The sequence below is a fragment of the Tribolium castaneum genome, chromosome 7, assembly GCF_031307605.1.
Source record: "Tribolium castaneum strain GA2 chromosome 7, icTriCast1.1, whole genome shotgun sequence".
In the NCBI taxonomy this organism is placed as follows: Eukaryota; Metazoa; Arthropoda; class Insecta; order Coleoptera; family Tenebrionidae; genus Tribolium; species Tribolium castaneum.
The window spans coordinates 2,790,876-2,901,688 of NC_087400.1; the positions used below are offsets into that span (position 1 = coordinate 2,790,876).

Below are 110,813 nucleotides of genomic sequence, written 5' to 3' on the forward strand. Positions count from 1 at the left end.
ACTTCAGAATCATCACTTATGATAAAAAAACACAATTTTTAGGCGAAGCTGCTTTGAAATTAAACCATTTAATTAAACTATTCCGAAAAAAAAAACGAATTTAATTTTTTTCCTACTGACTGCACCAAATACTCAGTTTTTATTAAAAAAAATGTTTTTGTTGCTAATTTGCTCAATTACTTAACAATCATCGCAGTATACCAAGAAAATAGAAGTGAAAATTTGGTTATAAAAATTTATAAAGAAGAATGGCTACTACTGACTGCGCCAATTACTAAAATTTTGCAAATTTTTGACTAAATTTTACTCTAAAAACATAATTTTTATATAAAAAAACTATTTTCAGGCCTAACTTCCGAAAAAAATTTGGTCCTAAGTTTTTTTAATAAAAAAATTGTTTTTGTTACTAATTCGCTTAATTACTTGACGATCACCGCAATATACTAGAAAAATAGAAGTGAAAATTTGGTTATAAAAATTTATAAAGTGTGGCTACTACTGACTGCTCCATTTACTAAAATTTTACAAATTTTTGACTAAATTTCACACTAGAAACATTATTTATTATTAAAAAAAAAAATTTTAGACTTAATTTCCGAAAAAAATTTGCCAAAATTCTTTTTTTTTTCTACTAACTGCGCTAATTACTCTGCTTTTCATACAAAAAACTTGTTTTTATAGCTAATCTGCTTAATTACTTGACGATCACCGCAATATACTAAGAAAATAGAAGTGAAAATTTGGTTATAAAAATGTATAAAGAAGTGTGACTACTACTGACTGCGCCAATTTCTAAAATTTTGCAAATTTTTTTACTAAATTTCACTCCAGAAACATCATTTTTATAAAAAAAAAAACAATTTTCCGGCCAAACTTCCAAAAAAAATTAAACCAAAATTCATTTTTTTCCTACTATTTGCGCCAATTATCCAGTTTTTAATACAAAAATTTGTTTTGTTGCTAATTTGCTTAATTACTTGTCGATCATCGCAATATACTAAGAAAATAGAAGTAAAAATTTGGTTATAAAAATTTATAAAAAAGTGTTGCTACTACCGACTGCGCCAATTACTAAAATTTTGCAAATTTTTGACTAAATTTCACTTCAGAAACATCATTTTTATTAAAAAAAAAAAACAATTTTCAAGCCTCACTTTCGAAATAAATTAAGCCAAAATTCATTTTTTTTCCTACTAACTGCACCAATTACTCAGTTTTTTTATTAAAAAAATTTTCTTGTTGCTAATTTGCTAAAATTTGATTGTGACAGTTAAGAAACGAAGAAAATTAAACATTCAGCTTCCAGAAACCGAAAATTATTCCTACCGACTGCGCCAATTGCTCATTTTTTCGAATTTTTGTAATGAAATTTTTTGACAAGCACTGAAACTGTCAAAAGTCAGTCACATTTTAGACATTTCGAGTCTTTTTTTCTCTAAAAAAACCCCAAAAAATGGCGAAAAAACGCAACAGAGCGATCAGTTTATCCCTTGATTGGGACAACATGGTGAAAGAAGGCGAATCGGAAAAAGGTGCGATGGCACACTTGGCCGGAAACATCGCCTACGACAAAGACACGGTGGAGTTTTGCACCGGGAGTTCGTACACCGGCAAGTGGAACGCCTTGGGGATGGCCGTCTACGGGACCTATCTGTACCCCCATGGTGAGCGAGGGTCGTTGCACGCACGATCGATCGTCACCGCCCACAAAAACCCATTCATGAAGGCTCTATGAAAGGAAAACTTGTTTACGAGCGTGATTTTATTCAAATTGTTTTTTGAACGACTCGCAAGGGCTTTGATCGGGATTTCCACTATTTATAGACGCGAAATGCTTAACCGGCCGTGAAATGAGATTAATTTCACTGCCAGCAATGCAGTTTTTATGATTATTTAAAAAAATATATACTCCTACCGACTGCGCCAATTACACAATTTTTGGTTGAAAAACATCAGAAAGCAAATTTTCCGGACAAATCATTTGTTGTCTTACAAATTTTAAACAAATCAAGCGTCCAATCTTTAAATTTTGACCATTTTAAGCGTTTTCTTAGCCAAAAATCGTAAATAATCAATTGTAAGAACGTAGTTTCTTTAGAGCCGCAGACAGCCGTCACGACATAATCCCCATCCAAACTCAGGTTTTGCATTACCATTCCGCCGATATTTTAACACAGTTAACTAACTTTAATGGAACCCGAGGATCGGTTTTAGTTACACTAATTAAACTCGGGATGATCGAAATGCCAACTCGTTTTAACACAATATTCTCTCTCACAAGCGACGCGTGAAATTTTTTTTTCAAAAGAGTGCGAAAGGAAACGCAATTTTACCAAAAAACTAAAAAAAATATGTTCCTACCGACTGCGCCAATTACTCCGTTTTTGATTAAAAACCGTGTTTTCTTTAACAAAGTTGCTAGAATTGTTTAGTTTCACTTGAATATCGTACAGAAAATTGAGCAAAAGTTTAATTTCATGGTCAAATTTACCTACTGACTGCGCCAATTACTCCGTTTTTGATTAAAAGTTTTGTTTGTTTAAACAAAGACGTTAAAATAGTCGAGTATCGCTTGAATATCGTAAAGAAAATTAAAAAAAATAATTTAAAAATTAAATTTACCTACTGACTGCGCCAATTAATGGATTTTTGGGTCAAAACATGATTTTCTTGCACACAAATCGTTAAAATTACTTCAAACTCACTAGCATATAACAGAAAAAATAAAATAAAAAATATTATTTTTTAAACAAAAACTCGGAAAATTCCTACTGACTGTGCCAATTAATCGTTTTTAACAGTTTTTACTAAATTAGACTCTTGAAAACACTTGTGTGAAAGTTACCAATAAAGTAAAAGTAAAAAGGTAATTTTCATAAAAAATATATTCCTACCGACTGCGCCAATTACTCCGTTTTTGATTAAAAACCGTGTTTTCTTTAACAAAGTTGCTAAAATTGTTTAGTTTCACTTGAATATTGTAGAGAAAATTGAGCAAAAGTTTAATTTCATGGTCAAATTTACCTACTTACTGCGCCAAATGCTCCGTTTTTGATTAAAAGTTTTGTTAGTTTTAACAAAGTCGCTAAAATAGCCGAGTATCGCTTGAATATCGTGAAAAAAATTTTAAAAAAATAATAATTCAAAGGTCAAATTTACTTACTAACCGCGCCAATTAATTAATTTTTGGGTCAAAACATGATTTTCTTGCACACAAATCGTTAAAATTACTTCAAACTCACTAGCATATAACAGAAAAAATAAAACAAAAATTATTTTTTTTTAAACAAACACTCGGAAAATTCCTACTGACTGCGCCAATTAATCGTTTTTAACAGTTTTTACTAAATTAAACTCTTGAAAGCACTTGTGTGAAAGTTACCAATAAAGTAAAAGTAAAAAGGTAATTTTCATAAAAAATATATTCCTACCGACTGCGCCAATTACTCCGTTTTTGATTAAAAACCGTGTTTTCTTTAACAAAGTTGCTAAAATTGTTTAGTTTCACTTGAATATCGTACAGAAAATTGAGCAAAAGTGTAATTTCATGGTCAAATTTACCTACTGACTGCGCCAATTACTCCGTTTTCGATTAAAAGTTTTGTTTGTTTTAACAAAGTCGTTAAAATAGCCTAGTATCGCTTGAATATCGTAAAGAAAATTAAAAAAACATAATTTAAAAATTAAATTTATCTACTGACTGCACCAATTAATTAATTTTTGGGTTAAAACATGATTTTCTTGCACACAAATCGTTAAAATTACTTCAAACTCACTAGCATATAACAGAAAAAATAAAACAAAAATTATTTTTTTTTAAACAAACACTCGGAAAATTCCTACTGACTGCGCCAATTAATCGTTTTTAACAGTTTTTACTAAATTAAACTCTTGAAAGCACTTGTGTGAAAGTTACCAATAAAGTAAAAGTAAAAAGGTAATTTTCATAAAAAATATATTCCTACCGACTGCGCCAATTACTCCGTTTTTGATTAAAAACCGTGTTTTCTTTAACAAAGTTGCTAAAATTGTTTAGTTTCACTTGAATATCGTACAGAAAATTGAGCAAAAGTGTAATTTCATGGTCAAATTTACCTACTGACTGCGCCAATTACTCCGTTTTCGATTAAAAGTTTTGTTTGTTTTAACAAAGTCGTTAAAATAGCCTAGTATCGCTTGAATATCGTAAAACAAATTAAAAAAAAATAATTTAAAGGTCAAATTTACCTACTGACTGCGCCAATTAATTAATTTTTGGGTCAAAACATGATTTTCTTGCACACAAATCGTTAAAATTACTTAGAACTCACTAGCATATAACAAAAAAAATAAAATAAAAATAATTTTCTTTAAAAAAAATTCGAAAAATTCCTACTGGCTGCGCTAATTAATCATTTTTAACAGTTTTTACTAGATTAGACTCTTGAAAACACTTGTGTGAAAGTTACCAATGAAGTAAAAGTAAAAAGGTAATTTTCATAAAAAAAATATATCCTACCGACTGCGCCAATTAGTCAATTTTTCCCGTTAAAAACCCCATTTCAAGGCTGCGAGTACGAGGGTGGTTTCGAGGACGGCATGTTCCATGGCGAAGGTGTCCTGGTGTACCCCATGGGTCAAAAACTGGAAGGTTACTGGGAGAAGGGCAAAATGATGGATTACAAATTTACCAACGTCGATGGGTTGGACTATACCGAACCTTGGTTGTACTGTACCATGCCAGACCGACGGTAAAAATACATAAACTTGGTCACAATACCACATTTTTTTCCTATCAAGATATAATGTCACAATAAGAGAGGGTTTACAACCAGCAGGCCGTGAATTTTTGACCAATCAGCAACCAGATCGGCCCATTGAACAAGATTGCTATGATACAGGTGATGGTTTTTATAATCCAATCACACGAAGTATTATCATGGCACGTGACCCCGAGGAATATGAGTACAAAATGGCGGTGATTTGATTTTTTCGTTTTTCAAAATTTTGATTTCAGGAATTTGGAAGATCATGACTCGATTGTTGTTGTCAAGAGTACTGATGACGATTTTTGGGTACAAGCTGTGACGTAAGTTCAGAAAAAAAATTACTACCGACTGCGCCAATTATTCTGTTTTTATAATATTTTGATTAATTTTGGCTCTAAAACAACATTTCAAGCTTACGGAATAGGAATATATGAAAAAATACTACCGACTGCGCCAATTACTTTACTTTTCATTATTTAAAGTCATTTAAAAAAATTTTGGAAAATTTTAGTTTTTCGAATTTTTTTTTTGTTTTTTTTTAGTATGGTTAACGAAGCCCGCCATGACTGGATCACCCGCCATTGCCGCAAAGCCTGGGACGAACCGGCCGGTTATAGACCGGATCTTTACGAAGATTGGATCACCGGAAGAAGAAAAGAATTGGAAGAATTGGACAAAAAATATGCTTCAAGTCGCAATTCGCTGGAAAGCAACGGAAACGGAGACGTCAAAAATTCCTTAAATGACGTCAATGGACAACTAGAGATCAAGGAGTCGGTGGATTATGCCGGAACTGGCCGAAAGTTGGCACCGTCAACCTCTAATATGTAAATTTGTAACGAAATAAATCGATCTTGATTCGAAATAAATGGTTTTCTTTGATGTAACCACGGAAATTTATAAATCTGGCAACCTACCGACTGCGCCAATTACTCAATTTTTCATTAAAAATCTGGATTTTCCTAGCTAAACTTTTAAAATCACCAAATATAACTAAAATATAGCAAGAAAAAGGAGAAATAAATCGCAAATTTGAAGAAACTGGTGAAAAACTGCCTACTGACTGCGCCAGTTAAGCAATTATTGAGTAAAATATATTTTTGTTATATAAATGGTAAAATAGTTTGAAAATTATTGGTATAATGACAAAGAAAAAAAATTTTCTAAAAAAAAATTCCTACCGACTGCGCCAATTACTCAATTTTTCGTTAAAAATCTGGGTTTTCCTAGCTAAACTTTTAAAATCACTAAATATAACTAAAATATAGCAAGAAAAAAGAGAAATAAATCGCAAATTTGAAGAAACTGGTGAAAAACTGCCTACTGACTGCGCCAGTTAAGCAATTATTGAGTAAAATTTATTTTTGTTATATAAATGGTAAAATAGTTTAAAAATTATTGGTATAATGACAAAGAAAAAAAATTTTCTAAAAAAAAATTCCTACCGACTGCGCCAATTACTCAATTTTTTGTTAAAAATCTGGGTTTTCCTAGCTAAACTTTTAAAATCACCAAATATAACTAAAATATAGCAAGAAAAAGGAGAAATAAATCGCAAATCTGAAGAAACTGGTGAAAAACTGCCTACTGACTGCGCCAATTAAGCAATTATTGAGTAAAACATGTTTTTTATATAAATGTTAAAATAGTTTGAAAATTATTGGTATAATGACAAAGAAAAAGAATTTTCTAAAAAAAAAGTTCCTACCGACTGCGCCAATTACTCAATTTTTCATTAAAAATCTGGGTTTCCCTAGCTAAACTTTTAAAATCACCAAATATAACTAAAATATAGCAAGAAAAAAGAGAAATAAATCGCAAAGTTGAAGAAACTGGTGAAAAACTGCCTGCTGACTGCGCCAATTAAGCAATTATTGAGTAAAATATGTTTCTTTTTATATAAATGTTAAAATAGTTTAAAAATAATTGGTATAATGTCAAAGAAAAAGAATTTTCTAAAAAAAAATTCCTACCGACTGCGCCGATTACTCAATTTTTCATTAAAAATCTGGGTTTTCCTAGCTAAACTTTTAAAATCACCAAATATAACTAAAATATAGTAAGAAAAAAGAGAAATAAATTGCATAATTGAAGAAACTGGTGAAAAACTTCCTCCTCACTGCGCCAATTAAGCAATTATTGAGTAAAATATGTTGTTTTTTTATATTAATGTTAAAATAGTTTGAAAATTATTGGTATAATGTCAAAGAAAAAGACTTTCCTAAAAAAAAAATTCTCACCGACTGCGCCAATTACTCAATTTTTCATAAAAAATCTGGGTTTTCCTAGCTAAACTTTTAAAATCACCAAATATAACTAAAATATAGCAAGAAAAAGGAGAAACAAATCGCAAAATTGAAGAAACTGGTGAAAAACTGCCTGCTGACTGCGCTAATTAAGCAATTATTGAGTAAAATATGTTTTTTTTTATATAAATGTTAAAATAGTTTGAAAATTAGTGGTATAATGCCAAAGAAAAAGAATTTAAAAAAAAATTCCTACCGACTGCGCCGATTACTCAATTTTTCATTAAAAAACTGGGTTTTCTTATTTAAACTTCTAAAATCACCAAATATAACTAAAATATAGCAAGAAAAAAGAGAAATAAATCGCAAAGTTGAAGAAACTGGTGAAAAACTGCCTGCTGACTGCGCTAATTAAGCAATTATTGAGTAAAAAATGTTTTTTTTATATAAATGTTAAAATAGTTTGAAAATTATTGGTATAATGTCAAAGAAAAAGAATTTTCTAAAAAAAAAAATTCCTACCGACTGCGCCAATTAGTTAATTTTTGCAAATTTTTGACCAAATTTTATTCAAAACTTGGTCTTTGTAGCTAAAGTCTCTAAAATATAGCGAATTAAACGTTTAGTTGTTTAAAAACTTGTACAATATTCCTACCGACTGCGCCAATTGTACAATTTTTTTCGCTTAGTTTGTACCAAATTTGTTCGCGATCTGGCACCAATATTGCATGGTAATTAATAAATTAATTAATATATCGGCGATAAAACCGTTTAGAATTTATGCGAGTTCATTATAATAATGGGCACGCTTCGCCGGATGACTAAGTAAACAAACCGATTAATTTAACGGCTATCATAATTACTTGATTAGCTTTATATTAATACGCAGGCCATCAAGGTAGATGCTGCGTACATCGGTGGTCTGCTGAAGCTGAAATTCAGTTGCGCGCTGAACGTCTCACAATTCGCTCGATTCCTGAAAAATCTCCTGAAAAACACGCGAGTGCCGCAAAATGACGACAAACTCATAGTCTGAGGGTAAGTGCCGCCAATCGGCCGAATTTAACGATGATAAAAACGGACGAGATGTCCCTCAATGACAATAAAATTATTTTCATCGCTTATTTATCGATTTTATGGCCAGTTTTGCTAAAAATAGACACCAAATAAGGCGATTTCTTGTTGCTTTTTTCTGTAAAGTTGAGAGAGGTAATTAGAGAAGTTTACGGAAATGTTTGCCGGAAAAGTAAAATTGAAAAAGCTTTGAAATATGAGCGCAAGAGGCAAGTTTACGAGTTTTGTGAGAGCTGTGTTTGTTTTTTTGCACGAAAACGCAAGTTTGAAAAGGATTTGTACAAATACAACCATGTTCCTGAACATTAAAAAAAATTTTTTTTGGGCAAAATTTTTGATATTTTGGACGTTTTGTACAACCCTGAAAAAATTTTCGAGCCCTGATTTTTCCACACTATGCCGTTCCTTAAACCCCAAATTTTCACCCTCCGACGGTCAATTGTTTAAAAATTTGGCCATTTTTTCGGAGTAGTTGTCTCAATTTGGCCAAATTTTCGCCATTTTAGACAAAGATAGCGATATGGAGTATTATATTTTTACAAAAAAGTAAGAAGGAAGTAATAATTTTTTACAATTTTGGTCACAATTTTACCAATTTTGGTAAAAGATTTTTAATGAAAAATTGAGTAATTGGCGCAGTCGGTAGGAATTTTTTTTTTAGAAATTTTTTTTTTGACATTATACCAATAATTTTCAAACTATTTTAACATTTATATAAAAAAAACATATTTTACTCAATAATTGCTTAATTAGCGCAGTCAGCAGGCAGTTTTTCACCAGTTTCTTCAAATTTGCGATTTATTTCTCCTTTTTCTTGCTATATTTCAGTTATATTTGGTGATTTTAAAAGTTTAGCTAGGAAAACCCAGATTTTTTATGAAAAATTGAGTAATTGGCGCAGTCGGTAGGAATTTTTTATAGAAAATTCTTTTTCTTTGACATTATACCAATAATTTTCAAACTAATTTAACATTTATATAAAAAAAAACATATCTTACTCAATAATTGCTTAATTAGCGCAGTCAGCAGGCAGTTTTTTACCAGTTTCTTCAAATTTGCGATTTATTTCTGCTTTTTCCTGCTATATGTGAGTTATATTTGGTGATTTTAAAAGTTTAGCTAGGAAAACCCAGATTTTTTATGAAAAATTGAGTAATTGGCGCAGTCGGTAGGAATTTTTTTTTAGAAAATTCTTTTTCTTTGACATTATACCAATAATTTTCAAACTATTTTAACATTTATATAAAAAAAAACATATTTTACTCAATAATTGCTTAATTAGCGCAGTCAGCAGGCAGTTTTTCACCAGTTTCTTCAAATTTGCGATTTATTTCTCCTTTTTCTTGCTATATTTCAGTTATATTTGGTGATTTTAAAAGTTTAGCCAGGAAAACCCAGATTTTTTATGAAAAATTGAGTAATTGGCGCAGTCGGTAGGAATTTTTTTTTTAGAAAATTTTTTTTTGACATTATACCAATAATTTTCAAACTATTTTAACATTTATAAAAAAAAAACCATATTTTACTCAATAATTGCTTAATTAGCGCAGTCAACAGGCAGTTTTTCACCAGTTTCTTCAATTTTGCGATTTATTTCTCTTTTTTCTTGCTATATTTTAGTTATATTTGGTGATTTTAAAAGTTTAGCTAGGAAAACCCAGATTTTTAATAAAAAATTGAGTAATAATTTTTTACAATTTTGGTCACAATTTTACCAATTTTTTTTAGAACTTGGCTAACTTTGTTGCTTTGTACAACCCTGAAAAAATTTTCGAGCCCTGATTTTTCCACACTATACCCCCCGATGGTCAATTGTTTAAAAATTTGGCCATTTTTTCGGAATAGTTGTCTCAATTTGGTAAAATTTTCGAAAATTTTTGGAAAAGATAGCGATATGGAATATTATATTTTTACAAAGTATTGGGACGGAAGTAATCATTTTTTACAGTTTTGGTCACAATTTCACAATTTTTTTAAAAACTGGGCTAACTTTGTTGCTTTGTACAACCCTGAAAAAATTTTCGAGCCCTAATTTTTCCACCCTATACCATTTCTCAAACCCCAAATTTTCACCCCCCGATGGTCAATTATTTAAAAATTTGCCCAAATTTTCGCCAATTTTAGACAAGGACAGCAAACGAAAACACGCGTGTAATAGGAAGGAAGAAATAAACCGCCCACGGACGTTAAAAACGAAATATTTTATTATGCACAAACACGTGTTAGCTGTATAGCAACCTAAGCGTCATAAAATAACAAACAAATCTTTTAACGACGTGTCATTCTAATAATTGCAAATTTGATGACGTTTGCATCTTGTCTTTAGTTACGTCAAGTGGGCATTTTTTCCATCGTGGCCATCTTGTTTTCCGCAACAGGTGATCAACAAAATTGATTTTTTTTGGGCTAAATCCGGGATGTGCTTATCGTATAATGGATGGGTAAATGGATGTTTATTTGGATTAGAGTGGCTCTAGACTTTATGACTCATTGTAAACACGCAACGCAAACAGGGGGGCCGGAAAAGCAAGCCAAGCGAAAAATGACAAGTTTTTCAGGGATTTTCCCTTTCGAAAAAAGTCAAATTTATTCAATTTTTTTTGGCTGACACACATATTTTAGTAATAAGTAAGCCATGACTTTGACGCTTTTTTAACGTCACAAGCAATTTTAAATTTTATATTGCTATCCTTGTCTAAATTGGCGCAAAATCAAGCAACTTTGGAGCCAAACTACGGGAAAATGACAACAGTGTCAAACAATTGACAATCGGGGAATGAAAGTTTGGACTTTGAGCTATAGAACAGTGTCAAAAATCAGGGTTTTAAAAACTTTGTCAGGGTTGTACAAGCACTTTTCGCTAGCGTTGCAAAAGTAGTTTTTACTAGATTGAAACAAAAATTGAAAAAATGGCAACAGTGTTAAACCAAATTCAATCGGTGCGTGAAAACATGCAATTTAGGGCCAAAAAATAAAAAATGAATGATGTTTTTTCATGGTTGTACAAATTATTTTTGCTCAGGGTCAAAATAAATATCGCATTTTTTTTAATTTTAAGACTCAAAAACAAGACTTGGACACATTTTTGCATGTTTCTCTGTTCGGTATTAAAAAAAAATTACAAATTTGGCGAAATTTTGTATATCGCTATCCTTGTCTAAAAATTTCGCAAAATTGACAAAGTTTGGCACTAAATAGCAAAACAATGGCAACAGTGTTAAACAATTGACAATCGGGGGATGAAAGTTTGGACTTTGAACTATGGAACAGTGTCAAAAATCAGGGTTTCAAAAACTTTGTCATGGTTGTACAAGCACTTTTCGCTAGCGTTGCAAAAGTAGTTTTTACTAAATTGAAACAAAAATTGGAAAAATGGCAACAGTGTTAAACAAAATACAATCGGTGCGTGAAAACATGCAATTAGGGCCAAAAATCAAGAATGAATGATGTTTTTTCATGGTTGTACAAATTATTTTTGCTCAGGGTCAAAATAAATATCGCATTTTTTTTAATTTTAAGACTCAAAAACAAGACTTGGACACATTTTTGCATGTTTCTCTGTTCGGTATTAAAAAAAAATTATAAATTTGGCTACAGAACAGAGTCAAAAAATCAGGGATTGAAAACCATTTTCATGGTTGTACAAACACAAAAATATAGTTTTTTCAAAGTTGAAAGTTTGGGTCAAGATGGCATTGTGGTTAAACAAATGACAATCGGGTGATGAAAATTTGACGTTTGTGCCACAGAAACCTGTGATGAAATCAATTTTTTGATGGTTTTGGAAGCGTTTTGTTCGCTTGTTGTTTTATGCAAATGTCGGCTCCGTATCAGCGAAAAAGGTGATTTCCATGGCAATCACAGGCGTGCGAAGTTGATTATAGGCCGTTTCCTGTGAAATGGGTCGTTCTAATTTTAGTCGTGCAATTTGCGAATTAATTATGAGGTCAATCGATAAAGAAACAGGGCGATAACACCCCGCGAAACACTGATAACAGCACGGCCCTGTAATTGCAAGATAATAAAACGGGCAATTGGAAGGAGTGCATTTAATTTTAGTAAAAGGATGTTGTACCCTTTGACGGCCACAATCGATACACTTTGTGTGTGGGAAAAACACGACGCACTTACTTGGAATTTGTTTAGTTAAACGGAAAAAATACAAGCTGGCCGTAATTAACAAGTGATAACAGACGGCTGGGTTTTGAGTCGAAAAAGGCGAAATTTATTTACGAGCAGAGTTTCTAGGCTAGATTTGACGGGTGATGAAAGCAGCGAAAAGGTGCAGAACGCCACGTGTGAATAGAATAATAATTAGAAGGATTCAAAGAGACTTTTTACAAATTATGGGAAAACTGACCCAATTTTCGAATTCTAAACAAAATCTTTACTCGAATTTTTCCAATATTGTTTTTTGACAAGTAAATTAGTAATGTGTGCAGTCAGTAGTAAAATTCTTGTGCAAAATTGTGAAAAACTGAATTTCCATTTGCATTTTTTCGACATAATATTGTGATATTTGATGATTTCGGAAACTAAATTAGAAAAAAACATGTTTTTTTTATAAAGAATTGGCGCAGTCGGTAGTTTTTCAGCAATTTTGAAGCTAAACGTTTACTCTACTTGTATTCCGCAGCTTTGAAATGATGCTTTAAAGTCAAAATTGTTTAAGAAATTGTAAAAATTAAATAATTGGCGCAGTCAGTAGTAAAATTTTTGTGCAAAATTGTGAAAAACTGAATTTCCAGTTGCATTTTTTCGACATATCTTTGTGATATTTGATGATTTCAAAAACTTAATTAAAAAAAAAACATGTTTTTTCGTAAAGAATTGGCGCAGTCGGTAGAGTTTTTCAGCACTTTTGAAGCTAAACATTTACTCTACTTGTATCCCGCAGCTTTGAAATGATGCTTTAAAGTCAAAATTATTCAAGAAATTGTAAAAATTAAATAATTGGCGCAGTCAGTAGTAAAATTCTTGTGCAAAATTGTGAAAAACTGAATTTCCAGTTGCATTTTTTCGACATATCTTTGTGATATTTGATGATTTCAAAAATTTAATTAAAAAAAAACATGTTTTTTCGTAAAGAATTGGCGCAGTCGGTAGAGTTTTTCTGCAATTTTGAAGCTAAACATTTACTCTGCTTGTATCCCCCAGCTTTGAAATGATGCTTTAAAGTTAAAATTATTCAAGAAATTGTAAATATTAAATAATTGGGGCAGTCAGTAGTAAAATTCTTGTGCAAAATTGTGAAAAACTGAATTTCTAGTTGCATTTTTTTGACATATCTTTGTCATATTTGATGATTTCAAAAACTAAATTTTAAAAAAACATGTTTTTTCATAAAGAATTGGCGCAGTCGGTAGAGTTTTTCTGCAATTTTGAAGCTAAACGTTTACTGTACTTGTATTCCGCAGCTTTGAAATGATGCTTTAAACTCAAAATTATTTAAGAAATTGTAAAAATTGAATAATTGGCGCAGTCAGTAGTGAAATTTTTGTGCAAAATTGTGAAAAATTTAAATATTTTTCGAAAAACCTTTGTGATATTTAGTGATTTCAATAAGTAAACTTTAAATGTTTCATTTTACCGATTTTGCACAAATGTCAACGTTGTTGAACCACAGCCACCTGAGACAATAATTGAAAAAACTTTTTAAAAGAGTTGGAAACCAGTGGTATTTGTGTGAAAGTTCCGTAAAATCCTCCAAGTATTAAAAATCGATTCCGAGTGGAATACCATTCAGCAAATCCCTCTCGCATTAGCACGTTTCTTCCATAAAACATGATTTCCTGTTTGAAACAACTTAGGTCGTCTAAAATTAATTTCAGATGTGCTTGCTATTGCTTATTTTAATAAAGTGCGAGGATGTTCAAAGCTTTGTGTTATTTCGCAATGCTCTTAATTTAGTTGAACGGCGGCGGCGGTGAAATAATTAATTCGTGTCTCTCTTGTGTAATCGAATTTTTCCAAAAAATGCCAAAACCACAAAGCACGTATATTTTATTACGACGAAAAATGAAACCGGAGCTCGAACAAGAGAAAAAATATTTTAAACACGAGCCAACAAAGGGGAATTAAAGCCGACTTATGAAGTTTTTTGTTGAATGAGAGACTTAGGGCGCTTCTATTAAAAGTTTCGACGCAATTGTGGGAGCTTCGAGTTGGCTTGGAAGGGGTGAGAGGGCTGCGAAACCAAGAAGTGAAAAAAAAAATTACAAAAAATTGCAACATAGCAGTCAATATTATGATTATTGGCACTAAACTGTTTCTAAAACTCCACATTTTTATAACACTGTTTTATTTTTTTCAATTGTGATTCCAATTTAGCAAAAACTATATTTTTAACGGTTACAAAAAATGCTTGTACAACCATGACAGAGTTTTGAAACCCTGATTTTTTCAAAGTCCAAACTTTCATTCCACGTTTGTCAATTGTTTAACATTGTTGCATTTTTGAAAAGAAAATTTGAAAAAAAAAATCCAAGTCTTGTTTTTGACTCTCTTAAAATTAAAAAAAAAATGCGATATTTATTTTGACCCTGAGCAAAAATAATTTGTACAACCATGAAAAAACATCATTCATTCTTGATTTTTGGCCCGAAATTGCATGTTTTCACGCACCGATTGTATTTTGTTTAACACTGTTGCCATTTTTCCAATTTTTGTTTCAATTTAGTAAAAACTACTTTTGCAACGCTAGCGAAAAGTGCTTGTACAACCATGACAAAGTTTTTGAAACCCTGATTTTTGACACTGTTCCATAGCTCAAAGTCCAAACTTTCATTCCTCGATTGTCAATTGTTTAACACTGTTGCCATTTTTTTGCTATTTAGTGCCAAACTGTCAATTCTTGCAAAATTTTTAGACAAGGATAGCGATATAAAAAATTTCGCCAAATTTGTTAATTTTTTTAATACCGAATATAGAAACATAAAAAAATATCTCCAAGTCTTGTTTTTGACTCTTAACATTAAAAAAAATGAGATATTTATTTTGACCCTGAGCAAAAATAATTTGTACAACCATGAAAAAACATCATTCATTTTTTATTTTTGACCCTAATGGCATGTTTTCACGCACCGATTGTATTTTATTTAACACTGTTGCCATTTTTCCAAATTTTGTTTCATTTTAGTAAAAACTACTTTTGCAACGCTAGCGAAAAGGGCTTGTACAACCATGACAAAGTTTTTAAAACCCTGATTTTTGACACTGTTCCATAGCTCAAAGTCCAAACTTTCATTCCTCGATTGTCAATTGTTTAACACTGTTGCCATTTTTTTGCTATTTAGTGCCAAACTGTCAATTCTTGCGAAATATTTAGACAAGGATAGCGACATACAAAATTTCGCCAAGTTTGTTAATTTTTTTAATAACGAATATAGAAACATGAAAAAATGTCTCCAAGTCTTGTTTTTGACTCTTAAAATAAAAAAAAAATGTGATATTTATTTTGACCCTGAGCAAAAATAATTTGTACAACCATGAAAAAACATCATTTATTCTTGATTTTTGGCCCTAATTGCATGATTTCACCCACCGATTGTATTTTCTTTAACACTGTTGCCATTTTTCCAAATTTTTTTCAAAAACAGACTTTTCTAGCAATTGAAAAGTTTAAATTGCGACAAATTGAGCGGAAACGTTGAGAGAGAGGAAATTGCAAGTTTCAGAAATATATTTTGCTGCAACGGATGTAATTCATCAACGATTTTATCATTTGATCCAATTTTGAATAAAAATTTGAAGTTGGCGCCGCTCTAAACGACAAAATGGCGACCGTTCTGTCAAAAACAAGTGGAAATATCTTGAAATTACGACCAGGAATATTGATTTCAAGATTCTCTTTAAACAAGATTAGAATTTTGGCATGACCTTGAAAACTATGAAACTTCTTTTATAAGATATTTGAAGATCTTTTGAAAAAAAAAATTTAAGATATTTAAAGATCTAGTCTCAAAATTTCTTATTTTTTTTTCTATTATGCACAGGGTGTTGTATACAGGGTGGTGAACTAAAGTTATATTTTTTTAAATGGAACACCCTCTATATTTTGGCATAATTGGATTCAACACAAAAAAATAATGCAACTTTATATAACCTATTACGGGTCTATCTTTTTTCGTTTCGGAATTATTCAACTTTTCGTTATAAAAAATACCATTTTTTGAAAAATCACTTTAAAGTCGCCTATGAATATTTTTCGAAAAAATTGCAACAGAAAAACTTGGAATACCCTGAAGTTTTAGCACTTGTCAAAAAACAAGTGGAAATATCTTGAAACAATGATCAGGAATATTGATTTCAAGATTCTCTTTAAACAAGATTAGAATTTTGACATGACCTTGAAAACTGGGAAACTATTCTCAAGAAGAAATTATAATATTTTAAGATATTTGAAGATCTTTTGAAAAAAAAATAGAAAAAAATCTTTTTTCTTATAATTCTTTAAGATATTTAAAGATCTAGTCTCAAAATTTCATGTTTTTTTTCCAGTTTTTGACACCATGGCCGACTATTCCTGGAACACATCCTACGTGTTCGCAAACGACACATCAAGTGGCTGGGGCGAGCGCTACTTCTTCACTTATTTCACGGAATTTGACGGCCGCCCTTTAAACTACGTCGCCATTGAGGCCGCCATTTTTCTCGCCATCTTTATCATCTCCGTTATCGCTAATACGTCCATCATTATCTGCGTTATCAGGTAAAAGCCCCCAAAACCCATCAATCCTGTCCTGTCTTCGCCACACATCGCGTACACTATGAAAAAAACAATCGATACCTACGCCAAGACCTACTTGATGTTGATGTATCGTCTCGAGTTGAACCACCAATTAATTACCGCGACGCTATTTTTAGTCAAGGGGCGTATTTTTAGAGCGCGCAGGACCGGACTAGGCCACCGACCCTTGCGACGGCCCATTTCACAACAAGGACAACTTTTATCACTCATCCCCCATTTAACGCACGACCTAAATACAAATTTTTTCATAACTTGAATTCATTATTTCGTGAATTAATTGTGCTTTTTTTGTATATTGGGGTCAGGTTTTTTGACGTCAAAGAAATTAAATGAATCAAGGTCGTTTATTTCCCGGTTTCGCTGTTTAGACAAGTTTAGCTAAATAGACAGTTACTTTATTTTTCTTGGGATGGTTGTGTTGCAAACACTTGTCAAAACGAAACGAAAAAATCGTATTTAATCACTGATTAATTGCCGACCAATTAAAACAGTAATAATAGTAGTATATAAAATTGTCATTGGCGACAATTTTGACAAAATTCAATCTTTTCTAAGCGTTTTTTTCGAAGCAGAATGTAAAAAATTACATTTGATTATTTATATTTTTTTATACAGGGTGACTCAGGGGTGCGTAATAGGTCTATAACTTTTTTATTAGTTGAAATATTGCCATGCGGTTTTCACTTTCCGATAGATCGACTTAAAGTCCACAAATTAAAAATATTTTTACCGCACACAGGGTGATATATACAGGGTGGTGGACCAAAGTTACATTTTTTTAAATGGAACACCCTATATATTTTTGCATAATTGGATTCAGCACAAAAAAATAATGTAACTTTATATAACCTATTACGGGTCTATCGTTTTTCGTTTCGGAATTATTCAACTTTTCGTTATAAAAAAGTCCAATTTTTGAAAAATCACTGCAAAGTCGCGTATGAATATTTTTCGAAAAGTTTGCAACAGAAAAACTCAGAATACCCTGTAGTTTTAGCAAAAGTCGACTTTTACGTGAAACATGCAGATAATGTACAGGGTGTGCCAAAACGCCAAAAGTTGAATAACTCATTTTTTTCAAATGGAACACCATGTATTTTTTTACACGTATCAATAGTATTTTTCATAAGCTTTCTAATGGTATGCGGTTTGTATAGCAAATTTAAATAAATATAAATTAAATCAATAATAAAATAAATTAAAAATCATTATTTTTGTTCTTATGTTTATTATTGTAATTATTATTATTGTATTATTTATTGCACTAATAAAAAAAGTAATTTATTCAAAAATGTCCATGTAGGTACAGTCGCGATCAAAAAGAATGACACCTCCACCAACCGAGCTGCGGTTTCAGGAGTGTCATTCTTTTTGATCGTGACTATACCTATGATGATACCAATACGTATGTATTATGTATCTGCAAAATTGGGTAAAAATAAATTTTTAAATAAAAAATATTTTAAGATATTTCTTTTTTACTTAAAAAAATGAGCCATTTGTTTTTCTTGTCACGCGACCTACAGTAATTTTTTCGTCGGAACGTTGCCAACATTCAGATTAAAATCTCCCCACAGACTGAAAAACCGTTGCAATGATTTTTTTACGCTCGACCTGTTTCGTACACGTGCACGCAATCGATAATTTTTTTTTCACAGATTCCCTGATATGAGGACGGTGACGAATTGCTTCGTCCTGAATCTGGCGGCGGCGGATTTGCTCTTCGCCGCCACCATTCCCGCAGTCGCATACACTCGAATTGTGTCGTCGTGGAAACTGGGAGATTTCGCCTGCAAATTTATCCCCTACATGGAGGTAATTTGACAAAATTTGAATTTGGCGCCAATATTGAATTTCGAAAAATTGGAAAAATCAATTCAAAAAAATCAAGTCTGTTGACTTTTTTCTACTTTTGACAAGTCGAGAGGGTTGTAAAGTCCATGAAACTTTGCTAGAGTAGGTTTGAAAAATTTCTTTTTTTTTTAATTTTTTTTTAATTGTCCATTGTTCTAAAATACTTTGAACAAGTTATTAGTTTGAAAGTGTTTTTCGACCCGAAACTGATAAAACAAATAAAATGAGAGCAATTTTCGTGGAAAAATCGCTCTTCTCCCTAACTCGTTAAACTCCGATTTGACCGAGTTTGGCACATCTGTCGGCCGTTGACTTCCCAATTTGTCAAAAGGGCCAGTAAACAATAACAGGAAGGAAAGTGATAGCTTTGACCCAAATTCGCGATAAAATCCGCCCAAAGCCCGGAACAAACACCCGAAAATTCCGGTCAAAACTTAATTAATCAAAAATTAAGTTGGCAGCAATTGATTCAATCGAGTAAATTGTGTGTTTATCTGTGCACGGCTGGATGTAATATCTATCTTTTAGATAGATCAATATAAATATTTACGGATTGGAAGCAAGGCTGCCAACTGTGCTTCCATAGAACAATAACTACTCGCAAAATAATCACAGGTTAATTGTACTGTTGACCTTCAATACGTATTTATTCGGACGATTGTGTGTTGTTTTGGCGGCCATCTTGCCAAACCTCCGACTTATTGACACAGGGAAACAATGAAAACATTGGGGGTTACGAAAAAAGTGTAGGGAACAAAGTGATACGGAATTAAATTTGTTACAAAACAAAATATTTTTTAGGCGTTTTAGCATCTTTAGGGCCTAAATCGTTGAAGATATAAAAATGATGTTAAAACACTTTTCTATAGAAAATTTAATTCTCTACAACTTTGTTCCTAAAATTTTTTCCGTATCTTCAACCGTTTTCGCACTACTTTGAAAAATACGAGTCTGTGCCAAATTGGTAATAGTTTGAAATTTTTTTCATTCATTTTTGACAACACTGACAAAACGGTTGATGATACAAAAAAAGTGTAAGGAACAAAATTATAGGCAATTCAATTCTCTACAACTTTCTCCCCAACATTTTTCTAATATCTTTAACCGTTTTCGCAGCATTTTGAAAAATATCAGGCGGTCCCCAACTGATAGTCGTTTGAATTTTTTTCAACACATTTTTGACAACACTGACAAAACGGTTGACGATACAAAAAAGTGTAAGGAACAAAATTATAGACAATTTAATTCTCTACAACTTTCTCCCCAACATTTTTCTAATATCTTTAACCGTTTTCGCAGCATTTTGAAAAATATCAGGCGGTCCCCAACTGATAGTCGTTTGAATTTTTTTCAACACATTTTTGACAACACTGACAAAACGGTTGACGATACAAAAAAGTGTAAGGAACAAAATTATAGACAATTTAATTCTCTACAACTTTCTCCCCAACATTTTTCTAATATCTTTAACCGTTTTCGCAGCATTTTGAAAAATATCAGGCGGTCCCCAACTGATAGTCGTTTGAATTTTTTTCAATACATTTTTGACAACACTGACAAAACGGTTGACGATACAAAAAAAGTGTAAGGAACAAAATTATAGACAATTTAATTCTCTACAACTTTCTCCCCAACATTTTTCTAATATCTTTAACCGTTTTCGCAGCATTTTGAAAAATATCAGGCGGTCCCCTACTGATAGTTTGAATTTTTTTCAATACATTTTTGACAACACTGACAAAACGGTCGATGATACAAAAAGAGTTTAAGGAACAAAATTATAGACAATTTAATTCTCTACAACTTTCTCCCCAACATTTTTCTAATATCTTTAACCGTTTTCGCAGCATTTTGAAAAATATCAGGCGGTCCCCAAATGATAGTCGTTTGAATTTTTTTCAACACATTTTTGACAACACTGACAAAACGGTTGACGATACAAAAAAGTGTAAGGAACAAAATTATAGACAATTTAATTCTCTACAACTTTCTCCCCAACATTTTTCTAATATCTTTAACCGTTTTCGCAGCATTTTGAAAAATATCAGGCGGTCCCCAACTGATAGTCGTTTGAATTTTTTTCAACACATTTTTGACAACACTGACAAAACGGTTGACGATACAAAAAAAGTGTAAGGAACAAAATTATAGACAATTTAATTCTCTACAACTTTCTCCCCAACATTTTTCTAATATCTTTAACCGTTTTCGCAGCATTTTGAAAAATATCAGGCGGTCCCCAACTGATAGTCGTTTGAATTTTTTTCAATACATTTTTGACAACACTGACAAAACGGTTGACGATACAAAAAAAGTGTAAGGAACAAAATTATAGACAATTTAATTCTCTACAACTTTCTCCCCAACATTTTTCTAATATCTTTAACCGTTTTCGCAGCATTTTGAAAAATATCAGGCGGTCCCCAACTGATAGTCGTTTGAATTTTTTTCAATACATTTTTGACAACACTGACAAAACGGTTGACGATACAAAAAAAGTGTAAGGAACAAAATTATAGACAATTTAATTCTCTACAACTTTCTCCCCAACATTTTTCTAATATCTTTAACCGTTTTCGCAGCATTTTGAAAAATATGAGGCGGTCCCCAACTGATAGTCGTTTGAATTTTTTTCAATACATTTTTGACAACACTGACAAAACGGTTGACGATACAAAAAAAGTGTAAGGAACAAAATTATAGACAATTTAATTCTCTACAACTTTCTCCCCAACATTTTTCTAATATCTTTAACCGTTTTCGCAGCATTTTGAAAAATATCAGGCGGTCCCCTACTGATAGTTTGAATTTTTTTCAATACATTTTTGACAACACTGACAAAACGGTCGATGATACAAAAAGAGTTTAAGGAACAAAATTATAGACAATTTAATTCTCTACAACTTTCTCTCCAACATTTTTCTAATATCTTTAACCGTTTTCGCAGCATTTTGAAAAATATCAGGCGGTCCCCAACTGATAGTCGTTTGAATTTTTTTCAACACATTTTTGACAACACTGACAAAACGGTTGACGATACAAAAAAGTGTAAGGAACAAAATTATAGACAATTTAATTCTCTACAACTTTCTCCCCAACATTTTTCTAATATCTTTAACCGTTTTCGCAGCATTTTGAAAAATATCAGGCGGTCCCCAACTGATAGTCGTTTGAATTTTTTTCAATACATTTTTGACAACACTGACAAAACGGTCGATGATACAGAAAAAGTGTAAGAAACAAAATTATAGACAATTTAATTTTGTACAACTTTCTCCCCAACATTTTTCTAATATCTTTAACCGTTTACGCAGGGTTTTGAAAAATATAAGGCGGTCCCCAACTGATAGTAGTTTGAATTTTTTTTAATACATTTTTGACAACACTGACAAAACGGTTGATGATACAAAAAAAGTGTAAGGAACAAAATTATAGACAATTCAATTCTCTACAACTTTCTTCCCAACATTTTTCTAATATCTTTAACCGTTCCCGCAGTATTTTGAAATTTCAGTATAGATTTTGTCAAAATAATTGGCCCCAAAAATTCAAAAAAAAAAGTTTGTTTCCGGTATTGTCCTGCTATGGACCCTCGCCCTCATCAGCATCGACCGCCACCGCTGCATCGTCGTCCCCCCCTACCGCTCGAAAATCACCCCCTCCCAAGCCTCCATCTCCTCCCTGGCCATCTGGATCTCCACCGCCATCATCTTCACCCCCGTCCCCTTATGGTTCCGTGTGATTCCCCTGGAAAACAACCTCAAAATCTGCACTTTGGTCTTCCCCCAATCCTCCAACATCCATTTCTCCGCCTGCTTCATCATGCCCGTCATTTTTTTCGCCTGCCTCCTGCCCATGGTCCTCCTGGTCTACCACTACCAGCGCATCTTCCACAAGATCATCTCCACCAAGAACACATGGGCCAGCTCCTGCGTCATGGTCAGCGCCATGGAGGTCAAGGACTGTCGTCAAGGCCGCCGCCAATCAGAACTGAGCATTTCTGACATTTTCGTGCCATGGCCACGTCGATTCTCCACCCAGATGGTCTCCCCCAACGGCCGCCAAGGCTCACTTAGCCAGCATGAGGAACTCAGATTGAACAAACACATCAAAGTGGTCCGTGTACTTTTTTTGAACGTGGTGGTTGTCTTGGTGATGTGGCTTCCGATCACGTTGGTCATGCTTTTGATTTACATTGATGGGAGTCGGGCAAATGACGATCGCGGCTTTTTTCTGCGTTCGCATCATTTCATAGCCGCCTTGATTGTGGCGTTTTTGAACACTTTGGTCAATCCAGTGGTCTATGGAGTGTTGTCGGATAATTTTCGCGCGTGTTTGGTGCGCATGTGGTGCCGAGTGAGTGATGAGGAGAAAGAACAGACGTCTAGTGGGCGGGTGGTTAATGCCACCAAAACCACAAGGAAGCAGAGTTTTATCAATTCGGTTAGTGAGAATTGAACAGTAGACAGTAGGCTGTGATGGGGATTATATGGCTGTGTTTGGTAGGTTAGGAGGCGTTTTATTCCTATTTAACCGCAAAAAAGACATTATTGTGAATTAGTCAATTAGAAGAGTTCCAGAGGATTATGTCAATATTTATGTAATTCTCAATTTGTATTTATTGAAATGATAATAAATATTATAAAAGAATGGCTAGTTGTTTTCTTATAACTGTCAACAGTAAAACATTCTTTTCTAATCTTAGGGTAGTTTTGGCACTGACGAGAGGTAGTGTTGCCAACTCTTAAAAATTAACTCCCTAAATGTGTTGGCAATATCCCCAGTAAGCAGATTCTTAACTTTTCTGCATTTCGGTTTGGAGTTCGTTCAAGCAATCTTAAGAAACTACATTTAATATTTTAAAATACTTATTTTTGACAATGCCATTGTTAATAAACTTATAAAACCGCAAGGTGGACCGGAATTAAACAAACTCTGTTCAAATTTTCATTTATTTAATTACTTTACAAATAAATACAGACAAACAATTGGTTTTTACAAAAGCAAGTCTTGAAGATAATCTTCCATTTCTTCATCCCGTGTCTTGATTTCTTCCGGCTTGTGTTGATCCCAAGGCGACTCACTTGTCTCAGGTTCCGAATCTGACTTCGGCTGACTTGTGCCCCCTTCTTCCCCTCCCTCTTCGTCACCCTTTTCCCGTTTCTTCACTTTCTTCTTCTTTTTACTCTTCAGTCTTTTAACTTCGCGTTTTTTACTCTTGTGGTTCAACTTAAGCGAACAATCGGGGCACAGCCCTGCAAAAAACCATGAGATGGGCCCCCCTTGCGCCCCCCAAACTTACTAATCTTCACTAGAGCATTCTTCTTCTCGCCTTGTTCTTTATAAGCAAAGTTTACCTCCCACGTTCTTAAATTCTCCCTTTCGGGGCACTTTTTATTACCACAAGTGAACTGACCCTTGCCTTCGATCACCTCGCGTTCGATGCGCCACCGCAGGGCGATCTGGGGGCCCCAAAAATCGAAAAAATGTCAAAAAACACCAAAAATTTCACCTTATTTTCCTTGTAATAAGTGAGGTCTGCGATGCAATACTCTTTGAAAAGCTTGTCGTAATATTTTTTGGCGAATTGGGCTTCCCATGTATCGGGGATTGAGTCGTCCCACAGGAACCTATGGTTGGCTTTAAGGACGTCGATATCGGTGCGGTCTTTTGACGCATCACGTTGTAATAATTTGGTGTCTCCGGGCTGTTTTAGCACGTATTCGTTGATAATGGCCTTGTGGATGTCGTAAGGGTTCATGTAACGCATCCGTGAGCGGAGAGACGTCATTTCGGGGGGCTGTCACAACATAACCCAAAATTGTGACCACAATTGTGACACTGACATGTCGCTATTACAGCGACCTGTAACAGGCCCAGCGAAAATTAATTACACGAATTAGTTACGACACCTTGGTCCTTGTTTTTATAACTAAGAAGTGTAAAATAATTAATTAACACAGGAACAAAAAATTATTTTGGGCTAGAATCATCGCAAATTGTTATTTATATGGCGACCTCTGTTGCACGATCACTGACTTATAGATTTATAAAAAAAAAATAGAACAGTTTGAGTAGCCCCCTTAAACATTTTTGCCAATAATTAATCTCGTTGAATTTTTTTCACTTAGTTGGGAAATTACTCGAGACGAAATGGCGCAAATCGAGTTACAGGTCGCTGTAATTGTCGGATTGCGCCCCAACTGTTCAAAAAGTGGGGTCACCTAATTAAATCAATTAAAATTCTGGTCCCCACCTGATCCAATTTACGATTTATTCACTGAAACACACTCGTGGTTGAAAAAAATATACAGTGTGATTCACGCCCCAAAAATGGGCCCCCTTGACTCACTTCCCCCAATCAAACCACTTTTGATTGTTTTTCGGCACCGAAAAAATTGATTAAAATTGTCCCCACGTCCGTCCGCATTATTTCCGCCACCACAACGCATGACAATGTTTATACGATCCACTTAACTATTTGTCTTGAATATAAAAAACAAGAGTAGGCCAATGTTTACCTTACTTGAAAATATTTTTTTGATTCATTGTTAAAGTAACAACGGGGCTAAGAACATGTTTGTGATTTTTGTGATTTTTTTGGCGGTGGGCCCCACCTGGGGGGCCAAGGATTCGTACTTGGAGGCCTACGAGGCGTCGCATAAAGGGCCCCAAAAAACGGACCGGGAATATAACGAGTTTCCTTATCCGGGGCCCCCTGTGGTCCCCGTGTATGGCCCACCCTCGGCCCCCGCTTATGGGCCCCCCACAGCGCCTGTGTACGGCCCCCCGATGAAACCGTAACTCTTTGAAAAAAAGTGTCAAAGTGGTTTAATTCAGTGTTTTAGTTTTCCGGTGTATGGACCCCCGGCCCCCATATATGGGGCCCCCCACGGCATGTTGGGTCTTCTGGATAAGTTAAAATTCAAATTGGATTTGTTCACACTTGGAAAAATTTTGTTAAAAATTGTTCTTTTCAAAAAGTTTGTGAGTTTTGTTGCTATTTTATGTTTGTTGCTTTTTATTCCCTATTTGAAACATAAAACGGACGAAGGGATGCCCGAAGGTGGCGACGATGATGACGACGCTATGAGGGGCTTTAAACCTCAAGGTTTGTTGTTATTTTTTTCGATTTTTATTTTTTCAAATTTTTTTGCAGACAAATTTTTGGATAATATCAGCCAATTTGTGGTGGGGGCCATTGATAATTTTTCGAAAAAATATGAAGGGGAAAAATGTGACAATGTTTACTGTCGGACGAGAAAAATTGTGCAAGAAATTGATAATAAAATCACCTACAAAAAGTAAAAAAAAAATAATAAAAAAATGGGGGGGTTCTTAATTATTTTTTTTAGGTTGGCTGGCCTTTATTTGAGAGATGCACAATAAATTGCCATTAGCCACGTGTAGAATAATTTATTCATTACCAAATTTATTTATTTAATTTATTACAAGTACAAATAAATAATTAATTAGCATCTGTTGTTTGATTTCAGCCCCCCTTATAATAAAAATTGAGAAAAAATAAATTTTAAAAAATCATAATCAGTCAAATCAATTAATTGAAATAAAAGGTTTATTTAATTTGACCCCCCAGACCCAACAAAAAAATACAAAAAAATTAAATAAATAAAAAAATAAGATATAATAAAATAAGATATAATATACCATTTTAAAACTTAAAAAAAATAATAGTTGTTGTTTATTTTATTCAAGCTAATCCCCTGCCCCCTAACCCCCCGCTTCGCCAATTATTATCTCAATAAAAAATAAATCCCAGATTCTATTTTTGCAGTTTATTACACAAATCTTAAAAAAAACATTTTTTTTATTTTATTGAACCCCCCAGACCTTAAAAATTATTCAAAGAAAAAATAGAAAATAGGTTATTAAATAATTTCTGTAACAATTTTTTGGACTTTATAAAATAAAAATAACAAATATATTGGTTTTATTTATTTAAACTAGTCCCTTGCCCCCTAACCCCCCGTTTCGCCAATTATTATTTCAATGGAAAATAAATCCGAGATTCAATTTTTGAAGTTTATTAAATAAATCTTAAAAAAACATTTTCTTTTATTTAATTGAACCCCCCAGACCTTAAAAATATATCAGAAAAAAATAGAAAAAAGGTTATAAAATAATTTCTCTCACAATTTTTTGGACATTATAAAATAAAAAAAAATTGTTATATTTATTTAAACTAGTCCCTTGCCCCCTTGCCCCCCAATTTCCTCAATTATTATTTTACAAGTATTTAAATTTTTTAAACCAAAACTATATCACATAAAGACAGTTTATAAATAAAATAACAATTTTTAATTAATTGCCCCCCTTAGAAAAAAATATATAAAAACTATTCCTCACCAGGAAAATATCCGTTCTTTGAAAAAACAACCACAAACAATTGATTTATTATCACAAAATTCTTATCATTGTGTTTTCCAGAATCGTTAAACTCTAACCTTGATTCGACACGAATAAATTTTCCCTGAAACGAGGGAATTACCATAATTAATAATTTTTATATATTCCAATCACAAGATAACGTCTCGATGTGCATAAGTAATAAAAACATAAATAATTGATCAAATCGCAAAAAAAAAATTAAAAAAAAAACCCAATCTCCAGGTCAAAGCCATGTTGAGTGCTTCCACCACTTTTTTGTAATTTTTTTTGTCGATAAAGAGATGTCCCACGTCTCGTTTTGTGGTCCCCCCAGCCTCCGCCGCTGCGTTATTTCCACTACTTTAACAATATAAAAGCGAAAACACAAAGAAGTTGTTTACAGTCTTAGTCGAAACGTGAAAGTGTTTGAGATGAAGACGCTTTTTCTCGTTTTGGTCGTTGGGTTGGTGGTCCAAGCGAGGATCATTAAGAGAAACACGAGAAATGAATGTAAGTTACACTTTCTATATGCACTCAAGGACGCTGGCGGAATCCTAAATGAGGGAAAAATGCACTTTTCGCAAAGAAATTGTGCTGCAGTGGTGGTGGTACCACAGTGGTACCCACTGTTAGTGTGTTAATTTGCGTACGTTCGTTGCTATTTATTCATTTTTGAGTTGATTTTTGACAAAAGTGGTGGTACCATAGTGGTACCGATGGTGGGTACCACCACTTATTTACGTGCAATTTCGAAAAATAAGCTTTGAATTAAAAAAAAATAAATTTTTCGAGTGGTACCATTTTGGTATTCGCTACGGTACCACCAAGCTACAATGTCTATTCCACTTTGATTAATAAACTTTTATTTGTATTTTGTCCTCTTTGTTTTTTTTACTAATTTTAGAGAAAAAAAACCAAAAAAACGTCATGTGGTACCGTGGAATACATTAACTAAAAATAAATATATAATTAATTAATTAATTAATTAATTAACTGTTAAATTATTGGCCAAATCAAGTATTTAGTACTGAAGTGGTACCGATGATGGTTCAAACTACTCAGTTTTTTAATTAAAACTCTTAATTTCCTTCCAATTGTTAAGTGGTACCACCAAGATTTCGTTGTTTTAATTTTGTGTAAAAGTATTTTTGAATGATATACTCACAGTTTGGTAAATACTTTTAAAAAATAATTAATTGCAGTGGTACCACTGTAGTACCCAAGACAGTACGACGCTAAAATGTGTAAAATATTTCTAGTTTTTAATTAATAACCATAAAAAAATTAATTAATAATTGTGTGACTCCTTATAGATCCATACAATATGTTGGTTCCAATGTAGTACCTTGGAAAAAAACACGCTCGTTTATGTAAAACACTTCTAAGTTGTATTATTTTCTTTCTTTGTGTTTTTTAATAATAAAAATGCCATAAATAAATTTTGATTTTTTGAAGTAGAGAAATACCATTTTTTGAGTGATTGTTTTTTGTATATTAATCGAGAAATGGAAAAAAGTTGTTAGTATTACCATTGCAGTACCTATTATTTGTAATTAAAACAATCCTAAATAACGTAATATAAACATAAACTACGTGGTACTACTATTTTAAAATTGTGGTATTTCTGTAGTACTTTTCAAAAAATATAAAATTTTGAAAAAAATATGAGAAATGTTTTTTGAAAAACGATTCAGTTGTTACTATTTTTACGTCTGTTGGTACCACTTTATGGTACCATAAATGCCCATAAGAGTAATTTTCTCCGATAAAATACAGCAATTTTGTCAACTTTGCCAAATAAAAATTTGAGTACAAAAACTAGTTTCTGGAACCACGGGATGCTTCAGAGTGGTACCATAAAAATGTAAATAACGTGTCACGCCGATTTGGTAGTGTTTTACTCCCCAGCAAGTTCAAGGTCATCATCAAGTCGCAGAGAAAGTTAATGTTTTGCTTTATTTTCCGCAAAACCAGTCCTGGTACCACCACAAGAATTTTTATCAATTAAGATGCAATTACAACATTGGTACTTTAATGACCTACAAATTCCAACAGTACTTAATTAATCAATCTTGCAACAACTTAGCATTTTTTTGAGTATAGAAAAAGTGGTACCATTGAATTTTTAGACAAAATGTGCGTTCCTGAGCACCTCCTCGATCTCTGCCAACAAATGTCGGCACAAGAAACCAAAAGCTCGGCCAAAATAATATGCATTCCGGCACGTGACAGGTACCACCCTACCTATTTTGGGTTCTGGCAATGACACCTTACTTTCCAGATTTGAGTGCATTGAAAAAATCAAGCAACGAGTGGCTGATTTTGGTACCGTGGACCCTGAAGATATGTACATTGCGGCCAAAACGCCGGAACAGGACTTTGCCGTTTTTGAGGAGATCCGCACAAGGGAGGAACCCGAAGGTACCACCCAACCAATTTCATTTATTTTATTAAATAATCTTTTAATATGAAGAGTAAAGTGATATTTTTTATTTTTTATAAGTTTTCTACTGTCAATTTGATACCCCATTAATATACAGGGGTAGTCTGATAAAGTATATTTTACTCTACCTCTAGTTTTTTTTTAATATTTCGTATTTTTCTCTATGCATAAGTGAATATTTAATATTTATTTTTTACTTTTCGAGATATAGCACAAAAATACTTTTATTAGACTCCCCCTGTAGCTAAAAAAAATTAAATTATATATTTTTTTAGCGGAATTTCGCTACGAAGCCGTGGCTGTGATCCACAAAGACCTGGATATTAAGGGCATTGAAGGGCTAAAAGGGCTCAATTCGTGTCATACAGGTGTGGGCCGAAACGTCGGCTACAAAATCCCTTTAACTAAACTCAAACAAAAAGGGATTATTGGGCCCTTGAACGACCCCGAACTCAGTCCACGTGAAAACGAACTCAAGGCCTTCTCAACCCTATTTAGCAAAGCTTGCATTGTTGGCAAATGGTCACCGGACCCAAAAATCAACCTTGAATGGAGTAATAACTTGCCAAAAAATGGTACCACTTTTTAAACAAAAATTTTCAGAAAAAAAGTATTCGAATTTATGTGCCCTTTGCGAAAAACCGGAAACTTGTGATTATCCCGACAATTTTTCGGGGTACGATGGGGCCTTAAGGTGTCTGGCCCATAATGGGGGGCAAGTGGCCTGGACCAAAGTGATATACGTCCGGAAATTCTTTGGAGTAAGCAAAAAAAAAATGATCATTTTCCGAAAATCATACTAGCCTTGAAATTTGACAAGTGACAATTTTGAATACTCCGGAAGACTCTCCAAACTTTTGACTATTAAAAGCAAAAAAAATTTTTGACTTATCGCAACCGGTTTAAGAGCTGTGATTTTTTAAAAAAACTCTTGCAAATGAAAATTTCGGTACTAAAATTGACATATGTCAAAAATTGTGACAGATAAGTGACAACAACTTGGGTGAGTTTTAATCAGTTAGAGAAGGCGCATTCACGAGTGCAATAAAATCAAGTGGTTACCATTGAAATTTTAAATTTGGCGCCAATTTTTCGTAATTCCGGAAGTTCAGTCATTTTGAAAATAACACAGTTGAATTCAAAATGGCCGGTTTTGTCCGTGTACAAAATTTCAAATTCGTAGCTATATTGGAAGTTAAAAAGTTTCAAATTTCCAACAAAAAAGAATAACCCTGTATACACAATTTTTGTCAAAAAAAAAACGACAAAAAATACAAAAACAAATTTTACAAGTACAAGAAACATACACATTCAATAAAAAAAATAAAATTTTCTAAAAAACGTTATATACAGGGTGGGTGTTCTAAAATCGGCAAGCGCTCTAGAATTTTTATTTATGGTCCGATTTCAAAAATTCAAAAAGAGAATTAAATGGCTTTTAACGTAGTATAAGCTAGTACCTATAATTTTTTTCCAAATGTCATGGTATATTTTGGGCGTTATTCAACCTTCTTATTTTAAAATATAACCCATATTTTTCTTTTCATAATTTGGAAGATATTACTTTTCTGATACAAACATGTGTAATATGTTCTACTAGATACTGTCATTATTATGTCAAAAAATAAAAAAAAATATATTGCGAATATTTTGTCAAGTTAATTTTAGCTTCCGGACGGTATTAAAGAAAACCCGGAAAAATTCGCCTACTTGTGCCCCGATGGTACCAAGGTACCCATCACTGGCACCCCCTGCCGCTGGGCGGCCCGCCCCTGGCAAGGTTACATGGCCAACGCAGACGTGGTCAAAACCGTGGACGAACTCCGGCGAAAAATCGAAAACTTGGACAGTGTTGGTACCAAAAACCACGCCCCCTGGTTGGAAAAGGTACTCGAATTGAATGACAAGACGGTACCAAAAGAAAACAAGATCATATCGCCTGGGGATTACCTGGACAAGGCCAACTATACCGACGTTATCGAACGCGATTACGGCCCGCCGTTTAAAACGGTCAGGTTTTGCGTGACGTCACACGATGAGTACCTCAAATGCCAGGCTTTATCCCAGGCGGCGTTTTCGCGCGATATTCGGCCCAGGTTTGGCTGCGTCGAGGAGAAAACAGTTGAGAGTTGCATGAAGTCGATTCGGGACAACCTGGCTGATATTATAAGCCTGGATTACGGCCAGGTTGACAAGGCGCGACGGGAGTACAACCTAGTACCGATCGTTGCCGAGCAATATGGAAGCCTAGGCGGGGCCTACTATGCCGTTGCCGTGGTGAAAAAGGGCTCAAAGTTCGCCTCGTTTGCTGATTTGAAGGGCGCAAAGTCGTGTCATACTGGTCTAGGGCGTACCGCTGGGTACCACGCCCCTTTATACACCCTAATCCGCCTAAACCTAGTCCCGAAAAACGCCTGTCCTTATCCTAAAGCCTTGTCGGAGTTTTTCAAGGCCAGCTGTCTGCCAGGCGCTCGTGAGATCAAAGAAGGCTATGCCGAGCATCTCTGCGAGCTTTGTGGTGGGGATATTGACAAGCGTGACGTCACGACAAAGTGCAATCATGATTCGTCGGAATCATACAGTGGATACACGGGGGCGTTCCGTTGTTTGGTGGAAGGTGGAGGGGATGTGGCGTTTGTTAAACACGTGACAGTGCCTGGGAACACAGGTGATTGGGCGTGACACGCCCACAGTCAATCGCTAATCGCTGATTGGTTGTAGATGGTCACAATCGGGACAAGTGGGCGGAGCATTTGAAATCGGGCGATTACGAGCTGTTGTGTCCCGATGGTGGGAGGAAACCGGTCGACCAATACGAACAGTGTCACTTGGCGCATGCCCCGCCCCATATGGTACCACGAGTGACTTAATCACGCCCCCTTGTACTACTACTACAAATTGTTGTAGGTTGTGACAAGTCACTCGAAACGTAATTCCGAAATTGACGAAATTCGCAATTTGTTGATTTCGACTAGTAAACAATATACCGAGCGTCCAGATTTGTTTAAATTGTTTGGAAGTTTTAACGGGAAGAAGGATTTGTTGTTTAAGGACTCGGCAACTGGGCTTAAATCGGTCAGTCAGGAGTCGGAAATTGAGAAAGAATATTCGAAAGTACTAGCTCTTGTCAATGGATGTGCTTAAGTGATTGCTTTTTAGGTAGTTTAGTTGTGCTTGCCATATCTTTTTTTTAATAAATAGTTCTAAATAGTTGGTTTTGACTTATTTGGCGCCAAAATTCAAATTCCATGTCATAATATACAGCACAGCCTCCTTGATTTGATTAATTTTCATTAATCAAGGAAGCTGTGATATACAGTATATAGGCTGTTTCGTTGCGAAATGGCACGAACGAAGCGAGTGTGTCAAACGGTTGCAAAAAAAAACACATGTTTCTTTGTCATTTTATTTGTAATTTGTGTCCAAAGCACAATAAATAAACACAATAACTTACTATAATAAAAAACAGGTTAGCCAACACTACGGATATAAAATCTCAATAACAACGTAAAAAATGAGCAATAATTTCTAGAAAACTGTGCGCTTGCTTTTATTGTGTTTTTTCGCCGTTTTTGGCGGAAATCTTGTCGTCGCTGTCCTCATCAGAGAAATCCTCGTCATGATTGTGAGTGACACTCAAAGGTGTCTCAGGTCGCACGTGCGGGATTTGGCTGTGAGTGCGTTCGAGCACTTTGGGGGGCTTCCGTTCCTCGTTTTCGCGGTCTCGGGCCTCCAAAACGAAACGTTGCTCGTGCGCCACTGTCGACTCGTGCGGCAGGAGCATGGCGGGGGCCCGGAACATGTACGAGAAGGGGTAGTAGAGGAGGTTGAGGTGCGTGGCGGCGTACAAATCGGCGTATCTCACCACCTGGCGGGGAAAAATTTAAATTTAGCGCCAGATTTTTGACAAGCTGTCAGTTTGACATACGGCGCCAAATTTGAATTTTCGAGGTTAGAAACTTCGTTTCCGAGATTCCAACAACACGAAGAGGCAAATTTTGAGTTATAAACCTCATTTTATCATTTCCCACATACAGGGTGTCCACATTTTTGGCACCCGATTTCTTGAAAACTTCATTTTACCCAATTTTTTGGAGATATTGGCGCCAAGTTTGAATTTTTGGTAGGAATTAATTTTGGCGCCAAATTTGAACTGAAAACCTACCTGTGACGAGAAGAACGTTTGCCTTGACCCTGACCTGAAAAGACTCCCCATCATACCGTACGACATGTCCATTTTATGCGTGACGTCACGTATGGCGGCCCTTAGTTTGGAAATATCCGGTTTTTCCTTCGTGCTACTGTCTAGATTCCTGTAATCGGTGTTTAGTCTCCAGTCCGCCTCAAAACTCCACGCCTACTTACTTATACATTTCGCCTAACTTCACGTCTAACATTTGCAACTCATCGAAAAACTGACATTTGTCAGTCCAAACGTGCAACTCCCTCACTAGTTCAGGCACAATGAGGAAGGTTCGCCAACCTCGAATTTTCTTACTTTTCAAAATATCCCCAAAAATGTGGTCACCCACATAGAGCACGTCCTTGCCCTTGGCCCCAATGAGCTTGGTGAAGACGTCACAGGAGCCCCCCGAGTACACGTGCTCCTTCTGGAAGGGCCCCGTGTGGATGCCCACCCGGAGGGCCCCCGTGGCCGTGTCCACCTGCCTCAAAATAGTCCCCTCGCCGAAGAAAAGGGGCTTCCGGGCGTCCACAACAATCGTGTCGAAGTAAGTCTTCCAGTTACGGTGGGGGTCCCCGGGCTTCGCCCCATGCGGAAAATCGAACAAGTAGGTCATGATATTGTCGGTAAAGTTGTAATCGCTATTTGTGAGAAGGAACGTTTTAGCACCGCTCTCTCTCAAACGCGTTAGAAACATAGGAAGACGTTCGTCTTTTTTCACGTATTTTTCGAGATTCTCGATTGTTTTTTGCTTCAAGTCGCCCTGGAGGTGCACCCAATCGACGGCGTTACGCACATCCTAAAAAATAGACCGGGAAATTCAAATTTGGTAACTTTCCCGCCAAAAATGTGGCGCCAAATTTGAATTTTTCTGGTAGGAATGGGCGCGAAACCTTAAAACGAGACGGGGATCGAAATTTGAGTCGTATGCATTATTTTTTATCACCCCCCTGTCACATACAGGGTGTTTGAAAATTTTCTCCAATAAGCTTTTGGCGCTTAATTTGAATTTTTTGTGTTGGAAATCCAGTTTCTGGGTCAAATTTTGAATAATAGACTTTATTTTTATCACTCTCCAAATACAGGGTGTTTAGAAATTAATTTGTCAAAGTGACATTTGGCGCCAAATTTGAATTTCTCACCTGGAAAATGGACTTGAACGACATGTACAAGTCGCCAAACTTGACACCGGTCTGCGTCTTGGTGTATTGTGGCGAATTCGTGAAAAAATCTACAAGACAGGCTAAAAGATAAGTTTCTGGGAGGTTAAAAAGTGTGTTTAAAACGTATACTCTTGATTCATCCAATGGAAGAAACTTGTTTGGATACAATTCGTATACTTGTGAGCTGTAAATAATTTTAGTCAAAGTAGTGGTGTTACATACAATTATTTTTCTACTAACTGTTTAATAAATTCAAAGCCGTGCACGCACACTAGAATATTTCCATAAGCGTCAACTTTTAACAAGTTGCCATATTGAGCATCAAACCATAAACCTCGAACTGCGAAAGTTGGGTCATATTCGAATTCGAGGATTTCCTGTGGGTAACCAATGGATACCATACGTTCTTTAACAAGGTCAAAGCCCAGTTTTTCATATTCGGGCGATTTGTACTCAGCGAGGGTGTAGTCCATGTCAAAACCGTAAAATTTGATGTTTTCCAAGTGCAAACTACGGTTGACAAAAATCCTGCAAGAAAAAACAATACTTACTGAAACACCCTGTATATGCAATATGATGGCAGACACCCTATATGTGTAATACAGTGGCCAATTGTAGGTAAAAACGGCCAAAAATCGCAACTCGTAGAGTAGATAAATGCCCTTTGATAAAAAATAAAAAACCAGTGGCGTAGCTATAATTTTTTCGATCATAGTTTAGGGCATACTTTAGTCAGATATCAAATTTTGATGTAAAAAATGGTACTATTTTTACTATTTATCACTACCTATTTTTTATTTTGGGTTAATTTTAAAGCATGACCTCAATCCGTGAAGAAAAACCAGTGGCGTACATAAAAACTTGCCAAATTTTAAATAATTCATCTGTTTTGGAAATATTTATTTTTCGGTATACGACGTCTATTACAGTGGCGCACGTCCACTTTTTTTGTACTAAAAGCAAAAACCAGTGGCGTACCCAAATTCCGCAAAACTTTGTCAAAGTCTCAATTTTTGTGAAATTTAGTAAAAAAAACACAATTATTTTTTAATCATTGGCGTACATGAATTCAGAAATATTGTCGTTGTTTTATTTTTCAATAATGCTTTAAAAAATATATTTACAGACAGTGGCGTACGTACGAGTCCCTAAATCACGAATTTTAGGGTTCAATTGAAATTTGCCACGAAACGAATTTGACAGTGGCGTCCGCCGCAATATTGTAGTAAAAGGAAATATGAAAATCATGTGCCAAGGTCAAATTTTCCTATAAATAGCTGTAATGAACGGTTTTGTTTCATGATTCGAGTTGAACGCTCTAGTTTATTAAATTAGCACCGAATTTCCTCAAACACTTATTAGAGGAAAAAATGCGAGGAATTCTCTTCTATTAATATTAAACGCACACTCTGGCGCATTATACTTTTTAATTAATCGACTTTTCTAATTATAAACCGATTCTAATGAAAATTCCTTATCATTGCCAAACAAGCGATATATTTAACGAGGAAACGGCCCTCTTGACTTCTTGTCCAGTAAATAAATACGCCCCGATAAGGCGATTGTCATGCGAAAAGTGCATCTCAAGGCCGCCCACGACTCGAAAGAATTTTTCTCAAGTCATTTACGAAACGTAATTGGTTTTAAATGACTGTTTATTCCAAAGTTTGAGTCGTGTTGATCACATTTTATATGAATTTATTTTGGTCGAAAGTTGTTTTTTGTGCCAAAAGCAGAAAATTTATTGATTTATCAAGTCGTGCAGATGTGCACCTAAACGTCAATATTTTTTTCACACTTGTCACATAATAATCGGGCACAAAATTGCTCTATTCCGTCGGAAATCGCTAATCAACTAATCAACGAAAAAACTCACTCGTTTGGCGCTTCATTTCGGTTGTTTTTTTCGAACTTTGTGTCTCCGTTGAACCGCATTTTCGCTCACTTTTCACACCTCATAACTAACGAAAATCGAACGGAATTTACGCGTCCAAACTCCACAACATTCGAACTATGAATGAGAGGAGTAATAAGTGCATCGTTTAGGACTAACTCTAATCTGCTCGACTTGATTCAATGATCAGATTTTGTTTCGGTGAATCACAGAGGGAAAAGTGGGCTAGACAAAGATGGGGTTAATTGAAACCCCGTTGGTTGGACAAAGAGGGAAATAATCGGTTCACTTTTCCTCAAGATTATCTCGAGTTTTGTTTTCGATTTTTCTGTTCTAAATATAAGAGAATATGAGTCCGTAGTTTATTAGATAATTGGAGGAGTTATAAAGTTACAAGAAACGAGATAAATAGAGGTTAATTCGGACAATCAATCTTCTATAATTAGTTAAGTAGTTCTAAGATAATTGATAATTGGATTAATTTCAAAAAAATAATTAATTCAAATTAAATATGTGCCAATGTTACGAAACATACGTTGTCACTTACCTACTTTTCTGTAAAATCAGAGGCGTATCAATGTTTCAAATAATTCAGTGGCGTACGTCTTTAGATGTAGTTTTTTTTACATTTTGGACACATTTTGCCTAAGCTTTTTTAAGACTTTTATTGTTAAATAAAAAGAAAAAACCAGTGGCGTAGTCATAAACTTATGAAAACACCATCTTGGCCATTTTAAAACTTCTATAATGTTTAAACTTATTTTGTAAACTTTGATTTTTTTTATTAATAAAACGAAAAAACCGAATTTCGAATTTTGTAGATAAAAATGTTATGTATTTTAATTTTTCTAAAACCAGTGGCGTAGGTTAAATCTATTAAATAAATAAATCGAAAAATATCGAAAATCATTAAACCTAAACACTCAGCTGTTTTTGGGAAAATATTATTTAAAATTTCAAGACATCTACAGTGGCGTACGTCTTCAAACTATCCATTTTTATTTTTTTTAATAAACTTCATACACATTTAAACTTTTAATTAAATTTAATTTTAATTTTTTCCCGATTCCTTCAATTAAAAATCTATCTAGCAGTGGCGTTCGTCTACTTACCAATCAAATTTTTATAATAAAAATGGTAAAACTGTTATAGTTTCGACAACACTGTCAAACCAAGTGTCAGTGTAGTGATTAGAAATGTTTTAAACTTTTTCAAAACCAGTGGCGTAGATTAAGATGATTAAATAGGTTGGAGAAATTTACGGAAATTAATACGCAACTATAAAACATGAGTATTTTGTAAAATTTTTATTTATTTAAAAAAAAATTTGGGTTTTATTTTACAGTTTTCAGAGGCGTACGTCTTCAGAAAACATAGATGTTCATTTCAATTAAGGTCTTGTAATATTTTGTTTTTTTGTTTTTTTATTGAGTCGGTGGTCATTTGTGCCTATTGATATTTTTCTAATAAAATATCAACATAATCCAGTGGCGTAGATAAGCAGTTTTGGGGGAATTTAATTAAATTAAAAAAAGAGACGTAATGCGCGCGAAATACCACGACTGCATAATTCGCATAAACCAGGACTAAAATAGTCCAGTGGGTCATGGTATCAATCCGCTCGAATCCGCTATAAATAACTGTCAAAATCATCAAATTTTTTCGCTACTATTGCACACATCCAAGGTCCATCATATTAACATAACAATTAGTGCGATTCTGCTGTAAAAACAGACTGAGCGTAAACAATTATGCAAATGTTTAAATAAGAGATAAAATTAATTAAAAAAAACTATATTACAAAATCGGTGACAACTCTATCAGATCAAGCCCGGCCTTGACTGCGTCTTATCAACAGTTTCTCAAAAAATGTTGACGTCAAGACGACCACCTGTCGTGGATTTTTCACCCATGACGACGTCACAATTAATTACGAAACGTCGATAATGTTATCACAATGGAAATTTTTCGAAATCTAGCTACCTGTGATCCAACTCTCTCTTGTCAATCCAACTATAGTCCAGCGTGGGCATGCCGCCGGTAAAACTTTCTAAATCGTTTTCGGACCTGTCGCAACGTCGCAAATCCAGGTGCGGAAGCAACTTGGCACCACTGGAATATGCCCGCGATCGCATCATTTCCGGCGTTAATTGAGGCATTTTATCGAACGAAAGACAACCAACAACTGAACTGAACTGGCGCTCGCTGGGGTCATGATAAAGACGCGTGTTGTTTACGATCGGAATTAATCGAGAGATAAGCTCCGCTTTCGACATGAATGAAACACCCTGTATACGCACCTACGCCCCTGGTGTATAATTGGTTGCCTATGCGGGGGCTACAATACTCGAAATTGGGGGGTTTTTGGCACTAACCTTTGGCGGGCATGTCTGTAGTACTTCTTTGAGGACACCTCCAAGGCATTTTCGCTGCTTGACGACATCACGCGACTGTCAAAATTTAGGTTAGGGCTCCACTTGTCACTTGACTTGGAAATGGACTTGACGGCACCGTTTGTTGACTTTTACTGAGCTTTGAAATTAGAAGAGGCGTAATTCAATCACGCCGTGAGATATTTTGAGTCAAACTGATCAGAAATAGAATAGGTGTTGCTTGACAGATTGCACCAATTAGCACAACTTGCACCTAACTTTATATTTACATTGTTTTACGTTTTAAACTACAATTAAGCGAATTAATGAGATTAGAGTTTTATGTGTAAACACAAATAAACATGTTACTAATTTAAGGAAATGTTTGGTGACCTTAATACGGTCGATTTGCCAGGTTGGTGCTTCTGAATTTTGGTAATAAAGCAGGCACCGACGTTACCAACATTTGGTTAAAAACCACAAAATAACAGAAAATACGTAATTTTTGACGAACTTTTGCATGCCGGGTTTGAATGCTTTAGTTATGGCATTAATTACACCTAAAATGGGGCGTTAGAATCCGCCAAGTCAGTCGATTGGTTTGGGTTAACCTTGCAACTGTCAGTTTTGACACTTGACAGTTGTAATTGTTTAACAACACGAAAAACGTGTTTTTTGAGTGAATTTCGTGTTGTCTGTGTGTTTTTTGATGCTTTGGTGCCCCCATGGCATCGGAGGACCAGAAACCGGTCATCGACGCCCCCATCAAGTCTTCAATGGAAATTCTCTCCGAGCTGTTCGAAAGTTTTGACGCTGAGCCCCCTTTAATAATCAAAAAGGAGAAATCTGACTCCCCCTCCAGTAAAAAAAGCAAGAAAAGTAAAAAGAAGCACAAACACAAAGACAAAAAACACAAAAAGAAAGACAAGAAAAAGAAACGCGATAGTTCCTCCAGTGACAGGTCCGAGCTTGATTTGGCCCAAATTTTGATCAAACAAGAGAAGGAATCATCCGAGCAAAAAATCCGAATCGAAGGAACGGACCTGAGCCTAAATCTCCCTGCCATAAAAACCGAAGTAAAAAAAGAGAAAAAACTCGAAGACGGCGAAGTCCAGAGTGACTCAAACGAGGACAGAAAAGCAAAAAAACGCAAACATCGCACCGACCATGACGACAAAGACCGAAAAAAGCGCTCGAAATTGAGCGAAGAGCGCGAACTGCAGCACAAAATCGACGACTTGCGGAGCAAAATCAAAGGCGGCCATGAGAGTAGGCGGGAGCGGAGGCGGAGTCACAGCTACGACAGGCGGAGTCACAGCCGAGATAGGCGGAGTCGGGAGCGGCGCAACGGACGCGAACCGTCTCACAAGGACGATTTCTGGGGGCGTGACCGTTATCGCCGCCACCGCTCCCCCTCCCGTGACTCCGCCCACATTGACAAGAAGAAACTGCTCGAAATCGCGCGCAAAAACGCCATCCAAATGATGAAGTCGGGTAGTTTACCGGGAGCCCTGACCTTGGGCCCCCAGGCGCAGGAAAAAGTGATCGCGGCGATCAAAGCCGGCGGGAAGACAATCGAAGAATTGACTGAGTTTTGTAAAACTTTGTCGAAACAGGAGGCTTTGGGCGAACTGTCGAGCAATTCGGAGGGTGGGGGGAGTGAGAGTGATAACGATAAGCCGTTTCATCACCCGTTTCAGATTAAGGATCGGCCCACTTCGATTACGATGAATATTAAAGTGGGTGTGGTCAAGGGGCGGGGCTTAATAAATACGTTCGTGTGATTGCAGAATTCCGTTCCGTTGCCTATCAAGTCGACGCAGGAGCGTACAAGTGAGTTGAGATTACAGTTTCCTGTAAGTAGTGGACAATTGCATCGGAAAACGGAAGGTGAGTGGGTTCCCGTGTCGCCGAAGAAACCCGAAGTGGTGCCGAAACCGGTCGAAGCACCGGTTCAGGAGGGGCCAGGGCCGCAACCGGACCCTGTGAGTCATTTGTCAAAAAAAAATATTTTTTTTAATTAAATTATAGACGGCCGTGGATATTGGTTCAATTGTTTCGCAACGTCTCACCGCCATTCGTAAATTACAAGAGAATCCGAACGACGTCCAAGCCTTGACTCAAATGTACAAATCGAATAAAGAGGTAGTGGTAGAAAAAATTAGTATGTAACTCGGCACAATTTTTTTGTAGATGCAATCATGGGCCCAGAGTAAGCAACAACCGGGTCAATTCACGGGTACTACAGGTGCCCAAGTTTTGTCTCAGGCGGAGTTATCATCAGGTTACCAAGCGTGGGCCAAAAAGGTACGCTCCCCTCCTGAGTCCGGTCCTTTTCCTCCCCCCTACGTCCTTAAACAAATTTTCAGGTCCGGACCCAAGTCCGGTCGGCTCTCAGGCACAGATCATTTCTTTGTCGGTAGAAGGGATGGAATCTGTGCCTGATGTGTGGCGGACGTGACGCCATATTGCCAAAATGGCGGCATGTCCGCATCGCATTGCGAAATCTGCCACCTGAGAATTTGTTTCAGGTCAGGTTACTAGTAAATCAAGGTTGGCCGTGCAGTGGTCGGGTGTCGTCGGTAACGTTCGTTTGTGGTAAGTGGGGGTTTGTGACGTGGAGGCGGGGCAAGTGTGAGAGAGAGGGGGGATTGTGATACCCAATTGTTGTTTAGGATCAACTAGTGACGGCCACGCCCGTTTCGGGAGGGATGGGAATGCACCTCCTCCAGAAAATGGGCTGGAAGCCGGGCGAAGGCCTGGGGAAGGAGAAGACGGGGGCGCTGGAGCCCCTCCTTCTGGAGGTTAAGTTGGACAAGAAGGGGCTAGTAGCCAACGAGGAACAGAAGAAGAAGAAGAAACAAGGACAGGGGAGCACGTACACGTTGCAAAATAAACACCCTGTATCGCTTTTAGGGGAGTACGCGTCCAAGAAAAAGCTGGGGGCGCCCCAGTACGATTTGTGTTTTGAGTGCGGCCCTGACCACAAGAAGAATTTCTTATTTAAGGTGGGGGAAGCACAGTCAAGGTCAATCAAAAACTACTAGATTTTTTAGGTGACCTTGAACGGAGTTGAATATAAGCCAAATGTCGCAAGTCCCAATAAAAAGGAGGCCAAGGCCGCAGCTGCCTCAGTTTGTTTGCAACACTTGGGCTTAATACAATAAAAAAAATTAAAAAAAAAATGAGTTTTATTAAAAATAACCCTTGAATATCTAACACATTCCCGCAAAAGTTCGGTGAGTACGATATTTCTCCATCAGAGGGCGCCTAGTTAATTTGGCGCGAAATACGAATTTCAAGTGTCAAACTGGGGGAAAGCAAAGCGCTGGCGAAAAAATAAATTCATATTGTATTTCAAATTAAGTAATTACACTTACACTTTTAACACCAACTTAAATTAATGAAAAAAAAAACAACAATGAAAATGCTATCAATAAATATAAATGTAAAAGCAAAAATGGACCATTATTCTAACGGAATATCGATTTCGGAAAAATCCTGTTTGAGTTTGGCGAGCTGCAACACCGTAATTACCCCAAATAACGCACCAGTGCTACCAACCTGTGACTTTTTGACCCGATGACACTTAATCACATCCATTAGCCTAAGGGAGGGCAGCGAAAGCGCCGCCTCCCGACAACTCCTTATCGTAATATTGAGCCCCCTGAGATCCAGCTCTCTCAACTGTGTACACATGTGCAAAATCGGTATTAAATTATCGTCATTTATCTCCTTCCAGCCGTAAATCACAAGTCTGAAACGCAAACGCTGCCCGAAATCCACCAACAGCGAATTCTCACCTCTCCAACTTCGAGCACCCTGCCGCGATCTGCTCGAGCGAATCCTCGGGATCGCACTCGAACCCCGTCCCTGAAACCAGAGCCAAACTCCTGAGTTTCGCCAAACGACCCAACGTCCTCAGGCTTTTCGCTCGGAGTTTCTTTCGTTCGCTGAAAAAAATATCGCGCATTTGCTCATTCGAACGCGAAAGGTTTTCGCAGATTTCGTTCACGTTGACGTTCGTGTTATCCGCTACAAAGGGAATACAGTCGGGGGTTCCCCCAATGTTGCCAACTTACATAAATGTAGTTTACGCAGTGCGTGGTTGTTTTTAATGACTTCGCTTGCGATTTTTTGCGGGAAGTGACACGAAATGCATTTGATTGTTTTGAGGGTTGAGATTGAGGTGAGGGTTTGGAAGGAGCTTTTGCAACGGTAGAGTGTGAGTTCTTTGAGGTTTGTGCACTCGGAGAGGAGGAGGAGGATGTCGTCACTGCGACAGCTGTCGATTTTGAGTGATTGCACGTGTTCGCCGCACTTTGTGAGGGCGCTGCAAGCAATGCTAAGCCTCCTTGAATGAGCAAAAACTAGACTTACATTCGGACGTATTTATCGAATTCGGAATAGTCTTCATTATCCGAGTGGTTATCAAAATACTTATACTCTATGCACAGTTCTTTGGGATATGATATCTTAGAGACAAACGATTCTAGAAATTCTTTGTTCATATTGTACTAAAAGTAAGGTTATAGCAGCGTTTGGGCGAGCGAATGACTCACCTTTAGGGTCACTTTTTGGTACAGCGAGCTGTCCTTGGATACATTATTAAAAGTTGAACACAATGTAGCACAAACTCCGATTGTTTTGAGGTCCAAATGTTTGAAGATATTTACTAAAATATCGTACTAAAAGACATTACTGGCGTCAGCCACCTACACCACAACTCACTGGTAACGAAGTTAAGTCGTGGCCCACCAGACGCCGGCTCTTTTTACGTGGGGGCCCTTCTGTGTGTTGGTTCTCTTGCTCCATTTTTCGCCTCACTTACAATGTTAGGAAATCGCCTGTGGGGTGTCAGGGGGCGACGGAACGGCACGTGGTGACACACACGTGGCGACTATCATTAATTAATCGCTTAATTATTAAAAAATCGTCACAAAATTAACAGACAACATAAGACAGTTTTTACAATATGGCGATGGAAAGTGACAGTTCCCATTTAACCGAATTTGCACCACACAAAAAATCTTATCGCGTGTTATCTAACAATTTTATCGCATTTTTCGAGATAAGGGATGCACGTGCATACACATATCGCATATTTGGCTCAAATAACGTAGTAAAAACAAACAAAACTGGTGATTGTGGTGGTTTTGTGTTGCCCACTCTGACTCACCAGTGACAGTTCAACATTCCCGCCACTAACAATTAATTAAACAATTAATAGCGTAATTTGTGTGTTAATTGTGCCAAAAACCGCAACAATGTCAATAACACACCCCGCGGAAGCGCTAAATTTAGGTAATTTTCTTTACCACCTTTACGTAACAATTTTTACGTGACGTAACCTCACTTTCAGATTTCAAACAACAACGCCTATTTGTGGACTTTTTCAACAATTTACCCCAGGTATGTACACAAAAACGTGTAGTTTTACCACATTTTATTAAAATCGATCAAAATTACAATAAATTAACTCGCTTGTCTTAACCTATCTTATTCTTGAATCGGGTCCACCAGCCGGGCTTTTTCGTTGTTATTCCTGTAGTATCGTCAACTTGTTGCACTTCGCTGGCCACTTGGGGCTCCACCGGTTCGATATCTCGCACAGTTTGTGTTTCTTGGTCCGGGATTGTGTCCACTTGGGCCGTTTGGGGCTCCAGTTTTCTTCCGGGGGCTTCATTGGGGCGCAATTGTCGGGTGGTACCGACCTGGATTTGTTGGCCACCATAGTCGGCATAGACCGGCTTGGGGGAGTAGTTCATGGGGCCAATATTTTGATTTTCTTGTGATTGTCTTCGGAGGAGGTCGAGCAGGCGTTGAGACTCCTCTTGGGCTTGAGATAATTTTTTCTGGGAGTTTTGGGCTGTTGGAGGCGTTGTGAGGTCTTGTTGTGTCAAATCTTGACTTTGCTGTGTCAAATCTTGACTTTGCTCTGTCAAATCTTGACTTTGCTGTGTCAAATCTTGACTTTGTTGTGTCAAATCTTGACTTTGTTGTGTCAAATCTGGCGTGCCTACGATTGGTTTTCTAAGATTTTGCGTTTGTTGTGTCAAATCTTGACTTTGTTGTGTCAAATCTTGACTTTGCTGTGTCAAATCTTGACTTTGCTGTGTCAAATCTTGACTTTGCTGTGTCAAATCTTGACTTGGATTTTCACTCTGAAATCTCAGTTCATCGAATTTTGGCGGTCGCGACGTTGGTTTGTTTAGACTTTCGAAATAATTTACCCTTTGTCCAACACTGTTGCCAAAGTTTTGTTTTCCAGGGCGCCAATCATATGTTGATGTGTATAGAGGATCGACTGATCCGTAGTCATTTTGTTGTTGGTTGAAAGGTTCACTGTTTTGTGTCAAATCTTGACTCTGTTGTGTCAAATCTTGACTTTGTTGTGTCAAATCTTGACTTTGTTGTGTCAAATCTTGACTTTGTAAAGGCTCGGTATCCACCGGTGACTGCTGATAAGAGTCCGGAGGGCCAATATCTACCTGACCTTGATTGTTTAGTGTCAAATCTTGACTTTGTTGTGTCAAATCATTATTTTTGGGTGTTTGACGTGAATGATAATATATAGGATTATACATCACGTATTTCATATTTGTATCGTTTGGTTTTTGTTGATAAGGCGATTGTTGTGTCAAATCTTGACTATGTTGTCTAAGAATTTCGGCATATGTGGGTTTAGGTGTGTAAGATTCAACAGGTGATCCAAGCATTGATTGGTACGGTTTCGAAGCTTGTATATCTTGCGTTTGTTGTGTCAAATCTTGACTTTGTTGTGTCAAATATTGACGTTTGGGTGTTTGATGTGAATCATAAAATGTAGGATCATACACTACGTATTTCATATTTGTATCAGTTGGCTTTTGTTGATCGATAGGTTGAGTCAAATCTTGACTATGTAGTCTAATATTTTCGGCATAAATGGGCTTCGGAGTGGGGGATTCAACAGGTGGTCCAATCATCGATTGACTGTGTTGTGTCAAATCTTGGTTTGTGGGGTCATATTCAGCTTCCTGATACACAGTTGGCGATGGTTTACGATAAACAGCTGGACCAATTTGACTATAAGATTTTGGTTGTGTCAAATCTTGACTTTGCTGTGTTAAATCTTGACTTGGTGCCACATTGTCAAGTTGGTGATAGACAATTGGACCTCGTTTTTGATATACACCTGGACCAGTTTGACTGTAAGGCTTCGGTTGTGTCAAATCTTGACTTGGACGCATATAGTCTTGATATTGAGGCACTGGATCTATAGCTACAGGGTTATACTTGGAATAATAACGAGTTATTGGTTCTTGTGAAACACTCGGACCGTTTTGACTTATATACCTGGGTTTACCAGGTTGTGTCAAATCTTGAGTTTGTTGTGTCAAATCCTGATTTTGTTGTGTCAAATATTGACTTGGGCGATAATATTCAGCGTGATAATCAGGTGTAGGTTCTTGTGAAACAGCAGGACCCATTTGACTTTGATACATAGGTTTGCCAGGTTGTGTCAAATCTTGACTTTGCTGTGTCAAATCTTGACTTGGGCGAAAATATTCAGCGTGATAATGAGGTGTAGGTTCTTGCGAAACAGCTGGTCCTAATTGATTATAATACCTAGGTTTGCCAGGTTGTGTCAGATCTTGAGTTTGTTGTGTCAAATCCTGACTTTGTTGTGTCAAATATTGACTTGGGCGATAATATTCAGCGTGATAATGAGGTGTAGGTTCTTGAGAAACAGCTGGACCTATTTGACTGTGATACTTAGGTTGTGTCAAATCTTGACTTTGCTGTGTCAAATCTTGACTTGGGCGAAAATATTCAGCGTGATAATGAGGTGTAGGTTCTTGGGAAACAGCTGGGCCTATTTGCACTTGATATTTAGGTTTGCCAGGTTGTGTTAAATCTTGAGTCTGTTGTGTCAAATCCTGACTTTGAGACTCAAAAACGTCTTCTGCTCTTTGCGGTTTTTCTAAATCGTTTTGTGTTTGAACTTGCTGTGTCAAATCTTGACTCTGTTGTGTCAAATCCTGACTTTGTTGTGTCAAATCCTGACTTTGTTGTGTCAAATCCTGACTTAAAGGCCAAAAAACGTCTTTTGATCTAATCGGTTTGCCCGAACTGTCTTCACTTTGGACTTGCTGTGTCAAATCTTCAGTCTGTTGTGTCATATCTTGACTTTGCTGTGTCAAATCTTCTGTCTGTTGTGTCATATCTTGACTTTGCTGTGTCAAATCTTCAGTCTGTTGTGTCAGATCTTCGGTTTGTCCTTCATCCTGCGCAATTTCTTGACTTTGCTGTGTCAAATCTTCGGTCTGTTGTGTCAAATCGTCATTTTCCTGTGTCAAAGCTCCCCTCCTTGTCCGTTTAACCCCCGGATCATCCCCCATCATACAATCTTCCCCCACCAAATCACTGGAGGTGCCATATTGCCTATACAAATTGGCATCAAACCCTCTAACTGGCCTATAATTATGACTATTTGAACTACTCCTCGACGAACTACTCCACGAGCTGTACTGACTGTAGGACTGTTGCAACCCTTGTTGCAACTGCCTCATCAAATCATGTTGCAATTGATTCCTCATCGTAGCAAGCTGTGCATCATGTACACCAATCTGGTACTGTTGCGCATTCAATTGTTCCATTTGTCGTGTCAGATTTCGATTAAGCTCAGCTGAGAGTTGTTCGAGCGCCCTCTGGTAATGAGCTTGCGAATTAAAACCAGAATGTCCAGAATACATCGCCTGTGAGTACGATTGACGCATCAACGCCTCCTGTAATTGCCTTGATAGTTGCTCTTGCATTTGTCTTTGTAAATTTGCAACGTCGACTTGATGCACTTGATTGACGGGGTAGTAGACATGATTGGCTGGGATTGGTTGATACATTGGTTGATGGGCGTTGAAAAAGCGCTCTCTCTGTCGGTTAAAATCACGATTAAGTTTGGTGATCAAGTTGGCCTCGATTTGCCTCCTCAAATTCTCAATGTCCTCAACGCTGTATTTTGACGCATAGTTTGAGTAACCATACGCACGCTTGATTTGATCATCGAAATGGAAGGTTATGTTTGCGCGAAGTTCGTCCTGGAGGTGTGCCAAAATGGCGTCGTAATTAATCGAAGGATTTTGATAGGAATTTTCGGCAAAGTAGCGTTTTTGTGTATCTTCTAAAATCTTATTTAGGATTTCGTTAAGTTCCGTTTGGACTCGGGTGGCTACGGTTGTGATTGAGTCAGGTTTGGCTAGAACCGGATTAGGGTGTGGTGGGGGGTAGGGCTGGTGGTACACCGGTGGGCGGGCCTGTAACGCCCCTGGATACTCCCCACCATTGACCCGATAGGTGTTTCGTTGCGTGTGGGTGTGGACTTCCGTCCGGTAGTAGGTCTGGACTTGTTGGTCAAGATGGCGGATAAGCTCCTCCTCCAATTGTCGGGTCAAATCGGCCAATTCCTGGTTGTTGTAATTGGCTGTTGGTTGTAAACGCCCATTTTGGATGCTGTACGAATACGCCCCTCTGATCCCTTGGTTACCGTATTGCATTTTCAAAGCCTCCTGTAGTCGCATTGTGACGTTGCGCCGAAGCTCCTCCTCTAGCACACGCCTATCGGTGTCAATCTGCGCTTGCGTGATGCCGCCATAGGCCATTGCGCGTTGGGCGTGGTCATAAACCGCGCGCTGTAGCTCCGCCTCCATTTCGCGTTGCAAGTTCGCCGTTACTTGGCGCAAATTTGACGAAATTCCGTAGTCGTGCACAGGAGTGACCATTCCGTAAGCCCCGCCTTCGAACGGTTCGTTCATTCGGTAACGGTTTTGGGCGTGGAGTTGGCCGAAGGAGGAGGTGCGATCAGTGCCAATGCGATAACCGTGTTGCATTTTCGGGTTAACGTATTCGCTGTGTTGGCTGTGGGCGTTGACACGGGGGCGGAACCGCCCCTCCAAGTCGCCATCCTTCGAATAGAAACCTTCGTCTTCGTTGTGGTGCTGGAGTTCATGGTTTTTGTAACTCGATGAGGATGTTTGGTAGTTGTATTCTTGGTGGTAGAAGCCGTTGGCGAGGATTGGGGTGATGAGGGTGCAAAGGAGGAGCACCGAGGTCATTTCTGAAAGGTGAATAGACGGTGAAGGCTGGGCTTGACGTCAGGGGGCGGAGGTTATCGCGATGATAAATTCGGAGCTGTTTATTATGATTTTGGGTGTTTATGTGTAATGAAAACTTGAGTTTGCGAGGGAAAAATGGTTGTGTTTCAGAAATTAACAATAAAACGAAGAAAATTTCAGAAATATCTTCAAAATTTGAAAATTGATTCCAAAAAAATATATATATAAAAAGTGAACCAAAAAAATCACAGTGTTTCCGCTGTTTCGTTTGAGATGCTTGGAAAAAATTAATAACATATAAAATAAAATGATAAAACAAAGAAATTTTTGTATTATTTTACTTGTCTACACAAATATTCGACAAAAAAATGTGTAAATATTAAAAAATAAATTGTGGCTTCGGTTCAGTGGTAGCAACCACTTGATTATCACTGGAAGTTAGAATAACAAAAAAAACTTACTTGTGCCCTTTGCTTCACTATTCTTTCACTTTCACAAAAATCCTCCTAACCCAATAACTTTGCATAAACTGATTCCGCCAAGACCTCATCTATTCATATATAGGCTAATATGTTATCACATACATGACCCCCCATCATTATCAATTGACTTTAACTCGAATCACTGAAAATCCGAATAGAACGATTAAAATTCCAATCGAGTTAATTCACAAAATCACCAATAACGAAATTTTCGCAAAACGCAAACGAAAACAATTCGCAATTTTCAAAATTTCAAGTAGCGGCAAATCAAAGCGGGCGAGAATAAGTATGACATAAGTGGGTTATCGGACATCCAAAGGTCGCTAATAAAAATCTGTTTGTTATTTAGCGAGTTTTTCATTTTTATTACACATTTTTGGGACACGTGATTGAAATTTTGGTTTACTTTTTTTTCTTCGGTTTTGGAGCAATAACAAACATTTTATCATTATTATTTAGAAAAAAATGTGTCAAGTACGCACAAGTGCACTGTTTATGTCCGATAAATACGTGCATTCTTCGAATCTTATCGCTTCTTCGAAAAAATTGCAGAAGCCGGCTTCCACTTAAGCTCTACAGCGATCGTCTCACTTTTACTGCTTCAATTATTAAATTTTTTTGGTGGCATTTATGCAGTTACGTTTTTTACTTTATCTATCCCTGTTGTAGTTATTCTAGTTGAATAACTTCACCTTCACTTAATTTTCTGCTCTTTTTTTCTCAATTTTAATTGTGTTTTCTGCTGTTAAACCGTTTTTGTGTCTTGGAAAAATTGCAGAAACCATCCTCCACTTTACGTTTCTTCAGCCATGGCGATTTCTACACCCTCCACAGCTCTGACGCCACATCCGCGTCCACTTTTACGGGGAACATCGTCAAATACATGGGGGAAGACCCCCAGCTGTCGTACGTTGTCCTCCGAAAGTCCCAATTTGAGCAATACGTCCGGGAGTTGCTCCTCGTTCGCCAATACCGCGTGGAAGTCTACGTCAAAAGCTCCCCCAACAAGATCAACGACTGGACGTTGAAATACAAGGGTTCCCCCGGGAACCTCTCCCAGTTCGAGGACGTCCTCTTCGAGAACGCCTCCATAACCTTCAGCAACGACGTCCTGGGCCTCAAAGTGACCAAAGGCCGAATCATCGCAGCGGCCAGTGTGAATTCAACCGAATTAAAGTTCCAAGTGTGTGAATTCAGTGATAACGAGTGTTTCACCGAACTGGAGGCCCTGATCGCGCAAGTGGGCCCTCGCGAGTGTGTCATTCCGCAAGGGGAAACCCCCGATTTAATCGAGTTGAAGAAAGTGTTAGAACGCAATAGTGTGCTAGTGGCTAGGGCGAAAAAAAGCGACTTTGGGGCCGAAAACATTGTACAGGACCTTAACAGGCTCCTGTACTTTGCCGAAGGCCACCAAAGGAGTTGCCTCAGTTTCCCCGAAACCCACAATTCGGAAGCCCTCACGTGTCTGAACGCTGTGATCAAGTTCCTGAACTTGACCGGAGACGAGCAAAACTTTAACCAGTTCAGGATTAGTTCGCTCGATGTCCACCGTTACGTGCGTTTGGACAACGCAGCTCTCTATTCACTCAACATCCTCCCTAAACCGGGGGTTAACACACTTGAGTCTACAAACCAAACAAGCAAGAATTTCAGCTTGAAAGGGATTCTGGACCATTGTGTTACCCCTCAGGGTCGCCGATTGCTCGAAACCTGGATCAAGCAACCCTTGAAAGACTTGAACTTGATCCAGGAACGGCACGAAATCGTCGAAACCTTTGTCAAAAACCCACAGCTGAGACAGGACCTCCAAACCGAGGTCTTGGCTCGCTTACCCGACCTCCTCCTCCTCTCCAAAAAACTGTCCAGTCAAAAAGCCACGCTGCAAGATTGCTATAAAGTGTATCAAGTGGTCGCGGCTGTTCCCCTCCTCCTCAAAAACCTCAAAGAGGTTGATAACCCCTCCCTCCAATCCGCCCTAATCCACCCGATTGAGGAGTTACGCAACGACCTGGACAAGTATCAGGACATGATTGAGGAACTCCTGGATTTGGAGCTAGTCGATCGGGGGGAGTTCCTGGTCAAGAGTAGTTTTAGCCCCGCTTTGGAGGAAATCTCAGCCAGGAAGTTGCAAATTGAGGAACGCATGCAGAAATTATTGAGGGCGGCTGCCAATGACTTGGGCTTTGAGGAGGAGAAGACAATCAAGTTGGATTATACCGACCAACACCGGTATTTTTTCCGCGTGACTCTTAAGGAGGAGCCGGTTTTGAGGTCCAATTCGCGTTATCAGATTCTGGACGCTGTCAAAGGCGGTGTTAGGTTCACTAACAGCAAACTGGCCGAGCTTAATGACGATTACGCCGAGGCGAAAGCCGAGTACGTCGAGCAACAGAAAACTATCATTTCGGAGATGTTTGCTGTGGCAGCCGGCTATGGCGATTGTTTGCGCAACTTGAACATGTTCATAGCCACGGTTGATGTTTTGGTGGCGTTTGCCAACGTGGCAGTGTGGGCACGTGTGCCGTACATACGGCCCAAAATGTTCGAGGCTGGTCAAAGCCCGCTCAAGTTGTTCAAAGTGAGGCATCCCTGTATCGAGCAACAGGAACACGTGTCGTTCATTCCCAACAGTGTTGAGTTTGACTCAGAGCACACTTTGCACATAATCACAGGGCCTAACATGTGCGGGAAAAGCACCTACATTCGGAGTATCGGCGTTTGTGTCTTAATGGCCCAGATTGGGTCGTTCGTGCCGTGCAATTACGCCGAAATACCGATAGTTGACGCGATTCTAGCACGTGTGGGTGCTGAGGATTGTTTATTGAAGGGTCTGAGCACGTTTATGGTGGAAATGATCGAAACGGCCACGATTATCAAGAGTGCCACGCCGAATTCACTTGTTATAATTGACGAGTTGGGGAGGGGGACGTCCACTTACGACGGGTGTGGCTTGGCATTCGCTATAGCTGAGTGAGTCTCCAAAAAAAAATTGTATACGAAAATTTTTCCCAGGTTTTTAGCCAAAGAAATCAAGTGTTTTTCGTTGTTTGCCACCCATTTTCACGAAATTACGCGTCTGGCGGAGATGCATCCCAGTGTGTGTAATAAGCACGTGACCGCGGTCACCACTGATAACACTATTACGCCCCTTTATCAGATCAGGGATGGGGAGTGTGATAACAGTTATGGGATCCATTGTGCGCGCATGGTTGAGTTTTCCGATGATGTGATTCAGGTTTGTTGGTTTTTTGCGTGGTTTTTAGCTCAATTGGGGTTTTAGTCGGCCGTTGAGCATCAGAAGAAGTTGGAACATACGGCGGGAATGCAATTTCTGAGGGACTTTGAGCCGGTTTTACGGCGCCAAGTTGTTTCAGAAGGCGATAAAATAATCCAAGATGCTTTAGAGAAGGTGAAACGTTTGGATAAGTTATCCGATGAGGATTTGGTCAAGGAAATAGCGAAACTAAAGGAAGAGCTTGAAGGGACTGGAAATTTGTTTATTAAAGGCTTGCTTCAATAAATTCTTTCGTATTTGTGTCATTTTTACTCATTTTCCTCCTCCTCAATCACTGGTGTAACAACCCTTTCCACCTGTTCGATCTCAATCGCCGACTGTCTCTCCCTTGACGCCCTCTTCAAAGCCAACATCTCCAGCCTGGCTTCCCTCATCTCCATATCCAACTCCTCCTGAGACATCACCGGGAGAATCTGCGAACGATTCATAGTAGCTTCTTGTTTTTCTTCAACCAGAGGAGGAACAAACGAGTCTATGTCAGAATCCATCTCTTCCAAGATAACGTGAGGCTCTTCTTCAGTCCCTATGGCCCTAAAAGTGGGTTTTTGACCCGAATCTAATCATTTAAGGGGGTAAAATACCCAATTATTATGTCATTGAGGATGTCATTGACGATTTCGTCAACTGTGGGTTCGGGGAGTTCCCCGAAAATCCTCGCCATGATGTTATCGTCGTGTGGGGGTTGCTCCTCCTCCAAAACTGAGACTATGTCGCGCGAAATTAGCTCTTCGCCACCGAAATCGACGTGCGGTACCACCGTATTGAAGTCAATTCGGACCCCCTTTGACCTACGGAAGGGATACTTTAAACGCTGCCTTAGCCGAAACTATCAGTCCGATTAGAATCCGGCTTTCGCTGTTTGATAGATAATTAAAAGGGGAAGGCGATGGTGTTTTTATTTTTCCGCTCGGATGAAAAAAACTGGAGTTTTTTTCGTTAGAAAATATGAGAGCTGAAAAATCTACGGAGATATTTTAAAACGCTTCCGTATGGAAACTATAAGTCCGATTGGTTTTCGGTTTTCAGTGTCCGATAGACAATTAAAGGGGAAATGCGATGGTGTTTTTATTTTTCCGCTCGGATGAAAAAAACTTGAGTTTTTTTCGTTAGAAAATATGATAGCTGAAAAATCTACGGAGATATTTTAAAACGCTTCCGTATGGAAACTATAAGTCCGATTGGCTTTCGGTTTTCGGTGTCCGATAGATAATTAAAAGGGGAATTCGGTGGTGTTTTTACTTTTTCGGTTGGACGAAAAAAACCGGAGTTATTTCATTAGAAAATATGGTACTTCTAGCAATTCTCAAGGGTACACTTTAAAACGCTTCCCTACGGAAACTATCAGTCCGATTAGTTTCCAGTTTTCGCTGTCCGATAGACAATTAAAAGGGGAATGCGATGGTGTTTTTATTTTTCCGCTCGGATAAAAAAACTTGAGTTGTTTTCGTTAGAAAATATGATAGCTGAAAAATCTACGGAGATATTTTAAAACGCTTCCGTATGGAAACTATAAGTCCGATTGGCTTTCGGTTTTCGGTGTCCGATAGATAGTTAAAAGGGGAATTCGGTGGTGTTTTTATTTTTTCGGTTGGACGAAAAAAACCGTAGTTATTTCATTAGAAAATATGGTACTTCTAGCGATTCTCAAGGGTACACTTTAAAACGCTTCCCTACGGAAACTATCAGTCCGATTAGTTTCTAGTTTTCGCTGTCCGATAGACAATTAAAAGGGGAATGCGATGGTGTTTTTATTTTTCCGCTCGGATAAAAAAACTTGAGTTGTTTTCGTTAGAAAATATGATAGCTGAAAAATCTACGGAGATATTTTAAAACGCTTCCGTATGGAAACTATAAGTCCGATTGGCTTTCGGTTTTCGGTGTCCGATAGATAGTTAAAAGGGGAATTCGGTGGTGTTTTTATTTTTTCGGTTGGACGAAAAAAACCGTAGTTATTTCATTAGAAAATATGGTACTTCTAGCGATTCTCAAGGGTACACTTTAAAACGCTTCCCTACGGAAACTATCAGTCCGATTAGTTTCTAGTTTTCGCTGTCCGATAGACAATTAAAAGGGGAATGCGATGGTGTTTTTATTTTTCCGCTCGGATAAAAAAACTTGAGTTGTTTTCGTTAGAAAATATGATAGCTGAAAAATCTACGGAGATATTTTAAAACGCTTCCGTATGGAAACTATAAGTCCGATTGGCTTTCGGTTTTCGGTGTCCGATAGATAATTAAAAGGGGAATTCGGTGGTGTTTTTATTTTTTCGGTTGGACGAAAAAAACCGTAGTTTTTTCATTAGAAAATGTGGTACTTCTAGCGATTCTCAAGGGTTTACTTTAAAACGCTTCCCTACGGAAACTATCAGTCCGATTAGTTTCCAGTTTTCACTGTCCGATAGATAATTAAAAGACCAATGCGGTGGTGTTTTTATTTTTTCGGTTGCACGAAAAAAACCGTAGTTATTTCATTAGAAAATATGGTACTTCTAGCGATTCTCAAGGGTACACTTTAAAACGCTTCCCTACGGAAACTATCAGTCCGATTATCTTCCGGTTTTCGCTGTCCGATAGATAATTAAAAGGGGAATTCGGTGGTGTTTTTATTTTTCCGCTAGGACGAAAAAAAACTGTAGTTTTTTCGTAAAAACGTATAGTCTAGTCGAAACTATAAGCCCGATAGGCTTATAAAGAAGATAAAAAGAAGATGTAATTGAGGATTAGGTACTTCCTGTGTTCGCTATAGAACGACCCTAGCGACTCCTCTTCTTCCACCTCCTCCTCCCTTTCCTCCTCTTGCACTGGTTCTTCGTTGAGTTGTCTGATGGCCCTTCGCGTGTAGTAGCCTTTATAGGCGGCCTTGATCAAGTTGGCGGCCCTTTTGGCCTCTTCGGGTGAAACCCCGGATTTGCGATACAACCGAATGGCACTTCGCGCAGCCACTCTCCAATCCACAATCCCGCTCAACAACTGTGCCTCCCTCTGTTGCCGTGCTTTGAAAGCTCGGAACGCGTGTTGGATCACAACGGCGGCGGCATGGACTTGCCCTTCGGTGATTCCCGCTTCTTCGATAATGCGCGCAATCATCAAATCTTCGTCTTCTTTCACTAAGTACCGGAAAGATTCGATTTTTCTGTTTGGTTTTTCGGTAAGAGCGACTTACGGATTCCCTTCCGTTCGCTCCACGATTTGAAAGCTTCCTGGATGACGTTGGCGGCGGCGTCGGCCTCCTCTCGGCTCATTCCGGTGCGCTTGAGGAGGTCGACGATGGTTTCCGCCACTTCGGTCATGTATTGGACGAATTTGGCGGAAATTCGGGCGTTTTCGCGCGTTATGAGGAGGGCGTCCAGGTAGTCGGCGATGAAGGTGTAGATGTCCTCGGGCTCGGAGCGCAGGACCTGGGGGTGGTGGAGTTAGGGGGGTTTGAGGGGGTGGTACACACTTCTCGCGAGATGTCACTCAGGAGCTCCCGGAGGCCGTCGGGGACGATGTAGATGTAGCGGGCGCAGTGGCGTTGCAGCATTGGATCCATGGCAGGACACAAGTGTCAAAATTTGACTGATGAAGGGAGCGAAATTGTCGAAACTGGCATTTGGAAAACGGAATTTTTCATTTTTTTTCCGAAATTACAAGTCCCATTGTCTTTCATGCTTTCATAAGTAAGAGACGTTTGAGAGCAGGCGAGAAAAACTAGTTCAAATTTTCGAAAAACTGGATTTTTGACTTAAGAAATAATTCAAAAACTTCTCTATCCAAAACTACCAGTTCGATTGGTTTCCGGTTTTCACTGTTAGGTAGACGATTATAAATAGATTACGCTGGTACTTCTGTTTTTTCGATCAGACTAGAAAAACCAGTTCAAAATTAAAAAAAAACTGGATTTTTGACTTCAAAAACAATTCAAACAGTTCTCTAGGGAAAACTATAAGTCCGATTAACTTCCGGTTTTCGCTGTTCGATTATTGATTAAGAATAGTTTCTGATGCTATTTCCATTTTTCTGATCAGACGAGAAAAACCAGTTCAAAATTTCAAAAAACTGGATTTTTGACTTCAAAAACACTTCAAACAATCCTCTAGCCGAAACTATAAGTCCGATTACTTTCCAGTTTACGCTGTTTAAGAGATAATTAAATGTAATTTTCGATGTTATCTCTGTTTTTTCCGATCAGACGAAAAAAACAATTTAAAATTTCGAAAAACCCGAATTTTATTTTTAGAAAGTTATAATTCAAACACTTCTCTAGCCGAAACTATAAGTCCGATTATCTTCCGGTTTTCACTATGCGATGGGTCATTAAGAATAGTTTCAGAACATATTTTTATTTTTTCTATCAGGCGAGAAAAACCAGTTCAAAATTTGAAAAAACGAATTTTTGACTGAAGGAACTAGTAATTCAAACACCTTTCTAGTCAAAACTATAACTCCGATTAGCTTCCGGTTTTCGCTCTTCGATAAGTGATTAAAAGTAGCTTCGGATGGTATTTCTGTTTTTCCAATCAAACGAGAAAAACCAGTTTAAAATTTAGAATAACTGAATTTTTGACTTCAAAAACACTTCAAACAATCCTCTAGCCGAAACTCTAAGTCCGATTACCTTCTAGTTTTTGTTGTTCGAGAGATAATTAAAAGTAATTTTCGATGTTATCTCTATTTTTCCAATCAGACGAGAAAAACAGTTAAAAATTTCGAAAAACTGAATTTTTTACTTAAAAACATTTCAGACTTTTCTAACCAAAAGCACAAGTTCGATTGGCTTCCGGTTTATTCTATCAGGTCGAGGATTAAATATAGATTGCGTTGCTATTTCTATTTTTTCGATCAGACCAGAAAAACTTTCTAAAAACCCGAATTTTGACTTTAGAAAGTTGTAATTCAAACACATCTCTAGCCACAAATATAAGTCTAATTGGCTTCTGGTTTTCGCTGTTCGATAAATAATTAAAAGTAGATTACGTTGGTATTTACGTTTTTCAAATCAGACGGAAAAAACTGGTTCAAAATTTGGAAAAACCAGTTAAGATATAATTACCATAATTGTTGGTTGTATAACTTGAGAATCATCAATGCCACAATTGATTTATTACTATTAGCCTCGATAAGTGAACCAAGTTGGAAAAAAATATCATTCACAGTTGCAACCAATGGTTTTATAATTATGATTAAATAAAACAATCACAAATAGTGGTATTGATAAAAAACTATCTATTTATCAGTATTCATGATTACCGTAATGACTTGTTACATAACACAACCACGAATGAATCAAGGCGATTTTACTAAAATTACATGCATCGCGCCAAAAATGGGCATTTTCAGGCAAAAATTCAAAAATCTGGATTTAGCCAAGTCGCAAACCTTTTCTGGATTCCCCAACCGCCGAGCTCAATCACTACCGCCCTCTACTTTTGCGAAAAAATCGCTCAATTTGGCCGTTTTTCGCCCAACCGTCGCCTATCTAAATTCGAATCGCGATTTTAGGCCGCAAAATCGCCCCAAATAGTGCGTTCGCAACGTTGAAAAAAGTTATCTTGACGTTAATGAACACGGACGTTCGTCTGACATCCAAACGTCAGCTGGTTGTGAAGTGCGACAGACTGGACTACACTGGACAGAAATGGCGACTCTCTGTCCAGGTGTTCAGTATGGTTTATCATCGCAGCAAAATTTCGGTGAAAATAAAGACTTAATTTTTGTGAAACTGACGGATTCCGCCGTTCGTGCAATATACGACTTTTTAAAAAATCAGGTAAGTCTCTGTGAGATTTGTTGCCATCCAGTCGTACAATCTGTTGCCGTCCAGTTAGATAAGTCGCCATATTCACCAACTTTTAACCTAATCCTTTAATCCCGACAATCCCTGATCCCGTCACACGCTCCCCAAACTCCCCATCCTGGCAATCCCGTTCCCCAACCCCCAAATCAAGCGGCGCCACGTCGACACGCTTTTCCCCCGATTTTCGGGTTTTCCCCCATTTTCGGGGGTTCACCCGAACGGGGCGAAGGCCATTTCGGTGGGTTTTCCACACGAAATTTAGTTTTCGGGGGAAAGCCCCCAAAATGCAGGCGCACGACCCGAGCCCATTAGCATACTGGACCGACAGCCCCCGGAGGCAATCCGTAATTACAAGTCTCTTTTTACACCTGACATTTGGCCGGAGCGTGATTGTGATTGCCAATCACAACCCCGGATTTTTTACCCGGAAACGCACCATTGTCTGGGCTAGCAAATTCGGCTGGTTGGTGGTTACCTAACGATTACAAAATTTCGCTCCTATTTCTTATGTTTTTCCATTTTATTGCGTAATTATGACACTCAAGGTCGGGGCTTTTTCCCTAATTACGGTTGGTACAAGTGCCATAATTCACTAGTTTTGGTGATTTTTGGCAACGATTGGCATTTCTGTACGTTTGAACAAATTAAATGCCACATTCCAGCGATTACACAGTAGGCCACGGGATAATTTGTCAATTTTGACGTATTAAATCACAGCCGACTGTCTCATCAATGAAATATATATTTTTTTATTTTAAAGTTGCCCAAAATGTTTTTTTTTATTTGTTTCACGGTGACAGTTCGTGCACGTCATTTTTTTTGTGTAATTAATTGGGTCGCGTTTTGTTGAATTTTTGCCAAGAATTGCTTATTTTTGGTGATTTTTGCGAACAAAACAATTAGCAAATTACACAAGCGCTCGGTCCTTAGTAGGCCACGATAGAGACAATTTTTTAAATTCGACATATGATAATCACAGCCGACTGTCTCATGAATGAAATCAATTTTTTTTTAATTTTTTTAAAGTTGGCTAACGTGTTTTTTATTTGTGACATTTTTTTTGACTTGGTATTCTTAAGTGTTGGTTCGAGAGAAAAAATTAAATGGATTAATTTTTGTGTAATTGGGTTTTGATAATTTTTTGTGATTTTTGCAAATTAAATGTCACATTCCAGCGATTACACAAGTTTTTGGTCCTCAGTAGGCCATGATAGGGTTAATTTATCAAGTTTGACATTTGATTTATCACCGCCGACTGTTATTTTATGAATGAAATAACTTTTTTATCGTTAAGAATATGTCACAGATTTTATTACCTATAATAATTATTTTTATCAGGTTGGCTACAATAATAAATTCAATTTTTTGAACGAATATTTTTTGTTTGTTTTTTATTATGTTGGCTGTAATATATTTTTGAAATAAAAAACACGTTGGCTGTTATGTTGTTTGTTAATTTCTTGTTCAAAAATTTAAATTGGTTGAAAAAAAATTGTTACTTAGTTACCAATGAAAAAAAAATTACAAGAAAAAAATCGGAAACAGAATGGAAAAAATCGTTCCTCAGTTGGCAATAATAAATTAATTTTACTTTTTTGTGTTGACTGCTTGCCTGTCGTGTTTTTGTTTTTTTTATAGCTTTTTCCTTTAAAAATTGAGACAGTTTTTTTAGAAAATTAAAAAAAATCAGTTGGAATATTTTTTTAGCAATGGCTTAGCTTTGTTTCGGTTTTTTCTTCGAATTATTATGACATCACTACCTTTGATCGAAAAAAAATTGTTACTTTATTGGTAATAAGAAATATTTTTTTTGGTACTTTCTTTTTTTTAAACCTTAATTTTCATATTACTTGCTAAAAATGTTACATGTTGGCTCTTGCAGTCCTAGACAAAATAAAAAAATCGTAACTCAGTGGTCGACAACAAATACATTACTTTTTTTTTGTTGTCCTTCGTTTTTGTTTTTTTTTTGAGATCTTTCCTTGAATGACAATTAGACAGACTTTAAAAAAGTTGCTTAGTTGAAATAATTGTTTTTTGTATTTGTTACTTTTCTTTAGGTAAAAAATAGTTGCTCAGTTGGCTACAAAAATTCGAATTTCGGGTAAAAAAAAATTCGTCCCCCAAATGGCCCCAAAAATGGAAAAAACCCTTTATGTATATTTCTGTTCCAATATTTACATAATAATCGAGGCAATCATTCAAATATTGACGTTCAAACCTTAGCACATTAGCAGCGCGAACCACAATATTGATAAACGGAACAATTATATTTATATTTATAAAATTTCTGCAGCATCATCGATGAGTGTTTATCAATTTTTAGCTGAAAACATGTTTTGCTTACGTGCTTTCTTATCACTGTAAGAGTGTTGTACCAACGTAAAAAATCAAAATTCTGACATTTCAAGGTCCATCAACTCCCAAAATAATATTGCATCTACCTGATTTGATAAACTCTGACCTTGACATTGATGATAACTTGATAACAGTTGCAAATACTGCGCCGAATTTGTGTAAAGCAAAAAAAAAACTTGTACCTGCCTCAGGTACGAACATCTGCTCCTTTCTTATTGAATGGGAGATTTTCGGTTCTCAAGGGTGGCACGACTATTGTTACAGTACTCAAGTCGGACAGATGTGTTTTTTCGGTAAGGGGGCTATGTGGGGCAATTAAATCCGAGTAAAAACACTCTAATTAGCAACGTGATGCTCTGATTGACAAGATTGGTCCGAAAGGAGAACCGTGTGGGAAACCATGTATTGTCGCGTATGACGCACGACAATAATTGATTTATTATAGCCTCGGTCGAGGAGTGCATCACAGCCGACCCGGATTTTACGAATATGTGTCAAAACGACCCAGAACTGAGGCTAGATGTGACATTTCTTATTCGAAAATTTTGCCTCCATTGTTCGTTCTTCGGATGAATGAAACGATGGCGTAATGACATCGTTTACGAAACGGCGAAAATTAACCAAAGCGTAGATAACGCGATTTCGTCACAGACCGGAAGTCGTTGAGGGTAAAAATTTTTTTTGGGATAAAGTGTCAATAAACTGAAAAATTCTCAAGGTCACGAGTGACACAATTTCGGGTCGTAGTAGGTCGTGATTGGATTCAAAAAGGGCAACGAACTAAACGATTGGAATAAACCGATAACGTGATGGTGTTTTTGTTTTTCCGCTTTGTAATTAGCGCTCGTTAAATAATAACAAAGGAAAATTATTGGCGATTTGGTTACCGCGTTGGGCATGAAAAGTCAGGTTCGAGTGAGCCATGCTTTACCTCAATACAACGAAAATACAAAAAAAAATATTTGAAGGCCATACAATACTAAAAATTAACAAAAAAAACAGTCGATTTGGTTACCGCGTTGGCCATGAAAAATTCAGAAAACAATGTTTTTTAAAAAAGAATTGATAAAAAAATTTGGTCACGTGACGCCAAGGTCACACCTGTCAAATCATTTTTCGGTGATAATTCTCTCGTTTCGAAAACGGCACTCCATTAAAATAGCTCTTGTGCAATTATTAACACATAGCCGTCTTATTAGTAACAACATACGTTCGTCCCATTAAGGTTGAGTGAAACTAATTAAATGAAAAGTGTTAATTATCCTCATACTACTTATTATGCTTAATGTTGCGTCAGATGGTTTCGACTGTGTTTGAAACTGAAAAAAAATCATCCGGAAGTAAAGAAATCGGTCATTGTAGAAAATCAATCTGGAATTCGAGAAAATCATAAAAAAGAGCGAACGACACGTGGCCGCTAATAAGTGGAACACTTTCGATTTCGTATCGGCGTGTGGGTGGTTCCCCCGAGTCATATAATTCGGAACACCCTGTAGAAAAGTGTCACGTGACGCGATTTAAATGTCAAGTAGGCAAGGGTCATCGCTTGCATTTTGCATGGGTTTCATGAATATGATTGGTCCATCCTTGACCCCTCCTCCGATTGTTTGCCACTCCGGACTTTTCAACGCTTTTCCACTCACCTTGGTACAGTTCTGTATTTATCAAATGTCAAGGGGACTGCAACGGTCATTCGGTTTCGGCCATATTGGCCGCCATTTTTTCCCCTGAAAAAAAATCGATAATGTAGACAGACAATTTAGAAAATCGGTGATTTTTCGGGCTTAGCGCTACCTGAGTCACGTGTGCCGGTGACCTGGAGCGCTACGACCTTGGCCCGTCTCATCGGTGTCCGCACCCAAACCACCGGAAGCGATCAAAAGAACTACTTGTTGACGACACGCAACGTGGCCCCGAAAAATATCCCATTAAAAAAATACCACAAGAAAAATATATACTTTATTTGACGATTGGGCAGGGGTGACCAAACTTATTTTTCAGAAAAGAAATTGTTCATCAATAAATTTATTATTCTATTTAAATAACAAGTCGCGATATAAACAAGTAAAAAAGTACCAAAACAATAATTTCAAGGTCATATCTATAATTCTATCATCTAGTGGACCATGGTTTACATTAAAAGCCATTTAAGTGGAAACTTGTCTTTAATTAATAATTATTATTAAATTGTGAATCCTTCCACACATAAAAAAACATTACAAAAATATATATTCTGTTTGACATTTGAACAGGGGTGGCCAAACTACGAAACTGTGTTTTGTTTGATTGTGGCCACAAAATATTTTGCTTTGACCGTAAAAGAGTTTAACCGACAAGTTCATAAAAAAAGGAAAAAATTACGTTGGTGTAGGGGTGTCCAAATAATGTAATTGTTTTCGCAACCATGATAAAAAATGGAGGAAAACAGTTATTTCATCTTGTTTTTGCACTAAAAACATTTTTGCCAAAGAAAATAAAATAGTTTTGACGTTTAGACAGGGGTGGCCAAAGTACGAAAAGTCTTTTATTTGTTAATAAAAAGTAATAGAAGAATTAAATACAGTATATTTATGTGAAAAATGCTAGGGCTTGACGTTTGATGTCGGGCTCAATTTTTATTTGTGCCTTTAATCAGGAAATAAGAGAGTTTGATAAGACTATTATCATGATTTTCAAGTGTTCGATTTAAAAATACAATTGATAACAATGGTAAATGATAATTTTTAGGCCAAAAATTTAATCGTTTAAAGCTCATTTGACGTTTGGATAGGGGTGACCAAATTTTGTTCTTCAATAATAATTGATAAATTGGAAAAAAATGACGATCTTATCAACAGAATATGTAATAACTTTGTCGTTTAAACAGGGGTGGCTAAACTACAGAATTATTTTTTCCTTGATTAGCGCCCGAAAACGTTAATTTCGATGAAAAAGGGCCATTCTGGTCTTACTTTATTAAATTATATCAACCGACAAAAAAACTGATAGAAAAAGAATAAATTTGACGTTTGGGCAGGGGTGTCCAAAATTTTGTAATCGTTTTCTCAAATAAATAAGCGCTTCAAAATGATTAAAACTGAAGAAAAGCGGTTATTAATCTAATTTTCGCAGTAAAAAAACATTTTTGCAAAAAAATGGAAGCATTTTTCGTAGCGACAGGGGTGGCCAAAACATGAAATTGGTGATTTTTTGGCTAATCTTGGCCACAAATCGTTTAAATTTTTTGTTTTTTATTTATTGATAGAGAAAAAATGCCAGGTTTGCCAACACTCAGGAATTGAGAACTGCCTTTTCTGGCTTAAAATAATCAGGAAATAAGAGAGTTTATTACTTATAAGTGCTCGAATTAAATTGATAACAATGATAATTGATAATTTTTAGGTCCTGAACTTAATCGCTTGAATCTAATTAGTCTCATTGCACAAAATGCGAGTAATTATAATTCTAATCGGATTATTGACTCCGTTTTTATCGCACAAAGACAATATTTGTTAAAGTTTATTGCTGGTAGCGTGTCGATAAGCAATAAAATTTTACCATAAAAATCGTGTAAACAATTCGATTCCGTTATTATTAAACAAATATCCAATAGTTTAATAACAAATAATTTCTAACGGGATTAGAAAATGTGGGAACGGCGAACATTTTTGAATAAATTTTTCATTTTTTTTTTCAGAATAAATTCAACTGCCAGGGTCCCACGATAAAGTTCCTAGGAAATGAAGGGGTAAGTGTTTTTCTTTTTTTAATTTTTTGTACCAGTGGTCTAGTAATACGTAAATTCCAACCATAATGGGTGTGTGCGGATGAGTGATGCTCCCATATAACGGGATCTACCGTAATTAATGACCCATTACGTCCGAAAGCAAACGTAACAGATAACCGATTGATAAATCTCGCGGTCGGAAAAGTGGTAAATCGTCGACTTTGGGACGAGGACAAGGATCGAAGATCAAGCTCCGAATTGTTATAGAACGATTAGAATTTTTTCGTCCAAAAAAAATGCACAAATCGATCATAGTTGGCACCAGTAGGCCATGATCGGCATATTTTTGATAAATAACAAATATCCATACAGATAATTATGTAATATATTTTTTTATTATTAAACAGTACCAAAAATTCGATTTTGGTTTTTTTCCAAGGTCACATCTGTCACATACGGCAGAAGAGATAATGACTATTGCAGGAAATTTAGTTTCTGCGTTGGCCATGGAAAATTGAAAATTGTCAAAGGGGCCATGGCTTATTTATATTGAATCATTATTTGTTTTATCAGTAAATGGCCATAAATAAAAAAGTACTATAGGTCATTAGATTTTTATTTTCTAGTAGGCCATGGTCATGGCTTACTTTAAAACATATAAAAAATATTTTAAAAGTAATGTTTTCAATTATATAAAAGCCAGTTAATATAAAAAAATCTGTTACCTCGTTGGCCACAAAAATCTTGTTCTTGTGGACCATGGTTTGTATTAATAGGTAATTTGATTTTATTATTAATAAATTGCCTGCCGTTGAATAAAAAATATCAAGGTCATAAATGTCATTCGATATATAGTTTTTTGAGAGAAAAAAAGTTCCAATAAAAAATTTGGTTCCCGTGTTGGTCGTGTAAAAAATCTAGAAATCGCGTCGAAATTTGCGTCATACAACCATCAAACGGTTACGTAATTCGTTCGCCGAACACACGGTCACAGTCTGCACTTGATTATTCATGCATTACGGTGCCGAAATCCATTAGAAAAGTGCGATTCGTTTATTTTTTTTATTCGAAACCAATGAAAGTTAACTGTGATGCATTCGAATCGACAAATAATTCCTAGCGTTGCAATTTTACTTGGAAATCAGACGATGACGGATTTATGACGCATCTTAAAAGTTAATTAAACGATAATGTCGAAGATGTGAAAGTTCGTTGAAGGCGAAAATTTTCGGCCAATTTGATTTTTTTTTCAACGATTTGATTGGATTAAGGACGTGTCATTAATTAAAGGTTATTAAACAAGTAATAACAATAGAAATAAAATAAAAAATAATAATTCGAGGCCGATTCAATGTTGTGTTATTATTACAGCTTTGTGCTTGAAATCGATACGAAATTGTGGAGTGGAGAACAAAGCCTTCGGAGCTCCTCCAAAGTGGCAAATTCTGTTTCCCTTCCATCCGTAATTAGAATGTCGGTAATAATTAAATGACGCGTCTTTGGAAATTGAGAAAGTATAAAATAAACTCGACAATTTCACTCATCGACGAAATTCTTCTGTTATTAGAAAGTGATATTGTTTCTGACGAACGATAGATCTCGATCGTACGATAAATTTTATATAGTACTTACTTACGTTCACGTTGTCATAATCGCAACGGTTTAATGGCACGAGACTGTCTTTGTATGAAATGTCAAGGATGGCGGTGTAAATCGCACGAAATTCCATCGACAATTTCAAGCGTTTCACCCTCGAAAATTTCTACTTTTCAGCGATGATTTGCTAAGTGTTACGACATCGATTCTTCAAGAGTCACTTTGATAATTCGAAATATCAATAATGCAGTTTTTTTAATTCTCAATTACGGCAAAACTGTTCGAAAAAGTCGAACTATTTTGATGCAAACTTATGTAAAATGTTTCGGGAAAGCGACTGGCGTCGAGCAAATTACAAAATTCATTATATTTTTCAAGTTATCAAGACATACAGGGTGTCCTACCGATCGGAAAAAGCTCCGTAACTTGTATATTATTTGAGATTTTTTTGTCTTTTTCTTTTAAATTATAGCTGCGTTTCTGCTGCATATTTTTAATTATTGCGGTATACATACAGGGTGTTCCCAATTTTAAAAAAACACTAGTTATGTTTTTTCAACACTATTTTTTCACACTTTTTTCAAAAATTTATTACACAAAAACGAAGAATTGTAGAAAAGTGGGACTTTACCACTTTAAAGGGAAAAGTTTAAACTTAAATCTTTTCCAATTGTTTAGGGAACTGCAATTAAAAACGTAGAAAAAGTAAGAAGTTTGTTAAAAGTTGAATAACATGAAAAAGTTAAATGGAACACATTATTATTTTTTTTGGTTCTCAAAGATTATAAAATTGTCTATCTGAAAACATAGTTCCAAATGCCTAAAATTAATAACATAATAACTAAAAAAATATTTCTTAGTTTTTATGTAATAATTCTTTTAATTTTTTGTTTTTTATTATTTTTTTTTTTTCGTCAAAAAATCAGATGTTTTCTAAAACAAAGCAAACTAGTTTAATAACAATTCAGTTTAAAAACATCAGTCTCAAAAGCTGCATCCAACAATGCAAAAAAATGTAGGTGGTTCCATTAAAAAAAAGTTTGTGTTGTATCTAATTTCCGAAACATCCTGTATATTTGAAAATAATTTTCCTGTATAAATTTTACCTAATTTTGATTTTATTATCAATTTTCTCGAAGACTATTAGTCGAAGAACAATAGGTTTTTTTTGAAAAATATACTAGCTGTTTCAAAACTATAAAACGCCATCATAGCATTTTACAAAATTATCGTGTTAAGACAAAATTGTAAAATAGTTATTAATGATTAGATCTTTCATTAAAAGCAAAAATAATTTATGTCAGCTAATTTTGAACAAAAAAATGCGACGTTGGCGTTTTTATAGTTTTGAAACAGCTAATAGAAGACTAAAATGGAACACGTTATTTTTTGTTTTTGTTTCTCAAAGATTATAAAATTGTCTATCGGAAAACAGTTTCAAATGCCTAAAGTTAATAACATAATAACTAAAAAGATATTTCTTAGTTTTTTTGTAAAAATTTTTTAAATTTTTTATTTTCTTTATTTTTATTATTTTTCATATTTTTTTTGTCAAAAAATCAAATTATTTCTAAAACAAAACAAAATTGACCAATAACAATTTACTTTAAAAACATCAGTCTTAAAAGCTGCATCCAAAAATATAGGTAGGTTGTTCCATTAAAAAAAAAGTTTGTGTTGTATCTAATTTCCGAAACAGATTGTATACTTGAAAATAATTTTCCTGTATAAATTTTACCTAATTTTGATTTTATTATCAATTCACTCGAAAACTATTAGTAGTTTTTTTGAAAAATAAACTAGCTGTTTCAAAACTATAAAAACGCCATCATGGCGTTTTACAAAATTATTTTTTTAAGACAAAATAGTAAAGTAGTTATTAATGATTAGATGTTTCATTAAAAGCAAAAATAATTTATGTCAGCTAATTTTGAAGAAAAAAATGCGACGTTGGTGTTTTTATAGTTTTGAAACAGCTAATAGATAACTAAAATGGAACACGTTATTTTTTGTTTTTGTTTCTCAAAGATTATAAAATTGTCTATCTAAAAACAGTTTCAAATGCCTAAAGTTAATAACATAATAACTAAAAAGATATTTCTTAGTTTTTATGTAATAATTCTTTTAATTTTTTGTTTTTTATTATCTTTATTTATTATTTATATACTTTTTTGTTTTTTTTAATTTTTTTTTGTCAAAAAATCAAATTATTTCTAAAACAAAACAAAATTGACCAATAACAATTTACTTCAAAAACATCAGTCTTAAAAGCTGCATCCAAAAATATAGGTAGGTTGTTCCATTAAAAAAAAAGTTTGTGTTGTATCTAATTTCCGAAACAGACTGTATACTTGAAAATAATTTTCCTGTATAAATTTTACCTAATTTTGATTTTATTATCAATTTACTCGAAAACTATGAGTTGTTTTTTTTTTTTTTTGAAAAATACACTAGCTGTTTCAAAACTATAAAAACGCCATCATAGCATTTTACAAAATTATTTTTTTTAAGACAAAATAGTAAAGTAGTTATTAATGATTAGATGTTTTATTAAAAGCACAAATAATTTATGTCAGCTAATTTTGAACAACAATGCGACGTTGGCGTTTTTATAGTTTTGAAACAGCAAATAGATAATTAAAAGAGCTTTTTCCAACGTAAAAAGTGGAATTTTTGGAATTTTTCGAAAGGAGAACCTTGACCGATTTGAAAAAATCTCCAAAATCGGTATGTGTGGGCCACTGTGTATAAACAATTAGTCACAATGGAATGTCACCGAAATGGGCCACCGATTCGACCTTTATAAGCCACGTTTTTAGAAAGGACCGGTGATCCTCACATAATAATGATAATAATAATTAGTTGTGCTGTCGGCACATTTCCTCGAATTCCAATCATTAATTAAAGTTTTTTCACTCCTCGACAAATAATTTCCAAAGAAATACTCGCCTTGCCGGTCTGATAAGTCCGAATAAATAATAGAAAAAAAAAGCAGCACTCAATTTCGTATCGCTTCGGAAAATGCTTTTTAAGCGAATTTTTCAAAGTCTTATGCACTTTCTCTGCTCGGAAAGTGTTTTAGCATCCGGGTGCATCTTTTCTTTTCTATTTTCGCGATGAAACGATTCCGTTTCGCGTCGATTAGGAAGTCGCTAAAAGTAACACAACAGTTAGCTTATCCCACATTCGATGATCTGATTCATTCATTGTCGCCTCGATTTTTCGAGGTTATTTTACACCGAAATTTTTTCGCGGAAAATGACGCACGCATTGGCAACGTCGCGGCGTCTTTCCCATACGTTGCCTAAAATTAAAAATAAACCTGGCAATAATTGCCATTTTTTCCAAGCGAGCGCCCGATCTAATTATTACAAACGCACCTTAACATCGGGGGAAAAACCGAAATTCCCGCGCTTCCAATCGGGACACTGAAAGTAAAATTGCAGCGAAGGTCGTCTCAGAACTTTCTACAAAAACTACAATTTTTTGTGATGGTGGTGACGTGATGTAAATTTTTGTCGGTACGCCACGTGCCGCATGCTTAGAAATTTCAAAGTCGAGAGAATATCTCATCATAGCTTTCACATTTCGTTCTATGTACGGAAATGCGTTTGAATTTTTTCTATTCCGAATTATTCGGACGTCTGTCCGAACGTAATTTACGGAAAATTATAAATAAAAACTTTCTATCGGGTCGACCTTTCGGCGACGTGCTGGGAATTAAATTAAAAGTGTGGTGTAACTTGAATTTGTATTTCGATCGGGGCGTAAAATTTCAATCACCCTGTATATGAAAGGTGAAAACGATCGGCGAATTAAAGTGGGTGCAGTTAGAGTGCGGTTTTGTTCAATTTAGAACGCGCTTATAAGCAATCGTAATGTAACAGAAGTCGGGTTTTTTCGGCACTTTTATGGTCAGTGTCGTAAATTTAGAAGAAAAATTCTAAGGCCTACATTTTTTTTACTACAACGGAATAAATAAGAAAAATCTATCTTTCAAGCAAACTTAAATTAGAACTTAAGAATATCTGCTTCTTAGCAGAGATTCTTAGAAGAATGAGGTGTTTTTATATCTTCATAAAATTGGGAATATTTTGTTCAGTTTCTTCTGATTTTCTATTTTTGGCGGGATTAAGAAATTTCTTGGAGAAAGTTTTAGAAGTGTTCTTTCTTTAGAAGCTAAGCCCAAAAGTTAAAAACTGACAAAAGTAGCATCTCCTGGTACTCAGAAGAAAAAATTCTTAGCAAGCAAGAATCTAGGATATGATTGGTTTTGATTTAGAAGTTTCTTCTAACTTTTTCTATATGAAAGATTTTTTGATAGATTCCGTTAGGGACCAAAAAGGAATTTAAGAAATAAAAAGAAAAACCCTGAATCATAAGGATTTGGATTTTTAGAAGAAAGATTTTTTGATATATTCTATTAGACTAGAACAAAATTTAGAAATAGAAGAACCTAGAATCTGAAGAGTTTTGATTTTTAGAAGTTTCTTCTAACTTTTTTTGGATGAAAGATTTTTTGATAGATTTTGTTAGGGACCAAAAAGGAATTTAAGAAATAGAAAAACCCTGAATCATAAGGATTTGGATTTTTAGATCCTTTCTTCTAATTTTTCCCAGAAGAAAGATTTATTGATACATTCTATTAGACTAGAACAAAATTTAGAAATAGAAGAACCTAGAATCTGAAGGGTTTTGATTTTTAGAAGTTTCTTCTAACTTTTCTTGGATGAAATATTTTTTGATAGATTCTGTTAAGGACCAAAAAAGAATTTAAGAAATAAAAAGAAAAACCCTGAATCTTAAGGGTTTTGATTTTTAGATCCTTTCTTCTAATATTTCCCAGAAGAAAAATTTTTTGATACATTCTATTAGACTAGAACAAAATTTAGAAATAGAAGAACCTAGAATCTGAAGGGTTTTGATTTTTAGAAGTTTCTTCTACCTTTTCTTGGATGAAAGATGTTTTGATAGATTTTGTTGGGGACCAAAAAGGAATTTAAGAAATAGAAAAACTCTGAATCATAAGGATTTGGATTTTTAGATCCTTTCTTCTAATTTTTCCCCGAAGAAAGATTTATTGATACATTTTATTAGACTAGAACAAAATTTAGAAATAGAAGAATCTAGAATATGTGGGGTTTTGATTGTTAGAAGTTCCTTCTAACTTTTCTTGGATGAAAGATTTTTTGATAGATTTTGTTAGGGATCAAAAAGGAATTTAAGAAATAGAAAAACCCTGAATCATAAGGATTTGGATTTTTAGATCCTTTCTTCTAATTTTTCCCCGAAGAAAGATTTATTGATACATTCTATTAGACTAGAACAAAATTTAGAAATAGTAGAACCTAGAATCTGAAGGGTTTTGATTTTTAGAAGTTTCTTCTACCTTTTCTTGGATGAAAGATTTTTTGATAGATTTTGTTAGGGACCAAAAAGGAATTTAAGAAATAGAAAAACCCTGAATCATAAGGATTTGGATTTTTAGAACCTTTCTTCTGATTTTTCCCAGAAGAAAGATTTATTGATACATTCTATTAGACTAGAACAAAATTTAGAAATAGAAGAACCTAGAATCTGAAGGGTTTTGATTTTTAGAAGTTTCTTCCAACTTTTCTTGGATGAAAGATTTTTTGATAGATTTTGTTAGGAACCAAAAAGGAATTTAAGAAATAGAAAAACCCTGAATCATAAGAATTTAGATTTTTAGATCCTTTCTTCTAATTTTTCCCAGAAGAAAGATTTATTGATACATTCTATTAGACTAGAACAAAATTTAGAAATAGAAGAACCTAGAATCTGAAGGGTTTTGATTTTTAGAAGTTTCTTCTAAGTCTTCTTCAAAGAAAGATTTTTTGATTTGTTTTGTTAGAGACCAGAAAGGAATTTAGAGATAGAAGAACCCAGAATCTAAAGGGTTTTGATTTCTAGAAGTTCCTTCTAACTTTTCTTGAATGAAGATTTATTGATACATTCTGTTAGAGTTCAGAAAGGAACTTAGAAATAGAAGGGTTTTGATTTTTAGAAGTTCCTTCTAACTTTTCTTAGAAGATTTATTCACGAGTGTTTCTATTTTCCCGTTATTGAAGAAAGATTTTTTTCTAACCATTTCGAAGATACTTTCTGTATTTGAGAAATACAGAATATAGAAGTAGTTTCTTCTAACTTTCTCATTTCTTTGCAGCAATTATCTTTCCCCTCCGTGCAAAACGGCTACACCTCGTTCAGTTTTTCGATGTCTAGTACGGCGGACATGGAGGGCCCCGGGGGCAGTTTCGAATGCGTCCAGCAGACGGGTCCCCCCCGGGGCTCCCTCGAAGTCCTCGGTTCGATACCATACAAAGTCCGTGTCCGCGCCAACGACGACATCTACGAAGCCACCCGTCATCGTATGACCATCGCCGAAGAAAATCACAAGAACAAATGGTATTTGCCACCCCTTTTAACCCCCACCCCTCCTTCATTGGCATTTTTCCAGCACAAGGGAGATAAAACCGAACGAAAAAGACATCGGCCGCAAAGTGAAATTGAAACAGAGTCGCGCCTCTCTGCCGCCCATTCGTCGGGAGCCGCCGCCCCCGGCCCCCAAACCGTCTTATCAGCCCTCCAAGCCGGCCCCGCCGCCCCCCATCATCTCCTCCAGCAACGGCCTCTCCAACGGCTTGGGCAGCAATCACGTGAGCAGCTCCAGGCCCCAAATGAATAAACCCTCCGTCCCCGATATCGCCCGGAGGCCCATCAAGTACGTCCCTGGTATATTTTTAAAACCCACCCCTCAATCCGTGTTTTCAACCAGGGTCGAAAAACAATCCTTCGAAATCCCGTTATCCTGTCACTAATTTGTAAGTTTTTCCGTAATATTGTTAAGATTTGGAGGTTAGTTACCTCCCCTCACGCGGCCATTACGCATTTTTTTCAACTAGTGTCAAAATTAATCTCCCTCTGTTGTTTTTCCAGAGAGCGATTAATTCACCTTCTTGCGTTGAGGCCCTTTAAAAAAGTTGAATTACACGACCGAATAACGAAAGGTTTGTATCAAAATTTAGGGTTTTTTGCGACTAATTCGCCCATTTTGTTTAGAGGGTGTGAGGGAGAAAAATGGGATAACTTCGATCCTCAAACAGATTTCCTTTATGAAAGATAACTGTTATCACCTCAATAGGGCGATGTGGAACGAAGTGAACGAAGACTGGCCTTTTTACACCGAATCGGAACGACAAATGTTGAAAAGGTAAAATCTAGGGATTTTTTTTTCCTACAGGCAAAAGTTGCATAATCGCGTGACTTATCAGATAAGACGATATTTTTAGCGCACAATAGTAGGTACTAAACAAAAGACAATCGTAATCTTGTTCTAATGACAATCATCGAATTTCTTTATCATTGTGGTTTTTTGTTTCCGGCGTTGCGTTGATGACGTTTCGTCGAATAGTAAACATGTTTTTTTTATCGATTTGGTAATTTACAGGCCATTAATAGTTCATTGTACTGGAATTTTTTCCATGTCAAAATTTATTTTTAATCGCCTATTTTCTGAACTCGATTTTTATTAAAAATTGCATAATTTAATTGTTTACTATTCTATTTACTATGTTGGTCAATAAAATATACTACGTTTTTATTGCCTGCTGTGTAACACTTTTCCCAAAACACTCGTTTTATTACGTGTCGTGATCCCTGATTTTTTTCATTGCCCACTTGGTAAACAATTTTTTTTATTTAAAGTCCCTATGTTTCAATTATTGTACAACATTTGAATTTATTGCGACATTAAGGCTTGAAAAATAAAAGTATTTAACTATGTTTTGCTTTATTTCCCCCGTGGGACGTGAAAAATCCAGATATTTTTTTTTTTCGAAAAAATTTGTTTCCTCAATAGGATTTGAAAAAAAATTTTTTTAGGCGGAAGCCGGCAAACCTAACCCCTCCCGGCAGCAGCGACGGCGGCAGCTCCGGCAGCGGTCAATCCCCCACCAGCACCCACCCCGGTTCCCCCCCTCCCATTTCGACGACGTCATCATCATCGAAACGTCCCGGTTACTACGACAACCAGGACGGTCTTCCGACGAAACGTCAACGTATCTCCCACTATCGCAAACCCTCCGAACAAAATTATCGTTCGCCAATCGAAAACAACAGCAGCCAACGTCGTCCACCGACGGATTCACGTGACGCCAGCAACATGAATCCGCGCAGCAGGGAATCCCCGACAACGGCAACGGCGACGGCGGCGGCGGCGGCGGCGCCTACTGTTGCCCTTAGCAACGGCGATACGAAATTGCGCGCCGACGATGATAAGCAACGTTGTGATAGTCATAGTTTAAGCTACGGTGGACGTAATTCGCCGTTAACGAACAACAAAACGACGACAACGGAAAACGGTTACGTTAACGGGAAATGCACACCGAGAGAGAAAGAGAGGATGAGAGAGAGGGTGTCGAGTTCGAGTCAGAGGAGTGTCAGGGTCAGTCCAGACAGCCAATCGGAGGCGATGGGGGGCGGGGATAGGGTGTCGCCAATTAGGGAAAAAGGGGCGGTGGCTAAAGTCGACAGCAGTTCCGAATTTCCGGATTATTTAACGTAACTTTATATTTTTGTGTTTTTTTTTCGTAATATAGTTTTTTGTAGTGAATACACTACGATAAAAGATGCCGATCAAAGGCGGCGTTTCAAAGCCGATTTCAACGCCGACTATGCCGAATATAAGGACCTTCACGGAATCGTTGAAAAAGTGTCTCGGAGGTTTGTCGATTTAGAATTGAAGCTTAAGCAAGAAGACGCGTCTAGTCCCAGATTTAAAGTAAGTAACACAGAAAAAAATTGTTTTTTTCATAGCCAACGAATTGTGTTTGTTGCACAATTATTTTACGGTTCTTAATGAGGACTATCTGCACTGCGTAATAACTGTTATTTGTTCGTATTATAATAAAGCGGAGCCAGTGAAAGTAATGAAACGATTGTACCAAGTACCGAGAGTCAAGTTGTTTGATTCGAAACACCGTAATTAACCTGAATTGGCGATGAAATAACGAATTCATCGAAAAATTTGGTGAAATATTCAAAAAAAAATTTTTTTTTCATGGCCTTTTGGGGACACAAATTTTTTTTCGTTATGAACGGTAAATTGATAAAATTAGTTCAACTGTATTTTCGCGTTTTAACAATTATTTTTTCCTCAAAATAAAAGTCAAATATTTTAAATCTGAGGATGTTTTTTTTTTAATTTATTAAAATTTGTGTCGGTTTTAAATGTTTGTGGCTTATTGGGGTTACATTCTATTTTATTGCAAAAATTGGTTACTCAGTTGACTATGACAATTTTTTGTTTTTACTCCAAAAATAAATTTGGTTGCCAAATAGGCTATGAAGTCTTGAAAAAAATTGATAATCGTATTGGCACGGCGAAAAAATTTGGTTACCGCATTGGTGGGATATATATATTTTAATTTAATATATAACATTTAATATAGTGGCGGTCAGCTCGATTTGCGTGTGCGTCATCAATTTCATTTTTTCATTACCAACACAAAGCTATAAAAAATTATCAAAAACAATGCAAATTTAAACAGCTAAGGGCTATCTAAGGGTGGTATCCTTGAACATTAATTTACATGTGCACTTCGACAACACCGTCAAGTGTCACGAATTTGTCAAACTGACATTGACAGTAAATTATAGACGTCGTCTCATGGTTGTCGAAAGTGTTATCGGTGTTAATCGCAAGTATTTTCTGTTCGTTTATTGTGTTTTGTGATTTGCGTTTCGTTAGGTTTTTGATTCTGCGTTTATTAGTTCTTGTTTTGTGAATCTGTATTTTTTGTAACAACTTATAATTTAAACACTTCGTAACCTCAAAAAATATTTGATAGTTTGTCACCGCTATGCCCCTGCTATGTAAACGTAGTTACAGAAATGTCAGATGACGCACACGCAAATGGAGCTGATATATATTATATGTTTGTTTTTAATCAAAAAATAAATTTGGTTGCCAAATAGGCCTTGAGAAGTATTGAACTCGTGACAGTATTGAAAAAAATTAGTAATCGTATTGGCACGGCGAAAAAATTTGGTTACCGCATTGGTGATGAGGAAACGAATGATATAATGGTTGTCGTAACGCATATTTGTGTTGTTTTCAGGATCTAAAAAAGCAAATCGTACGAGAATACAATGAAAACAAGAACGATCTGGAACACCAAAAACTAAAGCGCCGCTTTCAATATCTCCACGACAAACTGTCGCACATAAAACGTCTCGTCTTAGAGTACGACCAGGGTTTAGCCAACAACCGATACTGACCCTGGGCGCTTTCGGCCTCGAGGCCCCACGCCCCGGCACATTGCTATGGACTCCTGCCATCGGACGACTCAATACTAACATCACGAACCACAAAAATCCCATTGAAAGTTTAAAAACTAGACACACACACACACACACAAATTAGTCGCTTCGGTTATTTATTATTTATAGGTTAAGTGGCGGCCATTGCTCAAATTGCTTTGTGATACGATTGATTGATTGATTTTGTTTTGGCACAAACGGGACGCCACTGGTAATTTGGTTGAGTTCGAGTGCCATAATAACGATCCGAAAATCCCCAAATTGACAACAGTATTGCCATTTTGACCAGTTACCATTGATCTTCCGCGCTCTTTTTTTATATGTATATGTTGTTTCTTCCGATTTTCCTGTGCCAAACTCCTTTTATTTATTGCGATAATCTCATTGGACGTCCCTGGACGCGCCAACTAGATCTAATTTCGTAGGCGTAGAAAAAATATATTATTGAACTGTGATGACCACGCTCATTCCGTTAGTGTTACGTTGTCCAGTAGCAGTGCCCTTCCTGCCAATCAGACTGTCCGTCGATGTGGTTGTGATTGTACATATGATCTTCGATGACGACCTGGCCTGACCTTGACTCATCAAATATATATACAGTACCATGTATCTATATTACATATATAATTAATATGTTAGAGTATGCTTAATCAACTTTATTCTGTCTTCTCGCTTATTTTATCGTTTTTTTTCCTTCTGAGAACAAAGCAAAAACCAAAAAAAATAAAAAATATTAAATGTCGTTAGTCCGGGGTTGTGTAATTCTATACGTACCGAGTCAATTGTTGAAAATTTGCCTGAATGTTATATTAATTGATTACATGACACGTGGATTAATGTGATAAAAGTAATGGTTCATTGGTTGTTTGGTTTGGTTGGTTATATTGTTTTTTTTTGTTTATTGTATGAGTAATTCCAGTGACCGTACGTAGACTAACATGTTTTCGAGCGCATTGATTGCTCTCTTTCTCTCTCTGTTGTTATGTAAAACGTGCCACTTGTTGCCAAGCTCGGTCTGTTGTCGATTTATGTTATATATCACTGTAAATAAGTAAAACAGTCTGTTTACGTTTTTGTCCAGTTCGTAATCAAGTGGCTAGGGTTTTATAACGACATTATGTTTTATTGTAAATTTTGAACTATGCAATATATTTAAAAGCATCCCGATTTTTGACTATTATTTCGCACCCCGCCACTGGATTTACATCATAACGAGCCGCCACTGGAATTACCGTCACTTGTCACAATGACAGTGGCGAGGTTATGTTCATGAGCAATCAAAACCGAGCACTTTAATAAATAATGGACGAGGTTTGTGCATTTTATCCAAAAAAACACATAAAATTTGCCAATTCCAGTCACCGGAAGCGTTAAAAGAACTGGGAAACAGCGCTGTCAAAAATCAAAAATATGAAGAAGCGATTTTATACTACACTCAAGCCCTTAAGAGCGATTCTAACAACTACACCCTGTATAGTAATCGATCTTTTGCATTCCTCAAGGTCCAACAATACTATTTTGCAATGCAAGATGCAAACGAAACGATCAGACTGAACCCAAACTGGCCCAAAGTGACGAATTTTTCTGGCTTATTTTTAACCAGGTTTGAAACGATTTTTTAGGGTTATTTCCGCAGGGCTGAGGTCGAATATTCGGCCAAACACTTTGTGGAAGCCTGTGAGTCGTACCAAAAAGCCTTAAGTTTAAAACCCGACGATATCAATATTATTGAGGCCCTTAGTAGGGCCAAAAGACAGATTGCCAAGGAGAGAAAAGCGGACGAGGTCATACCATGGCTGGGGGCCGGCATTGGCATCGTCATAGGGGTGATAATCGTCATAGCTGACTGTATTTTCACCCACAAACCGACAGTGAGTCAAAATTTGAAAAATTTTGAAAAAAAAAAACCAAAAAAATTTCAGCACCCTCTTTTGATGGCTTTCGTCACCATAATTATAGCCATGGTGGGGTACGGAATCGCCAAAACCTACAGATATTACGTGAGGTGTCAAAGGGACGGGCTACTAGAGCCCCCACCTGACCTAAGTACGCACTAATTTTTAATAATTTTTTTTTTTAATTTTTTTTATTGAAGTGAGTGAAGATGATAGGGACGAAACGTGCGAGAAAGAGACGAAACATACCCCCAGATACACCAAATCGCAAGCGAGACAGAGATACAAGAAGGGAAAGTTGTGAAAAATCGGCCTCACATTCCGTTAACCCCATTTATGGTTGTTGCTTATGTAAGATGGTACATAATGTGTTTGATGTTGTTGAATAAAATTATTTAAAAAAAAAGTGTTTTTTTTTTATTATCCCTTTGGCCATGAACATCAAATCGCCTAAAAATAGAACTCAGAGTTGTCCACATTTTCGAGCAATGCTATTTTAAGACGTACGAAAATTGCAAGCACGATTTAATTAAATTGGAATGTAATAATGCGTTGCGATGTTTTCCGGTTCCCGGAGGAACGATTGTAATTAGAGTAATGGAAAACGTAAAGTTGGGCTCAATTGAAACCGTTTTTTATCACCAACAAAGGATACAATTTTTTTGGTAACACAAACAACAGTTCAAATGATTTGTCGTGTGAAAAAAGTGAATTTGCAAATTGATCTTTGATCTATTAGTTATACAGGGTTAGTAAAAAGTATTTTTTGCTACACTACCTCAAAAATTAAAAATCAGCGTTGACTTTTTTCTCCATGTGAATTTTTCCATCCTTTCAATTAAAATTACTAATATCAATAAAATAATAAATGTGAAAATATTTATCAAAATTCTATGATTTCTAGTGTTACTCTAAAACAACGATGTTTTCGGGCAAAAAACTTTAATAAAATTGTTGCTAACACCAAAAATGTTGAAAAAAAGTGTAAATTAATTACGGGAAAAATCTTGAAAAAACTCCAAAAACCATATTTAAAAAATCTAGAAGTTAATTTTTTTGTTCAGTTTTCACTATTTTTTATTGTTTTTATGTTTCATAAATAATTGTTTCCTAACACAATGAAAAATTATTATTTTTGAATTTACTTTCAGTCTTTGGCAGTTTTTTGAATTAAAAAAATTAATTCATTCATGTGCCAACAATTAATATTTATTGCTGATTAAATTATATCGTGATCACGCGATACTTATTTGTCGATTTTGTAATTTTACCTTTATATCTAAGGATTTCTCTACTAGATTATTTGGTGCACCAACTTTTGCACACCCTGTATATTTTTCGTTTTAGTCTTTCTTTTTTATTTTTTGAATTAATTTTCCGCTTTTTTCGTTCCTTATTTATATCACAACCCTATTCCTTTCTAATTTATATTTTATTTCCTTACGATCTTGTTCCTGATTATTTTGGTTTACGTTTTATCTTTATCATTACAATATTTTTGTTCCTTTTTGTTTCTTTTTATTAATTTTATCTACAAAAAACCTCAGTTTTTTGTATTTTTCTATTATATTTCCTTTCACTTTTTATAAATTGTTGCGATACGCACGCGGATAAAAAAATAATAAAAAAAATAACGAACAAGTATAAAAATAAAAAGATGTATGTAGTCATTTGTACCAAATTTTCAAATTTCGCGCCATGACGTCACACAATCCTTGCGGCAAATGGAGGGGAGAGCTGGTTAAGTCATTGCCGATTTTTGGGGTTATTTTGAAATTTGGCGCCACAAAGATGCTAACAAGAGGTTGGTGAACCTGGCTTTACGATGGGTTTTTTAATCAACAACAAACTGATAAATTTGGGCAAATATTGACACATACGAACCCGTCACGTCTCTTCACCGGCCGCGGTCCAAAAATCACAAGTCCGTCCCTGTTTCCGGTGATAACCCGCGAATTTGCACATTTTTCCGTCACTTCACTCAATAAAACCCACTTCACTCCCGAAATCAAAATTTAAATCGTGTAAAAAATGTCGTTTTCGGTCGTTTATGATCGTGCGTTTCCGTGTCGAAACACGACGTATATATCACCGCGCGCTTGATTTCCACAAACATTTTCCGAGGATGGGACGATGCCTTGCCTTCCGTGTTTGTCAATCGTTGTCGTCTTCTAGTGTCCGTTAAGCGTATCGGGGCCGATGGAAGCGAAGCCTTCGAAGATGTCCCGTCTGTTCCAGACGTCGTCCGTCGAATCCAAAGACGAATACGAGGAGGTAAATGCCCCAAAGTTAGCCGATTGTTCGATGGTGCTTTGTCCGCCATTTTCCCCTCGCCCTGTCAAACTCACCGGCGCCAAATTCAAAATTGCAGAAACTCGAACGCAGCTACCAGGCCGTCACCGCCCTGACGGCGGGCCTCAGCGACAAGGACGCCTACGACGCCATCACCAAGGCCCTGCTCAAGGACAAGGGCTACGAGGAGGTGTCGCTGGGCCTGCTGGTCACCATCCTCACCGAGCCGCACAACGCCGCCCGCGGCTACCGCGACCTCACCCTCATCTCCAACGACGGCTTCGGCCTGGTGCTCAACTCGCTCTCGCAGCTGGTGCTCGACCGCTACCTGCGCTTCACCGACGTGGTCAAGGGCCAGGTGGTGTGGCTGCTCCGGGAGATGATCAAGAACGCGGTCAACAACGTCGACAACCTCTGCTGGAACCTGATGCGGCACGCGGCCGGCGGCGACGTCTCCGCCAAGAACATCGCGCTCATCGAGAGCCTCCTCGACGTGCTGGTGGAGTATCGCAGTTGGCTGGACAAGTTCCCGCTGCTCATACCCTCGGTTGTTTACACCTACTTGCGATTGGTGGAGGACCACAATGCGCCTTATTTAGCCAACTTAAGACAGAAGGAAGTTAATTTTTTAATTAGTTTGATTAGGGAACGGTTCAATGACTGTATCGGGATCGGGCGTGACCTAGTGAGACTCTTGCAGAACGTTGCCAGAATCCCGGAATTTGAACAACTCTGGAAGGATATTCTCACTGCCCCCAGGACGCTCAGTCCCACGTTTACGGGGGTTTTGCAACTGCTGCAAGCGAGAACGTCCAGGAGGTACCTCCAGTCGAGGCTCACGCCGGACATGGAGAGAAAACTCGTCTTTTTTACGTCCCAGGTGGGTACATAACCTCAAAAATGACGAAAAATCCATGGCCTTGACAATTTTTTATTTCGAAAAGTCGCCTTTGGTTTACAATATGGCCAAGTCGGGCCCCTAATATACAGGGTGTGTCTACAATCAACGCCAGCGTGATTGGGGCAAAAAATACATTTCTTGAATTTGGCCAAGATTTCAGATAACTTGCCGTTTTTCCATTCAAGTTTACAAAACTATTGAAAAAAAAGTGTCATTGACACTTATTAGTCAACGCCACTTTGATGGAATCAGCCATTTAATCTAACCTAAAAACTCGTGATTTTTTAGTCTACAAGGTGTTTTAACTACATTTAAGCCTGTATTTTATGTTCAGTGTCGGTTTTTCAAAAATGAATACGCTCTATATTGTACAGGGTGTGTCAACGAAAAGAAAAATCGGAGGCTTTTTATCACCACAGGGCCATTTTTTAATCAACGCTGATACGTGATAAGTTAGAGGAAAAACACATTTTTTATAAATTCATAGAAATTGGTGAAGAGTCGATGTAAAGAGTAAATACGCAAATTCCTTTTCTATACAGGGTGTGTCACAAATATACCGACGCTGCTCTGTTGTGAGGTCTCATTGACATATATCAGTCAACGCCTCTTTGATGAAATAAAATGCGTGCTGAGACATGTAATCTAACCCCAAAAATTCAAAAAACAAGGAAATCTTTTACAAAAACAACATTAGAACGTGTATTTTATTGTTAGGGGCAGATATTCCTAATTAAAAATGCAAAAATTGGCCAAGATTTATCGAAAACTTGCCTTTTTGTATTAAAATCTGTATAAAGATACTGTTTTTTAAGGTTGACATTGATATTTAATTTAATTTTTTGCTTTATTGCCACTTGTGAGACAACGCCACTTTGATAAAGAAATAAAAAACTTTTTTTTTTCTACAAACACTTGCGTTTTATTGTTGACATTAATTCTCAATGTAGAGGGTGTTTCAACATTTTTAATCAACGCTACATTTATCAAAAAAAGTTGTGTTTTTCCGTGTGTAACAATAAAAACGTCGTCGCGTCATCGCTGGCTTGATGCAATTAAAAAAATTGGTGAATATTTAATTAAAGTGGGCTTTGATCCTTATCTAAAAGTCGTGAGGTTTTTCTCTCGCTTATGACGTAATTTTACATCGTGGCAGCGAAGAGTTTAGTTTACGTGACGTCATTGGCATTTAATCATCGCACACTTGATTTGGGGTATGGTTAAAAAAATATATTACGAGGTATTTCGAAAAAATAGGTAAATGTTCGAAGTGGGACGTGGAATCAATGTTTTTACAAGTTGGTTACCAATCAATACTATAAAGCGAATGCAACAACTTATGGATTATTTTGTAAAGTGTACGCAAATATTGAAATTTTAATTCGCAATATTAATTAAAAGCACTTTCACGTCATTTGTATTATTTAAGAACGTGACTACTTGATTGTTGTATTTTTGTGACACACAGCCGACTTGATTGTTTAATGAATTTAGGCAAAACCAGATAGGTTTTTACCGGTTGTGCGTAATAAACAAATTACTAATTGAATTTATTGCTTTTGCTGATAAATTTAGAATCAAGGTTGTTGATGTTGTGATTTTTTGTATTTCTTGTACGGGATAGGTCAAGAAAAAATACCTAGACTTAAATAACCCTCGATGAATCAGAGTGGGCATTGGAAGCGTTCTTTTGTTTTCTATTAAAAAACTCACCTACTTGTGGTATTTTTCGTTGTAGATTAATAATGAATTAATTAATTAAACGTGATCAAAGTACGAGAATGCGTTTCTGGTTTACATTTCTAAATGAATTTTTGTTGACAGACAACCGAACTACTAAAACCTTGCTAATTTACATTACCAAACAGATAATAGAGTAGGTATATACCGAAACAGTCTGCAAATACAAATAAACCCGACCATCGCTCGTATTATTAAAACTTTCACAATGGAGGAAATTCAGACGTCGTATATCAACTTTTAATCGAACAAACAGAAAATAAAACGAAATGAGAGAGAAATTACCCGAGGATGAAATTTTAAAAGGGCGGCTGTGATTCTAAATGACAATCAAATGACGTTTCATGGCTAACTTTCACGACATCACGGCCAACTAAACATTTTTATGACATTCAAATCAGTCCACTTCTTTTTGTTTTGTTATCCATTTTTACCAAATTGTCTAAATAAAATTCTTTTACCATATTTTTTGAAAAAAAAATAAGGTGAACTTGATCAACGACTTTTACTATTATTTTTGACGTTTGGTCACAGCCAACTATTCCAATAAGATTTATTAGCCAACTACTCTAAACCACAGATACTTTTAAAATTGTTTTTTTGACATTTGAGCATGACTTTGGTTTTTTTATTACAAGAAATTTTTTTGACGTTTATTATGCACACTCTTTAGCTACTTGTTTTATTATTTTTATCGATTTTTTTTAATCTCAGCTATTTATTGCATATTTTTTGTCAGAATTTGCAGATTTTTGTGATGTTTTCAAGTTAACAGTTTTGACATTTGGCTGTTGACACGTTTAGTTTAACTTTTGATCACAAAAACATTTGACATTTGGTCATAGCCAACTACTTTCTCGTACTAATTTTTGACAACGGCCCACAGCCACCTGTTCTTATGTGTTTTTTTGTCGTTTTCAATCGAATTTGACCACATATTTCCACAGCCAACTGATAACGACTACAGTATAAGTTTTTTTGAGTATTTTTTACTCCAACAACGGCTGTTCTAGTTAGTTTGTTGCTTTTATTTCTTACTTTTTCCAAAAACAGTGTTACTTTTTAGTTTTTTTTTAATTGACACTACATCACGGCCATCTATGACCGTCCAGGATGGCCGTTCATATGTATATTTTTGCAATTTTTTCACAAGTAAATGTAACCAGTTTGTTTTTTTTTGAATTTTTTTTATTTTTATGTAAATTTTCGATTCTGTTTGAATATAATTTTTTGTTATTTGTTTGCAGCCATCGGTAATTATTTGACTTGACCTGCCCTGACCACAGCCAACTGCGTGGTTATTATAATGTTTTTTGAAAATTTTAATGCAATTTTTCTGTTTTTAACCGCCGTTAACTGATTTTTTTCATACCTAAAAATCTTGAGACATTCTTGTATTGTGTAGTAGTTTTGTGATTGACATATAATCACGGCCATCTATTCTGATATAGTTTTCCAGTCAATTGAAAGTTCCGTTTTTTTAATGATTTATGTAAATTTTTAATATAATTATTTGTCATTTGTTCCCAGCCATCTGTAATTATTCTAGTATAGATTATTTGACTTGACCTGACCTGACCACAGCCAACTACGCGATTTTAATATTGTTTTTTGAAAATTCTAATGCAATTTTGGTGTTTTTTAACCGCTGTTAGCATAATTTTTTCATAATTAAATTTACTATTGTGTAGTGGTTTTCTGGTTGACATTTAATCACGGCTATCTACTCTCTTACAAGTTTTCAGTCAACTTAAAGGTACAGTTGTTTTTTTAACAATTTCTTTGTTTTTTATTTAAGTTTAAGCCCATTTGAATATAAATATTTGTCATTTGTTCACAGCCATCTGCAATTATTTGACTTGACCTGACCTGACCACAGCCAACTGCGTGGTTGAAATGATTTTTTTTACCAAATATTCTTGAACATTCGACTATTGCGAAGTCATGGCTATCTATTCGAATTATTTTTTTTTTTTAATTTCACAGCCAACTAATAAAAATTCCTATTAATGCCAGTTTTTTAATAGTTGACGTTTTTCCCTCCCCAGGTCCGTTTCGGCAACCACAAACGTTACCAGGACTGGTTCCAACGCCAATACCTCGCCACCCCCGAATCGCAGAGCCTCCGTTGCGACATAATTCGTTTCATCGTTGGCGTAATCCATCCAACAAACGAACTTCTCTGCTCGGATATAATCCCTCGTTGGGCGGTCATCGGTTGGCTGTTAACCACATGCACCTCATCCGTAGCCGTCTCGAACGCCAAACTGGCCCTCTTCTACGATTGGCTGTTCTTCGACAGCGAAAAAGACAACATTATGAACATTGAACCGGCGATCTTAGTAATGCACCATTCGATGCGTTCACATCCTGCCGTCAGTGCAACCCTGCTTGATTTTTTATGCCGAATTATCCCCAACTTCCACCAACCGTTAACCGAAAAAGTACGAAACGGTATTTTCTCATCGCTGCGTAAAATACTAGAGAAACGGGTGGTGCCGTCGTTGGTGCCACTGTTCGACAATGGGAAACTTGACCCGGAGCTGAGGAACATGGTACGGGAGACGTTTAAGGAGTTCTGTGCTGCGACGGTCCCGGAAAGCTCCGGGGTCAACAACCACGTGAATAACCATGTTTTGGACAACGAACCGGCGTTTAGTGACGATGAGGAGGAGCAGCCGTTGACGATTTGTGCCCTTGACGACGACAGCGACGAGGATGATGACGATATACCGTTGTCGAAGGTGCGGTTGCGGAAGGTCCAGGATAAGTTGGACGAGAGTATAGATGGGCCTTTGGGGGAGATTTTGACCAAGTTGCAGCTGGAGAAGGATCGGGAGAGTCGCTGTGGTCACATGGAGACGTTTCTTCAAACCTTGATGGGGTTTGAGGGTGACGATGAGGATAATCTACCAATGATCGCAAAGACTTTGGCCAACATAATCCAAGACGATCACAAGTGCGGTGAGCTCAAGCCGGAACAAATGACTGACGATGAGCTGCTTGAAAGCATCAAGTTGCCACTGTTTGTCCTCTTCCAAACGCTGTACAATTTCACGAAACAGGACGAGGACGGCAAAGAGATCCTCAATCGCTTATTGGCCGAGATGCGCAATTGTTTCCCCACCGTCGGCTACTTCCTCCTCTACTTCCTCAAAGTTCAAATACGGACAGAGAACAAACGCGAGGACCAGACCAAAGCAAGTGCGCTGAAAGTGAGTGTGTACAAGGAGTATTGCCAATCGTGTGATAAAAAAATAGACGTTTGTTTGCTCGACGACTTGATCGCATGCCACATCAGTGATACCAAACTAATGATGTGGATAGTGCCTGATTTATTTAGGGATTTTAAACAACAAACTGTTAACAACGCTCAAATAATACGTGTGATAATCTCAGCGATTGACTCTCGCCAATTACAAACGCTAGTCGGTAAAGTGCTTCAAGGTCATTTAGTGATGTTCAAAAGTGAGAATCTGGTGCCGTTGCTTAAAATCACGCTAACGTGGGAAAGTATCGAGCAGTTTTTTTTCTGGCAACTGATACACGCCCACGATATTTCCATTGATACCGTTCTACCATTGGTAACACAACTGGACTATGAGCAGCATTCGGAAGCGCTAACTGCGATCACGCTGATGCTGAAGCAGGAGCGGCCCAACGCCGACTATGTCAAGTATTTATTTTCGCGCGATTTGTCGCCGTCCGGCGATTTGTTTATTTTTACCATTGTTAAGTACTGGTGTGATGAGTATATTGATAAGGTGGCTGAGTTGATTTCGTCGTTGTTGAGTACGCGGTATCCGTCAACGTCGCCGAATAAGCGGAAACGTAGCGGGAATAAGACGCTGAGTGCGACGGTGCCGTCGGCCGACCAGGTCCTGGGGCATTTGGAACAGTTGAGGGTGATTTGTGAGCGGCATGACTGTATGGCGATCTATACGCTGGATTCGATGCAGAGGGCGCTGAATATCGCGATGAATAATTGTAGTGATGGGCAAAAGAAGCAGTACGGACAGTTGTTTGCATTGTTGGAGGAGGAGGAGGAGGTTAGTAGTGCGACGAAGAGTCGCTCGCAAGGGAGGGGGAGGAAGCCGGTGAATAAGAGTGCGGTGGCGACGAAGAGGACGGCGGTTAGGGAGATTTGTGATTCGTCGGAGGAGAGTAGCGAGGTACGAAAATTGTATGATTTTAAAATTGTTTTTTGCATATCACGCTCATACTATGGAAATTTGGGACAACATTAAAGCATCAAATTGAAGCGTGCTTGAAACTCTATCGTTTGCCATATAATTTTGTTTTTTTGGACTACTAGAAGTATTTATTTTTTGACTGGCACTGAAACTTGATACACCCTGTATAGTACTTTTTTAGGTATTTTCAAATTGTCACTAACTTGTATCTCTTTAAATAAGCGAAAAACAACTCTGAAATAATAATAATAATAATAATAATAATAATAATAATAATAATAATAATAACGAAATCGTCAAAATTTATTGTTTTTCTTCTATGTGAGGAAGTTTTGACAGTTTAATAACTAATGCTGAACATCTTTCTCTCTCATTTAAATAAAAAAACAGACTAGAATATGAATCCATGATTATCTAAAAATTGCATACATGGAAAGAGAAAATACTAATGAATGTAAGAATAAAAAATTAAGTAATATGCAAAAAGAAAAGAAAAGTATGTAATAATATCGTAGGGAAATTGAAAAAATAACACGACAACAAAAAAAAACAATAAAATTGCTAAATGTACAATAGGTATCTTTGATTTGTTTTTTAATGAGTTGAAAAAATATTTTATTTTCCAGAAAAATGAAGCGAGAATTTTTTAATAAATAAATGATAAAAGAACAATTTTTTTATTATTATTTTTTGAGAGTAAAACATTTTACTTTATTGTATTTATTTTATTTATTGTTTATTTTTTATTAAAAAAATACAGATTTTACTTTTTAATAAGTGAATAACAGAGTCTAATTTCTTGTTGGGTTGTGTTTCAAATAATGAAAAAATAATTGAAAAAAAAGACATGAGCTTCTTAACTACCTGGAAATCTTTAAAAAACTGCGACAAAATGAAGAGAGTTCAGTGTAAAAATGAATTTCTGATTGGGTTTAAACGAATAAAATAAAAAAAGAATAAAAGGAAAAAAATAAAAATACCTCTGCTAATAAATACGAAAAAACAAAGAGAAGTTGGTCGGTAAAGGGAAGAAATTTATACGGAAAAATTAAGAAAAGAAAACAGTATAAGGAAAAAATTACATACAGAGTGTCGCACGTAATTTTGGTTAAATTGCATTATCATTATATGTCGATTATAAATTGATGACTTTGTTTTTGAGCAAAATTTCGTCAAAAATATGCCGAAAAAACACAAAATTTAGTTGAAAATGGTGTTATTTTTTATCAAAAGCATTCTTGTTGTTGTCTTTTTCGAGTATCTTGGCACACTTTTGAAATTAATTTAATTTTTTTTGCGAAAAGTTTTACTAAAATTCGGCAAACTTTGTTTTATTCGATTTAATAAATAAATGATAAAAGAATATTTTTTTTTATTAGTTTTTGAGAGAAAAACATTTTACTTTATTATATTTATATATTTTATTTATTGTTTATTTTTAATAAAAAAAATAAAAAATAAAGATTTTACTTTTTGATAAGTGAATAACAAAGTCTAATTTCTAGTTGGGATTTGTTTCAAATAATGAAAAAATTAATCAAAAAAAAGGCATGAGCTTCCTAACTACCTGGTAATCTTTAAAAAACTGCGACAAAATGAAGAGAGTTCAGTGTAAAAATGAAATTCTGATTGGGTTTAAACAAATAAAATAAAAAAAAAGAATAAAAGGAAAAAATTAAAAACACCTGCTAATAAATACGAAAAAACAAAGAGAAGTTGGTCGGTAAAGGGAAGAAATTTATACAAAAAAAAATAAAAAACAGTATAAGGAAAAAAATATATAGTGTTTCACGTAATTTTGGTAAAATGGCATCAATACTATTTATATGTCGATTACAAATTGATTAGACTTCGTTTTTGAGCAAAATTTCGTCAAAAAGATGCCGAAAAACCACAAAATTTGGTCAAAAATGGTGTTATTTTTCATCAAAAGTGTTCCTATTGTTGTCTTTTTCGAGTATCTTGGCACACTTTTGAAATGAATTTAATTTTTTTTTTCCAAAAATTTTACCAAAATTCAGCAAACTCTGTTTTATTTGATTTAGTCCATTTTTGAGCAAAAGTTTTAAGCCAAAATCACAAAATATAGTCAAAACTGATAATTTTAGGCACTTTTTGGACTAAATCTCGTACCAAAGTCAACAAAAACAACTTACTTTTTTGTTTTTTTATGGGTTTAGTATTTTTTATTATTATTTTAATAGAAACGTAATTATTTTATTAAAGTTTCTCAAAAACCAACCAACAGTTACATAAATTTGGCGAAAAAATTCGCTAAATCAAACTGATAAAATATCAATTTACGTCAAAAAACACAAAATTTGGGCGGGGTTTAAGCAGCCAACTTGTGAAAACATTCTCAAACAATAGTCATGGTCTTTTCCAGCTGACCTTGTTCAGATTTTGGTGCAAACGAATTCCGTATTTGTTGTAATTTGAAATTTGAAATTTGAAATTCGCAGTTTCCAGTCCGCCATAAATTTGAATAAGTTGTTTAGTTTGGTGGGCGTGTCCAAGCCAATTTGAAAATTGTTTTGTTTTCCAGGAGGAGGAGATCGTGAAGCCAAAGCAGCCTAAGAAGCGTAAAAAAGTGATGTCCGACAGTGATTGACGGAACCAAGTCGTAGCAGTGGATTCGTCGTGTGTGAAGCACATCGGAATTAAGGAACGTCATATCAGATGCAAGCTTGTGATCATTAGCATTATTCAGAGACACGTACTGTGGTGAAGAGGAAAGGAAATAATAATAAAAAATGAGCGGAGGAATAACTAAATGAAGTGAATACACTGCCTGTAGACAAGATTCAAAGACAAATATCGATGTCTTGATTGAATAAACACAATTGTTGAGTACCTTAAGAAACGTTGTTAATTATTGTATTATTTTACATGTTTATCAGTAACTCTCATGTGTATTCTGTATTATATTTTCTGTAAATTGTTACTGTTAGGTTGTACCATCCTCTGTTGTCATTTTTGCTATTCAAGGGTCTATTATTAGAACAAGTTTTTAAGCGAACTGTAAATTGATAGTGTTTTATTACAAGCGGATGTATAAATTTGTAAATATATTTATAAAGAGCAGGATATGTTTTGACACGGAGTAGTGTCCCCGTACGATCAATATAATTTGTTTTATTACAATTTTACTATCAATAACCCCCTAACCTACGATTTCTAGTGACATTTCGTCGCGCTGTGCGTCACGTTGGCGAAACCATAACCAAATTAATTGTTAACCGTTGCTAATTAAATCAATTTGGACAAACGTGGTCCTTCTAGCTCCCCCCACGCCCAGTAAAATTCGTTTTTACGCAATTTTACCCACGAATTTTACCAAGATTCACCTTTGGTTGGCAATGCTGCGTTGCCAACCGCAAATTCCCTAAGTGGGGTGTGTGCAATGAGCAATCGAGTGTGCCGTGTCCGTGTGGGGGCTTCAGCACGTCCAAACTAACCTCACAGGATGATGGGTATTTTCAAGCGGCGCCCCCGCACCGGGGACAGCCCCTCGTCCATCGGGGCCGTGATCAGCGAGCCCACGAACGTCAACCACGACATTCATGTGAGTGTGAACGCGCAAGGGGAGCTCGAGGGGCTGCCGTCGGCCTGGCTGCGCCAGATCGGCACCCAAATCACCAGAGATGAGCAAGTCAACAACCCCCTGGCGGTTAAGCAGGCCGTCAAGTTCTACAACTACTCGATCAAGAAGCAGGAGAAGGGCGAGATGAAGCACATCATCACGGAGCCCCTCATTGACGAGGAGACGAAGGAAATCGACAAGTACATGAACTCGAAGGACGCGCACAAGAGCAAGGACGGGAATTTGGACGACGAGGGCAACGAAGAGCCCATTTATGTAAATACGTAAGTTTTGGCTGTTAAAATAAATAATAAGAAAAGGATTGATAATTGATTAGTGGCACTTTTATTTGATATCAGTGATAGTTGATAATTATCGAATTAAAAAAAAATAACCGCAGTTGGCTTTGTAAAAATGACAAGTGGCCATGAAATGTCAAATAATTATTTCAAACATTGAAACAATAAATTAGATTATAGTTTTTTATGGTTGCCATTACCGAAATTTGACATTTTTAATCGTATAATTAAGTAAAAATTGACACTTTGAAGATAATTAATAATTTAATAAATGACAATGTCACTAGATTGTTTTTGTTCAGTTGATTGTTATTTTGGCAACAGCGTCTTCAATTGTTTGTTTATTACGTACTCAGGGCCGCCTATGACTTATTGTATGTTTTTCTAATAATAAACAACTGAAAGTACAAAATAAAACGTAAATGTTACTTCCGGCCGACTAGATCGAAATTATTAAACAAGTGAATATCGATTACGTCTTATGCACCTGTTTTTCATAACAACGTAACGTGAAACAAATAGAAAACAAATTGCGTTGGGTTGTTTTCTAATGACGTTTGGGCTTAAGCTACTTGATTAATTGTTCAAATATCTGGGTGCTTAAAAATCTATTAAAGTACTTCTTTTATCATTTAATTTCGTTGCAAGGTTGTGACGGTCGCTGACCTGAGAAAATGCCAACATAATGAAAATTTTGGTTTTGGAGTGTTACTACCAACCTAAATGTCAATATTCTTGTATAAAAGTTTCTTACAAAATATAAAAAAGAAGGTTCTTCTTGTTTTATATCCTAAATCCTCTTAAAAAAGTACATTTCAATGTCTGTGGTCAATTATGTCATTTGAGGAAATGAGAACAAACAAATTTATTTATAAATTGAACGTAATGACATTTATCCAAGACTGACTAGATACAATTTTATTTATTTGTTATTTTTTGAAAATTAAGAGAAAAAATTGGTTCATTGACTACTTGATTCTTTTATTTGTATTTAAATACTGTTTTTGTGATATTTAATGAGAATATTCTTGTATAAAAAATATTTATAAAATACTATAAAAAATTGTAAATATTAAAAAAATAAACGCTAGTTAGTCGATTATTTTTTATCGGTTACTAATTATTTTTATCGATACTATCGTTTATGAATTCATCTTTTTTTTATTCAATAAATAAATAAAGAGGGTCCTTACTGTTTCACAGACTGTTTATTGAAAACCACTTACAAAAATTCTCTTAATAAAGGACATTTCATTATCTGTGGTCAATTTTTTCATTGTTTTGTGACATTTGTGGTAATAATGATTAATAAATTTATTTAAAAAATGAACGTTTTTTAATGTCATTTTTCCAAAACTGCCTAGATACAATTTTGTTAATAAATTTGTATATTTTTATAAAAATTAAAAAAAAATGTTTTACAGACTACTAGATTACCTTTTTTCTTTGTATTTATTGAACAAATAAAACAGTAAAAAGTACTATAAAATAACTAACGAACTTAATTTATTTTCATCTAAAATAAACGGAAAAAATGAACTAGAATAACCATTTTTTTATGTAGTTTTTAAACAAGTGAATAATGTTTATTTTTTCACTATTATTACGATACTTTTAGAAAATCTATAGCAAAAATTATCTATTTCATTATCAATTCTTTTGAGTAGGTAAAGTAGCACTTTAACCTTAAGGGTTGATGTTTTAATTTTTCTTTTTTTTTCAAATAAGTTTACAAATTCCAACATACAAGGTGATTTAAAAGTATCAGACAAACTCTCATATGATAAAAGACTTTCAGTTAAGCACAAAATTGAAGTCTTTTTTTTTCAAACAATTTTTTTAAATATATTTTTTAATTTGTTTTCCTTTGCACTGTTGTTGCAAGAGCTGTTAAAAAATTAACTTAGAAATTTAACTTTGAATAGCTATATCTTGCAAAAGAAGACTCAAACAATTTTTTGTCATTGAAACTTTTCATTCAGTTTGATGTCTCTTATCAGTACCCGAGAGATTGTACCGTACTTTTGAGTCACCCTGTATATATTTTTTTATTTGCTTTTGAACGTAACCTTTTTTTATACGCAGATAAACAATGTCTTTATCGTCTTGTATAATAATTAAATAACTATAAATTTATAAGTGTTAATTTGCCATAACTGAATGTTTTATTGACTATTTTAATTTTCTGTTCGAAGAATTCGTTAGTTTGGAATTTAGTAAACGATTTTCGCACAATTAATCCGATAAAAACCCACTTTAGATAAGATAAAATCTCCAATTTTCCCCCAAAATTTCAGAATAAACCGTCCTGAAACCGTGCCAGCAATCCCTCCAAAACGAACCCCAACGACAAATTTGAGAAAAGCGCCGAAAATCCCCGAACAACTCGACTGTCTGACCATCGACGAGGGCACGTGCGAACTGCGTCGCAAATCCTCCTCCGACGACGACATCCTCCGACGAAAAAGTGGACAAACCGACGAAGATTACATTCGCGAATTGAAAAAACTCTGTAATCCTGGAGATCCCAGTGATTTTTACTGCCGCAGTAACCGTGACCTGGGGACCGGTGCCATGGGCATTGTCTACGCCGCCACCGACCTCCAGACCGGCCAACCGGTTGCAATCAAAGACATCGACATGACGAAACAACAGCGCAAAGAGCTGCTTTTGAGCGAAATTGCGATAATGAAAAATTTCCAACACAAAAATTTGGTGAATTTTTTGGACGCGTTCGTGATGTATGACGACCATTTGTGGGTGGTGATGGAGCTGCTGGACGGGGGGCCTTTGACGGACGTCGTCACCGAGACGGTGATGAAGGAGCACCACATCGCCGCAGTGTGCCATGAAGTCTTACAGGTATTTTTTTAATCCAAAAATTTTACCCCAAAAAATATTTTTACTTTTCTTGTTTTGGTTTTTTATTTTTCTGATGATATTGACTGTTTTAGCAAAAACTAAAAAAAAAATATTTGAAAAAAAAACTATTTATTTAATGTTTTTGTTATTTTTTCATGCGGAAGGAAAAATTGTTATATTATACACGACGATAAAGATTTATCTACAATCTCTCTATCGTCGTGTATAATCAATAACTATTAAAAATAATTGAAATCGAGATTTTTGTTATATTCTTAATTTTTTGACTATTATTATTATTATTGTCCCCAGGCCATTGATTATCTCCACTCCCGAGGCACCATCCACCGTGATATCAAATCTGATAACGTCCTCCTGAGCATGGACGGCTCCGTCAAGGTCACCGATTTCGGCTTCTGCGCCAGCGTAGTAGGCAATGAGCAGCGCGAAACAATGGTCGGGACGCCATATTGGATGGCACCGGAGGTGGTAACTCGTCAAAAATACGGCAAAAAAGTCGATATTTGGTCACTGGGTATAATGATAGTCGAAATGTTAGACGGGGAACCCCCGTATTTACGTGAACCGCCTCTAAGAGCATTGTATTTAATAACAGCCAATGGCAGGCCGAAAATTATAAGGTGGGGTGAATTGAGCTATAATTTGCGCGATTTTATCGATAGGTGTTTGCAAGTTGATGTCGATCAGAGGGCAACAGCCGAGGAATTGTTAAAGCATGAATTTTTAAGTGTGAGGAGTGAATTGAAATCGTTGACGCCTTTGATTAAAGCAGCGAAAAAGATGTTGCATAAGGCGTGACTAACGGCGATTGTATTTAGGGGGCGGGGCGAGGCTTGAAGGTGGGGCCTAATATGTGTGGACTGTGACGCATCTAACACATTCCAATTTTTCCAAAAAATAACAATAAATCATTACCACGTCAAAACAAGTAGTTACGAAAATATATATTTATTTTTAAAACGATACACAGTGTGACACAAGACACACATGACTGAACATTTATTCCCACAATTTCGTCGCTCCACCCTATACATTTTGTAAATTACGATATTTTTATAGTTCCTTAACGGGATATTTACACAGAGGTCCAAAAACGGCGATAATTTTATTGTAATGTTTTTCTATGATGTATAAATAAATTAATTCCAAGTGTCGACAATAAATCTATCTCCTTTGACAAAATCCTCGGCTTTTTCCTCGTCAAGTCCGCCGTATTTAACCAAATTTTTTGCCACACAAGTCCGTACATCCTTGACCACAGTCCTAAAATCCCCACAAACGTAAATATGAGCCCCCCGATTGACCCAATCGACGAAATCCGCCCCTCGCTTATCAATCTCACTCTGTATATATTTTTTTGAGTCACTCTCGCGTGAAAACGCGACATTTAAACGATTCACAATCCCTTCACACATCAATTCGTTGATTTCGTCTTTGAATAAAAAATCACGATCTCTGAAACGGCAACCATAAAACAACCAAACATCGCCGAATTCGTTTGCCAATTTCCAGTGTTGGAGGAATCCCCGGAATGGGGCGATTCCGGTCCCCGTGGCGATCATAATCACCGGATTCGCCAAATCCGGGAGCCGGAATAATCCCGGTTTGCGGAAATAGAAGGCGATTTGATTTTTGGACGAAATTTGCTTTTCCATGAATTTCGTACACAGACCAGTGACGTCGAACGTGATTTCGAGCGTGTGTGACAAGGGGGAGGAGCATATGGAGTAGGGGCGGGGCTGGAGCGGTGGGAGGTGTTCAAGGAGGAGCGAAATGGGCGGGGTAAGGGAGGGGAACGTCTCAAGGACGTTAAGTAACGAAGGGTTTGACGCGATAAAATCAGAGTAGTCGGGGGATTGGGGGGAGGAGAGGGAGGTGAGTCTAGAAGCGTCCGAACCCGAGGCGAAGCCGAGTAACGACTTGAGAAACAACTGAAAATTTTGGTGTTTTTTTTATGGGAGGTGGTAACAAGACTTACTTTTTTGGGCGGCGTGTGCAAATCCACATGATTTAGGAAAATCGTCCTTAGGGTGCTCCGCACCGGGAGGTGTTTTGGCACCACTGCGGTTTTTTTCCCACTGTTGGGTGAAACCCCCAATTCGCACGGTTGGTCAGCCTGGGCTTCGACCCCCAACCGTATGAAAATTTTCTCAACTAGGGACTCATCGTTACGTGGGAGCACCCCAATGGTGTCCCCCGGCATAAAATCAACCCCCACACCCTAACATTTTGAAAATAAGTTGGTAGCACTGATTATTCGTAAAATAATACCTCCAAATCCAGCCCTAACTTATAAACCGTTTTCGACCCTTCTGCCAATTTTCTTGCACTTTTCACCCCTTTGTGGTAAATTCCACTAACCGCAAATGGGACCACCCGATATTTCCACTCATCACAAACCTAAAAAAACGGCTTAGGAGCGTGAAAACGCACGGAAACAAACCTTAAACTCGCCCCCAGCCTCAAAAAATGTGACTTTCAAATAAGTTGAAGACATGTTTTTAACCTCAAAATTCAAATGTGTACCACATGACATGTTGGTTGGGTCCTTGTCAAGTGCTGTCAAAATGCCACAAAATAGCACAATTAAGCGAAAATTGTGACAATAATCGCGTTACGGGCCCCCTTCTACGTGAACACGTCCTATTACTGCGTAAAAATTTCCAAAAATTTCGAGAAAATTGTGAAAAAAGGGGGGCGAAACGTCCGAGTGGGTTGTAGGGGGGCTGCTGGACGTGTTAGTGGCGTTTGGGCCGTTCGGGGGGTTGTTTTTTCGTGTTTTAGTGTTTTTTGGCGATTTGTACCTCATTAAAATTTTTCGTTTTTGGGGGTTGGAGAACAGTAAGGGGGGGCGTGATGGGGGTTGTGGCGTGGTTGGGGTCGGCGGTGGGGTGGTTGGGGGCGGTTTTAGTGCCAGTTTTGTGTTTTTCGTTTGGTGGAATTGGGTCAGATTTGAGTTTGGCGCGCGTAGATGTCGCTGGCGTCGGTTGAATCGTGTCATGTCGTGAAGCGCCAAAAAAGCGTCTTGTCGCTGTTTCGTGCGTTTTTCGGGCCGGTTTTCGCTCGTAGCGTGCGTTTAAAAACGGATGTGGAATTATTGCGGGTGTTTCAACGGTTTGGGCGCGTTGGATTTGTTACGTAATGCGTTTTGGTTGTTGTTTTGTCTACGGCGGTGGTTGAGTCCTTGACTGAAATCTCGCGTTTGCTCTGTATCAAGTCGCCTATGGTTGTTGTGAGTGTAATCGAATAGAGTGCGTTGTTTGGTGTAAAGTCGCGTCGCCATTGTTGTAAAATCGTTGTAAAATCGTCTTTGGAGGCGGAAGTGGTGCTGGCGATGTGTTGGTGATCGATTTCCGGCGGTGGTTTGGCGTCACGTGCGAGTGGTTGTGCGGGGGGCGCAATGGGGGAGCTGGCCGGCGACTAGGACTGGAGCCCCGTTTTTGGATGAATGGGATTGCGCACGGCGTCGGCGAGGCGGCCCTATGCGGAGGTCATGGCCCCAGCGTTGACGGAGACCAGCGGCCAGAAGCAGAGCTTCACGTTGCCCCCTAAGTACCTCGCCCCCGAGTGCTCGGACTGTGACATTATGAGTGACCAAAACATGGGCATACACCACAAAACGACAACCAGCCTGGACCTAACCTCGCCCCAGGACGTGGACGACCTCATGCAGGTCATCAAATCCATACCGGAGGAGGATATGGCCATTGAGAATCTCCTCACCGATGACGATGTTATGAATATGTCGATTGATGACCCCAAGGAAACACTCACCGATTTGAAGACCAAGCAAAATCGGATCGAAAGACGACTGGATTTTCTCAGAAGGAAGATCAGGAAGTTGCAAGCGAGGAATATGGGACAGCATGTTGCGGGGGAAGTTGCTGGGGTCTACGAGTACGTCCACAGGTCGGTTATAGCCCCCACTGTGGTTGGTAGCAGTGCCACAAAAAAGGGACCAAAAACACGGTTCAATTCACTGTGGTGGTAACATTACCAAAAATTCAAAACATTGAAGAGCAAATTGACGAAAAGCACAGTTTTTATCATATTTCAAGTGGTTTTTAACCCAGGAATGTTTTTTCTAATGCTGGTAATATTCTTGAAATTAGTCATCGTGTGATTCTCCGAATCGCACAAAACCAAACATGTGATTATTTTTCTTCAGATTGGATTAGCTAACTCTCGTAAAATCAGTGTTTTTTTTTTATTTCAATTACAAAAAAAAAGAAAAGCTAGTTTCATAATTTGTCAACAAAAATCTTTAATTGTTTTGCTTAAAACAGTTAGAATTGCAGAAAAGGCCACTTAAAACTTCTGAGATGTTTTTTGTAACATACTTACATCTTATGGTTGGAATGGGTGTTTAAATTTGACAATAAACTGAAAACGGTGTAATGGTAGATATAAATAAAAAGGCTTAATAATTTTAAGAAAATTACCAAACAAATTGTACTTGTATTTGTGAACGTTATTCTGTTAAATATTTAGTATTTATTTATTTATTTTCTGGTTTAATTGATCAATTGATCACTTGCCTGTTTCAAGTCAGAAAGTGTGCAAAAGTTGTTTTTGAATACAATTTACAAAAAACGTAGTACAGTTTATTATTATTTCAGATCTTTTGCCATTTTTCTTTCATTTAATTCGCTGTAAATTACTTTCAAACTTGAATTTGATGAAAAATTTTGGCTTCAAGATAAAAAAGAAGTTGCGGTTGACGAAAAAATGTTGTATTCAACTCATTTCATTTATTATTAAATTAGTATCTTGAAATTCTCAGTAAAATTGCACTAATTTTGTCAATATTTCGTCAGTTCTTACAGTTTTATAAGCGAACATTTGTTTATTCAAACGTGTTAAAGTATAAATAATTAAAATACAATTTTTGGTGTAATTTTTCCTCAGAGTAATGTTAGTCAAAAGAAAATTACTAACACTCTGCATCAAAAAGTTGAAGTGAATTGTGTTTTTTTTTATTATTCTGATAAAAATAAAAAAACATGCTTATGAATACATAATACATATAGAATCAGTGTTAAACAAAAATAATCTTAAATTTTAACACAAGTTTTGCCTTTTATTGTTTTTTTTTTGTTTTTTAGACATTTTAAAAGTCCAATCTGACGTTTGATTGCAATAAATTCTGAATGTTCACTAATGGAAATAAATGTTAACTGCTTTAAGTTAAACGTAATTTTGAAAAAGATACAAAAACAAAAACCTACTTTCACTTTTTAAAACCTCATAAATAGAATTTTTTGTAAATAGTAAAAGTAAAATCTTTCTTGAATTATAGGATATCTAAATTTGTGAAACCAGTATTTTTTAACTTACTAATAAGAGTGAGAATCAACTTTTGTCATATATTAAAAGGGTGTCCAAAATTATAAAATCACATGTTAAAAAAATATTTCGAATAAATTATTTTTTATGATTCTTTAATCTTTTAAAACCTGATATAACATTTTGGGTAACATTCTAATCTAAAAATGATGTTTGTAATTGAATTTGTCACGTGGTTAAATAAAATTTTACTTTTTATAGGAAATAAAATAAATGTTATTTTGTTTTGTTGCAACAGTATTTTTTTTGGTCCAAACAAGGATATGAAAATATTAATAAATATTTATACGTCTTTAATGCGTATACAGAGTGGTTTTAATTATGAGTAATTTAGCCTGTTATCTCACAGATAAGGTGATTTTTACTATTTACATGCTTGTCATTATTACTGTCATTATTACTGAAACAAAAAAATTATGAGTCATTTTTTAATTCTTTAATTTATCTTGAGAGGATCATACATTTTATTTTATTTATTTTTATGGTTTTTCTTTTCCCATCTGTTCACTATTGTTTATTGTTTATTTATTGATCCATTAGCAGTATTTTTGATGAATTTTGTGTTGTATTTTGGCTGTTTGCAGGTCGCTCAAGCGCCTCAAGGACAACACGCACCTGGAGGAAGAGAAGCCCCAGATGAAGCCAATGTCGTCGGCGTCGACCAAAACCATGTTAAAAAAACTGGAAATGGCGGCTGTTCTTCAAGCGAAAAATGCAGCACGTCAAAGACATACACCGAAATATTTCGGTTCGGGTTCGTGTGAACCGGGAAATCACCGATTTCCCGCACCTGGTGTTGTAAATGTGCCAACGTGGCCAATGGAAAATAAACTTGAATTACAAAAAGTGACCGGTCTTTTACAAACCGAATTAAATCTAGTGCAACATGAAGTTGATTCAGAAGCCACCGAGAGTAGTTCGGGGGGTGAAAGTTGTGATGAGATGCAGAGTTATAATAATCCGCATCAGCAGTACCTTAGTATGTAAGTATTTAAAACAAAAACAAAAAAATGTAGGGGGGAATTGCGTAATGTTGTGTTGGGTTTAAAGGTTATTATGTTTGGTATTTTTGTTTCTAAATTGTTACGAGCAGTGTAATTTAAATTTAAATTTTAGCACGAAATAAACTGTCTCTAAATCTCTAAAATAAATGTTTAAACCCACAAGAGACTGGGAAAAAGTCACTAATTTACACTTTTCTTGACCCAACTCAGGTAGAAACCTTTAGCTCGCTCTTTAAACATTTAAAATGTTTCCCCCGGAATCAGTCTTCAAGGAAAAAATCTATTTAAAAGGAGTGTCTGTAGACTTATTGATTGCATCATCCGTAAAAGGATGCGTCACAAATTGTAACAATTTTTTAAAGTAATTGATTTTTCACTAAGATTTTTCCTCGAATTTGGTTAAAGTTGCGCAATCTTTTAAATTGTGTAGAAAGTGATAAATTGCACCGAAACGTTACAATTATGTATTTAGTCTATTTTTTTCCACTCGGTTGCGACATTGCTTTGTTTTTCATCACGTTATGTAAGTGAGTCATTTTTCACTTGTTCAATTGATAATACTAGATTTAAAAGTTCTTGGTTATTTTCGGTTTCTCAACGTGGTGAAATGGCCAAACGCGTTCAAACTTGTCGACCTCTACGATCGATATTGCGTACTAAAAACTCGGAAATCGTCAAATTCTTCTTCCTTCATTTAATACAATGGACAACCTGTTGATTGTCTTTTGTCATTTATGTGTATCTGGTTGTGTTTGGCTTGAAATTTGGACGAACAAATAAATAATAAACAAAATGTTTGTGAATAAATTTAGATAATGTTTGTTCCGGTGCTTTCGGATGACATTTACCTTTTGTTTTTATCTTGACCTGAATATTGAGTGTGTTATCTAATAAATTGCGGACGTGTTTTTTTTTCGGTAATCAATTTAATGCGTATTTGTTATAATGTGTGATTTTATTTACGATTTTTATCTTTCGTTATCACTGCGTGATTAGTATTGTTTGCATAATTTTACCACGTTGGCAGCTACGGGTGTTTTAATATCGATTAGCATCCGAAATGAAAAATCCATACGATCCAGTATCAGCTGGTGGTGCGGTGTTTTGTTTTTATTATTGAAGAAAAATAGGTCGTTCATGCTTGGAGATTTCGCTCGGTTTCGGTCATGTGACGGTGATTATATTCGGATGTTTGGGTTTAGCTTGATGTTCGAGAGTTTCACCTTTGCGGTAAAGGAAAATTCAACTTTTTTCTTTAAATATTGGTTAACCTTTTTAAAAGAAGCTACAAAATGAGTCAGATCACACTTTACGAATTTTATACCGTTTTTTTTTTTTTTTTTTTTTGAAGGGTTTGCTCAAGGGCATACTTTCAGAATGAGAATTCTAATTTTTTTTAATTATTTTGTTTTTTTTTGCTTAATTTTTTTTATTATACAGGGTGAGTCAATAATGGATTATTTCTGATTTTTTTTATTTAATATGCAACCAATAATATCGATTTCAGATGACTAGATCCTGTTAGAATTTTAAAATTAATCCACGATGACATTGTCTAAAAAATATATGAAAAATATACAAATATCTGTCAGGTCTTTGGTGATTGATAAGAAATTCAGTGATAAGAAGATTCTTTAATAAGAGGCGATTATCTCTCTTATATTGGATATAGTAAGATATTTTTAATAGAATCTTCTGACATTTGTTCTATTTGCGTTAAAACATAGAAGAAATAATAAATTCCCAATGCCTTTAAGTGTCAATTTTTGTTTACACAAGCGTTCAGAGTCACGGCTACGAATATCTAAAACTAAGGATATGAAACGACGTACAAATAAAACGTCCCCGTTCTCGGTAGTTCCGTTAATGTCGCCAGAGGCGCACTTGTTCCATTACCGTCTGTTTTCAGAGCAATCAATTTATAAAAATTGTTGTAATTAAATAACGGTTAGCACAAGGCGAATAAAAAAATACAGGCAGATAGAGCATCAAATTCTCAATAATAAGAGATAAAAGTAGTGCAAAAATTATATCTTAAACTATATTTAAAAAAATTTAAAGTTTTACCAATTTGCACTCTGCCCCATATTTTTCAAAACGCTGCGAATACGGTTACAGATACAAGAAAAATGTTTAGAGGAAAGTTGTAGAGAATTAAATTTCCTTTAAAAAAGTGCGCGAGACCATATCCTTATCTTCAACCATTTAGGCCCCAAAGTCATTCAAAGACGCTCAAGCGATGGATTTCCTTCATTTTGCCGGTGGTCAAGTATTGGAAAATGAATTTATACCTAAACCGTTGAAGATAGACATATCGTGTCGCGGACTTTTTTGTAGAAAATTTAATTCTCACAACCTCGTTTCTTTCACGTTTTGTATCTTCAACCGTATTCGCTGCGTTTGCAAATTGATAATTCTAAGCGATAATTTTTTTGGCACCGTCGTCTATTTATTAAAACGCTGCGAATACGGTTCAAGATACAAAAAATTGTAAGGTACGACGTTGTAGAGAATTAAATTTGCTACAAAAAAGTCCGCGACACCATATTTCTATCTTCAACGATTTGGGTATAAATTCACTTTCCCGTACTTGACCACCGGAAAAATGGTAGAAATCCGACGCTTGAGCATCTTTGAACGTCTTCAAAGCCTAAACCGTTGAAGATAAACATATGGTCTCGCTGACTTTTTTAAAGCAAATTTAATTCTCTACAACTTTCTTCTGCACGTTTTTCTCGTATCTTTAACCGTATTCGCAGCGTTTTGAAAAATACGAGTCGAAGCGCAAATTTTAAATCTTAAATCATTTTTTTTATGTTTCTTATGAAAATTTCAGTTGTCAGTTTTTCTCAGTCTGTTGAGAATGCAAAGCTCAACATTTCTGCATTTTTTCCACGTAATTAGTGAACTGCTTGAATTTAAATTAATTTAAAACGATTTGACGAACGATTTGGGGCGCCCTCATTTTTACACCGCTGTACTACATCTTTGGGTGCGTTTCATCTCCTAAGTTATAATTCTCCGTAGTCACGAATTAAACAGTTTCACTTCCGTGAACTATTAAAAAAAAAAGCATCGAAATATTGCGACATGGCGCCTTCTAATTACACGCTTAATTTTTACTGTTACGAAATGTATAGAAAAAACGATTCGCTTTAATAACAACGACCTGTCAGCATTAGAGAAAAAGATGTGGGTCGATTTTTAAGCGATAAAATCTCGATCATAGTAGTGTACCAACAACCACAACCTTGAATGTTGAATTTAAATGAATGAAGTCATTACGCAACTGTCTGTTTTAATAATAATAATAATATTTTCGATATGTTTTCTTCCAGACAAAAACGTGCATTATGGAAATACGCTTCTCAACGTGCGGCCATCGCCTCACGCTGGACCTGGCTTCAAGCCCAAATCTCCGACTTGGAATACCGTATACGTCAGCACGGCGACATCCAGCGTCAAATTCGCGCATCAAAGGGCGAAATTCAACTCGGCGGCGTAAGTCCGCCGCCGCCGCCAACATCTCCGACGGCGGTGAACGGCTACCGCGGCCAATTGCCAGGCAGTTCGCCGCTGACGTCGAAGAGCGAAGACGTCGTTCCGACGACGCCGAACGGCGCCCACCCTGAATACGAATGCGCCCGAACGCGCCCTCTCGTCAACTTCAAGAAGCGAAAACTGTTGCAATTGAACGGCTTGCATGTGATTTCGAAAAAGGCGGCACGTCCGGCGTCCGTGCGCTGCGGATGCGTGAATACGACGGCGCCGTGCGCCGTTTGCACGGGACGCACGGATCCGACGCATCCGCGCGATCCCACGGAAGCGCTAAGCAAACCGGAACGCATCGCGTTGGTCGATCCGGGTTTTCATCCGGTTTTTTCGATGCCGGAAGACGCATCATACGCTGTACATTGCGAAGCGATCATGAAAAATCCCGAATGGCAACAGCGCAGCACCCGAATGAAATCTCTCAAAGTTTTGAATAAGGATAGATCTGACAAGTCTGTGTTGGAACACCACCACCGATCGAAGAAAATCGACCATCGAAAGAAATACAATCGTTTATTGAAACCGAGCACCATGTCGGCACTCTCCGCCAAGATTCGGAATAAGATTCGGGGACGTAAAAGTGGACGACACTCGACTTCGTCTCTGACGAGTTTTAAGAAGCGTCCGCTGTTAAGTGGCGGCGATGGAGCGGACGAAGAAGTCGAGTCTATTGGTAATAATAGTGCGACAGGGGCGGCGAATTCGGCGGTGGGTTCGCCGAGTTCGTCACCGTTGCTTCATATGCAAGCTATATCGGGTTATAATCGACGGAATCGGGCGAATTCGTACGATATCGACAATATTGTTATACCGTATAGTGTGGCGGCGGCGACGCGGGTCGAAAAGTTACAGTACAAAGAGATTTTGACACCAAAGTAAGTCTAGTAGTTGGAATGTGTGGATGCGATGTTATAACTTGTGGTGTGGTTTTGTTACAGATGGCGGATAGCAGACATTGATTTGAAATGTGATACGAAAAATAACGGAGCTGTTAGAAACCCTAGTCAAGATAGCGATGTAAGTTGGTTTTATTGATAATTGTGATTAAGCTATGGGTTTTGTTACAAATTAGAGGAAAACGACAAAATTGATTAGAACTTATTATTAGAAGAAAATGTTTTTTTCCATCGTAAAGAGCACACCGAAATCTATCAGATACGATAGGTTTAATTTAATTTTGAGACACAAAATTTTCAATTTTTTTATATTCTTAATTACGGCAAAACTATTCGCGAAAGTAGAAATATGTTGGCTCTAACTTATGTAAAATGACCCGGGGAATCGATTGGCGTCGAGAAAATTGCCAAATTCCCAATAGTTTTTTAGTTATGAATTTTTTAATATTGTACCAATTTTGCACTTGTCTGCAATTTTCTCGAAAACTATTAGTTGGAGAACAATACAATTTTTGAAATAAATAGATAATTTAAAGAGCTTTCCAACGATAATAAACTTTATGGGGTTATCTCTAATAGTTCCGGAGTTATTGCTCGATAAATGTTCCGGGTTCCCGAAATCGGCCAAAATCGCGACAAAAATTGGAAAAATCGAACAAATGGACTTATTTTGAACTTTTAACAACTCTAGAGGGATGTAAAGGTTTATATAAGTCCAAAAAACTATGATAGAACGAGTTTTAAAAAAAAATCATTTTTTCGCTTTCTTGAAAGTAAGTGTATTTACTCAGGAAATTTTAGCAAAAAAAAAAAAAACAAAATTTTAAATCTCGTGAAAAGTTGGTATAATACAGAAAATGAGCCGCTGAATTCACTGGAACAAACCGTTTTGCTCTACGGCTTTTAGTTTTTGAGTTATGAATTTTTTTCTTAAATAAAATTTTCCACTATAAGAAATATCTATCTTAATTTTTAGCAAAAAATTTTAAAATGTTAGATCTCGTCAAAACTTGGTATACTACAGAAAATGAGCTGCTGAATTCAATGGAACAAACCGCATTGCTCTACGACTTTTAGTTTTTTAATTATGAATTTTTTAAAATTTGACCAATTTTTGCATTTATCAGCAATTTTCTCGAAAACTATTAGTCGGAGAACAATAATCTTTTTTGCAAAATATAGGTAATGAAAAGAGCTTTCCTACGATAATAAACTTCATAGGGTTATCTCTAATAGTTTCGGAGTTATTGCTCGATAAATGTTCCGAGTCCCGGAAATCGGCCAAAATCGCCACAAAAATTGCAAAATCAAACAAAAAAAAAACGAACATATGGATTTTTTTGGACTTTTAACAACCCAGAGGGATGTAAAGGCGTATAAAAGTCCATGAAATTATGCTTGAACGAGTTTTAATATTACAATTTTTCCCACATGATGCATAAAAGAGGAATTGATTGAACCATGATAGCAATCTTGAATAGTTTCGTCACTACCACTGATTTATTTCTAGTGATTTTTTAGTTTGTGAAATTGTTATAACGTGCCGTTGATTTGTGTTTGTTTATTTTTTCTGTCAGATGGAAGATCTCTCTGAGGAGGCGGTGCTCGCACGCCACGAAAAATCCGAATACGAAGAAAAGAAAAAGTTTCTCAGTTATCTGAAACTGCCGAGTGGTCACGGCCGTAGCCGAGCCCACAAACGAACGGATAGTTTAGCCGAATCGAGCGGTGCGAACACACCCGATCCGTTATCGCCGCATCCGGCGGAAACGGCCGAATCGCCGTTGACGTCACCTCCAGCCACGCCCCTTCCCGAAGAGCTCCCCTCCATCAGTGCGATGCGTCGTCGGACGATTTCGCAGTCACGTGTCGTTCCGACGACTGTGGCACGAGAGGAGAACAATACGCCGGAAAATGTCGAAGTGGCGCCGTTTGACACACGAACGTTTCCATTGGACGACGAAACGTACGAGAAGATGCTTAAAAGTATGCCGGAAAATCACCAGTTTAAGACGAATTATCGCGCGCAGGATTGTGATTATTTGGACGAGAAGGTGGACTCGCCCGGGAGCGAGTCCACCGAGTCGGCGCTGGGCGAAGAGGACCCGAACGATCCCGAGTGGGTGGACATGGAGAGGGTTAGAGACAGGCATAAGAGATAATTTTTTTTTCGGTTCATTTTTTTGATAAAGCTTGGGATTTTGTATTACGAGGTCTGTGATTGTCATTACATTACATGTGAGATACGTCAATACAGTTGTTGCTTTTTTAGTATTGTAATGTATTTAAAAATACAGAATTCGAAGCTTACGTGCTAGGTTCAGTTGACATAATTTGTAATATAATCATAATTTAAGTAATTTCTTTTTGTACTGTTGCAGAGTCTAGTTCACTTGATTGTAACATGACTGGTTAGACTAGTTACTAATTTTAACTGTACTTTTGTTACTGAATTGGTAGTTATGTTACTTTTTTGATGTCAAGTACAACCCAGTGACTTGTTATATGAAATTCTATTGTAAATAAAGCAGTGCAAATATTTGTTATAGAGATATTTTCGAAATCATTTGCATTTTTTTCGTTTTTATGAGAATTATTCAAATTGTACATGCTCTTCATAAGAGACAAATATGTATCATATTATTATTAAAGTGTTTATTGTAAAGCAAATCGCGTTATATCTTTGCAAGTATTCACCATGTAGTTACTTCCTGTAGTATTGTACGTTTTTATATGCAGATGTATTGATTGAATAAAGTCCAATCTGCTTATTTTTACACTTTACGAATGGAAACGTCGTTTCGCCCCTCCTCACGACACGCCACTGGTTTTTTCAAATTTCCCGCCACATTACGTGACATGCGCAAAAAATCGCGCGCCAGCCGACTTGACCACAGTTAACTTGTGTTCGGTTATGTGGCCCCAAAGGCCCTCAAAATTGTTTTAAGTGTTTTCAATTTCGAAATTTGTGGTCACGTATCATTTACGCCGCCTCTTATCACGGCACAGTCACTTTTTGTCGGAAAAAAAACGGCAAAAAATTCGAGATGGCTAAAAACAACCTAAACGGAGACAGTGATGTTTCCTCGAACTGCGAAGACGACGAAATGGTCTTGTACAAGAAGCTGAGCCTCAACGTGATCACGTTCCGGACCGGTGAGGGCCCCCTTAATTTTGGCGCTTTTTTCGTTAATTGCGGTTACAGTGCGAGACAAGCAGGATCTGGAGGACCCCCCGAGGAAGGGCAGCTCGTTTAAGCCCGACATGGCCCACCAGATATTCGGGGAGACGTAAATTTGGTGTTTTAGTGAGTTGGAGAGACCTAACCTCACTTTTCAGAGAGATGATTTTTGGGTACAAAAAACTGGCCATAAATTTGTTTTATTTGCACAATTCGGCCAAGTGTTACGTTGAGGTGCAAACCGGGGGGAAAATACACGAAAACGCCGATGATATCATGAAAGCGCTAAATCCCTGGCTGCCGGAAAACTACCGGACTGAAAAGAGCGATTTTCTCGCCGATTTGGACGAGGAAAAGCCCGGTCTGATGTTCGGGGACGTGATCGACACGTTTTCCACCGATTCTGAAAGTAATTGCCCCGAATTTGGGCCAAATACGGTTTGGTATAGGTTAGGATGCGAAATGACGTACAAATAAAATGTCCCGATTTTGGGCACTTTTATTAGTGTCACCAGATGGCGCAGTTTATTTTTTTAACGGTATAATCGGTCTTTAGTAGAATTGCAACAGAGTTTTAAATTGAAAAGTTAAAGACAATAATGAAAACAATAAAAAATTGCCAGTACCAGTAATAATAATACTAGTAATAATAATAATGCACGATTTTAACTCTCGTTTCGTCTCCTAATCTATAGTCCCCCGGTCCAAAAAACCAAATTAGATTTTTCCAGATGTGTATAAAGTGACAGTTTGCGACCTGAAAAACCCCGACTTCCGCCAGTTCCACCAACGTTTCGAGACGCTAATCGTGTGGTTCATCGACGGCGCCAACTTCATAGACCTGGAGGACCCCCGCTGGGTGATCTTCTACGTCTATGAAGAGGGCCCCGAGTCGCACTTCACCCCAGTCGGTTTTTGCACCGTTTACAAATTCTTCCTCTACCCCAACTTAACGCGCCCCCGAATTAGCCAATTTTTCGTGCTCCCCACGCACCAGAAGCGCGGAATCGGCACGAATTTGTACAAAGCTGTTTACAATTACTTGAAACAAATGCCCGACTCGGGCGATATTACAGGTTCCTGTAACGTAGTAATGGCCCAGTTGGTACGACTGTTTGTTTTTAGTGGAAGAACCGACCGAGGTGTTCCAGAAAATACGCGATTTTTGCGACAGCTTGCACATTTATGAGGATTTGGAGGGCAAAGGGATCAACATCACGACACAAAACCTGAAGCAAATTAACGAGTTTTTGAAGAAACATAAGATTGGGAAACGACAAGCGCAGCGCGTTTTTGATATTTTAGAATGTCTGACTGCGCATAAAAACGGGTATAAGGAGTATGTCAAGTTCACGGAGGGGATTCGGAGCAGGATTGCCAACGAGATTGAGGTGAGGCGCAAAAGTCCCTAGGTTTTTTCACAGTTGGGGTTTTTTTCGTAGAAGGAGACTCGGGGCAGTAAGAGATTGTGTAACTTGGAGCGGGCCGGAATTGTGACCGAACCTATCGACAAAAAGGCAGCTATTGATGCAGAGTATAATAAATATGTGGATAGTTTGGAGTGGCCTGTGAATCGGTTGAGGGCACTGTTGGTCAAGAAGTGACCTGTTTATTTATTCTCATTTTTGCATTTTTCATTAAATTTTCACTAATAAAGGTTTTTCTACTAGTGTTTGTTTCTATTTTTTATCCTTGGCTTGTTGGCAGAAAATTCAGTACTGCCAACTAAAACTGAAATCCGTCGAGTACTTTCTGGTTCAGAACAACTCTTAAGTTAATTTTTTTTAACAACTAAAAGTTTTATCACCTGTTTAAAACGCCCGCTGTTTGCGCTGCCAACCTTCCCACCTAAGTCCCCCAGACGGTTTTGTGCCGTTTGTTTCACCTAGAGGGCGCCACTACATTAAATACCACAAAAAATAAAAATTTTCAAACACACTAGATTTTGGCCTAACAGTTTTTTAGAGGTTGGCGGCTGTTTTTTTTGCATTTTCAATTGTTTTTAATTGCTGGAAATGGTGGATTTATATGAGAAATTGGTGAAAACGTGAATAAATGATTAATTTGCGCTGTTTTTTATTCATTTTATGACCGAAACAAAACGGAATGATTAACTCTGTCTTTGTTTTACTTGTTCTGACGTCAGCAAAGTTAGAGATGGCGCCACCACAAAAAATAGAAATTTCATAAATATTTAAAACCTAATTATATCACGTAAAAAATTTTTAGAGAATATTTTTCCAAATATTTTGTTTTTAAATGTTAAGTGCAGAAACAATACTAACGA

General features: G+C 36.6%; 18 protein-coding genes across 22 annotated transcripts; 12 read left to right on the top strand and 6 right to left on the bottom strand.

The window, feature by feature from the left end:
- Positions 1–1,355: 1,355 nt before the first annotated feature.
- LOC103314780 (MORN repeat-containing protein 5) lies at positions 1,356–5,611 on the top strand. The gene is made up of 5 exons (XM_064358105.1): positions 1,356–1,664; positions 4,547–4,730; positions 4,780–4,944; positions 4,997–5,068; positions 5,291–5,611. The coding sequence occupies exons 1-5, from the start codon at positions 1,454–1,456 to the stop codon at positions 5,577–5,579; spliced, it is 921 nt and encodes a 306-aa protein (XP_064214175.1). The 5' UTR covers positions 1,356–1,453; the 3' UTR covers positions 5,580–5,611.
- A 2,263-nt stretch (positions 5,612–7,874) lies between these two features.
- On the top strand, positions 7,875–23,321 carry LOC100142334 (somatostatin-like receptor F_48D10.1). The gene is made up of 4 exons (XM_008201652.3): positions 7,875–8,032; positions 16,568–16,778; positions 18,476–18,632; positions 22,233–23,321. Exons 2-4 carry the CDS (start codon positions 16,579–16,581, stop codon positions 23,127–23,129), a joined length of 1,254 nt encoding a protein of 417 aa, XP_008199874.1. The 5' UTR covers positions 7,875–8,032; positions 16,568–16,578; the 3' UTR covers positions 23,130–23,321.
- A 286-nt stretch (positions 23,322–23,607) lies between these two features.
- Positions 23,608–27,178, bottom strand: LOC656139 (uncharacterized protein). Its single transcript, XM_962688.4, has 4 exons — positions 27,039–27,178; positions 24,184–24,471; positions 23,974–24,133; positions 23,608–23,926 (listed from the first exon to the last, which is right to left on the bottom strand). Exons 2-4 carry the CDS (start codon positions 24,460–24,462, stop codon positions 23,667–23,669), a joined length of 699 nt encoding a protein of 232 aa, XP_967781.1. The 5' UTR covers positions 24,463–24,471; positions 27,039–27,178; the 3' UTR covers positions 23,608–23,666.
- On the top strand, positions 24,971–26,149 carry LOC107398771 (uncharacterized). Its single transcript, XM_015984068.2, has 4 exons — positions 24,971–25,471; positions 25,520–25,782; positions 25,831–25,975; positions 26,027–26,149. The coding sequence occupies exons 1-4, from the start codon at positions 25,248–25,250 to the stop codon at positions 26,058–26,060; spliced, it is 666 nt and encodes a 221-aa protein (XP_015839554.2). The 5' UTR covers positions 24,971–25,247; the 3' UTR covers positions 26,061–26,149.
- A 232-nt stretch (positions 27,179–27,410) lies between the features above and the next one.
- Tsf1 (Transferrin 1) lies at positions 27,411–32,713 on the top strand. Its single transcript, XM_001808014.4, has 8 exons — positions 27,411–27,569; positions 29,189–29,291; positions 29,341–29,480; positions 29,778–30,056; positions 30,106–30,263; positions 31,171–32,170; positions 32,224–32,354; positions 32,410–32,713. Exons 1-8 carry the CDS (start codon positions 27,491–27,493, stop codon positions 32,644–32,646), a joined length of 2,127 nt encoding a protein of 708 aa, XP_001808066.1. The 5' UTR covers positions 27,411–27,490; the 3' UTR covers positions 32,647–32,713.
- A 187-nt stretch (positions 32,714–32,900) lies between these two features.
- Nt5b (5' nucleotidase B) lies at positions 32,901–39,497 on the bottom strand. 3 transcript variants are annotated; one of them, XM_008201650.3, is made up of 6 exons: positions 39,118–39,497; positions 35,089–35,376; positions 34,828–35,032; positions 33,868–34,484; positions 33,668–33,815; positions 32,901–33,370 (listed from the first exon to the last, which is right to left on the bottom strand). In XM_008201650.3, the coding sequence occupies exons 1-6, from the start codon at positions 39,183–39,185 to the stop codon at positions 33,053–33,055; spliced, it is 1,644 nt and encodes a 547-aa protein (XP_008199872.1). In that variant the 5' UTR covers positions 39,186–39,497; the 3' UTR covers positions 32,901–33,052. The 3 variants fall into 3 exon arrangements, with proteins under 3 accessions (XP_008199872.1, XP_008199871.2, XP_008199873.1); XM_008201649.3 differs by lacking the exon at positions 39,118–39,497 and adding an exon at positions 38,726–38,955; XM_008201651.3 differs by lacking the exon at positions 39,118–39,497 and adding an exon at positions 36,725–37,016.
- Positions 39,498–39,554: 57 nt separating this feature from the next.
- Son (Son RNA binding protein) lies at positions 39,555–42,536 on the top strand. Of its 2 annotated transcripts, none has more exons than XM_962457.4 (6): positions 39,555–40,853; positions 40,905–41,099; positions 41,146–41,259; positions 41,308–41,421; positions 41,790–42,122; positions 42,171–42,536. In XM_962457.4, the coding sequence occupies exons 1-6, from the start codon at positions 39,840–39,842 to the stop codon at positions 42,279–42,281; spliced, it is 1,881 nt and encodes a 626-aa protein (XP_967550.2). In that variant the 5' UTR covers positions 39,555–39,839; the 3' UTR covers positions 42,282–42,536. The 2 variants fall into 2 exon arrangements, with proteins under 2 accessions (XP_967550.2, XP_015839551.2); XM_015984065.2 differs by lacking the exon at positions 42,171–42,536 and adding an exon at positions 41,646–41,712 and having other exon boundaries at positions 41,790–42,071.
- On the bottom strand, positions 42,290–44,101 carry LOC103314777 (F-box/LRR-repeat protein fbxl-1). 2 transcript variants are annotated; one of them, XR_010335024.1, is made up of 8 exons: positions 43,846–44,101; positions 43,677–43,802; positions 43,495–43,631; positions 43,197–43,447; positions 42,918–43,149; positions 42,679–42,871; positions 42,495–42,633; positions 42,290–42,442 (listed from the first exon to the last, which is right to left on the bottom strand). XR_010335024.1 is itself a non-coding variant. In XM_008201648.3 (7 exons), the coding sequence occupies exons 1-7, from the start codon at positions 43,927–43,929 to the stop codon at positions 42,583–42,585; spliced, it is 1,074 nt and encodes a 357-aa protein (XP_008199870.1). In that variant the 5' UTR covers positions 43,930–44,101; the 3' UTR covers positions 42,449–42,582. The 2 variants fall into 2 exon arrangements, 1 of the variants encoding a protein (XP_008199870.1); XM_008201648.3 differs by lacking the exon at positions 42,290–42,442 and having other exon boundaries at positions 42,449–42,633.
- A 65-nt stretch (positions 44,102–44,166) lies between these two features.
- On the top strand, positions 44,167–53,224 carry spel1 (spellchecker1). The gene is made up of 5 exons (XM_962281.4): positions 44,167–44,418; positions 44,477–44,526; positions 50,469–52,660; positions 52,703–52,925; positions 52,971–53,224. The coding sequence occupies exons 1-5, from the start codon at positions 44,382–44,384 to the stop codon at positions 53,208–53,210; spliced, it is 2,742 nt and encodes a 913-aa protein (XP_967374.2). The 5' UTR covers positions 44,167–44,381; the 3' UTR covers positions 53,211–53,224.
- LOC103314776 (mediator of RNA polymerase II transcription subunit 12) lies at positions 44,546–49,821 on the bottom strand. Its single transcript, XM_064358135.1, has 2 exons — positions 49,670–49,821; positions 44,546–49,210 (listed from the first exon to the last, which is right to left on the bottom strand). Exon 2 carries the CDS (start codon positions 49,206–49,208, stop codon positions 44,604–44,606), a length of 4,605 nt encoding a protein of 1,534 aa, XP_064214205.1. The 5' UTR covers positions 49,209–49,210; positions 49,670–49,821; the 3' UTR covers positions 44,546–44,603.
- Positions 53,167–56,714, bottom strand: LOC655642 (uncharacterized). Its single transcript, XM_962201.5, has 5 exons — positions 56,427–56,714; positions 56,148–56,382; positions 55,713–56,091; positions 53,567–53,773; positions 53,167–53,516 (listed from the first exon to the last, which is right to left on the bottom strand). Exons 1-5 carry the CDS (start codon positions 56,514–56,516, stop codon positions 53,234–53,236), a joined length of 1,194 nt encoding a protein of 397 aa, XP_967294.2. The 5' UTR covers positions 56,517–56,714; the 3' UTR covers positions 53,167–53,233.
- A 1,824-nt stretch (positions 56,715–58,538) lies between these two features.
- Positions 58,539–77,928, top strand: Su(Tpl) (Suppressor of Triplolethal). Its single transcript, XM_008201646.3, has 9 exons — positions 58,539–58,733; positions 64,795–64,845; positions 72,605–72,846; positions 72,899–73,162; positions 73,378–73,448; positions 73,501–73,651; positions 74,323–75,000; positions 75,049–75,220; positions 76,560–77,928. The coding sequence occupies exons 1-9, from the start codon at positions 58,602–58,604 to the stop codon at positions 76,716–76,718; spliced, it is 1,920 nt and encodes a 639-aa protein (XP_008199868.2). The 5' UTR covers positions 58,539–58,601; the 3' UTR covers positions 76,719–77,928.
- A 14-nt stretch (positions 77,929–77,942) lies between these two features.
- Positions 77,943–79,028, top strand: LOC100142201 (hsp70-Hsp90 organising protein). Its single transcript, XM_001807789.4, has 5 exons — positions 77,943–78,072; positions 78,120–78,332; positions 78,384–78,632; positions 78,684–78,807; positions 78,857–79,028. The coding sequence occupies exons 1-5, from the start codon at positions 78,064–78,066 to the stop codon at positions 78,958–78,960; spliced, it is 699 nt and encodes a 232-aa protein (XP_001807841.2). The 5' UTR covers positions 77,943–78,063; the 3' UTR covers positions 78,961–79,028.
- A 1,691-nt stretch (positions 79,029–80,719) lies between these two features.
- IntS3 (Integrator 3) lies at positions 80,720–90,926 on the top strand. Its single transcript, XM_961941.4, has 4 exons — positions 80,720–80,930; positions 81,028–81,828; positions 85,638–87,761; positions 90,328–90,926. The coding sequence occupies exons 1-4, from the start codon at positions 80,856–80,858 to the stop codon at positions 90,391–90,393; spliced, it is 3,066 nt and encodes a 1,021-aa protein (XP_967034.3). The 5' UTR covers positions 80,720–80,855; the 3' UTR covers positions 90,394–90,926.
- Positions 90,927–91,045: 119 nt separating this feature from the next.
- Positions 91,046–95,710, top strand: Pak3. Its single transcript, XM_961843.5, has 3 exons — positions 91,046–91,649; positions 93,962–94,526; positions 94,839–95,710. Exons 1-3 carry the CDS (start codon positions 91,249–91,251, stop codon positions 95,343–95,345), a joined length of 1,473 nt encoding a protein of 490 aa, XP_966936.3. The 5' UTR covers positions 91,046–91,248; the 3' UTR covers positions 95,346–95,710.
- LOC655238 (uncharacterized protein) lies at positions 95,477–97,376 on the bottom strand. The gene is made up of 4 exons (XM_961753.5): positions 96,991–97,376; positions 96,819–96,947; positions 96,526–96,768; positions 95,477–96,478 (listed from the first exon to the last, which is right to left on the bottom strand). The coding sequence occupies exons 1-4, from the start codon at positions 97,081–97,083 to the stop codon at positions 95,687–95,689; spliced, it is 1,257 nt and encodes a 418-aa protein (XP_966846.3). The 5' UTR covers positions 97,084–97,376; the 3' UTR covers positions 95,477–95,686.
- A 66-nt stretch (positions 97,377–97,442) lies between these two features.
- Positions 97,443–108,129, top strand: nsl1 (non-specific lethal 1). The gene is made up of 5 exons (XM_961670.4): positions 97,443–98,456; positions 100,478–100,876; positions 104,236–105,324; positions 105,388–105,466; positions 106,923–108,129. Exons 1-5 carry the CDS (start codon positions 97,996–97,998, stop codon positions 107,505–107,507), a joined length of 2,613 nt encoding a protein of 870 aa, XP_966763.2. The 5' UTR covers positions 97,443–97,995; the 3' UTR covers positions 107,508–108,129.
- Positions 108,130–108,225: 96 nt separating this feature from the next.
- Hat1 (Histone acetyltransferase 1) lies at positions 108,226–110,195 on the top strand. The gene is made up of 6 exons (XM_961580.5): positions 108,226–108,501; positions 108,551–108,635; positions 108,685–108,935; positions 109,258–109,602; positions 109,652–109,917; positions 109,969–110,195. Exons 1-6 carry the CDS (start codon positions 108,393–108,395, stop codon positions 110,128–110,130), a joined length of 1,218 nt encoding a protein of 405 aa, XP_966673.1. The 5' UTR covers positions 108,226–108,392; the 3' UTR covers positions 110,131–110,195.
- Positions 110,196–110,813: the final 618 nt, after the last annotated feature.

Excerpts from the sequence above, each read along its gene's own strand:
- LOC103314780 (XM_064358105.1), top strand. The coding sequence starts at position 1,454 with ATGGCGAAAAAACGCAACAGAGCGATCAGTTTATCCCTTGATTGGGAC. Across the intron at positions 1,665-4,546 it reads GACCTATCTGTACCCCCATG|GCTGCGAGTACGAGGGTGGT; the intron begins GTGAGCGAGGGT and ends CCCCATTTCAAG. Across the intron at positions 4,731-4,779 it reads TGTACCATGCCAGACCGACG|ATATAATGTCACAATAAGAG; the intron begins GTAAAAATACAT and ends TTTCCTATCAAG.
- LOC100142334 (XM_008201652.3), top strand. The coding sequence starts at position 16,579 with ATGGCCGACTATTCCTGGAACACATCCTACGTGTTCGCAAACGACACA. Across the intron at positions 16,779-18,475 it reads ATCATTATCTGCGTTATCAG|ATTCCCTGATATGAGGACGG; the intron begins GTAAAAGCCCCC and ends TTTTTTTCACAG. Across the intron at positions 18,633-22,232 it reads AATTTATCCCCTACATGGAG|TTTGTTTCCGGTATTGTCCT; the intron begins GTAATTTGACAA and ends CAAAAAAAAAAG.
- LOC656139 (XM_962688.4), bottom strand. The coding sequence starts at position 24,462 with ATGACGTCTCTCCGCTCACGGATGCGTTACATGAACCCTTACGACATC. Across the intron at positions 24,134-24,183 it reads CTTATTACAAGGAAAATAAG|ATCGCCCTGCGGTGGCGCAT; the intron begins GTGAAATTTTTG and ends TGGGGCCCCCAG. Across the intron at positions 23,927-23,973 it reads GAATGCTCTAGTGAAGATTA|GGCTGTGCCCCGATTGTTCG; the intron begins GTAAGTTTGGGG and ends GGTTTTTTGCAG.
- LOC107398771 (XM_015984068.2), top strand. The coding sequence starts at position 25,248 with ATGTTTGTGATTTTTGTGATTTTTTTGGCGGTGGGCCCCACCTGGGGG. Across the intron at positions 25,783-25,830 it reads GAGGGGCTTTAAACCTCAAG|ACAAATTTTTGGATAATATC; the intron begins GTTTGTTGTTAT and ends ATTTTTTTGCAG. Across the intron at positions 25,976-26,026 it reads AATAAAATCACCTACAAAAA|GTTGGCTGGCCTTTATTTGA; the intron begins GTAAAAAAAAAA and ends TATTTTTTTTAG.
- Tsf1 (XM_001808014.4), top strand. The coding sequence starts at position 27,491 with ATGAAGACGCTTTTTCTCGTTTTGGTCGTTGGGTTGGTGGTCCAAGCG. Across the intron at positions 29,481-29,777 it reads CACAAGGGAGGAACCCGAAG|CGGAATTTCGCTACGAAGCC; the intron begins GTACCACCCAAC and ends ATATTTTTTTAG. Across the intron at positions 32,355-32,409 it reads CGCATGCCCCGCCCCATATG|GTTGTGACAAGTCACTCGAA; the intron begins GTACCACGAGTG and ends AAATTGTTGTAG.
- Nt5b (XM_008201649.3), bottom strand. The coding sequence starts at position 38,901 with ATGCCTCAATTAACGCCGGAAATGATGCGATCGCGGGCATATTCCAGT. Across the intron at positions 35,033-35,088 it reads GGCTTTGAATTTATTAAACA|CTCACAAGTATACGAATTGT; the intron begins GTTAGTAGAAAA and ends AATTATTTACAG. Across the intron at positions 33,371-33,667 it reads AAACGTTCTTCTCGTCACAG|GTGGTGAGATACGCCGATTT; the intron begins GTAGGTTTTCAG and ends TTTCCCCGCCAG.
- Son (XM_962457.4), top strand. The coding sequence starts at position 39,840 with ATGGCATCGGAGGACCAGAAACCGGTCATCGACGCCCCCATCAAGTCT. Across the intron at positions 41,100-41,145 it reads CAGGGCCGCAACCGGACCCT|ACGGCCGTGGATATTGGTTC; the intron begins GTGAGTCATTTG and ends ATTAAATTATAG. Across the intron at positions 42,123-42,170 it reads AGAAGAATTTCTTATTTAAG|GTGACCTTGAACGGAGTTGA; the intron begins GTGGGGGAAGCA and ends TAGATTTTTTAG.
- LOC103314777 (XM_008201648.3), bottom strand. The coding sequence starts at position 43,929 with ATGGAGCAAGAGAACCAACACACAGAAGGGCCCCCACGTAAAAAGAGC. Across the intron at positions 43,632-43,676 it reads ACCAAAAAGTGACCCTAAAG|TACAATATGAACAAAGAATT; the intron begins GTGAGTCATTCG and ends CCTTACTTTTAG. Across the intron at positions 43,448-43,494 it reads TTCGATAAATACGTCCGAAT|CGCCCTCACAAAGTGCGGCG; the intron begins GTAAGTCTAGTT and ends CATTGCTTGCAG.
- spel1 (XM_962281.4), top strand. The coding sequence starts at position 44,382 with ATGTCAATAACACACCCCGCGGAAGCGCTAAATTTAG. Across the intron at positions 44,527-50,468 it reads TTTTCAACAATTTACCCCAG|AAACCATCCTCCACTTTACG; the intron begins GTATGTACACAA and ends GAAAAATTGCAG. Across the intron at positions 52,661-52,702 it reads TTGGCATTCGCTATAGCTGA|GTTTTTAGCCAAAGAAATCA; the intron begins GTGAGTCTCCAA and ends AATTTTTCCCAG.
- LOC103314776 (XM_064358135.1), bottom strand. The coding sequence starts at position 49,208 with ATGACCTCGGTGCTCCTCCTTTGCACCCTCATCACCCCAATCCTCGCC.
- LOC655642 (XM_962201.5), bottom strand. The coding sequence starts at position 56,516 with ATGGATCCAATGCTGCAACGCCACTGCGCCCGCTACATCTACATCGTC. Across the intron at positions 56,383-56,426 it reads TGAGTGACATCTCGCGAGAA|GTCCTGCGCTCCGAGCCCGA; the intron begins GTGTGTACCACC and ends CACCACCCCCAG. Across the intron at positions 53,774-55,712 it reads TTCTATAGCGAACACAGGAA|GTCAAAGGGGGTCCGAATTG; the intron begins GTACCTAATCCT and ends TCCCTTCCGTAG.
- LOC100142201 (XM_001807789.4), top strand. Across the intron at positions 78,633-78,683 it reads TTTTCACCCACAAACCGACA|CACCCTCTTTTGATGGCTTT; the intron begins GTGAGTCAAAAT and ends AAAAAATTTCAG. Across the intron at positions 78,808-78,856 it reads AGAGCCCCCACCTGACCTAA|TGAGTGAAGATGATAGGGAC; the intron begins GTACGCACTAAT and ends TTTTTATTGAAG.
- IntS3 (XM_961941.4), top strand. The coding sequence starts at position 80,856 with ATGGAAGCGAAGCCTTCGAAGATGTCCCGTCTGTTCCAGACGTCGTCC. Across the intron at positions 80,931-81,027 it reads CCAAAGACGAATACGAGGAG|AAACTCGAACGCAGCTACCA; the intron begins GTAAATGCCCCA and ends TCAAAATTGCAG. Across the intron at positions 87,762-90,327 it reads CGTCGGAGGAGAGTAGCGAG|GAGGAGGAGATCGTGAAGCC; the intron begins GTACGAAAATTG and ends TTTGTTTTCCAG.
- Pak3 (XM_961843.5), top strand. The coding sequence starts at position 91,249 with ATGATGGGTATTTTCAAGCGGCGCCCCCGCACCGGGGACAGCCCCTCG. Across the intron at positions 91,650-93,961 it reads GAGCCCATTTATGTAAATAC|AATAAACCGTCCTGAAACCG; the intron begins GTAAGTTTTGGC and ends CCAAAATTTCAG. Across the intron at positions 94,527-94,838 it reads TGTGCCATGAAGTCTTACAG|GCCATTGATTATCTCCACTC; the intron begins GTATTTTTTTAA and ends TATTGTCCCCAG.
- LOC655238 (XM_961753.5), bottom strand. The coding sequence starts at position 97,083 with ATGTCATGTGGTACACATTTGAATTTTGAGGTTAAAAACATGTCTTCA. Across the intron at positions 96,948-96,990 it reads AGGCTGGGGGCGAGTTTAAG|GTTTGTGATGAGTGGAAATA; the intron begins GTTTGTTTCCGT and ends CCGTTTTTTTAG. Across the intron at positions 96,769-96,818 it reads AGTTAGGGCTGGATTTGGAG|GGTGTGGGGGTTGATTTTAT; the intron begins GTATTATTTTAC and ends TCAAAATGTTAG.
- nsl1 (XM_961670.4), top strand. The coding sequence starts at position 97,996 with ATGGGATTGCGCACGGCGTCGGCGAGGCGGCCCTATGCGGAGGTCATG. Across the intron at positions 98,457-100,477 it reads GTCTACGAGTACGTCCACAG|GTCGCTCAAGCGCCTCAAGG; the intron begins GTCGGTTATAGC and ends GGCTGTTTGCAG. Across the intron at positions 105,467-106,922 it reads ACCCTAGTCAAGATAGCGAT|ATGGAAGATCTCTCTGAGGA; the intron begins GTAAGTTGGTTT and ends TTTTTCTGTCAG.
- Hat1 (XM_961580.5), top strand. The coding sequence starts at position 108,393 with ATGGCTAAAAACAACCTAAACGGAGACAGTGATGTTTCCTCGAACTGC. Across the intron at positions 108,502-108,550 it reads CGTGATCACGTTCCGGACCG|TGCGAGACAAGCAGGATCTG; the intron begins GTGAGGGCCCCC and ends TTGCGGTTACAG. Across the intron at positions 108,936-109,257 it reads GTTTTCCACCGATTCTGAAA|ATGTGTATAAAGTGACAGTT; the intron begins GTAATTGCCCCG and ends AGATTTTTCCAG.